This window comes from Acipenser ruthenus, chromosome 47 (assembly GCF_902713425.1).
Source record: "Acipenser ruthenus chromosome 47, fAciRut3.2 maternal haplotype, whole genome shotgun sequence".
Taxonomy (NCBI): Eukaryota; Metazoa; Chordata; class Actinopteri; order Acipenseriformes; family Acipenseridae; genus Acipenser; species Acipenser ruthenus.
In genome coordinates, this window is record NC_081235.1 from 7,600,865 (window position 1) to 7,726,511 (window position 125,647).

A 125,647-nucleotide genomic window follows, 5' to 3' on the forward strand; every position below is an offset into this window, starting at 1 on the left:
CATATTTCATAACTCACTACTAATTCAACAAATTGTAGTCCTTGTTGTTAACAATTAGTTATAGGGCATAAGCTCGGCTCTCCGTTAAGATGGACGCAGCCACCGTTTTAATAAATTACCCCCCCTAACAAAAAACATTAGCAAAAAGTTGTCGGAAGTCCTTCTGAGATCCACCACGAAACCTTTTAAACCAGCAGAGCCTCCTGCATCTACATTCCGCACCAAGTAGATTTCTACAGATTACCGACAAGCAGACATTAGGCTGCGTTGGTTTTTAAAAGGGTCCATTGCAGAGAAGCGGTGCCTCAGAAATGATGAAGATTCTTGATGCAGAAGGCCTCCCTGGAGGTATTGGAAATAGACGATTGTAAAGGGGTACAAGCTGGATTGGTTCTGAGGAGGGCGTGAGAGGCGACGCCGCAGGGTGTCAGAGCTCAGTAGGGCAGGAAGGAAGAGAAGGAAGTGCACCCTCCATGGTTCTTTGGGGTGCTCGGAGATTTGTCCAACTCTTATCAGCAGATGTTTGAGCCGAGGCCCGGGTTAGGATTGGGAAGTCAATGGGAGATCAGTTGGGGCAAAGAGGGAGGTGCTGCGAGAGAGGGAGAGAAGTGTAACCCTCTCTACTTGGGAGCGTTGAATTCAGCGTGTCGCTGGTTCATGGGGTTCTCTGGAGACTTCATCCACTCTTTCTTCAGCAGCTGCTTGAGCTGAGACAGGCGCATGTTGGGGTTCTCCTGCTTGATTCGAGGCATGTTGACCTCCTCAAAGGCAGCGAAGGCGGCTTTCATCCTCCGCTCGGGGTGTCGGTCAAGCTCTTCCGCCGTGCTGGGGAGAGAGGGAGAGAGAGAGAGAGAGAGAGAGAGAGAGAGAGAGAGAGTTACTTGCAGTTTTTGCCATATTCCATCTCAGGGGAGAAAGAGAAGGGTTCATTTAGGAAATTATCCCAACTCCAGCTCGAATGGGGGACAGATGCCTGAAAAGTATGTGGATTCGCAAGCCTCTCAGCTGTGAAGTCTTGGTTGACCTGAGTGGAGTCCACTAAGCTGCCACACTATTAAGCACAATCGGGCACCTTTACAGACTCTGTTTCCAAAACTGGCCAGCATCTGCAATGCAGTATTGTATAATACTGCTTAGGGTCTTTTCTGCTCATCTCCATGTGGGTTACTTACCTGAGTACTGCGATGGCATCCTCTATAGTCCTGGCCTCCACAGAACCCTCCTCTGGGATGATGCGGTTCACATTCTCCTCCAAGGGCCCATCCAGGTAACTGTTTGCCTTCCCACCTGGAGAGAAACCACTTGTGTGTTATCCAGGGCTATCCAAACTCCTTCCCGAGCTCTGGTTATCCTACCTATCACTTCGTGCCCATCCAAGACCCCTAATCCCTTTGTCCCTGCGCTTCTCACTGGTGGGGTTCCTTCAAGGATCTCCCCTTCAGATCCTTCTGATCTGAGTCTCAAACTGAGACTAAACAACCCCTGGGGTACCTAAAGCTTGCAGAGACTTCCTCCTTCTGTACTGCCCTCTCCATACCTTTCTCTGGCAGGCTGGTCTTCTCTTGCTCCTTATGTAGCGTCTCTTCAATCTGTGCCTGGGTGACCTTTCTCCCTGTAGTGCTGGTGACCGCACTGCCCTGGCGTCCCTTCAGCCGGACGGACTCCTCCTCCAGCAGCCTCTGGTTTTCTTTCTTGCGCTCCAGGGCCTCCAGACGCTTCTTCTCTTTGTCATCCTGCAGCGTGCCAAAAAAAAGTAATTTATAATGGGACCAGTCCAACAAGCGGCCAGAGTTCACACAAAGGAACACTTCTGTGTTACCAGGCTAATGGGGTTAATGTCAGGGGGAATTCACACTTGAATGCCCTTCCATGATGAGCTAGACCCTGCATTAGAGTTTGCCAAAACAGGTTAGATCAGCACTACCAGTGGCCTCAATACCCCATTCCCAACAATTCAAGCCCTCCTCTGGGTCTCTTCCACAGAAACTCCTCAAATCAGTGCAGCAGGCGCTGCCGTTGGAAAATGCATTAACTGATAAGATGAATCCAAACCTTTGCTCTCTACCCCTCATCTTCTGCTATCCAATTATCTGGACGGCTGGCGTCAGGCTCGCAGTGGAATCTGCATTGTGTATTGATGAGCTGCACGGGGTCGGGTGTCAGCGAGGAGTGTAACGGGAGCCCCGGGACACGGGTGTGATTTAACATTTTAACACAGTAACCTAAGCAACGCGTCTGGCAAAGCCGGCTACACTGCAGCGATACACCCCGCTGCTATACAGCCTCAATAATTCAGGGAGACAGCAGAGTGGCGAGAGAGGAAACCCGAGGAACAAGTGTTTAAGAGTCAGAAGAGGTGAAAGAGGCACGAGCACAAAAGACAATCCCAACTTACTGTGCTGTGAGACCTCGCGAAGAGTAAAGAAAGGAAAACTACAAAACGAGACATTAACTTTTATTTGTGTTTGGGATGATTTAACATTATCCTTGTTAGATCCTTTGTGGTACCTATTCTGCGAGATCAGACCACTAAAACTGTTAATCTAAACCACGGACCTCGACTGTTTGAAAAATAATTGGAATATCTTATTGGAAGATAAGTTTTGAATTAGTTATTGTGGATTTAATGGAACTAGTGAACAGTATTTTAAACCTGATGCAAGTGGAGGGGTATTGGAAATCGGACAATTCTAAAAGGTAAAAGGAGCAAATACAAAATAAAATAAATCAATCAGCAACGGTGGTTTTAAAGTATTAAAGAGGTGAAGGGGAACACACTGCTACTGGGAAATGACAAAGATGTAGAGAGTTCAAACAAACAGCAATGAAGAGGCTGAACCGCCCCTGCAGGAGCAGCTGTCTGTGGCAGTGTTGAGAGGCTCTGCCCAGCATGTCTGTCACGACACAGGGGTGCCCTCGGGTCACGCAGTCTGGCAGCAAAGGGAGTTTCCCTGGCACGCTGCCCGCAGCTTGAAGATGAGAGGAAGCTGCCTGGTCATATCAACATTAACACGAAGTGCCTTGGCACGGCTGCACACTGCCACAGCAGGGGACCCTTCGGAGTGCCTCTGTACTGACATCTTCCTGTGTGAGTGTATGCTTGTCTGGGGGTGGGGGCTTGTTTACCACCGATACGGAGACCTTGCAGTTCTTAATTTGCTTGAAGGGGTGTCTGCTGTTTGAAATCAACATTGACGATTAATGAACAACATAATTCACGAGTCAGGATTTTAATTTGACAGGTGTGGGTGTGTGCCCATTCACTTTGTGAGAAAAAGAATATTTCATACATTTATGTTTGAGGGTGGGGGTGATTCTGTAACCAAATGCAGTATTCAAACCAAGTAAGATCGTGGAGGCTGCCTGCAAGTGCCTATAAGCAATGGTACTGGAGGACTAGGTTTGAAAGCCAGCGATTTGCAGTGCATGCACCCCAGTTTGTTGGCACTGTGCTACACAATCTGGCAGCGTGCTGCAGAACTGTGCACAGCATGGGGCTGAAGATACAAATGCAGAGAAGATAACACAGGAGCTGTCACACGGGTCTACTACTGCCATCCTGTGGTCAGTGTCGCTCGTTAGTATTAAAACAGGACGCTGTCAGTAAATGCCATGTTTATTCAAATTGAAGCGAATTCAAGTCGCATCCCCAAATCTGAAGACCGGTGCAGGAATTGGAAGAGGATAACGTGAGATTTATACCATCAACAAATGCAGGCAGACTGGCAGACCGTCTCCACACCTGTGCTCGGTAAAACTTGTGTGTCACGTGGAGCAGAAGAAATGTGCACAGCACTCTCAGCTTTGTGGGTAGCAAACGTTTGGCCTGCTTTCACACGCCCCAAGACAGTCCCTATTCTTGGACTACTTCGCATCACGGACGCTGTCCCCCAGTCTACAGCATCCTTACCTTTCTCTGCTCCTTCTTCAGGACATGCTTGTCGTCGTCCTTCCAGAAGGCATCCTCTTGCTCCTGTTTCTTGCGGGTGTCTGCCGCTGCCTTCACCTCTGCCTTGCGCGCCCGCGCCACAGAGGACTTGGTGTTCTCGCCCTGGAACTTCTTCGGCATTCCTCCAGAGGGCGCTCTGCTGCTGGGAGCAAGGGCAGAGAATCAAGCCATGTGGCACAACTGTCACAGGCTGGACCTAACGCTGCAGCGGCTCATTATATATATATATAAAAAAATATATATATATGCGATCCTATAAAATTGGAATCATTTGATTTCTATTTGCTGCTGTACCCTCATCAGCGACCCAGCCTTCAACACACAGAGAAAAGAAGTTTATCCGAAGGCATGCAGTCTAGTTAGTTTACGTTGCCAGCTGGGATTAAACTGGGAACCTCCTGGTCACAAGTACCCTTTCTCTAACCTCTGGACCAGCAGGCCTCCTACTTGTTTGTTTTGTTTTACTATTCTTGTTATTAGTATGTTCCTGATTTTGTCTCTTCATATCGTGCAGCACCCTGAGACACCTTGGTGTGAAGGGCGCTATAAAAAATGAAAGAGATATATATATATATAGGCCTTTATATAAATAAATCACACACACACTGTATTTTCTTTTTTAGACACAGTCCCCCAATCACTTACCAACCCATCCTTTTATAATAACTAGTTATAAAGCACTCCTACAAGCAGCTGGCACTGACTTACACGTGCAGTAACCATGATTTTAAAATCCATTTTTCTACCTCAATATTTTAGGTACCCTTTTCACCATCCCTTATCGTTGTTTTGCTTCTAATAACAACACTGACTACTAAATAACAGCAATGGAGGCAAGGAATAAGAAATACACAAACGAGTAATTATCAGCTTTCGATTCCTCGATTATTCTAATTCTGTTCTGATGCGACTGGGAATAATGGGACGCGTAGTACCGACACGACAGCACACAATCTGGGGTCTGTTTCGACCCGCGATACCTGTCAAATACCGGTACGCTGAGGTACAATCATGAGCGAGTATTTTCAAAATAAAGACGAGAAACTGACATGCAGTAAGAACAAAAGCAGGTTGTATCAGCGTGTGGTAACAAATGAGATGCGTTTACCTTACACAGAAACTTTTAACCATTGAGATAATAATATCGCATTGTACTTTGTTACACAGATGGAGAACGGCTGTCATTTAAAAAAATATACATATCATTAATACACAGTGACGTTTCGTGGTGTAAAAATCAACATGGGGAGACTGCTGTTTTAATAATAATAATAAATAAATGAAATATTTCCATCCAGGGAGTTCCTTACCTTACAGGACAGCAGCTCGGGACCTGAATGATTGCATCAAAGAGCTGTCTTTACAACTGCCTGTCACAACAAAGATCGTTTAAAAACTTAGAACACGGTTACAACAAAAATACCGACCGCCCGGAGGTACTATACACACCCCCTTGGTAATTTTAACGTCTACAGCTGTGTATTTTTGCAGTGTATTTCGCTCGGTTTCTGGCGTTAATGCGGGTCCTTTTTAAAGAAACGCTGCTTTTTTAATGACGTTTTGCTATCTAGCTGATGGAGGTCGCTTTTCACCGACTGTGTTTTTTTTTTTTTTCTTTTCTATTCTTCATTAATTTTAGAGGAAACTCAATACAAATTATGTCGCGCTGTTTCAATAATAAGCTGTACAGCATGTTTTAGGAACATTTTGAAAATATCAGGGTACATGCATTAGTTACATTTAAAATCTAGCTGTCGGAATATTAATTAATTAATTAATTAATTAATTAATTAATTAATTAATGGATTTCATATAATAAACCCCCTTTCATAATGACAGCCCACACTGACCCCTCTGCCGTCATCAAAAGCGGCCCCTCCTCGCGCGGAGATCCTTGCACACGTCACGGAGGGCATCATGGAGTCGACTGGAAGGGAAGTCTGTGCTGGTGAAGACCCGACTAACTCAAACAGCAGCAGCAAGCGGCACAAAGAAATGGAGAACGCAGCTTTGCACAGCAGCCTCAATTCGCTGCGTGTGGCCGAGGAGGAGGAGGACGACACCGCGCCTGGAGCCTCGGTAAATGAATACCGAGCCGAAGACATGGAGCCGAGCGGCTGCAGTGCCGAACCAGACGCCCCGCCGCAATCCACAGCGCAGGACGGGACAGAGGATGAGGATGAGGATGAGGATGAGGATGAGGATGAGGGGGGCCAGGAGGAAGAGCTGACGCTCACCGACCATCTCAACAAGCGGCTCCTCTCCTCGTTCTTGGAGAAACTGAACCAGAGAGACTCCAGTCTGCCGGGAATCCAGCGGCTGGACTGCGCCGTTGCCGGGGAAGAAGACTCTAACCGGGCCCTGGATGAATGGTGAAGCGAGCTGCACGGTCTGTAGTCGCACTGGGACACCGTGTTGGCGCTGGACACGGTTTCCTCATCAGCAAAGGGGGTGCCACCCGTTTGTTTTGTCTGGACCTTGCCAGACAGTAATACAACATTGACCTGTTTACACAGGCTGGATATCTGGAGAGGGTACCCGATTTCCAAAGGATGAAGTTGAGAGAACATAAGAACTGCCTAGACTATACCTAGCATGTTATTGCTATATGTAATTATCAAACAAATGTGTGCTTTACCTTTACAATGTAGGTTTGGACACGACATTGCATCTAGTTGTTCATAAAGAAATATTAACTGTGTTCTGTTGGTCCCTTGTCACTCCTGTACGGTCTTTGCTGTTACTTGGGGAATATACCTTTGGTGATCAATTCCAGCTTATTCCTGAGATTGCACGCTCACAGGTTGCAACACATTTACTTAAATAATAATACAAAAAAAGTTTAACTAAATAAACGGTTTTACGTTGTGTTTTAAAGTGATTTTTTTTAACAACTTAGTCAATTTTCAAACCTACAACAGTATAATACAAACCAAAACAATAAAACCAGACATTTGTTTTGATGATAAAGCGGTTGTGTTGTCCGATTAGTTTGTTAAATGCTTGTTCGTCTCATTTGCATATCTCCGCCCACACCGCGGATGTGGAGTTTGCTATCCAGGTCTCGGTAGTTGACGGGAAGGAGAGTCTGTGAGCGGTCAGATACTCTGTCACGCTGCGGAGCACGTAGAGTTTTCTTTATTTCTATTCTCTCGACCTGTGTCATGTTTGCATATACCGTCCTGTGCTTGCTGATCAACACCTACAAATAAAGGGGCTTTTATTTGACTTGCAAGAGTCTCGTGGGTTTATTATTTTCAGCAGTGGAGATTGCACCCCACATACAGTTCTTTGCACTAGTCTGACCTCTGATCTAGTGTGGCAGATGTTTATAGTAACGTTACACTTTGAGTAATGGTCTGAATGTTTGACACACAGCTACGTACTTCGATTTGCTGTCATTTTAGTTTTACAGGTGTTCCAAAAAAAAAAAAAAAAACTTCCTGTCTGGTTTCTTTTAGCGTTTCATCATTTGCTCATTTATAAAAATGGTGTGACCAGGGCTGTAACCAGAGCTGACATTATACCAAGGTCACACTGAGGTTTCAAGCTCTAGCTGGCAGTATTTATATGGCTGGTATTTACTATTCAACCTCCAAATCTATGTTACACGGCAAACCAACAGAGAAAATGAACGACTGTTTTGTACTTTACGAGAATCTGTACATGAGTATCTGATGATGAAAGAAAACAACAGAGGATATGACCTTGGTGTCCTTGTAGCTAGTTATGCACATGGGTGCGACTGTGAAACTCACAGCTTGAACGCTCCCATTGCAAGCGGACTGTAACTGCTCCCAGTCATGTTTGCAAGCAAAACTGTACAGGTAGGGCAGTAGCAAAACTCTATACTAGGGAACAATAATGCGCCATAGTCTGTTGGTGTCTGTGAGAGCTGGGTGGGCCATGCCATGGAAATGGAATGAATGGGAAGTGTGGGTAAGTCGTCAATATCAGACTACTGGCAAGGCACATAACTCTTTAGGATCAGACTTCTGCGTATTAGGAAAGGCCATCGCCATGTGTCATTAGTCTGATATTGGATGACTTCCCAAACTTACCGTTTTCATGGACTGGTCATCTGTCCGGTAGTTTCACAGGCTGTGCCCAGTTGCTGCAGAGGTAGCGGTGTGCCTGTGCTGGCAGATGAAAAGTCCTTTGCAAGGTGTTCGTTCAGGTAGACAGCGATGTGCTGCGAGTCAGGCTGCCGATCGTTCACAGTGACAGGCCGTCAGTCAGCCAGCGAAGCATGGAAGTGACTAACGGTAATGGCAGTCCGTTCTGACATCCAAATAAATAAAACAAACTGTATTTTTTTCAAATGGAGCATAAAGACCTTTTTCCTCCTTCAGAGAAGTTCAGTTTTGAAATAAGCAGAGAAGTTTGTTCTTTCATAGAATTTTCACTTTTGAGACTGTCCCTTTGAATAATACAGTATTATTATTATTATTATTATTATTAATTTCTTAGCAGACACCCTTACCCAGGGCGACTTACAGTTGTATACAAAAAATACATATCGAGAATTACAATACAATTAAGAGCAAGATACAAAATACAATGACTTCAGTCCTAATCAGAGTAAGTCAACTGAAATGATTTCTGTATATCATGCACTTATCAAACAAGCTATTCTATAAGGTTGGACAATGTGTGTATACATTACGATCAGATTTTTTCAGTGGTTTTAAATGGCAGCTTTATGTAACTCTGAGATATCGCAGTCAGTTAATGTATTCTTATTCCTGTTTAGATTCACTTTGTGTTTCATTTCACCAGTATCTCCCGGTCAGCTTTTTCTCTGTACCGCTGCCAAGGAATCGAGAACAGAGAGTTCCAGGGCAGATGTGATTTGGGAATGACAGGAGGGTCTGGAGTTTAATAACTGAGTGATGCAACACAAGAAAAGAAAGATCATACAGTTGATCTGAGCAGCAGAACATAGAGACGTCCTTCTCTGCAGCCTTAATCTCAGATATCAGCGCCCCTCTGCCTAGACACGACTCCCAGCACACTGCCAGCCTGCCCCTGCCCTGGAGCCTCTTGCCATTCATGATTAGTACCAGAACTCCTCCAGGTGCAGTGAAGCTCTGAAAAGCTCCCATTGTTTATACCGTCAGAGCAATTTTTAATAACACGGGTGAGTGGCTTTTCAAAGCAAAACCTCAGAAAGGACACGTGTGCGGCTGGGATGAAGATGTTTTTTGTATGTAATCTCTACTGCCAGCCTGTACTGGGTGAAGGACACTGAAAGCTATTTCAAACAGGCAGGTGTGTGTTTTTTTTTTGTATAGCATTCCCACCGTGTCCTGATACCTGCACAGACGTTTAGCTTCTAGATGAGAATATCATTGACTCTTTAGTGCCCAGTGTGCTCAAATCTGACCCCATGCTAATATTTTCTGTTCTTTTTTTTTAATGTCGTTATTCAACAAAGTAATGAGGCATCATTGGTTCAAAGGGAAACACTTATATTTTGGAAAATATTTCAAGCATTTAGCTAAGAAAAAAGAAACTTTACAAATGGGAAGAATTACATGTTAACTTACTTTAGTACCCACCACCTTTACAGACTCTGATAGTTCAGCTCTTGTAAAATCCTTTAGTTTCTCATCTATTTCAACTTGGCATGAACCCTGAACACTGCTGGAACTGTGAATGCAAACGTCCCGTTAGAAGTATAGATGCATAGCGTTTGCATGTGCTCACTGTTATTCCTTCTCCCTCATCCCATCTTCTGTGGACGGTCCCAGTTCAATCTAGACTTTGCTCTCCTGAAGCAACGGCAAGTGTCTGTTTTGAGTCTTGTCCTCTGGCGATGTCTCCGGTCTGTCCTGGGTTCCTCTCAGCCAGCGCATGGGCAGTGAGGGGGTGAGGGGAGGGCTCTGAGGCTCAGTAGGAGACGAGGAGCTGGATCCCTGGGGTTTCACAGGATGGAGATCCCACCACAAAAGCCCCGGTGCGATTGCTTTCCTCTGGGTGGGTCCTGTGAAATTAAAGGAACGCTCACGGATTTGTGAAGATGCATAGGTTCAAACAACAAGAAAGGGGGGGGGGGTGGGTGGTATTCACAAAGCATTCCCCACCACTTGACATCGGCTTTCTAAAGAGAAAAGGAAGCGTTGCTGTTTAAAGCTGAGTGTTTACCTGTGATATAGCTGACAGCCACTCCCACCAGCAGCGCTGAGACGGTCCCTAGAGCTCCGTAGTACAGGAATGACATGGAGTAGAAGTTATCCGCAATGGAGGGCCTGCACACCGAACATGCAATAGAAGAAACCCTACAAATCATCTCTACAATCCCTCCAATGAGATCCACCTCTCTGTAGAAATAGATTGATATACACTACATTCCTTCTTATTCCTGGCTTTTGCTTCTTAATGCATCCAATGATAAAACATAATGTTTCCCAAGAAATTTTGATCAGGCCTTTGACAGGAAATGATTCCTAATCCTTTGACTTCTATTGAATTGTGTGTGTCCTAATACTGCACTGGTATTTTGAGACCACTTCAACGCAAGCAGTACGTTGTTAATCTGGGCACGTTCTGCAGTCGGAGGCAATTTTATAGTTGATGCCTGGGTCTGGAGAGACAATTATGTCAAAATGATTGCCACTTAAGGAGATTAAGGTTATCAGAATGATTGTACGACTTTTAAACGGTACATAAAATAAAAAGAAATTCCAAGTGCAGGCTTTCTAGTTTTTTTAATAAATGTAATTACCATGTGCATATATATTCGTCCCACTTTTTGTCTCCAGAACTACTTATCCAGCTGCGAGAGAACTTAGTACAGATATTCCTTAGCGCACAGAGACCTATTCTGGTCTCTGACTGGTTGCCCTCACCTCTCTCCCGCCAGTGAGGAAGGGGTCTCCACAACCAGGCTGCCGTTAAGTGTGGTGTTGCCCGTCACCAGTAGGGGGCAGTGGTCTGCTGAGCTGGGCAGCACCCCCATCACCTGTGGGTCAGGAGGGTACAGACTCGCCCCAATCCCGATCCAGAGCGAAATACCGAACCCGACCACTATAGCGGCGAACACACCCTGAGGAGACAGGAAACGTATTTGTTGTTTGACAGACTCACAGTGCGACTGCTGTAGTAAGTGCAACTCCAGCTAGTAATATGGAATAGTGCAATACTCATATGTTGGGAGGGAAACTAAAGTCATTAGAATCCACTACTCTGCTCTCAATCTTTTGTGCCATTTGACCACTCTGTGTTTTAATGTTCATATATATTACATTTTAGAACAAGCAGATTGGTAAAATGTCAAAAGAGAAAATGATCAGCATTGTTTTTTCTGGTACTAAAAATACTAAACAGTAAGAGACTTCAACGATGGTCATCAGTTGTTTAAATAAACTAAATATCGAGCCTGCAAATGCTCAGGTATTAAAGTCTTAAAACCATATGAATTTCCTATATTCCCCGAATCGAATCCCAAATGAGGCAGGACTGATCTAAAAACAAGCCCTCGTTCGTTATCATGTTCTGGAATTTGGGGGGCACTCACGGGGGTGTTAGAGGCTGGGATGAACATGCCCAGGATAAATGCTCCGAGCAGGGGTCCCCCGATTATCCCCATGACTGTGAACGAACCCTGGAGCAGAGAGTGAGAGAGAGAGAACTGAGCACTTAAAACATTATTTCCGTGATGCAAGAGTTAATGGAGAGTGAGAAAGGCAGTGAGTGATTGGTTACCTGCAGCACTCCTCCACCCACCAGGGAAGTAAGAGCAGCGACTGTGATACAGGCTACACCATAGAACAGGGCTGAAACACAAAAGAGACACACTGCCATTGCAACCAAGCTCAACTGCTTTCTGTTCATGAATCCACTTCAGTGTTATTCAGCATACAGCTACAGGGAGATGCAACACCTTTGGCCACAGCTGTAGAGTTCTAGCATGTGAAAAGAGGTCTATTTCTGTTTTGGTACCCGGTAAGAGGAATCGGTGCAAGGCTGACCCCTGCTGTGTAAATGAGGTAATGCTCGCGAATGGGAACTATGCCCGGTGTGTGTCATCTTTCGCAAGAGAGCCTGGCTCTTTTGTACAGTGGTTAGGGTCCGGTGCCTGCCTGATAACCAGCTGCACCATCATCTAAACAACTTGAATAGTGCCCAAGAGCAGAGAAATAACACAGACTAAAATGCAACTTCGGATTTATAGTGACCTAAAAAACAAAACAAAAAACGTTCACGTCATTCTTCATGCTTGACTTGAGTGCATTTAAACCATTTTTGGTCTCCCTAGTGGAATGTGATAAAAGTGAGTTACGAACTGTGCCTTTTACTTCCAGGCCCTTCAATTAGGTGATTGCATTTGAAGATTTAAAAAAAAAAAAAAAAGCTAATCAATTATCTCAGCTCCACAATTTAGTGCCATCTGCAGGGACCCATTTACTGTTGACACACGATTTACGAAAAAAATGCACTCAATCATCTAATGTGACTTGAAACACCTGACAAATCACTGGCAAAATGAGAAATAAGTGACAAGTCACCTGGGCAGGACCTCACTGGAGATGAAAGCAGTGGGACACCCTAACAGGATGAACGTCGATGGCTCTGCAGTGACATTACAAATACAGTGAAACCTTATTCAAGGGACCGACCAAATGTTTTTTTTTTCAATGTTTTACTGTACTGTGGTTTTATAATTGTATCACAATTGAAAGGCAAAAGGTCTACTTATTATACTTAAAAAGAATTTTAAAAAAGAACGTTAGCGTTCTCCTTATTCACGCTTCTCTCAATCGACGCTGTGTTTCGGAGGCTGTTTCTAACTCGTGATGTCAGATCTCGTGTTTCTGCAATATGTGTTTTTCGCCACCAGATGGCGCTGCTGGATTGTCAGTGAACTCGCTTTGGAGGTTTTGATTTAAGACACGGTGTTACTGTGACGTGAACTCACACAGCCCTTTGGAGATGAGCACAAGCCTCTTCTGTGACACATTGTGGAGGCGAGGTTTGAGAATGTCCTCCATGGTAACGGCTGCCATGGCGTTGATGCTGGTTGAGGCTGTGCTGGGGATGGGAGGAGCCAGAAGCAGACATGAGTTGCATGAAAATACTGTGCATAAAATCATTTTTTTTTACTTACATACAAACTTATGAAAATAGTTACTCACTTTAATGGATTTCAAAACGACATCACAATACTTTTAATATATAATCGTTCGTGTTAAAGGTGCAGTAACTGTGGTTTTAAAATACACAAAAACTATAGCGATACACCCCCTGTGATTTACCAAGCTTACCACAAGAGGGTCATACAATTAACAGAGATGGAATACCTGAGAGTCCCACTGTAGGCACAAGCTAGGAAAAGACCAGGGACACCGGGGTAGTCTGCAAAGATATCCAGCACCAGAAAGGGCATGTACTGGGCAGAGACACAGAGGGGAGATGCAATGGCATAAAAGCAATATTTTATCCCGCGCTGTTCTCGTCTGCTGACGGCTTTGTTAACGGCATTCCAGAACAGCTTTGTTAAATATCAAGCTTGGTTTTATGCAGAGGAACCAACTCTCTCTGGAAACGCAGCCAAGAACACAGGTTTTAGAAAAACACTTACTATTCTTAAGTTAATGCTTTGGGAAGCTCAATAAAAACACTCAAATATTTTTTTAAAAAATATGTGTTAGTCTAATACACTTCAAGAAACATTATGTTTCAGCATCTCTCAGTTTTTACCCGCCTCAGAGAAAGGGGCTCCAGGCAACAGCACTGCACAGTCTATCTAGGCCGAGCCAAACAGCTTTGATTTACAATAGCCTCCCATTCTAAAACCTGACTGTGCACATTCTGTAATATATGTTTTCCAGAGAAGAGTTTAATCACTAAAGTGCCTTTTCTCATTATATCTGGACACCGCAACCGTGTGCCAACTGGCCCTCCTCTCTGTTTTACCTTTCTAAGTAAATATTTATAATCAGTTTTTAATCTGCATGAGATTTACTGCAAGAGAATGCCATGAGCTCAGAGGTGTTAGATTCTGACAAGGATTGTGTCATTACATTAAGCTATATTTATGCTAGAGTGTTTTCTAGGGTACTTCTTATTTAATTAAATAATACATTTGTGTGTGCCAATTAACCTGCCACATGTAACACACAGTTTTGATGCAAAGGGAATCCCTCTGTAATATATAAAAGCCACATCAGCCAGCTGCAAATCACTTTCAATCATGACAGGCAAGACAGCATATCTAACAGACAGGAGTGGGTCTGACAGTAGGCGCTCAGTTGGCAGGTGCTTCCATGTCCGACAAATAGATGAAGTTTCCCAGGGTTCCAGCACCCTACTGACTTCCAACACCCCGACTATCGGGAACGCAGCCCCTGGAGTAGTACCTGGTCGGCAGCGGAGATTAGCCCCGCCTTCAGAGGATCACACTTCCTGTAGAGAGCGAACATCACAATGCCGCAGGTGACAGCACTGCTGACTATGAGACACAGCCCGACCTGGTTCACAAGCAGAGCCCTGGGGACACAACTGCAGCCAGTTAGGCCGAGCGAAACGCAAAGCCACTTTATCAGGAACAGTGGCTTGAAACCTGGTTCCAGGAAACCACCGGGAGACCGAGCTTGAGGTTGCTGTATCAAACCCCCAAGTCTCCCCCGGTGTGCCGTGCAGTGGCCTGAACCCTAGTCTCCTGAAACCGAGTTCCAAGCCCATCCCATCCCCTCACCATCAGTGATATAATGGAAGATTGCATTTAGCAGACAGCAGGAGATTGTGTTTTGAGAGACACAACAAGTATTAAGAGGGGGCCTTGAGGGGGAAAGACTGCCTGTCTGCCAGAAAAAAGAGATGTGATATTTTCAAAGGTATCCTTCTGTTGGCTTTACATTTAGGAAAAGAACACAAAGAGAGACCTCTTCTACCCTCTCTCACCCTCCTGGATTGTTAAATACACATGCTTAACTTCTCTAGTGCTGGTCAGACGTCACTAAACGCTGACACCGCTGAGGTAAAAGTCGAAACACTTATCCTCTGGCGTTAAACCAACACTGCCTCTTTCTAATGTTCCCTCCACGCTGTACAGCTGTGGGGCTTGATGCAGAACCTTGATCTGAAGGAGAACTCATCCATTATATCTTTCTTTCTGTTGACTGGAATCTGAGGCACGGGTAATGAATCTATTTAAAAGACCAGACAAATGAGTAATATAACAGACAGTAAGACTTAAACCATCAATAATGTGACTATAAATATGTCATGAAAGATGTATTGGACAACATTAGATATGTATAATAACAACAGGCTGTGGCAACTTAATGTGAACGTAACTAAAGCATTTATTTAATCCTTTTCATTACTTAACATGATAACTTCACACAAGTGATGTGTCATTTAAAAATGTATAACATATTTTATAAATTTATAAAATTATTACTTCACATACCACAATCAGTGTTATAGTGTTGTGGATGATTACATTACTGTATATTGCAATTCATATTTATAGATGGTAATATTTTTCTGCCTAATAGGAGTTTATTAAAGACTTTGAAAAAAAAAAAAAAGCAAGTTTTATAAGTTTACATCCCCAATTATAAATGTATTTTTGTTGCAGGTATTTGCACTCATTATCACTGCTGTCATTTTGATTCTAAGTAGATCCCTTTGCACTATTTTTTGACCACAGTTGATGCATCCTTTTGTTTTCCTTGCATGTTGAATTTCTTTGCATTTTGAATTTTAACCTAGTGTGTGAGATTCAGCGTGGGCAGTGTGGTCATCTCTACAGGTAGGTGACGCCGTGACACTCACCTCCGTGCCTCTTTCTCAGTCTTGCAGGCGATGTAGCGTTGCACCTGTGACTGGTTTACTCCGTACATGGACAGCCAGACCATCGTGCCTCCGAACACAAACGTCCAGAAAGTATAGCGCCTCCGCAGGTCAAAGCTAAAACTGCAACACAAGAGAAGAAAGGGCTGAGAGGGGGAGGAGCCAGAGCTGAAGCAGTGAGCTGGACGCGCAGCTCCTCTCTCCTTACTCTCCGAGGTTGATGCGGGACCCGTTGCTGGCGATCTCCAGCACCGCGGACGGTCCGCCCACCAAAACGGTCCCCCGGATAACAATAGACAGGAAGCCCGAGAGCATGACGACCACCTGGAAAACATCTGTCCAGATTACTGCCTTCATCCCACCCTGAGAGAGAGAGAGCACAAGGGAGAGGGAAACCTCAAAAACACACCTGTCACAGTGCATCACTGAAGGGTCCTTAGTAAAGTGCATGTACCCTTATCTCAACAAAGAAGAAGAAGAAGAAGAAGAAGAAGAAGAAGAAGAAGAAGAAGAAGAAGAAGTCATTGGAAACAAATGAGTTGGCTCCTCACCAGGGTGGTGTAGAAGGTGCAGATGAGTCCTGTTGAAAACAGAGAGGCCCAGATATCCAGTCCAGTTACTGAAAACCAAGCACACAAACAATTTGATGAGAATTCAGTTTATTTCAGGACAGTTGTTTTAGAACAGGTCTAGTTTGCCAGGAACCCACAGGGGCAATACATCATTACCCACCACCAGTACAATTGCATGGCTCAGTACAAATGCAAGCTATTCTGTGTCAATCAAAAACAGCAAGCCAGTTATTATACAGCATAACTTCAAATTCTACAACTAGATTGGTGACAAAGTTCATCTAATGGATTCCAAAAGTGCAGGTGCACCTTTTTTTGGTTTTGCATTATGAAAACAGACCAGGTTTTGACCGGCTGGTCAGGTGTGAAATCAACAAACTTAGTGTACATTTCTGTCAGGAAGTAAAGGGAGTCGTTGTTCCTACTGCCCCCTGGTGGTGAGGGGAGAGTGTGCGCCTACCTTGGTTCAGGATCAGGGCGGGTGCGTAGATCACAATTCCTGTGTACAGCAGCTGTATGGATCAATCAAGAAAAAGGAAGTCAAACAGATCCTACACACATCATGTATATAAGTGTAGTGTGGGAGAAACCGTGTTTTGTCTCTCATTCTTATTTTGTTCCAGTATCCAGGACCTGGACTATACTTTGAATGCCCTGAATATGCCACTGATCGGTATGATTCGGGATCCAGATTTCAGGTTCATGCACATGCCTGATTGGAATGAAACAAAAAGTAAAGTGACATAAACCATGCTTCCACTGCCACTGTGGCGAACCGAACTCTGGGTAGGGACCACCCCTCCCTGTCTGTTTTCCCCGTACCCGACTCCAAGTCTTTTTTGTCTTTCCAGAAGGTAGCACAGAGATTGCTTCAGTGCCTGAGGAAGGGGAGAGACTGAAAGGCTGGAGCCCATCTGACCAGGTGCAGCTGCTACAGGGAAGAGTTTTGTGATGACAGATCTTGACAGAGGAGCCTTTTGTTTTGCCTGTGCTGGCTCATTCTTACCGTGGCTGTGATAAACTGGATGGTCGCAAGCAGCTGCAAGCTCCTGCTAAATCTCATCTTCAGATACTGTGAGAAAAAAAACACAAGACAGGATTCAGACGACAGGTGCGGAGATGTTTCAGCACATTGACTCCCAGCTGAGTCTAACCGATTCCCCTGGCCCTTAAAAAACAGGGACAGGACACTCTATTCAAAAGATGGAAAGGGAGGCAGATCTAAATACTGCTGCTACCAAAATAATTGAAAGAATTTTGGGAAACTCAAAATCTTTAACGTCGTGGGCAAATTTGGCAGTCTACGTGGTTTGTATGGCAGTGCCAGGCCCATTTAAGGCTGAAACAGAACACCCAAGCTAGGACAGAGAGCTCATACAACGTATTTGAGTTTATTAGCTAGCTGTCTCTCTGCTCCTCCTTTATACTTGTGGCCAGGCTAAATTGGATAACTGGCTGCCAATTTAGCCTGACCATGTTTTCTAAGGTCAGTCTTAATCCAGTGCAGACCCCTTCTCACATGGTTGACCAGCCTGCGTGTTGGAGGGGAACGAACCAAAATGCAAGGATTTTGCATATGATATTTATGGTGATCTCTGACATGTGGATATCAAACAGACTGTCCTTACCTGGTTGGTGCTGGTGATGCCTAGCCGATAGAAGACAGGCAGGAAGAGGTATGCTGTGATCAATGTGTTGAGGCTCTGCCCAAGACACATGTACAGGAACTTCAGCCCATAGCGGTAAGCCTCAGCAGGGACCCCCAGTACCTGAACGGCTGACATGAAGCTGGCAGAGAGGGAGAGGCCGACGGGCAAGGCGGTCATCTGACGACCCCCCGTGAAGAAATCCTCGGCTCGCTCTTCCTTCCCTCCCGCCCTCCGCAGGCCTTGGAACAGTCCAATCGCCATGGAGACTAGGAGCATCACTGCAAACACCCCATAGTCGGTTAGTCCAAATGCGGTCCTGGTGGGGTGTGATTCTGGGCTCATATCCGTCATACAATTTTTCTATAGATAGCAACAAAATTGCATCTTTACCTTCCTGCTTTTGAACAGTTATTTTTTGTAAAAAGAACAGACAGCCTTTAATATTATTAATAAATGTATAAAAAATGTCCTTGTATATTTAAAGTAAAGAACAAAAAAATTGTTATACCAAAACGAAATTCCAAATTCCAGAGAGTGTCTTAAAATGCAGAGACAGATATGTGTAAAAAGGGTAATAAAAGTTGCATTACATATTGCTATAAATTTCAAGAAAGCTTTGACGTGCTAACAAAGTTCAAACAATAATGTAAAAATGTAAAGTAATCTAATTAAGTAAAACTGATATTTACCAATAGGTTGATGAACAGAAATGAAATCAATTACAATTACAGAAGAATCCGTCTGCGTTTTGGGAGGGGTATCTGGGTCTGTGTTGCCTGTAGAGATGCACCTGCCTTAGCTGTCCGGAGAAGAATGCTCTTATACAGATAGGGGGCTGCTGTGATTGGTTCTTGCAATGCAAACTACTTCAGAAGTAGGGAGGTAGGGAGAGAGGGAGGGGAATGAAAGCTCAGCTTACTTCAGGAAAGTTTCTCTCTGCTCGCCACCTTCAAACTCTCCACTGAACTACAATTAACTTCATTCTTTCCATATCCCACTGCATGTGGCAGATTCACATAATATAAGTTCAATAAAGCATTCATTCAAAATTCCTTTCATTTTTGCATTCAAACTACCTTCAAAGCGAATGATCGACATTCAAAATCCAATCTGCAAATTATGTTGAACGCATCTGCGTTCATGTGTATTGTTTCCGATGCGTTTGTAATACAAACCCCAAATGCTGGTTTACTGAACACAAAGGCAAAAAAAAAATAATCCACATTCAATATGGTCTTTGTTGTCACCTTTGCAGTAAAATTTCATTTTTATATCAAAGATTCATCACAGAATGAATAGTTTCCAATACATCCCAATGAAACTGATGTGATTCAACCAGAAAACCAGAGCGACTAGCAATTGTGTATTTTATGACAGGGGACATTTCATGACAGTAGTTGACTTCAAGTATCTTGCATGTTAGCAGAACAGCGTGTAACAATCTGGCTTTCCACTGAGCTGTCAATATAAACTAATAGGAGCGAACATTAAAATATCCGTGACATGCCAGTGTTTACACAGTATGGGAGCGGATAGCAGAGTAGTCTCACAGTCCAGAGAGAGAGAGAGAGAGAGGAAGAGAGAAAGAGAGGAGGAGGGGAGGAGCACAACATGACACAGATAGTACACGGAGCTCACTGGTGCGGCAGGAAACCAAGGCTTTTGTTTGTGAGAGGCTGATACAGATAAGGAAATGTATTTTCTCTTCAACTAGTTTGTAGCCTCTTTATTTTAACAGCCTCTCCTTTTTTTGTATCGTCTGCAAACCTCGAGACAAAGAAAAGTGAATTTTGCGTCTTCCATATGTCCCGATATAAATGTGGTCTCCATGCATGAAAGGTTAATACCATGCGTATTGGAGATCTCTTATTGTATTAGAGATGTCACCTGATGCAGTTTGGCCAAACGAAGCTGGGCAGCTTAGGTATATTTCTACCAGTAATGAAGGGTGCTGATAAGTGGTACCCCCAAAATACTGAAAAACAGGGGCACGATTTCCATCGTTTTATCCATTTATCCATTCTATAGAAACCATTCCCAAGGTGCTTTCGTTTAGGGGTTTGTGTCCTTGCTGGGGTTAAATTGGTCTGTTACATATCCACATTCAGTTTTGACCTTTTAAAAAGCTCCAGTTCACAAACAGGTACTGTTCACTTACATTATACGTATACTTGTTGTGGGCTATATCTTGAGAACAAAGAGGTAAACAGGGTGGCTGCTGACTGCCTGTCGATCTTCGAAGGGTGGTCTACTTTGGGCAATCAACAGAAAATGGTTTGATGGTAAACAGTTGGTTACAGGGTGAATATGTAAAAAGATACGCAGTGATAATGTGATATTCTTGACAACGTTGCCTTTAAATAAATAATGTTGGTGGTTTCATACAGTGCCTCAGCAGACGATGTGGCCTGTGACTCAATGTAATTATTATTAGTCCTTCAATTGGTACACAATGAAGGCTGACCAAGCGCCTTTGTTTTTCTTCGTACTTATGTGGCCTTTCGTGTCGGCGCTGTTGACGTGTGAAGTGGGGGGTGCTGGGAAAGCGGTTGTGTTTGCAGTAAATGACACAGAGCCAGGAAACCGTGTGGCTTTCAAACAGGAAGCGTTTCTGCTACTCTCACCTACTCCCACGCAGGGTTGAGCTGCTCAGAGACAGAGGGACTGACAGGCAGGGAGAGACGGCGTTCGGGAACATTCAGCTTGCATGGACACACAGCGTCAAACACGAGCGGACAGACTATTCCACGCGCAAGTGAGTGAGAGAGAGAGAGCAAGAGAGAGAGAGAGAGAGAGAGAGAGAGAGAGAGAGAGAGAGAGAGAGAGAGAGAGAGAGAGAGAGAGAGAGAGAGAGAGAGAGAGAGAGCACCACACTAGAGCTGAGGTACCTGCTGCTCACCCTCTTTGTCTGTTAAATCTTTAACCATTGACCCAAGCCATGGTAATGCATTTTCAATGGTACATGGTATTCACATAGTCTACGATAAAGATACCATTCACCACCCTTGGTAATATCATCATACAAAATGAGCAGCAAATTACCAAATGTATGCTGTTATATTAAATGGGAGAAATGTAATGGTAGTCAGTGGCTTTTAAGACTTTTCTAGGATATGAGTAAAGATGTTATCTCAAATATGTTAACTTAAATGTTACCCTTTTGATATATGTATAACCTCCTTTGGGATAATGCTGTGTTTTAATTACAGTTTTTCCTACTGCGCTTTGGGGATGTCATTTAGAACCCTCTGCTAGCGAGTAGCATGACTAACTAAAGCTGATCAAAGAGGTTCTAGAGGCTGTGGGAGGTTGTTTTTTATATTTTGTAACAGAAATGTAACGGTATAATATCTGAGGTATGAACCATCTTTGTTACAGTTTGTGTGTTTACATTCACCAAAGGTGGTTTCAGCTGGAGGAAAGCAAACTCCCTTCCCCCTTGAAAGCTCTTAGCATCTGCTGTATACGTCAGCTATATAGCAACACAGGACAACAAAATCACCATAATAAAATACACTGATGGGGTATCTGCCAAAAACACTAGTGTTTTCTATCGTACTATTATTATTATTATTATTATTATTATTATTATTATTATTATTATTATTATTATTATTATTATTATTATTATTATTATTTGTTTATTTAGCAGACGCCTTTATCCAAGGCGACTTACAGAGACTAGGGTATGTGAACTATGCATCAGCTGCAGAGTCACTTACAACTACGTATCACCCGAAAGACGGAGCACAAGGAGGTTAAGTGACAGAGCTTTTTTCATCTGGGGAGAGACAACCCGTGCTGTTTCATGATGTCGAATCTAAAGTCTTTTAATAAGTGGATTATTTTAGGCGACTCTTTCGAACAGGAAACGCTGCTCCTTTAAGATCTCAGCTGTAATCTCTGAGACAGAAAGCCCCATACATCACGGAAACTCCCACTGAATTAACCTTCTTAGTAAAACACAGTCTTATTAGTAATGGGAGCCCCACTACAGTGTCGGGACTAACAGCCTTTCTCGTTGAATTCCAATGATGAAGTAACCTTTTGACTCTGTCACCCTCACATACACTGCAATTCTTGTATTTTTTTTATACAACTGTAAGTCGCCCTGGGTAAGTGCGTCTGCTAAGCAATAAATAATAATAATAATAATAATAATAATAATAATAATAATAATAATAATAATAATAATAATAATAATGCACTCTCTCTGAAAACGGGAGAACCACTCAGCGTGATTGAAAACACCATAAAACAGCAAGGGGAATGTGAACAGCACTGAAAGGTACGTAAAAGCACGTAACAGCTACTGACTCCTAAAGACCAGTTTGTTTTTCTAAAATTCAAAATGGGTGATGGAAAAACTTGATAACCAAAAGAAGATTTCAGTTTTCAGAAAACTGTTTTGAAATGAGAAATGAAACTGCGTGTCATACATTTTGTTCAATTATATTTATCTGTCTACAGATCAGTTATATCTCAAGCGATCATATTCACGCACCAGAATGTGAATTTCAGAGTGATGTGTACTCCATAACAGGAAATGGGCACCACACCGCTTAAAAAAAAAAGAAAAGCTTGTAGGTTTCAGGTGGTTGAAGAAGACAATATCAACTCAAAGCATCAGCACCTCTTTTTAATCTGGATTAAAGGTTCAACTACATTAGAGCAAGTGCTGCTTTCGATTACTACAAAGTGAAATTCTAGAGTTTTTAATTTCTCTAGATGACAGTTTAGTGTTATTGACTCATCCTGTTCTTTTACTTTCATTCGTAGAAAACATTCACTTCTCTCCGGTAAAAAAAAAAAATAAACTGCAAAGGGGGCTTGATTCTACATATCCTTCACTGACAGTAATGGCTTCTACAGGGCAGCAGTGTGGAGTGGTGGTTAGGGCTCTGGACTCCTGACCGGAAGGTCGTGGGTTCAATCCCTGGTAGGGGACACTGCTGCTGTACCTTTGAGCAAGGTACTTTACCTAGATTGCTCCAGTAAAAACCCAACTGTATAAATGGGTAATGTATGTAAAAATAATGTGATATCTTGTAACAATTGTAAGTCGCCCTGGATAAGGGCGTCTGCTAAGAAATAAATAACAATATATGCTGTACAAATGCGACATTCATTCTGTGATCAATGAGAGGTATAGTAAAGCAAAGCATGGTATAAGCATGGGGAAAAGTAAGAGTTCACTTCATTGTCTCTGTGTATTCCTGCAGCCTGTAGTGCTGCCCTGACTCTATGGCTCCGTGGGAGGAGGAGGAGCTGTTGTTGAGGAGGGAGAGCTCACGCAGCCAGCTCTCCAGTGGCAGTCCTGGGCTCTGGGTGCACCTGTACCTGGCACCCTCGGTGCAAGGAGAGTCAGCCATCCGCTTCACCTCCGGGGCATTCTCAGCGGAGGACATCTGCGTCGCCGCGGCCAAGGAATGTGGTAAGAGCTGATAGGATACTTTGAAATCCCTTCTGCTAGAGATCAGAAAAGAGGGCCTTCTAAGAGTTACAGCAAAGTGTAATGAAGCACAGTGAAAGCATGGTAAAGGATAGGTAAGCACTGCAGTGAGCAATAAAACCATGCAGAACATCTGACATGCGTTAGAGAATTACTGACAAAGGGTGCTTCCATTTTAAAACAGTCAGAGGGGAAAATACTTTTTAAGGGGGGGCTAATTTAAATTCCAAAATATCACTCATCGAAACAATATTAATACTTAAATGAACAGTGACACTGACATGCGCATACTGGGCACTGCAAGCCAAACCCCCTATGTTAGTAAGTTTGATTGGAAAGGCCCACGCACCTCTAGTGGTTCAGGTAATGCTTAGGGTCCTATATCCTGTGGGAATGCTGTGTTGTGAGCTGATGGTCTGGTGTGTTTCAGGGATCCTCCCCGTGTACCACAGTCTGTTCTCCCTGGCTTCCGATGACCTCTCCTATTGGTTCCCACCCAACCACATCTTCATTGTGGGCGAGTCCACAAGCATTACTCTGCTGTACAGAGTCAGGTGACTTAACCATAGACACAGACGCAGAATCACTTCTACAATGTGCTCTCTCTCCAAGTTATATTTTTCAGTCTGATAATTCAATGTCCTTCTCTTTAATTACTTTCTAATGAACAGAAAAGAGAACTGATATTGTTCATGATTCACTTTCAGGGCAATACGTTGGAAGAGCATCTGTGTTTACAGTAAATATTAAATATACAGCATAGATCTCAGCTTTGAATAAGTAGAAGAATCAAACATTAGATCTATGCATACGCATTAATTGTTCACCTAATGAGGCATTCAGGAATGAAAATAGGAATTCATTTATTTTATATTGCCCTTAAGGAAGACAAACATACACAAGGTCAAGTATACAAACATTTCAGCTTCTGCTTTCAGAATGTTAACGAAGGCATTAAACAAAATCGTGGCTCTACTTTAAAAGGCCTGAGTTAAAAAAAACATTAGCCTACTCTTCTCGTATTCCTAAAACACTGCCGAATGGATTTGCTTGGCTGGATTTCTTATATTTTTATATTTAGGTTGGTTTGAAGTTATATACAAAGCTATTCAAGTCTGGATGAATGAGGTCCTTATCTATACACACAGTCGGACTCCCAGACTAAACATTGATATAAACACTGCTCTTTATTTGCTTTCAATGAAATCTCTGTTTCTGATGACTTTTAGGTTTTTCTTTCCGAACTGGTTCGGCCAGGGGAGCAGGAAGTCATATCGCTATGGACTGACGAAGAGCAGGATCAGCTCTGTGCTGGATTACTGTGTCATTGACTTCCTCTTTGCTCAGGTACCTCCCAGTACACACCCTCTCCCTGACTAATCACCCCCTACAGAGCGTTCCTATGGCTCAGGTATACTCAGAAACAGTGTGCGCAGGGTCTGGTCTATGACTGCTGACTGGCTTCGGGTTTGGGAGGACCCCACGTTCAATTCCATAGGAATATAAGGAATATTGTGAAGAAGAAGAGTCCATCGAGGCTTGTTCCTTGCTAGCGCCTCATTAGCTTCCTAGCAGTATACATTTTTGGGCAAACGCACTTAAATGGCACAACTGATGCCGATAAACTACTCAATATATTTATTATTCTCGCTATAAAAAAAACATCTACATCTATACTGCCTTCCTTATTTTTGAACTTCGGTCTGTGCCTCCCCTCTCTATATTTCTATAGTTATGGGTGGATACATTTTGAAATAGTAGCAATCTGGTCTTTACCATGTGGGGTCTTTATAAACTTCTCCTAGACTGAAGAGATGAAATTCACCGTAACCAAGCTGCTTTCTCTGCATCTTCTCAAGTGCGGCGCTGTGTTGATTGTGGGCAGCAGGGCAGGGCCATGTGGAGTGGCTAGCTCTACAGAGCCCGCTCACCGTGTCTGGTTTTCAGTCTCGCAGTGACTTCGTGCTCGGCCAGGCGGGGGTCAGGCCCAACCTCAAGATGCAGGAGGAGTGTCTGGGGATGGCCATGCTGGACCTGCTGAGAATCAGCAAGGAGCGCAACCAGAGCCTAAGGGACATCTGCAAGAAAGTCAGGTAGGGAAGCACTCATCCCAAAACACACAGGAACCTGCCTTAATGCCTTTGCAGTCTTCCTGAACATACATGTAGCTCCCATGTAATGGATTTCCACCCAGCGGCTGACAAGTTTATAATACTGATCAGTATGAGACACGCGCTTGACTCGCGTCTAGAGAGCTTGCTCTTAAGTTGAATGGTAAGACGTTCTTTGAAGCTCGCGGTTTGCATCCAGCCCTTGACTTCCAATACGATGAGCTGCAGAGCCAATACAACAAAGTATGATCATTTTTAAACTATTAATAATAACCATTTCACATTCATTCGACTCAAGTGTATTAAATTGCACATGAGATTCTGTATGTAAGATTTACAAGCAGCAGTTGTGTGACAGTGGATTACACTCAGATGGCTGGAAAACACTTTTCTCTGTGGTGGCTGCAGCTACAAGTCCTGCCTGCCACCGGAGCACAAGGAAGCGATCCAGCGTCTGGACAGGCTGACGCGGTACCGCATCAGGAAGCTGCTCAAGCAGGTGCTGTGTAGGCTGAGCCACTGCCAGGCTGACGGACACAGTCTGAAGCTGAAGTACCTGCTGGATCTGGCAGCGGTGGAGCCCTCCTTCGGCACAGAGCTGTTCCGGGTCCGAGACCCTGCCTGGTCGCAGCAGGGAGAGGACTCAGCATTCCGGTTCATTCGGGTCTCCGGGGAGAGCGGGATACAGTGGAGCACCGGGGATGGCCAGGTGGGGGTGCTGTTCCATGTCTTTAAATGTCAAAATACTCTATAGCACATTGTCATATATATATATATATATATATATATATATATATATATATATATATATATATACATATAGGGTCTCCAACAAATCAGATATTAAGCTGATCTGACTTTTTTTCTGCTTATCAATTATACAACAAATGGTTTAAATACAAATTAGAAATTAGATTGTGCTTTGAAAACCTTTTAAGAGGTAAACTAGCAACCAATCCCATAGTAAAAGCATAGCAAATTGCAACAAAGCATAGAAAAAGCATGGTAAAGCATAGGTAATCATTGTAAAGAATAGCGAGGTAAAGCAAAGCATATTAATAAACATGGCAAACCAGGATAACTATATATAGCATAACTATGGGAAAGCAGGATACAGCTGATAAAATGCCATGTAAAAATGCTACACATTTGTAAGGGAAGGGGTTAGGGTATTAAAGATGCTGCATTAATTGAAGCTTCTGTTTCTTATTTCAGGACTGGCAGACGTTCTGTGATTTCCCAGAGATTATTGACATCAGCATCAAGCAGACAAGTCGTGACAAAGTGCCTCTGGGGAGCCGAGTCGTCACAGTGTCCCGCCAGGACAGCCGGCTACTGGTCAGTGGACTTGGTGTGTGTGACCTGAGTGACCACACCTCACGCTGCCCCCAAGATACTGCGCGATAACGTGACACAATGTGCTAACAGCGTAGCAAAGTGTAGGGAAGCAGTAAGGCAAAAACACAGAGAACTGGATTTGCTTTTGTTGCTCATATCAAATGCAGCTCTAGAAAACGGTTCCCTAGAGAATCCCAAGGTCATTCGCGACCACCTTACAAATCAAAATAAAAACGCGTGGTTCAATGTATTACTGCAGTTTATTTAAGCTATTATGTCCAGTTGGCCCTGTCTCTTATGGTAACAGAGTGTCTTCTCTTGAGCACAGTGGGACACCATCATTTTAAAAAGAACACAATACATATATGCATGTCTTTAGAGTTTTTGTCGCTTGGCAGTCTACCGTGCACAACGCAATATAAGATGTTTTGCCTGCCTGAGCGCGGCTTCGGGATCTCTGACAATTAAGATCGTGCATCCTTTGAGATCTCTCCAGGACCCTCTCGCTGTCATTTACAGGAGGCGGAGTTCCACACTCTGAGAGAGGCTCTGTCCTTTGTCTCGCTCATTGATGGCTACTTCAGACTGACCACTGACTCCGCCCACTATTTCTGCGAAGAGGTAGCCCCGCCCAGCCTGCTGCAGGACATGGAGAGCTGCTGTCACGGACCAATCACGTGAGCCACTGCCCATAGTACTGTACAAATGAATGCGTGCTGAATGAGATATTGTGGAGCAACATTGAGATACGCTTCACACTGTTAGAGGGTATGGAGGATTTTTAATTGCACCATAAAACAGGAAAAACCAGGTATACACAGTCTGTTTTGAGTTGGTTCCACCCCTAAACATTTGCCCCTTAACTCCCCACTAGGTCCGAATTTGCTGCTCACAAGCTGAAGCGGGCTGGCGCCTGCAGTGGCATGTACCTGCTCCGACACAGTCCCAAAGACTTTGACAAGTACTTCATCACCATCTGTGTGGAGGTAAGCAGCACCAGGACCCCCTGCTGGTCAGAGAAGCAACTTAAATAGCTATTCAATTAGAAGTTACATACGGGATTGAAGGTGAAACAAAACACATTAGCTATTAGGAAAATGATTAAAACTCATGAGAAACAGGTTGATGGAAAGTCAATCCTTGGCCGTGATTTTCTTAACTGATCTTTTCTCCTCCTGTTCTGTGCAGACACCACTGGGGATGGATTATAAGGACTGCCTGGTGCTGAAGGGGACAGATTTCTGCCTCTCTGGGCTCCAGCGTCACTTCTGCAGCCTCAGGGAGTTGCTGGGCTATTACCAGCACAGCGGGCTGCTCCTAGCAGGGTTCCCTACAAAGCTGGGACCCTGCTGCCCTCCCAGACCCAAAGGTGAGAGCTTGGCTCGTCACCGTCACACAGATCTACTGCATTGGTTCTGCATTTCATCCATAGCTATAAGCAGTGGTACATTGCTAAAATAAACTTTCTCAATGTAGTGGTTTGGTGGAAAATAAATTATGTTTGGGGTTACGCTTTGTGGCATTGATGATTACATTGTTTTACGTGTATTTGAAGACGGTATGTGATTTAAGCAAGGGTTCGTAATGTTTGCAAGTACAAAATGTTTGATTTCAAATGGCATTTGCATGGGCAGAAGTTGTGTTTTTTTCGCTTTTGTAGTTCGTGCGTTTCTTAAGACAGTACTCACACGGTACCCCTGCAGAGAGAGAAACAAACCTAAAGCAGAAATCATCTTGTTAAGGATCAACGGTCTACAGCCCTTTTAATTCTTAAAAACTCTCTGGTGCACTCTGCTGGAAAAAGAAAGCATTGGTTTTGCACTTCAAGCTGCACTGCATGGTATCCGTGGTACACTGTGCCTCGAGCTACTGCAAGTTTGGTACCAGGAACCCACTGTGTCAGTCTTCCATGAACCTGTTTGACCCTGTGGCTGTTCCCATTGCAGAGCTCACTAACCTGGTGATTGTGCGCAGTAACTGCTCTGCAGAGACGCTGGCCTCACCCCTGGTGGAGCACCCACACGCCAGCCATGTGCAGTTCCACATGATCAAGCACGAAGATCTGCAGTGGGTGAGTTTCACAAGCTTTGCTTCCAGTGGAGCGGCTCACAACAGCACTGTGTTATAGATCGGAATAGATTTTTATTTTCTAGTAAACAACCATTGCAATGGAATCTGTGTGGGTTTGTGGACGTTTCTGTGTTGATTGGTAAAACTGATTCCTGCTGTTGGCGTCCTGGCAGGGAGACAGTCTGGGACAGGGCTCCTTCACCAAGATCTTTAAAGGTTCCATGACGGACAGTGTTGAGGGGGAGAGCCACGTGACAGAGGTCCTTCTCAAAGTCCTGGAGAGCACCCACAAGAACTGCTGGGAGGTAGGAAATGCTCATGCAAGGGTTTATTGGGTGGAGAGCCACCACAGGGGGTGAAGAATGTACTATGTGATGTAAGTTGCAGACGGGCAGACTTTTTTCCAGGAGCTTTAAAGATTCCTGTTGTTTTGTTCCTCCAGTCGTTCTTCGAAGCAGCCAGTGTGATGAGCCAGGTCTCCCACAAGCACCTGCTCCTGGTGTATGGGATCAGCATTCACGGCTCCAAGAGTGAGTGACGCATCTCATAAAAACAATGCCACACCACCTGCAGGTCTTCCCTGTTCTATGGTGGTATGTAATATAAGTTCCCAATATGGGAAAGGGCATTGTCTGAAATGTGCTGAGTAACAAGTATAAACGAGACTCCGTAACGAGTAATACACAAGTATACTGGTGACAAAAAAATACATTATCGTTCAAAATCACAGTGAAATTAAGCTAAAGCCCCTGCATAAGCAAACAACTTTGATGAGCCCTTTCTTGAAAATACATAGATATTGCTGCTTGATGGGAGCTTGATGGAACTCTTGTGATATTAGTTGATTTAATAAGAATTCTTTTCACTTGAAACTTTATTCTGAAGCAAGCGCAAAGACATATTTCAGCCATAAACCATTCTAACAGTGTAATGCAAAGCCTTTTTTAGTTGCTGGAAGGTGTTAAATGACTTGAGTAGTTCTTGCTATTTTTTTTATATATATATCCCCTTTGGTTTTAAAATAGATACATAGATAGGAAACTTAACATGGTGCAGTAGGGCACACAGAGACTGAAGAGGTTCTACACATACATTATTTTCCTTTGCGCTGGTTTTGAAAGCCGAGCCTCTGAGCTGACACATGTTCTAATCTGTGCTTCTTGTTGTTGTTGCCTCAGACATCATGGTGCAGGAGTTTGTGAAGCATGGGGCGCTGGACCTGTTTTTGAAGAAAAGAAGGGGCTCCATTTCGGTCAGCTGGAAACTGGATGTGGCCAAACAGCTGGCCTGTGCACTCAACTTCCTGGTGAGGACGCTTACTGACCACAGAGCTCTAACACACACACACACACACACACACACACACACACACACACAGCAACAGTGTGACCAAACCACACACATAGGGCCAGCAGACAACAGCACTTGATTTCAGTGGTTAAAAAAAACAAAACAACATTTGTAACTAACGACTTTGGCGCATATTTGAGTCTCTGATCAGCAGATTTCTTTTCGTTTGTTGTAGCAACAGCTGAATTAAATAACAAATCCACATTTATCACAAGGTGACATAAACCGTCTTCTCCTTTTCAGGAGGATAAGAACATCATTCATGGGAATATCTGCGCCAAAAACCTGTTGCTGGCGAGGGAGGGCGACACGGCCACTGGCAGCCCCCCCTTCATCAAGCTGAGCGACCCAGGAATCAGCACAGCCATCCTGGACAGAGAAGGTACCAGCACCCTGATGCTTCCTTTCAGCAAAAGGCCCTGTTCACAAAATGATTGTTTTTTACGAACAGTTTACAGTTCGTGAGACTTTGTTCAGCTGTTGTAGAGATGGTGCAAAGTGATTGTGATTGACTATGGGACTGTGCGTTCTGTGTTGATGATGGGACTGTGCGTTCTGTATTGACGAGGGACTGTGCGTTCTGTGTTGCAGTGGTGCTGGATCGGATCCCATGGGTGGCTCCTGAGCTTGTGCTGGTGGACTCTGATCGCCTGGCTCTGGAGTCGGACAAGTGGAGCTTCGGGACCACGCTGTGGGAGATCTTCAACGGAGGCGAGGTGCCACTGCTTGGACGTGAACCCCAGCAGGTAACATGTGAAAGAACCCAGACCAGAGGTGAAAACATGAGGCAGCCTGGTCCAGGGGTCACTGTTCCACAGCAATTGCAGTATTAAACACACCTTATCTTATAAAAGCCGACTGCTGTATGGTAAAAGCATAGATGCTACAGCATAGATAGTGGCGTTTGGTAGAATACATCTAAAAACAAGTTTAGCCTAGTAAAAGCATAGCAATTTCTAGTACATTAATACATCCTGGTCCTGGAGGGCCGGTGTCCTTCCTGGTTTTTGTTCCAACTGTGTCCTAAATTATTTAATTGAACCAATTATTACCAATTATTGTTCTAATTAAGTAATTTAGGGCACAGTTGGTACAAGGGGCATATGTGTCCCACAAATAAAATGATGCTAACTTATTTTTTTTAAAATGAGGTTTGCACGAAACAGGGTTTAAAATGTACTGACAGGTTGTCCGTTTCCTTCCTGCGATACTTGAGTCGCTTTCAAACGTTATTTTAAGAAGAACCCGTTTGCACAGCAGGTGCTCACTTCCTTGTGTGCCTTAATTAAGGGTTTTTAAAGAGACAGTGGTTGTGGGACTGTGGTATTTACTAACCAGCGTGCTGAACTGCCCCCTTGCCCATGTGAAGAAGCTGCAGTTCTATAATAATCAGCGGCAGCTTCCCGCTCTGAAGTGGACTGAACTGGCCGATCTGATCTCCCAGTGCATGGATTACCAGCCTGGACTGAGGCCGTCCTTCCGTGGCATCATCCGGCAGCTCAACAGCCTCATCACCTCAGGTACCAGGGGGCTGGGGACCAGGGGGTAGCATGCTGCCTGCCAAGGGGAGCGTCTGCAAATTACAAGCTCACAAATGAGTTAGGGATCATCTCCAAAAGTGCGAAGCAGGCATTTGGGGTACAGAGCACCTGTATGATTGGAACAATCTACCAGAGAGCGTGAGAAGTGAGCAAAATCCAGAAGCACTTTCTAACGTTATTTAGAAACGGGCCGTGTTTGTAATATTTAAGTGGGAGCGTTTCTGTTTGATTCACTGATTTTATGTGGTGAGTGTTTGTGATGTTTAGTGACTGGATTGTGGGTGACTACTGACCCCCATACAGTGGTAGCATGCTATGTCCTCAGAGTACAGTTTAGCTTAGTTTAGTTTAGTTTATTCACTAGGACTACAGTCTAAACCGGTTATTGGGACACACTGCATTAGTAATTAGGCTTAGGAGGAGAATAAAACAGTGCTTCGCTGTATGCCTTTAACAGTGTGGATTCAGAGTGAGTTCCCCTCCCAAATTTCAGATTACGAGCTCCTGTGTGACCTGCGCCCCAGTGCTGCCCCGGAGAAGGACACCTTCTGGAGGTGTCTGAACGTTACCGACCGACAGGAACCCATGCTGTACGAGGACCGGCACCTGCGCTACATATACCGTCTGGGAAAGGTAAAGGCACTGCCCACAGATCCCTCTAACCAGGGGCTCATTTGCGCCGGATAGCAGCGGATCCCAGATCCACTACCTTTTTGTCTGACAGGCGACAATGAAACAGTTTTCAAATGATGAACCGTATGAAAAAAAATGGAAAAAAAAAATCTCTATATACATAACTTGAATATTCATGAATTGAATAACAAAAGTGTACTGTAACGAAATATTTAGGAGTAAGAAAATTACTTTTTTTTTTTCCAAATGACAAAAAACCCCTAAGAAACTAGCGTTCTTAACCGCAGCAGCGTCGTCGCTCCTGTTCCTCAGATTAGTCAGCCCGCTCCTGACATTGTTCAAACAATACCCCGATCCACAAGCAGGGAACTTAAAGCATACATGGGAGCTGCTGTGACTCAAGGTCCCTACACTAGGTCTAGAAACACAAATGCTGTCCCCCCCCTTCCTTAATGATAAGATCTGGTACCCTTGTGTTTACAAATGAACCCCTGCTCATACCACATCACTGTAGATTGCTGCAATTAGAGTCCTTGTTTCTGGGTGCAGGGGAACTTTGGCAGCGTGGAGCTGTGCCGCTACGACCCCTTGGCTGATAATACAGGGGAGCTGGTTGCAGTCAAGAAGCTTCAGCACAGCAAGAGGGAGCATCAGGCCGACTTCGAGAAGGAGATCGGAATCATGAAGTCCCTCCACAATGACTACATCGTCAAGTACAAGGGCATCTGTTACAGCATGGGTAAGACCTGGAGCGCCCTCTGCTGGGGTGGAGGTCAATTCGCAAAGCCAGGACCTTCATTCCTAATATATTGTTGAAATACACTTAGATGTAGGCTGCCACGGTATAAACAGGAAATAAGCAAATGATAAAACCTGTGTGGGAAGTGATGTGTGTGTTACTGCTGTTCGGCATTTTGTCTAGATGCATCTCATATTTATCTCTGGTGGTAGTTGTATCCAGGATAAAATGTCTTAAACAAAACCGCAGTTAAAAAGCATGAAAACTGAAGTCATGTTTGCATATGTACGTACAGAACTTAAAAGCGTACATTCAGTGCATATTGCCCTGAGCATGTGATAATTTACATGTATCTTTGCAACAAGACCTGTTGTTTTGCATTTCATTGTTCTGAAGCCTAACAATGCTTGGCTATTTCTGCTAATATGGCTTCATCAAAACAGCTCAAGGGTGTAGAGAACGATCATTCATGATACAGGCCTTAAATTTCCCATAGCAAAAACATAACACAGTGTAATAAAGCACAGGGAAAGCACGGTAAAGCATAGGTAAGCAGAGTCAGTTATAGGGAGGAGGTATAGTAAAGCATATTAATAAACATGGTAAAGCAGGGTACACTATAGTAAATGCAAAGTGTTAGCATGGGAAAAACTGCACAAATACTGTGCAAAAATACAGCAGTAAACTTTTATAAGGGAGGCATCTGTAATATGGAGGTTACCTTGCTGTCTCCCTGCAGGTAGACAGAACGTGAGGCTGGTGATGGAGTATCTGCCTAATGGAAACCTGCCGGGATACCTGGAAAAGAACCGGGAACGCGTTGACAGCAAGAGGCTTCTTCTATATGCGTCACAGATCAGCAAGGTGGAGACACACAGGGCACAGAACTCTGAGCAGGCTGTTAAGGGATAAAAGTACTGTGTATTAGGTATTGAAATCTGCAGCCTTTCCTCCACAATGGCCGGGATAGTCAGATTTGAGACCTCCTGCAACACCAGCAGTTAATTTGGAAGCAACAAGGACACATTGCTTTCATACTGCCTATCACTGAATACAACGTGCCTACCTTCTGAATGCATTCTGAGGCATTCTGGGGCATGTAGTCCTGTTACCCATTTTATCCCCAGGACTGCATTCTTCCTCCCCCTTCTCTGCCACAGTGTATAATTGAATATGGTTGTGAGACGCTGTAGTTTGTAATGTGCTTTGAATGGTGTGTGATTCCTAGGGGATGGAGTACCTGCAGATGATGAGACACGTGCACAGAGACCTGGCTGCGAGGAACATCCTCGTTGCGAGCGACACACTCGTGAAAATCTCAGATTTCGGGCTCACCAAGATCCTCCAAGTCGACAAGGAGTATTACCGAGTGAAGGAACCGGGAGAGAGCCCCATCTTCTGGTGGGTAGGACCAACTGCAAGTGTACCACTGCTAAAATGACCTGCTGATTTTGGGGTTTTCACTTGGAAAGCAACCTATTATATATACATATAGATATAATTGACCTATTATATATATAGTGTAACCCGGCCGGCACTCACTGTCGTTCGTTTGCCCCTTTCAAAGCAGACCCAGGACACAAGAAATGGAGTTTAAGCGCTTACACGCTATTTTTAATACACAAAATAAACACAAACAAAATAAACACCTAGCTCCGTTTGGAGCGCTAACTACACAGGTAGGTTCACCCTAACTACCAAACCAGACAGCTAAGCTGTTTATCGGCAGACATAAACACACCGCGGTACTTACAAAGGAGACTGCTCGGAAACAGCACACACAGCCTTCTGTTTCCTTCTACTCAGCAGCCCCTCCCTGCTGTGTTACAATCGATATAATTTACCTATTATATATATACATATAGATATAATTTATAGCTGTTTGGCATCAATTTAATAAAACCTGTTGGTTACTCAACACAAGGCAATGTGGTTTGTCTCGCTCTCCACTGTCTAACCCTGGAGCGTGTGGTTGCAGGTATGCCCCAGAGTCTCTGCAGGAGTGCAAGTTCTCTCCCAAGTCAGACGTGTGGAGTTTCGGAGTGGTTCTGCACGAGCTCTTCTCATATTGTGAACGGGTCTGGAGCCCAACGCAGGTAAGAGAGGAACAGCAGAAAAAAAAGCATGAAAACTGAAGTCATGTTTGCATGTTTACATACAGAAGTTAAAAGCGTGCATTCTGTGGAGATTGCCCTGAGCACATTTCACATTGCTCATCTCAAAATAACAATGCCCTGGTAAACATGGAATTATTTTCCTGTTACACAACCTGTTGGTTTGCACGTCACTGTTCTGAAGCCTAACAATGCTTGGGTGTTTCTGCATATCTGGCTTCGTTAGAACAGGCTCAGGTATTGTTATGAGATATCTGAGTGAGCAGTGGGTGTAGAAAATGATCAATCATGATACAGGCCTTAAGTTTCCCATAGCAAAAGCACAGCACAGTGTAATAAAGCACAGGGAAAGAATGGTAAAATATAGGTAAGCATTGTAAAGACCAGTGAGGTATGGTAAAGCATATTAATAAACATGGCAAAGCAGGGTACACTATGGTAAATGCAGAGTATAACCATGGTTAAAACATGGGAAAATACAGTGGTAATACAATTTTGTAATATGTAATATGCAGTAACTACTAGGGAAACACACAGTAAATACACAGTTATACGGGAGACACTTCATTTAAAGTGTTACCCTAAAAGGATCTATAAATAATTCAGGTCCATAGTGACATGGAGGTTTGCATTAAGATTGGGATCGACTTGTCAATGGTATTCACCTCACTGGCTGTTTCTCTGTTCCCAGTTATGCCTGCAGCAGATTGGGAGAGACAAACAAGGACCCACCATCTTGTTGCACCTCTTCCATCTCCTAAAGAGTGAGTGGAGGCTGCCGGCCCCTGCAGACTGCCCCCCAAAGGTAGGAGGAACACACTGCAGGCTTTATTTCAAACAACAACCCCCCCCCCCTAAATGCCACGTTAACGCTCTGTGCCTCCTCGTCCTGCAGGTGCTCTGCGTTATGCGAAGGTGCTGGTCCTACAACGCTGATGAGAGGCCCAGCTTCACCCAACTGGATGCGCAAATTGAGGCTCTTCGGGAGGAAAGAGGAGACTCCCAAGAATGAATGGAACGGCCCCTGCCTTTGTAGACTGTTGTGAAACGGAAAAAAGTATTTTGACCTGAAACAAACTCTATCCAAGCAGAAGGTTGCAGGCCTGTTGGAATGATTCAACTCTAAATCTGATAGCATCATGAACACGACAAAGAATCATTTCCATGCGACGATGTAGCCATCTGGGGAAAAGAAATCAACAAACCATTCAGGAAAGAGAAGGACTAAAAATCTTGCTTTGTTAGATTGAAAATGTGTGTACAGCTTCATAAACCACCAACCCCAAAACCCCATCTGCTAGCTATTGATAGATCTATGCGCAGAAATGAGTTGCAAGTGTACATTGGTTTAATTAGCTGCTTATTCATGGCAGTGTTAGGGTTTATTTGAATGTAATAGTATATGGGTGTTCATATGTAATCACATATGGCATTGCTAAAATCTTCAAAAATGTTAAAGTCTCATTGAATCTGCACATTAGAAACCAAGTGAACTATGATATAAAATATGAATGAAATGAGTAAATATGTCTTGTTTATAAAAAAATGTTTTTGCGTGTACCATTATGAACATTTCTATGTTAGGCTCTGCTGCAACCCTATTTTGTCATTTTGCACCTTCCTTCTTTAAAAAGTTGCTTCTTCGCTACCATTACCCTTTGCGTCTTTTAATTAGCAAGCAATGCATCATCTTAGCAAAACTAATAATAAAAAGAGCAATGTGCATTTTGCAGAGGGCTGATTGTACTTCCTCAATTGGCAGGCACGTCTGTATTATTATTATGTATTTCTCAGCAAACACCCTTTTCCAGGAAGACTTAGAGTTATTACAAAATATCACCCTACTGATAAGAACAGTTATAAAATACAATAAAATCAGCAGAAAATAAGAGCAAATTCAAATAAGAGCAAAAATAAGGAGTAGAGTCAATAATTAGGTATTTGCTTGTAAGAGTAAATTCTATTAAGAGCACGTAGTAAGTGCAATAAATGGATAAGAATGATTTCAAATAAGAGCAATTACAAAAAACCGTGCATGCGGTTACCATGTGATGGAGTTTACAGTAGTCTGCACCTGAGTTTCTCTGTCGTTTCTTCAGTTCAAAGTGATAATGAAAACTAAAGACAATCCCGCTAGTGTCTTACACAAGCATTTATTTACTGCCCCTCTTATTAGCATCAATGAATACAACACACATGAGGTCCGTGAAAGAACTCGCTTATATGTTTTAGAGTGGCAGTATTAAGATCTGTATAGATTAGGGTTTTCCAGTCCTGGTCCTGGGGACCCACTGTGTCTTATGGGTTTCATTCCAGCTGAATGTGCTTAATTTGATCTTTCTAATTGTTCTCAGTTCCTAAGAAGTTGCCGATTTTTAAGTTATTTATAAAATGGTATAGTTAACTTGAAATCTACAACTGTTTAAAAGCCGAAAACAATTAAACAGGTCTAATTAAGCTCATGAATAGTTAAATTAAGTAATTGAGAACTCAGTTGAAATGAACCCCCAGCAGTGGGTCCCCAGTCAATCAATGAATTTATTTGTATATAGCGCCTTTCATGGCAAGCCGTGCCAAAGCACTTTACAAAACAAGCAAAAATGTAACTATAATATGAAACAGTAATTACAACAATTAAAAATACAAACACTTCAAATGTCTATTTTCCATGAGCTTGGAAAAAAAAAAACAGTAGGTTTTTTAATCGACTCAAATTCCTCCAGTGTCAGAGTTTTTGACAGCTGGAGGCAGGGAATTCCAGAGAGAGGGAGCACAAGGAGAAAATCTCAGACCTCCAGAGTGACACACCTGAATAGAAGAATGGTCAGCAACTTCAAACTTTACCCTATGTTACATTAGCATATTAAATTACATATCGCTTTGTAGCTTTCCATATAATGTGACATTTCAATATCTAACATGAAACTCTGTACTACTATCATGGCTACCGGTAGACTTCTGCAATATAATTTTGTAGTTTCTTTGATTTGCATGATGTTAAATAAAATATCTAAATTATGTTTATATAGTTTTTTTCTTTTTAATTATGTCTCAATCCTAATATTCTAGGTGATGCAAAACTTTTGGCCATAGCTGTATAGATGATTGAAATAAACCCCAGTTATTTTACTGGGGGGGGGGGAGACGTTTGAGAGCAGTCTATAGGAAATGAAACATCCAGCATGCTGGACACTGTGCTCCGTAGAGTCGCTCAGTCTTGAGCAGCAGGTGGCTGAGTGGATCCAGGCAGCGGTGAGTATCACGGGGGTCAGCAGAACTTAGCCAGCTCGCTCTTGGTGCAGCCCCACTTGCAGCACACCTTTGCCGGGCCTGCATCCCGTCTGGATCGGGGAGACCACTTCTGGAGCTGGAATTCCCCCTCTGAGCTGTCTCTGTCTGTCTCCACGTGACTCTGAGAGAAGTCCTGAGACCTCTCTGCAGATGTCCCATAGATCCCAGCATCCAGGCTCCAATCCTGGGGCTCTGCAGTTGTTTCAAGGTGCCCCAGGCTGTTGAATTTGTCACTGTCCAGCCACTCAAGAAGCTCCCCTAAAACCAAATGTGACTAGATTACAGGATGCACAGTATCTTTATCTCTAATTCCAATCGCTTTTTTTATTACTCCACCTACAATGTTGCTAGGTGGCAGTTAATAACATCCAGTATATCTGGTTTATAATAAAGCCTTAATTACTGAATTGTCAGGTTTGTTATGATCCTTTTTTACATCTGTGCTCATCTTAAGACAATCAAAACACAAGAATCCTCAAAAACTTGTTCTAATAACCAATGGAGTAACCTGCTAAGACACTTAATTGTAGAGGCCAGTAAGATCTAGAGCTAGACATTTGAAATAGAAAACCACTCCACTGCTTTACAACCCTTTAAAGGTATTTAATTCAGAAACAATGTTATTTTAAATGAATATATTTGACTTTCAAACAAATTTGACACTTACTGTAAGGATTAACCCTTGGCTGTCCAAGCTCTGGGGAGTAGCGCTTCCATCGCGCTCCGCCGCATGACATCACCACGGTACGGATAAACTCGCGGCCGCACAGCTTCACCCCGCTATCCTGCGCCCCACAAACCCACGCCGCTAGGGCCAGCAGGAGACCAAAACATGCGAGAGATACAAGCCGGGCCATACCGATTCAGAGGAGGAACAAGGAGCAAGCACCCAAAAGACACGAGCGCTTGACAGAGACAGAGTCTGGCTGATAGCTGTCTGGAAATGTGCCTGCCTCGTTTTTATAGCCCAAACTGCCTATCAGGATAAGAACCTGCGACCCTGAAGTCAGTGGCAAGGTGTCTCTTGAGGATCAGTACCCTTGGCACATGGAAAGGACGTTCTGGTCTCCAGGAGCACAGCTTGCTAGAGAATTCTTCTTCAAGGCTACATATTTCATCCGATAAGCTTTTGACAGTCAGTGATCTACTGCAACAACCCAGAAATAACAAGATGTTCATATATATATATGAACATAATATATATATATATATATATATATATATATATATATATATATATATATATATATACATATATTCTAAAACTGTTTTTGCAGACGTTTAGCAGTGCTATGATTATAAATCACATGCGATCAATCAACCAATCGCTGGTAAGGATTTGTCAAAAAAATGCTCTGTGGTGTGCAGAGCAATACTAACTTGTTTCTGGGAAGATGATGGTTTCTGCCTACAATACAACCTCGCTATGTGGGGTTTTGTTGTTAATGTATAACAGTTTGCAGGGCTTCCTGTACAGCCGTGACAAGTCACAAGCAATCCTCAGTCAAGGTGAAGGCTGCATTTCATGCCTTTAAACCAGACCTCACTGACACATTGAACTGCTGGCAGGATCCCTGCTCTTTGTACAGCAGTCCCGTGAATGTCCCTATAGTGACGGTTTGGTTTTTGCTTGTATGCGGCACATTACATTTTTCTGAGGTTTGAGTGGTTTTTTGTTGATAAGATTTCATGCTTATCTCAGGAATTTCAGCCAGCTCTGAAACTGTCATTATTTTATCTGAGGAATGGTTCTTCACTGACAGCGGCTGCAGGAGTGGGATTGAAGAATATGGGAGGTCAGGGACACGCATGCACAGCCTGTGGTAACTGTTGCATGTGCCATTATGAACATTTCTATGTTAGGCAACATATCTTCTAGAATTTTTTTTTTTTTTTATAACATCACTAAGGCAGCTTTGTACTCAAGCACTATGATATTTATATGGTTTCATGTAGCAACAAACCCCCCTAAATGCCATGTTAACTCTCTGTGCCTCCTCATCCTGCAGGTGCTCTGCGTTATGCGAAGGTGCTGGTCCTACAACGCTGATGAGAGGCCCAGCTTCACCCAACTGGATGCGCAAATTGAGGCTCTTCGGGAGGAAAGAGGAGACTCCCAAGAATGAATGGAACGGCCCCTGCCTTTGTAGACTGTTGTGAAACCGAAAAAAAATATTTTGAGCTGAAACAACCTCTATCCAAGCAGAAGGTTGCAGGCCTGTTGGAATGATTCAACTCTAAATGTAAACTGCCTTCTAATTTAAAAACCTGTAAAGTCACATCATGAACACGACAAAGAAAAAAAAAAACCCTGACAGTCCCCTGTGCGTTTGAGGAGATCTGCTGATATTGAGTTCCACGCAAAGAGGATTGACTCAGACAGTGTTGAAAGAGAAGGTTTCTTCTTGATGTGTTCTGTTGGCATGTACCCATGTTCTGCGTCAGCCATCCATTCAGTGTATCAATTTCAGTTTCTTATTTTTATTCTTAAAAAAAAAACAACAACAACAAAAAAAGGTTCTCTCGAAAATATAATTGCTGCCCAACCTCGAAATGAAATGTATGCAAATTCTTTGGATGTCGTGCAATACGTTGTGGGTAAACAGCTAGTCATAGCTCACCTCTTTCTATTGCATTTATCATTTTGCATGTCTTAAAATATTGCAAGTGTCTACTGGGCCCTTCCTGTTTCCACAGCACTTTCGATGTTAAAAGCTAGCTGCCCCCTCTGCAACTGTGTCTGCTGTGGGTTAGAAAAGTTCTAGAAATATAGACAGGGGCAGAGGCTCAGCAGTGTGGAGTAGTGGTTAGGACTCTGGAGGGTCGTGGGTTTACCTGTTGAACCCGGAGTGGAACAGCCCTCCAGGACAGGGACTGGACACCCCTGATGTACAGTTTTTAGTCTGCACAAGTGTGATTTGTTCTCTAATTCTAATGTGTGGACTGGTCTTGTGTCCTTTTAATTACTCTGACAAAAGCACCCACCTGTTTTCCTTTTTACAGTCCTTGTTTTTACTGTTTAAATAAAAAACGCCCTCTCTATCAATTAGTCATTTAGCAGACAACCTTATTCCACAGCAACTTACAGAGACTAGGGGGTGCACAATGCATCACAAATGCTGCTGCAGAACCACTTGCAATAGGACCTTGTTTGTTTTATGTCTCATCTGAAGGACGGAGCACAGGGAGGTTAAGTGGCTCGCTCAGGGCCACACACAGTGAGTCAGTGGCTGAGCTGGGATTGCATGGAGAACCTCCTGGTAACAAGCCCCTTTCTTTAACCACTGGACCACCAAGCATCCAATGTATCTAGTCAAGAGGTAGGCACTTCATGTGTCTTATGTCAGAGACTCATCAGCCCCTGTTAGGAGATCTATTACATGGGGGACCTACCATAAGACAGGACAGTGTCAGAGCAAGACTGCAAGGGCCTCCTTGAAACGATACAGAGAGATTGGAATGATTTTACAGTCAAAGGTTTGGCCTCCCAGGCAATGTCTCCTTCGTTATCCCCCTTCCCTCTCTTTCCAAACACTCCCGTTCTTGCGTCACATTTCCTAAACATCTTGGATCCCGTTTTATTACACACAGCTCTGTGTGACGTCAGAGAACAGTATTGACTTTTTGAACAATGGTGTTCTCGTATGTAATGATTAAGCTGTTAAAGTGTTGGGTTGGGGCAGAAAGAACAGGATACAAGTGATGGATGAAGTCACTGCTTTAGACTCTTTCAATTGTTCTATTTTTACATGCTAGCTTTTTATCCTTCTGATTTTACAATTAAAACCACATTTTGTATCTTTTTTTTTAATCAAATTCTATTTTACACAGTTTTTAATGTAACGGTTAATTGTTCTTATTTTGTGTGGGTGTGACGCGCTTTGGGGTCCTTGTGATGAAAGGTGTACAGAAATGTGAATTGATGTTGATGTTATTGCATCCCACCTACTGCAGCCAATTCATTTCAGGGCTAAAGAAAACATGAAATGCCACGTTTTGTTACATTTTGATTAGGTTGTTTAATCAGATAAAAATAAATATGTTGTTTAACTGTGTCTAGATACTGCTACTTGTTCCACTTGTGTTTAAAAAAAACATTCTGAGTTTAAGTTTAACATCATTACAATTCTAAAACGAGCAACAAACAGATTGAGTTCACGTACTTACAAGATCCTAAGTTCAAAGTCTTAGCTTGTAACTTTATTGGGCGCATCTCTCCTTTCTGAAAATGAAAAGACTATTTGGAGTACAGTGAACTAAACTCTGTGTTTCTTAACCAGAAATTGGACAAGCTTGTTAAAACTCCTCCCAATGTAACAATGTTGCTTCTGAAGACTTGTTAGACGTGTGATTGGCTCATGCATGCACCATTGACTGTTTAGCCTTTATGACATGATCTAGCCAACGTTCATAAGATAAGGTGCACATAATCAACAGGAGGAGGTAGCCTATGATGCCTGGCTTCAATCCACAATAGAAGAGAAATAAACTTGTTATACTAGAAGTATTGTGCCAAACCACAGGCGAGCCATTTTATATATTTAACACTACGTAAGGAGGCTGTGTGGTCTGGTGGTTGAAGAAAAGGGGTTTGTAACCAGGATGTTCCCCGGTTCAAATCCCAGCTCACTCACGGACTCACTGTGTGTGACCCTGAGCAAGTCACTTAACCTCCTTGTGCTCCATCTTTCAGGCGAGATGTTGTTGTGAGTGACTCCGCAGCCGATGCATAGTTTACACACCCTGGTCTCTGCTAAATAAACAAATAATAATAAAAGGCGAAAAAAACAACACAATGTAGCATTACAGTTTAATAAATCACCAACACAAATTCAGAATACCCTGCACACCCCCCACTCTCCCTGAGAAAGAAGTAATCACACGTTACACAATTGTCCAAGTACAGTCAACAGCATCATACTACAGTCGTGATACTAGCTGTTTCAAAGTTCAATTCACACACTACACTGCTTCATAGCTTTAACAGTATTACAAAACAGTGCAAGAGCAAACCTATTTTTTTTGTATAATTAAACATAGAATTCCCATTGCAATGCAGTTTGAGACACGCTTGGTGTTAACTGGTCAAGCGTCTGACTGACTAGTTTGTTTATATTGCCCAGGTTTTAGCAATAGAGTCACAAGCTTACAAACTGCTTGTATGGTAGGATAGATAGCTCCTTATATCAACAGAAGGTTAGAAATGATAACTGCAGGATCAGAGACTATGCAAGTTAAAATCCCAACCCCAAGCCAACCAAACAACCCCAACCCACTCCACCCACTTCCCTGCTTCCCTCACTCATAATGCAAAAAGACATCTGATATTTTCAACACAGGCTTACAAAGGTAAAAAAAAAAGTCAAAACTGCTTGGGACACTGCGCTTTTAATTTCCCCGTTAGAGGTGCGGAACAAAATAAGTTCATAAAACTTTTCCAGAAAACATGTAAATATAAATCGACTTTAAACAGAACCTTCGATCAAACCTTAACTATGTCTGCGCGACCGCGTAGACATAATGATATGTAGCACCACACTCTGTAAAAACAAGAAATCACTTCCCAATTTGTTTCAAATAGCGTCTGTGGGCTCAAAGTATCTTTCTGGTTGGAAAGCATGTCAGTCAATAGGGGAAACAGCTGATTGGTTAGTGACAGACCCTGAAAAATCACCCAATTAATTCTTGAGGTTAAAGCAATGTGTCATAAGGGAAAGGCTACTGATGCTTCAGTGCAATGCCGTGGTCAGCCTGCCACCTAGAGGCCAATGTTACAGTAAAGTTGGGGGTCCTGGATTTCATGCCACATGATTAGGATCTCGTAAGGCAAAAAACGGTGCACTAACAGAATCTCACGGTAATAGCAAGGGTTGTAAGGGTCTAACTGCTTGGAGGGAACGTGCATCCCTCCAGTCCTGATAACCATGTGCGACACGGGTTCCAGTCCTGCCTGTTTCAGGCACATGCCCATGTAGACGTCGTCAATGGGCATCAAGGTGATATTGAGGGACATTTTGTAGATGGTCCTGGCAGTGAATCCGGACAGCAGAAACCCACCCCCGCCACAATAAGGAGGGTAGGAGTTGGACTCTTGCACTTGAACCGGTATGTAATATTTACTTCTGATGTTCCTGATGGGTCCCGCCCCCCGGGTCAGGTGCCCTGCAAAGAGATGCTTGCTCCCGTTGTTGTCCTCCTGGCCTTGCAGATACTCCACCATGTTGTCTGTATTGGCGAAGACATCGTCATCCCCGTTGAGGAGGAAGCGGACGTGGGGGCACCTCACCTCCATCCACTCCATGAACAGCACCTGCTTGAGGGTGAGGTTGAAGAACGAGTCCTTGAAGTCCCACTGCAGGATGTCGTGGTGCTCCTTTTGCTCCAGCTCCAGGAGACAGTTCATCCGGCGAGCATCCCTGGGGTTTTCTGTGTTTCCAAAAATAAAGACCCGGCGAATCCAGACCCCGTTTTGCCTCCGTTCCGTGCCCCAGGTCTTGCGGATGACCTCCCTCCTGTCGTAGTTCGGAGGGGAGCTCTTGATCACCAGCAGCAGGAAGACGTCAGCCGAATCTTGGGCTGTCTTGCCACACTTCTCAGGGACGTCCAGCATAAGAGGAAACTTCCGGCAGTGCTGATACCGGAGAAAGTCCTGGATGTGTCGTGGAAGCCCGGAGAACCCTGAGATGTTGGCTGCAGAGACGTTCTCCTTGCAGTCAGGCACTGGCTGTCCCACGAGGGAAGGGTGTTGGCTCTCAAAGGGCCGCTCTGTTCCAGGAAGAGACCTCTCCACCTCCCTTAACAGCTGGTTGTTGTCCGTCCCGTTGAAGAACATAAACACCAGGCACAGCAGAGACACCAGGAGCAACACGGCCATCTCAGCTTTGAGGAATGATATTTTCATCTTGGAAATTCTGGGGGGGGGGGGGGAGAAAAGAAAACAACTGTCAAGGTTTAGAAAGCAAGAAAGCTACAGCAGATTAAACTGCTTTCCTGTAAATGTTAAAGCCCTTGACTGTTACCTGCTTTAACTGCCAGTTAGATGAATCCTATTGCTCTCGCATTAACTACCAGAGTATACAGAAAAAGAATGTAAACCCTGAGCAGCACCAACAGACAGTAGGTGTTAAGAGTATTGATGATTCTGCAGCTATATGTTCTGTTATCGCTGTCAAAGGGTGATCTTACACCGTTTTGCATTAGATCTGTTTTACCAGAAACCTATTTTTACACATGCTGTACAACTCGGGAACGAAATAACACTTTGGTTTGGAAACAACTCTGTTGTAAATATCATGGTTGAACAGTACTGTACTGTTGAGGTTTAACAACTGAGTCATACCTTAACTGTTTGCCAGCCCCTTATTAAAACCTTTACTGTTTTAATTAGTGACTTTTTCCATGTCATAATGCATTTTAGATTTGCACACGGAATCCTTTAAAGCTACAGACCCAAGCCCTGGAAATAAAAAGGTTCCCTTGGTAACCAGAGCCAGCTTTTCCAAACATCCCATATCTGCCTGTAATCTCTTAGTCATTTAAATAAAGAACACTTTTTTTTGATGTTGCGATAAGGTCTCAATGGCACTGCTGTGGCGTTATTTGACTACCCAGAGCTCGGGTAAAAACAATAATAATAATAATGTAAATATCAAGGTATTTACTCCAAAATAAAATGGCTTAAAAAATAAAAATAAAACTCACGAGTTCTTTAAATACCCAAGAAGCGCGCGTTAAAGCATACGCGTGCTTCCATTTCAAAATGTTACCTGTTGCTATAATAGAGCGTATCTAAAGATCTCTGTTTGCCTGCCTTACTGTTGCGCTCATTATGTCATGCCTGTGTCCCGATGTCATTGGCTGTGAAGCATGTCAGTCTAGAGGGGAGGCAGCTGGTTGGTTATTGACAGGAAGGGAGGGCATGGATAGATGTTATAAGGTGTAACGAACTAGCTTTTCATCTTATTAGGAAAGTTGTGTTTTTTTTTTTCTTTTCAAAACTTTTTCTAATGGTCCTGGACTGATTGTATAGTTGAAAAAGCATTCCCATGGTGATTTGTATTTGTAATACTGGGTCTTGTTTTTTTTTTTCGTTTGTCTGTTTTGTTTTGTTTTCTCTTTGCTAAGCTACAAAGTCTCGGGTGGTTGAAATGTGAACACGGGCATCTGGAGCTGCAGGTGCAGGTGACAAAAGCGAAACGTCTAATGTGAACAAATAAGCTTTCTCTTGCACTTTCCCAAGAAGAAAATGAGCGTGGCGTGAGAATATTTTACCAGTGCATTTTTTAAAAAAAAATGAGAAAAAGCTACTTTATTTATGTAACTAGATTCAGTTCCCCCCCCCCTATACAGTAATGTACATATGAAAAAGTCTGGTTTGTGAGACTGGATTTAAAAAATAATAATCATATAGCGGAGGTCAGATGTGATACATCTGCCCGCCTGGTGTTCTCTCTGCCTCGCTTCGCCCACGCTACTCCACTACTCCGCTCGCTCCACTGGCTCCCGATCACCGCTCGCATCCAGTTCAAGACTCTTGTACTAGCCTACAGATGCCTTGACCAGTCTGCACCCAGCTACCTCCAGACCCTCATCTCTCCCTACACCCCCACTCGACCTCTCCGCTCCGCCTGCACTAGAAGACTAGCTCTACCACCGCTACGCGTCTGCTAAGAAATAAATAATAATAATAATAATATATTAGCAGATTATACAGGTACATGTAATCTGTTATAGTGAGTTACTGGTATTACTTCATACAGTACCAGTAGAGCTAACCTTATAATTATTGATAATTCTTGAATTATTGAAGGAATGGGAAATACCACTAAATGGTGCTACACATAGAAAAAGCAGTTTTTAAATAAAATAGTAATTTAAGGTGGTCATTTCAACAGCAGCAAACACACAAAGAAACAGCACTTAACAAGCAGGTTATTATTATTCTTAAATAAAATGACTTACTTTAAATTCAAAGTCCTTTTTTCTCCTTCTGCTATGCTAGTTTGTTTTCCTCGCACTGAAACTGGTTGGAGCACAGTACTTCGTATCTGGTTGCTTCCTCAATAGGTTTTGATCAATGGACTGAAAGCCTAGCTCACTCTCCCTGCTCTGTAACTCTGAAAAGCCCCGCCTTTATGGTCTTCTGCAAGCAAGTTTCTGTGATTTACATGTTTGTACCATGGGCTGGGGAAGTGCATGGTCAGTGACATAGCAACTGGCGCTGTTCTGCTGTATTGCAGAACATCCTTTATTGATATTTCCTGGTGGCAGAGGATGACATCAGGGGTTTACAAACAAACAAAATAATTCAAGAATGCTTTGTTTTGTTTTGTTTGTTTTTCGATAGAAATCGGAACCCACTTTAACAACATTTAAAAAGCTTAATCTTATAAAGAATGATGAAAACAGCCCCTAAACCAGACTGGTGGTTTTTGTGAACAAAAATTAAGCACCCTCTAGATTGTGGAATAGCACCTCTGATAGAATATTTTGACTGGTTGTTTTGTATTGTGTTTTGGTTTGGTCTGCTTCAAGCCTTGCAAAAAAATGCCAGAGTTTAGCATTTGCATATATACCCAGAAGTCACCTCCTTTGGATTCAATTTGTATGCAAAGCTCAGGTTTGGTATTTTCATATACACAGATGTTTGGATTGAAGTTTATACACACAGTTGTATTTTTTGCCATGAGAATTACTGATGCTGGGTTTAAATATGAGCTGGACAGGGATACAAATTTGCACACTGTGACAGAAATGATGGCTTACAGGACCCACGTATTATTATTATTATTATTTATTTCTTAGCAGACGCCCTTATCCAGGGCGACTTACAATCGTAAGCAAAAACATTTCAAGCGTTACAATACAAGTAATACAATAAGAGCAAGAAATACAATAACTTTTGTTCAAGTAAAGTACAAGTTTGACAAACCACAATTCAATAATACAGCAGGTAATAGTGATAGTTACATCAGGATATGATTAAATAGTGATAGTTACATCAGGATGTGATTAAATACAAAGTACTACAGGTTAAAAACTTGGCAGATTACAGTATTCTGAAGTACAGGATTAAATGCAGTAAAATAGGGGCTGATAAGAGCAAAATAAAGCACATTTACATGAAGGGTGATAGTGTCCCAGGATACAAACAGAGGAGTTCTACAGGTGCTCTTTGAAGAGGTGAGTCTTGAGGAGGCGCTGGAATGCGGTCAGGGACTGGGCAGTCCTGACATCTGTAGGAAGGTCATTCCACCACTGCGGAGCAAGGGTGGAGAAGGAGCGGGCTTTGGAGGCAGGGGAGCGTAGCGGTGGTAGAGCTAGTCTTCTAGTGCAGGCGGAGCGGAGAGGTCGAGTGGGGGTGTAGGGAGAGATGAGGGTCTGGAGGTAGCTGGGTGCAGACTGGTCAAGGCATCTGTAGGCTAGTACAAGAGTCTTGAACTGGATGCGAGCGGTGATCGGGAGCCAGTGGAGCGAGCGGAGTAGTGGAGTAGCGTGGGCGAAGCGAGGCAGAGAGAACACCAGGCGGGCAGCAGAGTTCTGGATGAGCTGGAGCGGACGGGTGGCGGACGCAGGGAGGCCAGCCAGGAGGGAGTTGCAGTAGTCTAGGCGGGAGAGTACCAGGGCCTGGACCAGGAGCTGGGTAGCATAGTTGGTGAGGAAGGGTCGGATTCTTCGGATGTTGCTCAGGAAGAATCGGCAAGTGCGTGCCAGAGTGGAGATGTGCTGGGAATAAGAGAGGCAGGGGTCCAGGGTGACTCCAAGGTTCTTAGCTGAGGAAGAGGGAGAGAGTGTGGTAGATTCCAGAGGAACAGAGATAGAGAGATCAGAGGAGGGGGAGGAGGAGGGAAAGAAAAGGAGGTCAGATTTAGAGAGGTTGAGTTTGAGGTGATGCGAGTGCATCCAGGAGGAAATAGCAGACAGACAGGTAGAGATGTGGGTGTTGGTTATTTGCACACTGTAAAAAAATTGAAGTTGAGTCAACTTCAAATCTTAAGGCAACCAGCTGAGTAAACTTTTGGACACAATATTCAACAAACTTGAATTCCTGATTTGTCTTAACTCACAATTTTTTGCTCATCAAATGGTATTTCTATTGCTATGAGTAATTACATTTCTGAGTTGAATGAACTTAAGGTTAAATATTGCAGGACTTAAGGTTAAATATTGCAGGACTTGAAATCCTGGGTTCTCTCAACAAATATTTTTTTTGCTCAGTAAATGCACTTTTTATTGCCATGGGCACTTACATATCTTTGTTACATGCACTTTAGATTAAATATTGCACTGATTTGGAGTCTGTGTTAATAGAACTTGTAAGGTTGAGTTAACTTAAAAAGGCTGTGCAGCTGGTTGCCTCAATATTATGAGTTGATGCAACTTGTAAAATTTGGATCAACATATCTTCTCACTTTATTGCATTAAGGACGAAAGACTTTCTTGTTCACTTTCAATCAAATGTTTATTCAAACAACAAACAGTGCACAATGTCCTCTGCAGTGCTCAGATAGGTTTTGAGACACAGAAAAACAAAATTGTTTGTCACACATAATGCAAAATGTTGTTTGCATGTCTAAGTGGGGATCTGTATAGCCAATTTTTTAACCAAAAAATAGGATATTGAATTCAGCAGTATGGGCTTTTCCATGAACAATGCAACCCTTGGTACACAAAAAAACACAAACCAACAACTCGGTGAAACCCAACATAATATTCAAGTTATGAGTATTCCCTTAGGCCTACTTTTACAAACACTTTGAAGCCTTATCGCTTTGGCACATAAAGAATACAGGGATAGGTTTATATTTTTTGTTGACCGTTCATAAAGCTTTGTATTTGTGTCCTATTCTGAATAAACAATGGGTATTTTTTTAATCAAATAATCAATACACAAGTTTAATCCATCATCAATTACAAATAAAACATTAACTACAAAATCTCTGTAATAACAGACAACTGGTGATCTAGAACGGTTATAAAACTATAGGCTGCGGGGTAAATGGTTAGGCTATAAGTTATACATCGTCAGCTGAGCTTGCTAGCTGACATGCCTCATTCTGTTTCTGTGGCCTCAACATGCAAACACGACTGTGCAACGCCGCTTCACTTCACTTACCTAGCTGTTTTGCATCATTTATTATAATTAAAATGCAATTCAGTTCGAGGCTTGAGCAGAGAAACCGTGCAAAACGACCATACCATCTGTCCACCCAACCAGCAAGCAAAGTACTTGCCCAGAAAAGACCTTGGCTTTAGTTCGCTAGATAACTACCTACAGAGCTAACTTAACTCTTAGATCACAGTTTCACATGTCTTCAATTGCTCTAGTTGCATTGTTATAAACCGAAGCCTCTACCTGTCCTAAGCTACCCGCACTTTTCATGACCGTTTCATTTGAACGTCTACAATTTGAAACATTAGCAAACGTAACTTACATTCAAAAGTTCCGGCGCAAACCGCTTTTTAATAATGTTCTGCGGGTGCACATGCGATTCTAAATTACTAGCGTCAAGATTCAAAATGAGCATGCGCAGATGTCTTGATCAACCTTTATTAGGATGGAAACTTGAGTATACAAGTTCACTCAATATATCATTCAAAGTTTAGCCAAGTGAGAGGGAAGAGTGTTGGATTAACTATATATTACATTTAAACTCAACGTCTCCTCAAATTGTAGTCCACTCAACTTCCATGTTTTAAATTCCATGTTTTGCAACTTTTTTACAGTGCACTCAGGCAGTCACCAGCCTCAAACAGCAGATTTAAGAGAATGGCCAAGTTCCCTTTCTCTACTGGGAGGCGATGGTATATGACTCCTTCAGGGGGTGGATAGGAGATCTGGAGGTGTAGGAATCTCAACTCGGGGTCATCTATATAACTACCTCTTGCCAGCTCTTAATGTAAAGCATGTGTTGAAACCAGGTTGTACAATCACTACTTTCCACTTAGCATGTTTTCCTTCTCCACATAGTTTACTGAGCACAACTCTGTTATTCTCCACTTAGAGATATAAAACACTCTCACTCCAGTTCCAGGTGGTACACCCAATCATCACACTTCCCTACACAGATACCCTGAGGCTAAGGCATAGAACTGGAGAGCTTCCTTTAAGCTAAAGTTGAGCCCAATCATATGAGTGCTGTAACATGGGTTTCTTTCAAAACTGCACATCTGAGACCCGTGTAGCTAATGGGAGTGCAAAATGATTAGGATTTAAGCAAGAACCATAGCTTAACCATACCATAATTACAAACAGAACTTGGAATCTGAGAACACGCTAATTCGATAGAGAAGTTATCGGAGTTCTGTCAGTTAGGTTAATTTTTCCCTTTTCTTTTGTTGCTTTAGTTGTTAAAGCTCCCTGTCTCTTTGCTGGCCAGGTTTAGAAATACCTAATTGACATATGAGGTTAATAGATAACTTGGGGAGTAGTGTCACTGACCTCTTTGCTCATTTGTTTTAAAAAAAATCTTACTGTAAGAATTACAGTAAGATATTTTTTCTTCACATGATGTAGAAGTCAATGAAAGGGTGATACAGCTTGGGACAGAGGAAGTCTTTTCAGATAGGCATGAGGCAGATCGCTGTATTGTAAACTTGGCTCGTTTCATTCGATTTGCTGCACCTCACAAATGTCATTTCATTTTCTTGTGGGTTACGCATTGCAAACATCTTTATTTTTTAACAACAGATTCATGACAAGCTGTACTATGTGAGGCAATGTGAACTAACAGGATCTCTAATTATTGGCCCTGAAGCATTGTCAGAGTTAAAGTTTAAGTTTAACATCATTACAATTCTAAAACGAGCAACAAACAGATTGAGTTCACGTACTTACAAGATCCTAAGTTCAAAGTCTTAGTTTGTAACTTTATTGGGCGCATCTCTCCTTTATGAAAATGAAAAGACTATTTGGAGTACAGTGAACTAAACTCTGTGTTTCTTAACCAGAAATTGGACAAGCTTGTTAAAACTCCTCCCAATGTAACAATGTTGCTTCTGAAGATTGTTAGACGTGTGATTGGCTCATGCATGCACCATTGACTGTTTAGCCTTTATGACATGATCTAGCCAACGTTCATAAGATAAGGTGCACATGATCAACAGGAGGAGGTAGCCTATGATGCCTGGCTTCAATCCACAATAGAAGAGAAATAAACTTGTTATACTAGAAGTATTGTGCCAAACCACAGGCGAGCCATTTTATATATTTAACACTACGTAAGGAGGCTGTGTGGTCTGGTGGTTGAAGAAAAGGGGTTTGTAACCAGGATGTTCCCCAGTTCAAATCCCAGCTCACTCACGGACTCACTGTGTGTGACCCTGAGCAAGTCACTTAACCTCCTTGTGCTCCATCTTTCAGGCGAGATGTTGTTGTGAGTGACTCCGCAGCCGATGCATAGTTTACACACCCTGGTCTCTGCTAAATAAACAAATAATAATAAAAGGCGAAAAAAACAACACAATGTAGCATTACAGTTTAATAAATCACCAACACAAATTCAGAATACCCTGCACACCCCCCACTCTCCCTGAGAAAGAAGTAATCACACGTTACACAATTGTCCAAGTACAGTCAACAGCATCATACTACAGTCGTGATACTAGCTGTTTCAAAGTTCAATTCACACACTACACTGCTTCATAGCTTTAACAATATTACAAAACAGTGCAAGAGCAAACCTATTTTTTTTGTATAATTAAACATAGAATTCCCATTGCAATGCAGTTTGAGACACGCTTGGTGTTAACTGGTCAAGCGTCTGACTGACTAGTTTGTTTATATTGCCCAGGTTTTAGCAATAGAGTCACAAGCTTACAAACTGCTTGTATGGTAGGATAGATAGCTCCTTATATCAACAGAAGGTTAGAAATGATAACTGCAGGATCAGAGACTATGCAAGTTAAAATCCCAACCCCAAGCCAACCAAACAACCCCAACCCACTCCACCCACTTCCCTGCTTCCCTCACTCATAATGCAAAAAGACATCTGATATTTTCAACACAGGCTTACAAAGGTAAAAAAAAAAGTCAAAACTGCTTGGGACACTGCGCTTTTAATTTCCCCGTTAGAGGTGCGGAACAAAATAAGTTCATAAAACTTTTCCAGAAAACATGTAAATATAAATCGACTTTAAACAGAACCTTCGATCAAACCTTAACTATGTCTGCGCGACCGCGTAGACATAATGATATGTAGCACCACACTCTGTAAAAACAAGAAATCACTTCCCAATTTGTTTCAAATAGCGTCTGTGGGCTCAAAGTATCTTTCTGGTTGGAAAGCATGTCAGTCAATAGGGGAAACAGCTGATTGGTTAGTGACAGACCCTGAAAAATCACCCAATTAATTCTTGAGGTTAAAGCAATGTGTCATAAGGGAAAGGCTACTGATGCTTCAGTGCAATGCCGTGGTCAGCCTGCCACCTAGAGGCCAATGTTACAGTAAAGTTGGGGGTCCTGGATTTCATGCCACATGATTAGGATCTCGTAAGGCAAAAAACGGTGCACTAACAGAATCTCACGGTAATAGCAAGGGTTGTAAGGGTCTAACTGCTTGGAGGGAACGTGCATCCCTGCAGTCCTGATAACCATGTGCGACACGGGTTCCAGTCCTGCCTGTTTCAGGCACATGCCCATGTAGACGTCGTCAATGGGCATCAAGGTGATATTGAGGGACATTTTGTAGATGGTCCTGGCAGTGAATCCGGACAGCAGAAACCCACCCCCGCCACAATAAGGAGGGTAGGAGTTGGACTCTTGCACTTGAACCGGTATGTAATATTTACTTCTGATGTTCCTGATGGGTCCCACCCCCCGGATCAGGTGCCCTGCAAAGAGATGCTTGCTCCCGTTGTTGTCCTCCTGGCCTTGCAGATACTCCACCATGTTGTCTGTATTGGCGAAGACATCGTCATCCCCGTTGAGGAGGAAGCGGACGTGGGGGCACCTCACCTCCATCCACTCCATGAACAGCACCTGCTTGAGGGTGAGGTTGAAGAACGAGTCCTTGAAGTCCCACTGCAGGATGTCGTGGTGCTCCTTTTGCTCCAGCTCCAGGAGACGGTTCATCCGGCGAGCATCCCTGGGGTTTTCTGTGTTTCCAAAAATAAAGACCCGGCGAATCCAGACCCCGTTTTGCCTCCGTTCCGTGCCCCAGGTCTTGCGGATGACCTCTCTCCTGTCGTAGTTCGGAGGGGAGCTCTTGATCACCAGCAGCAGGAAGACGTCAGCCGAATCTTGGGCTGTCTTGCCACACTTCTCAGGGACGTCCAGCATAAGAGGAAACTTCCGGCAGTGCTGATACCGGAGAAAGTCCTGGATATGTCGTGGAAGCCCGGAGAACCCTGAGATGTTGGCTGCAGAGACGTTCTCCTTGCAGTCAGGCACTGGCTGTCCCACGAGGGAAGGGTGTTGGCTCTCAAAGGGCCGCTCTGTTCCAGGAAGAGACCTCTCCACCTCCCTTAACAGCTGGTTGTTGTCCGTCCCGTTGAAGAACATAAACACCAGGCACAGCAGAGACACCAGGAGCAACACGGCCATCTCAGCTTTGAGGAATGATATTTTCATCTTGGAAATTCTGGGGGGGGGGGGGGAGAAAAGAAAACAACTGTCAAGGTTTAGAAAGCAAGAAAGCTACAGCAGATTAAACTGCTTTCCTGTAAATGTTAAAGCCCTTGACTGTTACCTGCTTTAACTGCCAGTTAGATGAATCCTATTGCTCTCGCATTAACTACCAGAGTATACAGAAAAAGAATGTAAACCCTGAGCAGCACCAACAGACAGTAGGTGTCAAGAGTATTGATGATTCTGCAGCTATATGTTCTGTTATCGCTGTCAAAGGGTGATCTTACACCGTTTTGCATTAGATCTGTTTTACCAGAAACCTATTTTTACACATGCTGTACAACTCGGGAACGAAATAACACTTTGGTTTGGAAACAACTCTGTTGTAAATATCATGGTTGAACAGTACTGTACTGTTGAGGTTTAACAACTGAGTCATACCTTAACTGTTTGCCAGCCCCTTATTAAAACCTTTACTGTTTTAATTAGTGACTTTTTCCATGTCATAATGCATTTTAGATTTGCACACGGAATCCTTTAAAGCTACAGACCCAAGCCCTGGAAATAAAAAGGTTCCCTTGGTAACCAGAGCCAGCTTTTCCAAACATCCCATATCTGCCTGTAATCTCTTAGTCATTTAAATAAAGAACACTTTTTTTTGATGTTGCGATAAGGTCTCAATGGCACTGCTGTGGCGTTATTTGACTACCCAGAGCTCGGGTAAAAACAATAATAATAATAATGTAAATATCAAGGTATTTACTCCAAAATAAAATGGCTTAAAAAATAAAAATAAAACTCACGAGTTCTTTAAATACCCAAGAAGCGCGCGTTAAAGCATACGCGTGCTTCCATTTCAAAATGTTACCTGTTGCTATAATAGAGCGTATCTAAAGATCTCTGTTTGCCTGCCTTACTGTTGCGCTCATTATGTCATGCCTGTGTCCCGATGTCATTGGCTGTGAAGCATGTCAGTCTAGAGGGGAGGCAGCTGGTTGGTTATTGACAGGAAGGGAGGGCATGGATAGATGTTATAAGGTGTAACGAACTAGCTTTTCATCTTATTAGGAAAGTTGTGTTTTTTTTTTCTTTTCAAAACTTTTTCTAATGGTCCTGGACTGATTGTATAGTTGAAAAAGCATTCCCATGGTGATTTGTATTTGTAATACTGGGTCTTGTTTTTTTTTTCCTTTGTCTGTTTTGTTTTGTTTTCTCTTTGCTAAGCTACAAAGTCTCGGGTGGTTGAAATGTGAACACGGGCATCTGGAGCTGCAGGTGCAGGTGACAAAAGCGAAACGTCTAATGTGAACAAATAAGCTTTCTCTTGCACTTTCCCAAGAAGAAAATGAGCGTGGCGTGAGAATATTTTACCAGTGCATTTAAAAAAAAAAAAAAAAAAGAGAAAAAGCTACTTTATTTATGTAACTAGATTCAGTTCCCCCCCCCCCCCCCCTATACAGTAATGTACATATGAAAAAGTCTGGCTTGTGAGACTGGATTTAAAAAATAATAATCATATAGCGGAGGTCAGATGTGATACAGAAATGGGCATTACAAGGTTCAATCCAGTATATTATTTTGTATATACTGGGAGCCACGCTGGTCAAATAAGCACCACATTCTGTTTAATGATATGCCTCCCTTGAAAAAGGAGATTTTTAAAAATCCCAATGGGACTTTCAGTGTTAAATTTGAGGAGGGGGGGGGGGGGGGTCTACTACCATAGAATCAACCTGCGCATTCTATAGAGCGTCATGTCACGTATACATTTTAAAAAGGTGTTTTTTTTTTTTTCTTTGGGGGGGGAGGGAGGGGGGGGGGTTGTATGCTTCGGGCGCCCCCGCCCCCGTCTCAAGGGAGCCTGTGTTTGAATCAAAACATTGGAGGTATTTATATATATATAGTAACTCCTGAATGTGCCCGTTGCACAGCAGTGGATATATTAGCAGATTATACAGGTACATGTAATCTGTTATAGTGAGTTACTGGTATTACTTCATACAGTACCAGTAGAGCTAACCTTATAATTACTGATAATTCTTGAATTATTGAAGGAATGGGAAATACCACTAAATGGTGCTACACATAGAAAAAGCAGTTTTTAAATAAAATAGTAATTTAAGGTGGTCATTTCAACAGCAGCAAACACACAAAGAAACAGCACTTAACAAGCAGGTTATTATTATTCTTAAATAAAATGACTTACTTTAAATTCAAAGTCCTTTTTTTTCTCCTTCTGCTATGCTAGTTTGTTTTCCTCGCACTGAAACTGGTTGGAGCACAGTACTTCGTATCTGGTTGCTTCCTCAATAGGTTTTGATCAATGGACTGAAAGCCTAGCTCACTCTCCCTGCTCTGTAACTCTGAAAAGCCCCGCCTTTATGGTCTTTGTCTTGGGAAAATTACTCTTTGCTTTCTGTTTAAACTCTTATGTCTGAGGTGCCAATACGATAAGCAGAAAAATAGTTATCAAGTAATATGTGTTTTGACTTTAAAAAGTATTATAAATATTATATAGAAATAAAATGTAAAGATGTGTTTGTGGTTTCAGCTGACTAGATGTTGCATCAGCCATGTAAGGACCAATCAGTATGTTTGTAAAGGACCAACGTCCCATAGCAACTGACTCAACAAACCAGTAACCAGTAGAAGTTGTTGGTAAACTGTTGACTGTTAAAGGGTGAGAAAAAACCAAGCTTGTCATTTAGCAATCTTTAACGCATGGAGTAGTGGTTAGGGCTCTGGACTCTTGACCGGAGGGTCGTAGGTTCAATCCCAGGTGGGGGACATTGCTGCTGTATCCTTGAGCAAGGTACTTCACCTAGATTGCTCCAGTAAAAAAACCAAACTGTATAAATGGGCAATTGTATGTAAAAATAATGTGATATCTTGTATAACAATTGTAAGTCCCCCTGGATAAGGGCGTCTGCTAAGAAATAAATAATAATAATAATAAACAGGACACAAGATAAACCACAAGTCTAGTCTGACTGACTACAGGTGTTGAGACAGCCTGCTTGCATGTAGGACGAAGTTGTTTTTGTTGTATATGATATGGTCTCCTCTTGATCTTCCAAGCTGTTGCTACCTGACGTATATTGAGTTAAGCTTCTGTGATTGGCTCGCAATAACTGTAGGTTGCGAGGTATATATTACGTTTACTGGCTCTGCGCAGTTGGAACTCTGCTCGATGTTTGTCTAGCACCACGTGTGCTGAGAGCGTTCTCTGGTTTGCAAATCATTAAATTTATTTAATCAATTTTGTCTGTTCTACTGAGTCTCTAACTAAGGGAGTGATATTAAAACTTCCACCACATCTTCTGCAAGCAAGTTTCTGTGCTTTACATGTTTGTACCATGGGCTGGGGAAGTGCATGGTCAGTGACATAGCAACTGGCGCTGTTCTGCTGTATTGCAGAACATCCTTTATTGATATTTCCTGGTGGCAGAGGATGACATCAGGGGTTTACAAACAAACAAAATAATTCAAGATTGCTTTGTTTTGTTTTGTTTGTTTTTCGATAGAAATCGGAACCCACTTTAACAACATCTAAAAAGCTTAATCTTATAAAGAATGATGAAAACAGCCCCTAAACCAGACTGGTGGTTTTTGTGAAGAGAAATTAAGCACCCCCTAGATTGTGGAATAGCACCTCTGATAGAATATTTTGACTGGTTGTTTTGTATTGTGTTTTGGTTTGGTCTGCTTCAAGCCTTGCAGAAAAATGCCAGTTTTTAGCATTTGCATATATACCCAGAAGTCACCTCCTTTGGATTCAATTTGCATGCAAAGCTCAGGTTTGGTATTTTCATATACACAGATGTTTGGATTGAAGTTTATACACGCAGTTGTATTTTTTGCCATGAGAATTACTGATGCTGGGTTTAAATATGAGCTGGACAGGGATACAAATTTGCACACTGTGACAGAAATGATGGCTTACAGGACCCACGTATTATTATTATTATTATTTATTTCTTAGCAGACGCCCTTATCCAGGGCGACTTACAATCGTAAGCAAAAACATTTCAAGCGTTACAATACAAGTAATACAATAACTTTTGTTCAAGTAAAGTACAAGTTTGACAAACCACAATTCAATAATACAGCAGGTAATAGTGATAGTTACATCAGGATATGATTAAATAGTGATAGTTACATCAGGATGTGATTAAATACAAAGTACTACAGGTTAAAAACTTGGCAGATTACAGTATTCTGAAGTACAGGATTAAATGCAGTAAAATAGGGGCTGATAAGAGCAAAATAAAGCACATTTACATGAAGGGTGATAGTGTCCCAGGATACAAACAGAGGAGTTCTACAGGTGCTCTTTGAAGAGGTGAGTCTTGAGGAGGCGCCGGAATGTGGTCAGGGACTGGGCAGTCCTGACATCTGTAGGAAGGTCATTCCACCACTGCGGAGCAAGGGTGGAGAAGGAGCGGGCTTTGGAGGCAGGGGAGCGTAGCGGAGGTAGAGCTAGTCTTCTAGTGCAGGCGGAGCGGAGAGGTCGAGTGGGGGTGTAGGGAGAGATGAGGGTCTGGAGGTAGCTGGGTGCAGACTGGTCAAGGCATCTGTAGGCTAGTACAAGAGTCTTGAACTGGATGCGAGCGGTGATCGGGAGCCAGTGGAGCGAGCGGAGTAGTGAAGTAGCGTGGGCGAAGCGAGGCAGAGAGAACACCAGGCGGGCAGCAGAGTTCTGGATGAGCTGGAGCGGACGGGTGGCGGACGCAGGGAGGCCAGCCAGGAGGGAGTTGCAGTAGTCTAGGCGGGAGAGTACCAGGGCCTGGACCAGGAGCTGGGTAGCATAGTTGGTGAGGAAGGGTCGGATTCTTCGGATGTTGCTCAGGAAGAATCGGCAAGTGCGTGCCAGAGTGGAGATGTGCTGGGAATAAGAGAGGCAGGGGTCCAGGGTGACTCCAAGGTTCTTAGCTGAGGAAGAGGGAGAGAGTGTGGTAGATTCCAGAGGAACAGAGATAGAGAGATCAGAGGAGGGGGAGGAGGAGGGAAAGAAAAGGAGGTCAGATTTAGAGAGGTTGAGTTTGAGGTGATGCGAGTGCATCCAGGAGGAAATAGCAGACAGACAGGTAGAGATGTGGGTGTTGGTTATTTGCACACTGTAAAAAATTTGAAGTTGAGTCAACTTCAAATCTTAAGGCAACCAGCTGAGTAAACTCAACTTTTGGACACAATATTCAACAAACTTGAATTCCTGATTTCTCTCAACTCACAATTTTTTGCTCATCAAATGGTATTTCTATTGCTATGAGTAATTACATTTCTAAGTTGAATGAACTTAAGGTTAAATATTGCAGGGACTTGAAAGTTCATGTTAGTAGGACTTGAAATCCTGGGTTCTCTCAACAAATATTTTTTTTGCTCAGTAAATGCACTTTTTATTGCCATGGGCACTTACATATCTTTGTTACATGCACTTTAGATTAAATATTGCACTGATTTGGAGTCTGTGTTAATAGAACTTGTAAGGTTGAGTTAACTTAAAAAGGCTGTGCAGCTGGTTGCCTCAATATTATGAGTTGATGCAACTTGTAAAATTTGGATCAACATATCTTCTCACTTTATTGCATTAAGGACAAAAGACTTTCTTGTTCACTTTCAATCAAATGTTTATTCAAACAACAAACAGTGCACAATGTCCTCTGCAGTGCTCAGATAGGTTTTGAGACACAGAAAAACAAAATTGTTTGTCACACATAATGCAAAATGTTGTTTGCATGTCTAAGTGGGGATCTGTATAGCCAATTTTTTAACCAAAAAATAGGATATTGAATTCAGCAGTATGGGCTTTTCCATGAACAATGCAACCCTTGGTACACAAAAAAACACAAACCAACAACTCGGTGAAACCCAACATAATATTCAAGTTATGAGTATTCCCTTAGGCCTACTTTTACAAACACTTTGAAGCCTTATCGCTTTGGCACATAAAGAATACAGGGATAGGTTTATATTTTTTGTTGACCGTTCATAAAGCTTTGTATTTGTGTCCTATTCTGAATAAACAATGGGTATTTTTTTAATCAAATAATCAATACACAAGTTTAATCCATCATCAATTACAAATAAAACATTGACTACAAAATCTCTGTAATAACAGACAACTGGCGATCTAGAACGGTTATAAAACTATAGTCTGCGGGGTAAATGGTTAGGCTATAAGTTATACATCGTCAGCTGAGCTTGCTAGCTGACACGCCTCATTCTATTTCTGTGGCCTCAACATGCAAACACGACTGTGCAACGCCGCTTCACTTCACTTACCTAGCTGTTTTGCATCATTTATTATAATTAAAATGCAATTCAGTTCGAGGCTTGAGCAGAGAAACCGTGCAAAACGACCATACCATCTGTCCACCCAACCAGCAAGCAAAGTACTTGCCCAGAAAAGACCTTGGCTTTAGTTCGCTAGATAACTACCTACAGAGCTAACTTAACTCTTAGATCACAGTTTCACATGTCTTCAATTGCTCTAGTTGCATTGTTATAAACCGAAGCCTCTACCTGTCCTAAGCTACCCGCACTTTTCATGACCGTTTCATTTGAACGTCTACAATTTGAAACATTAGCAAACGTAACTTACATTCAAAAGTTCCGGCGCAAACCGCTTTTTAATAATGTTCTGCGGGTGCACATGCGATTCTAAATTACTAGCGTCAAGATTCAAAATGAGCATGCGCAGATGTCTTGATCAACCTTTATTAGGATGGAAACTTGAGTATACAAGTTCACTCAATATATCATTCAAAGTTTAGCCAAGTGAGAGGGAAGAGTGTTGGATTAACTATATATTACATTTAAACTCAACGTCTCCTCAAATTGTAGTCCACTCAACTTCCATGTTTTAAATTTCATGTTTTGCAACTTTTTTACAGTGCACTCAGGCAGTCACCAGCCTCAAACAGCAGATTTAAGAGAATGGCCAAGTTCCCTTTCTCTACTGGGAGGCGATGGTATATGACTCCTTCAGGGGGTGGATAGGAGATCTGGAGGTGTAGGAATCTCAACTCGGGGTCATCTATATAACTACCTCTTGCCAGCTCTTAATGTAAAGCATGTGTTGAAACCAGGTTGTACAATCACTACTTTCCACTTAGCATGTTTTCCTTCTCCACATAGTTTACTGAGCACAACTCTGTTATTCTCCACTTAGAGATATAAAACACTCTCACTCCAGTTCCAGGTGGTACACCCAATCATCACACTTCCCTACACAGATACCCTGAGGCTAAGGCATAGAACTGGAGAGCTTCCTTTAAGCTAAAGTTGAGCCCAATCATATGAGTGCTGTAACATGGGTTTCTTTCAAAACTGCACATCTGAGACCCGTGTAGCTAATGGGAGTGCAAAATGATTAGGATTTAAGCAAGAACCATAGCTTAACCATACCATAATTACAAACAGAACTTGGAATCTGAGAACACGCTAATTCGATAGAGAAGTCTTCGGAGTTCTGTCAGTTAGGTTAATGTTTCCCTTTTCTTTTGTTGCTTTAGTTGTTAAAGCTCCCTGTCTCTTTGCTGGCCAGGTTTAGAAATACCTAATTGACATATGAGGTTAATAGATAACTTGGGGAGTAGTGTCACTGACCTCTTTGCTCATTTGTTTTAAAAAAAATCTTACTGTAAGAATTACAGTAAGATATTTTTTCTTCACATGATGTAGAAGTCAATGAAAGGGTGATACAGCTTGGGACAGAGGAAGTCTTTTCAGATAGGCATGAGGCAGATCGCTGTATTGTAAACTTGGCTCGTTTCATTCGATTTGCTGCACCTCACAAATGTCATTTCATTTTCTTGTGGGTTACGCATTGCAAACATCTTTATTTTTTAACAACAGATTCATGACAAGCTGTACTATGTGAGGCACTGTGAACTAACAGGATCTCTAATTATTGGCCCTGAAGCATTGTCAGAGTTAAAGTTTAAGTTTAACATCATTACAATTCTAAAACGAGCAACAAACAGATTGAGTTCACGTACTTACAAGATCCTAAGTTCAAAGTCTTAGTTTGTAACTTTATTGGGCGCATCTCTCCTTTATGAAAATGAAAAGACTATTTGGAGTACAGTGAACTAAACTCTGTGTTTCTTAACCAGAAATTGGACAAGCTTGTTAAAACTCCTCCCAATGTAACAATGTTGCTTCTGAAGATTGTTAGACGTGTGATTGGCTCATGCATGCACCATTGACTGTTTAGCCTTTATGACATGATCTAGCCAACGTTCATAAGATAAGGTGCACATGATCAACAGGAGGAGGTAGCCTATGATGCCTGGCTTCAATCCATAATAGAAGAGAAATAAACTTGTTATACTAGAAGTATTGTGCCAAACCACAGGCGAGCCATTTTATATATTTAACACTACGTAAGGAGGCTGTGTGGTCTGGTGGTTGAAGAAAAGGGGTTTGTAACCAGGATGTTCCCCAGTTCAAATCCCAGCTCACTCACGGACTCACTGTGTGTGACCCTGAGCAAGTCACTTAACCTCCTTGTGCTCCATCTTTCAGGCGAGATGTTGTTGTGAGTGACTCCGCAGCCGATGCATAGTTTACACACCCTGGTCTCTGCTAAATAAACAAATAATAATAAAAGGCGAAAAAAACAACACAATGTAGCATTACAGTTTAATAAATCACCAACACAAATTCAGAATACCCTGCACACCCCCCACTCTCCCTGAGAAAGAAGTAATCACACGTTACACAATTGTCCAAGTACAGTCAACAGCATCATACTACAGTCGTGATACTAGCTGTTTCAAAGTTCAATTCACACACTACACTGCTTCATAGCTTTAACAATATTACAAAACAGTGCAAGAGCAAACCTATTTTTTTTGTATAGTTAAACATAGAATTCCCATTGCAATGCAGTTTGAGACACGCTTGGTTTTGTTAACTGGTCAAGCTCATGACCGACTAGTTTGTTTATATTGCCCAGGTTTTAGCAATAGAGACACAAGCTTACAAACTGCTTGTATGGTAGGATAGATAGCTCCTGATATCAACAGAAGGTTAGAAATGATAACTGCAGGATCAGAGACTATGCAAGTTAAAATCCCAACCCCAAGCCAACCAAACAACCCCAACCCACTCCACCCACTTCCCTGCTTCCCTCACTCATAATGCAAAAAGACATCTGATATTTTCAACACAGGCTTACAAAGATAAAAAAAAAATTCTCAAAACTGCTTGGGACACTGCGCTTTTAATTTCCCCGTTAGAGGTGCGGAACAAAATAAGTTCATAAAACTTTTCCAGAAAACATGTAAATATAAATCGACTTTAAACACAGCCTTCGATCAAACCTTAACTATGTCTGCGCGACCGCGTAGACATAATGATATGTAGCACCACACTCTGTAAAAACAAGCTGTCAGCTCTCCCTCCTTGTCTTCCAGGAAATGGCTTATCCTTGCACTTCCCAATTTGTTTCAAATAGCGTCTGTGGGCTCAAAGTATCTTTCTGGTTGGAAAGCATGTCAGTCAATAGGGGAAACAGCTGATTGGTTAGTGACAGACCCTGAAAAATCACCCAATTAATTCTTGAGGTTAAAGCAATGTGTCATAAGGGAAAGGCTACTGATGCTTCAGTGCAATGCCGTGGTCAGCCTGCCACCTAGAGGCCAATGTTACAGTAAAGTTGGGGGTCATGGATTTCATGCCACATGATTAGGATCTCGTAAGGCAAAAAACGGTGCACTAACAGAATCTCACGGTAATAGCAAGGGTTGTAAGGGTCTAACTGCTTGGAGGGAACGTGCATCCCTGCAGTCCTGACCCCCATGTGCGACACGGGTTCCAGTCCTGCCTGTTTCAGGCACATGCCCATGTAGACGTCGTCAATGGGCAGCAAGGTGATATTGAGGGACATTTTGTAGATGGTCCTGGCAGTGAATCCGGACAGCAGAAACCCACCCCCGCCACAATAAGGAGGGTAGGAGTTGGACTCTTGCACTTGAACCGGTATGTAATATTTACTTCCGATATCCCTGATGGGTCCCACCCACCGGATCAGGTGCCCTGCAAAGAGATGCTTGCTCCCGTTGTTGCCCTCCTGGCCTTGCAGATACTCCACCATGTTGTCTGTATTGGCGAAGATATCGTCATCCCCGTTGAGGAGGAAGCGGACGTGGGGGCACCGCACCTCCATCCACTCCAGGAACAGCACCTGCTTGAGGGTGAGGTTGAAGAACGAGTCCTTGAAGTCCCACTGCAGGATGTCGTGGTGCTCCTTTTGCTCCAGCTCCAGGAGACGGTTCATCCGGCGAGCATCCCTGGGGTTTTCTGTGTTTCCAAAAATAAAGACCCGGCGAATCCAGACCCCGTTTTGCCTCCGTTCCGTGCCCCAGGTCTTGCGGATGACCTCCCTCCTGTCGTAGTTCGGAGGGGAGCTCTTGATCACCAGCAGCAGGAAGACGTCAGCCGAATCTTGGGCTGTCTTGCCACACTTCTCAGGGACGTCCAGCATAAGAGGAAACTTCCGGCAGTGCCGATACCGGAGAAAGTCCTGGATGTGTCGTGGAAGCCCGGAGAACCCTGAGATGTTGGCTGCAGAGACGTTCTCCTTGCAGTCAGGCACTGGCTGTCCCACGAGGGAAGGGTGTTGGCTCTCAAAGGGCCGCTCTGTTCCAGGAAGAGACTTCTCCACCTCCCTTAACAGCTGGTTGTTGTCCGTCCCGTTGAAGAACATAAACACCAGGCACAGCAGAGCCACCAGGAGCAACACGGCCATCTCAGCTTTGCGGAATGACTTTCTCATCTTGGAAAGTCTGGGGGGGGAAGAAAACAACTGTCAAGGTTTAGAAAGCAAGAAAGCTACAGCAGATTAAACTGCTTTCCTGTAAATGTTAAAGCCCTTGACTGTTACCTGCTTTAACTGCCAGTTAGATGAATCCTATTGCTCTCGCATTAACTACCAGGGTATACAGAAAAGGAAGGTAAACCCTGAGCAGCACCAACAGACAGTAGGTGTCAAGAGTATTGATGATTCTGCAGCTATATATTCTGTTATCGCTTTCAAAGGGTGAGCTTACACCGTTTTGCATTAGATCTGTTTTACCAGAAACCTATTTTTACACATGCTGTACAACTCGGGAACGAAATAACACTTTGGTTTGGAAACAACTCTGTTTCCTGTTAACATCACAAACAGCGTCTTCATTTACTGTGTAAGATACGTGTACAAATGTAAATAGACTATTTATTACAAAGGAATACAGAACAGGATTATTGAGTACAACAAAGAATTATAAAAAACTTCAGATTGGAATGTTCAGAATACTAAATTAACGCGTGCACCATAATTGTCACGGTAACGTTTTGATGAATTTCAAAGCTGCGACACGCTAGTGCAATCTGCAGTGAACCTGCGGTTACTGGAGGAAAAACCACTATGCAGGTGCAAATGGATCAAAACGCAGCTCAAAATAAAGAGTGTCAGTGGGCGGTTTGTATTAGAACTACTTGTTGACCCGCTGTCACAAACAACAGGTTTTACCAAACTATTGCGAGCCTACTTAAAATATACCTGCGTCAGGCACAGACCTGCCAATCACAGAACTGGTGCACAACAACCTTGATCAATCAAATTAACGCTGAAAGAAATGCCATTTAAGAGAATCTGTTGACTTTTGGTGCTGTTTAGATTTATTAAGTGTCCATGTTTAGACAGAAGCCAGCTGCAAAACAAATTGTGATTTTTTATATATAACGTAAACACAGACTTCATGTTGCAATTTGAATGAGCGAAATCAAAACTGATACATTTTGTTGGTATTTTGCCATTACGTTGCAGAATCTAAAAAAAACGCTTCATATTTGAAAATAAGTCATTTTATTTTGGAGTAAATACCTTGATAAATTTACATTATTATTATTATTATTATTATTATTATTATTATTTAGTCGAGCTCTGGCGTTTAGATTATTTAAGCACTGGAGTTTCAAAAAATCCTCCCTTTAAATTCAGAAATTTGCGAATGCGTAATATGGGCTATATTAATTTTTTTCACGGTCTACCAAATTAACTCAACAATCAAATATTTTTGAAGCATGCATTAACGATTCGGCTTTTTTCTATAATACCGTATTGTAACACATAAGAAGCAGTTAGCTTAAAAATATATACAGTATAGTTGCAAAACATATGTAAACATGCGTGTATTGAAGAAGGGCGTGTTTAAGTAGTTAACAGTTTCATTATCAGACCCTTGAAACCAGTACGGTCGGTAAGTAATCGTAAATATAATCGTTTTCAAATATGTTTTCGTTGCTTTTCAGGTCAGTGCGTTGCCCGTCACAGACCGGTGAAACCATCTATTCATTTTCTCTCTCTCTCTCCTCAGAAACGCAAATGCCGTCAGCGGCAAGTGTTTTTATTCGCTTATAAAAGTAAATGTGCCCACATTATATTATGAAATCCATAACTACAAATTGATTTTTTTTAAAAATGCAACTGTAGAATGTGTCTATACTAGCCTACAACAGTAATAGTTTACCCATCACAATCGGCGCTTTACCTGTTTATTTGCTAATTACATAGATGCCAATTTCCCCCTATTTGCATCCAACTGATTTGTCCAAATCTGGTCCATTGCAGTGTTACTGGCTAGCACGGTCCTATCGGGATAATATCTTCATTTCTATTCTATCACAGTGTCCGATTGCAACGAAAAAATACAACGAACAACGTCTGGGATCAGCTGATTCCTTTACAGACCTCAGGGTTAAAGTGCTCAATTCTAGCTCGGGAGCAGGTGAGCGCGGCCAGTCATTCACTGGGGGAGGGTCATGTTTCGGAGGCATGACTTTGGCCACAAAAGAAACCATCCAAGGAAAGATTACTAACGCTGGCCAGTAACCAGCACAAGCACTGTAATGGCAAAACTGCAGCTGCACATGTTTTAATATTCAAATTGTAAATGTCGTGGTTGAACAGTACTGTACTGTTGAGGTTTAACAACTGAGTCATACCTTAACTGTTTGCCAGCCCCTTATTAAAACCTTTACTGTTTTAATTAGTGACTTTTTCCATGTCATAATGCATTTTAGATTTGCACACGGAATCCTTTAAAGCTACAGACCCAAGCCCTGGAAATAAAAAGGTCCCCTTCGTAACCAGAGCCAGCTTTTCCAAACATCCCATATCTGCCTGTAATCTCTTAGTCATTTAAATAAAGAACACTTTTTTTGAGGTCTCAATGGCACTGCTGTGGCGTTATTTGACTACCCAGAGCTCGGGTAAAAACAATAATAATAATAATAATAATGTAAATATCAAGGTATTTACTCCAAAATAAAATGACTTAAAAAATAAAAATAAAACTCACGAGTTCTTTAAATACCCAAGAAGAGCGCGTTAAAGCATACGCGTGCTTCCATTTCAAAATGTTACCTGTTGCTATAATAGAGCGTATCTAAAGATCTCTGTTTGCCTGCCTTACTGTTGCGCTCATTATGTCATGCCTGTGTCCCGATGTCATTGGCTGTGAAGCATGTCAGTCTAGAGGGGAGGCAGCTGGTTGGTTATTGACAGGAAGGGAGGGCATGGATAGATGTTATAAGGTGTAAAGAACTAGCTTTTCATCTTATTAGGAAAGTCGTGTTTTTTTTTTTCTTTTCAAAACTTTTTCTAATGGTCCTGGACTGATTGTATAGTTGAAAAAGCATTCCCATGGTGATTTCTATTTGTAATACTGGGTCTTGTTTGTTTGTTTTGTTTTGTTTTCTCTTTGCTAAGCTACAAAGTCTCGGGTGGTTGAAATGTGAACACGGGCATCTGGAGCTGCAGGTGCAGGTGACAAAAGCGAAACGTCTAATGTGAACAAATCAGCTTTCTCTTGCACTTTCCCAAGAAGAAAATGAGCGTGGCGTGAGAATATTTTACCAGTGCATTTAAAAAAAAAAAAATATATGAGAAAAAGCTACTTTATTTATGTTACTAGATTCAGTTTCTTCCCCCCCCCCCCTATACAGTAATGTACATATGAAAAAGTCTGGCTTGTGAGACTGGATTTAAAAAATAATAATCATATAGCGGGGGTCAGATGTGATACAGAAATGGGCATTACAAGGTTCAATCCAGTATATTATTTTGTAAATACTGGGAGCCACGCTGGTGAAATAAGCACCACATTCTGTTTAATGATATGCCTCCCTTGAAAAAGGAGATTTTTAAAAATCTCAATGGGACTTTCAGTGTTAAATTTGAGGGGGGAGGGGGGGGGGGTACTACCATAGAATCAACCTGCGCATTCTATAGAGCGTCATGTCACGTATACATTTTAAAAAGGTGTTTTGTTTTTTTTCTTTGGGGGGGGGGGGGGGGGGGGGGGGTTGTATGCTTCGGGCGCCCCCGCCCCATCCCCCCCGGATTGATTTGCACCCCCCTCTCCACCCCCCCCCGTTGAGAACCACTGGGTAAATGTGATGAATCAGCTACTACAACACTTCATATTAGCTGCTCATGTATAGTTTACTTTGAGTTGCTGTGATCACAAGTTTGTGAAGATTCTGATCAGTGTGCGTTAAAGATTGCTAAATGACAAGCTTGGTTTTTTCTCACCCTTTAACAGTCAAAGTTGTTATAATAGTGGAACACGCTAGTGGAGGCTTTGAGTAAATTGTTGATGCTCATAACATTGATATATATATATATATATATATATATATATATATATATATATATATATATATATATATATATATATCAGCTCAAAGAGCCAGCTGCCCAACATTTCGATATGTTGTACATATCTTTCTCAAGGGAGCCTGTGTTTGAATCAAAACATTGGAGGTATTTATATATATATAGTAACTCCTGAATGTGCCCGTTGCACAGCTGTGGATATATTAGCAGATTATACAGGTACATGTAATCTGTTATAGTGAGTTACTGGTATTACTTCATACAGTACCAGTAGAGCTAACCTTATAATTATTGATAATTCTTGAATTATTGAAGGAATGGGAAATACCACTAAATGGTGCTACACATAGAAAAAGCAGTTTTTAAATAAAATAGTAATTTAAGGTGGTCATTTCAACAGCAGCAAACACACAAAGAAACAGCACTTAACAAGCAGGTTATTATTATTCTTAAATAAAATGACTTACTTTAAATTCAAAGTCCTTTTTTTTCTCCTTCTGCTATGCTAGTTTGTTTTCCTCGCACTGAAACTGGTTGGAGCACAGTACTTCGTATCTGGTTGCTTCCTCAATAGGTTTTGATCAATGGACTGAAAGCCTAGCTCACTCTCCCTGCTCTGTAACTCTGAAAAGCCCCGCCTTTATGGTCTTCTGCAAGCAAGTTTCTGTGCTTTACATGTTTGTACCATGGGCTGGGGAAGTGCATGGTCAGTGACATAGCAACTGGCGCTGTTCTGCTGTATTGCAGAACATCCTTTATTGATATTTCCTGGTGGCAGAGGATGACATCAGGGGTTTACAAACAAACAAAATAATTCAAGATTGCTTTGTTTTGTTTTGTTTGTTTTTCGATAGAAATCGGAACCCACTTTAACAACATTTAAAAAGCTTAATCTTATAAAGAATGATGAAAACAGCCTCTAAACCAGACTGGTGGTTTTTGTGAACAAAAATTAAGCACCCCCTAGATTGTGGAATAGCACCTCTGATAGAATATTTTGACTGGTTGTTTTGTATTGTGTTTTGGTTTGGTCTGCTTCAAGCCTTGCAGAAAAATGCCAGAGTTTAGCATTTGCATATATACCCAGAAGTCACCTCCTTTGGATTCAATTTGTATGCAAAGCTCAGGTTTGGTATTTTCATATACACAGATGTTTGGATTGAAGTTTATACACACAGTTGTATTTTTTGCCATGAGAATTACTGATGCTGGGTTTAAATATGAGCTGGACAGGGATACAAATTTGCACACTGTGACAGAAATGATGGCTTACAGGACCCACGTATTATTATTATTATTATTTATTTCTTAGCAGACGCCCTTATCCAGGGCGACTTACAATCGTAAGCAAAAACATTTCAAGCGTTACAATACAAGTAATACAATAAGAGCAAGAAATACAATAACTTTTGTTCAAGTAAAGTACAAGTTTGACAAACCACAATTCAATAATACAGCAGGTAATAGTGATAGTTACATCAGGATATGATTAAATAGTGATAGTTACATCAGGATGTGATTAAATACAAAGTACTACAGGTTAAAAACTTGGCAGATTACAGTATTCTGAAGTACAGGATTAAATGCAGTAAAATAGGGGCTGATAAGAGCAAAATAAAGCACATTTACATGAAGGGTGATAGTGTCCCAGGATACAAACAGAGGAGTTCTACAGGTGCTCTTTGAAGAGGTGAGTCTTGAGGAGGCGCCGGAATGCGGTCAGGGACTGGGCAGTCCTGACATCTGTAGGAAGGTCATTCCACCACTGCGGAGCAAGGGTGGAGAAGGAGCGGGCTTTGGAGGCAGGGGAGCGTAGCGGTGGTAGAGCTAGTCTTCTAGTGCAGGCGGAGCGGAGAGGTCGAGTGGGGGTGTAGGGAGAGATGAGGGTCTGGAGGTAGCTGGGTGCAGACTGGTCAAGGCATCTGTAGGCTAGTACAAGAGTCTTGAACTGGATGCGAGCGGTGATCGGGAGCCAGTGGAGCGAGCGGAGTAGTGGAGTAGCGTGGGCGAAGCGAGGCAGAGAGAACACCAGGCGGGCAGCAGAGTTCTGGATGAGCTGGAGCGGACGGGTGGCGGACGCAGGGAGGCCAGCCAGGAGGGAGTTGCAGTAGTCTAGGCGGGAGAGTACCAGGGCCTGGACCAGGAGCTGGGTAGCATAGTTGGTGAGGAAGGGTCGGATTCTTCGGATGTTGCTCAGGAAGAATCGGCAAGTGCGTGCCAGAGTGGAGATGTGCTGGGAATAAGAGAGGCAGGGGTCCAGGGTGACTCCAAGGTTCTTAGCTGAGGAAGAGGGAGAGAGTGTGGTAGATTCCAGAGGAACAGAGATAGAGAGATCAGAGGAGGGGGAGGAGGAGGGAAAGAAAAGGAGGTCAGATTTAGAGAGGTTGAGTTTGAGGTGATGCGAGTGCATCCAGGAGGAAATAGCAGACAGACAGGTAGAGATGTGGGTGTTGGTTATTTGCACACTGTAAAAAAATTGAAGTTGAGTCAACTTCAAATCTTAAGGCAACCAGCTGAGTAAACTTTTGGACACAATATTCAACAAACTTGAATTCCTGATTTGTCTTAACTCACAATTTTTTGCTCATCAAATGGTATTTCTATTGCTATGAGTAATTACATTTCTGAGTTGAATGAACTTAAGGTTAAATATTGCAGGACTTAAGGTTAAATATTGCAGGACTTGAAATCCTGGGTTCTCTCAACAAATATTTTTTTTGCTCAGTAAATGCACTTTTTATTGCCATGGGCACTTACATATCTTTGTTACATGCACTTTAGATTAAATATTGCACTGATTTGGAGTCTGTGTTAATAGAACTTGTAAGGTTGAGTTAACTTAAAAAGGCTGTGCAGCTGGTTGCCTCAATATTATGAGTTGATGCAACTTGTAAAATTTGGATCAACATATCTTCTCACTTTATTGCATTAAGGACAAAAGACTTTCTTGTTCACTTTCAATCAAATGTTTATTCAAACAACAAACAGTGCACAATGTCCTCTGCAGTGCTCAGATAGGTTTTGAGACACAGAAAAACAAAATTGTTTGTCACACATAATGCAAAATGTTGTTTGCATGTCTAAGTGGGGATCTGTATAGCCAATTTTTTAACCAAAAAATAGGATATTGAATTCAGCAGTATGGGCTTTTCCATGAACAATGCAACCCTTGGTACACAAAAAAACACAAACCAACAACTCGGTGAAACCCAACATAATATTCAAGTTATGAGTATTCCCTTAGGCCTACTTTTACAAACACTTTGAAGCCTTATCGCTTTGGCACATAAAGAATACAGGGATAGGTTTATATTTTTTGTTGACCGTTCATAAAGCTTTGTATTTGTGTCCTATTCTGAATAAACAATGGGTATTTTTTTAATCAAATAATCAATACACAAGTTTAATCCATCATCAATTACAAATAAAACATTAACTACAAAATCTCTGTAATAACAGACAACTGGTGATCTAGAACGGTTATAAAACTATAGGCTGCGGGGTAAATGGTTAGGCTATAAGTTATACATCGTCAGCTGAGCTTGCTAGCTGACATGCCTCATTCTGTTTCTGTGGCCTCAACATGCAAACACGACTGTGCAACGCCGCTTCACTTCACTTACCTAGCTGTTTTGCATCATTTATTATAATTAAAATGCAATTCAGTTCGAGGCTTGAGCAGAGAAACCGTGCAAAACGACCATACCATCTGTCCACCCAACCAGCAAGCAAAGTACTTGCCCAGAAAAGACCTTGGCTTTAGTTCGCTAGATAACTACCTACAGAGCTAACTTAACTCTTAGATCACAGTTTCACATGTCTTCAATTGCTCTAGTTGCATTGTTATAAACCGAAGCCTCTACCTGTCCTAAGCTACCCGCACTTTTCATGACCGTTTCATTTGAACGTCTACAATTTGAAACATTAGCAAACGTAACTTACATTCAAAAGTTCCGGCGCAAACCGCTTTTTAATAATGTTCTGCGGGTGCACATGCGATTCTAAATTACTAGCGTCAAGATTCAAAATGAGCATGCGCAGATGTCTTGATCAACCTTTATTAGGATGGAAACTTGAGTATACAAGTTCACTCAATATATCATTCAAAGTTTAGCCAAGTGAGAGGGAAGTGTGTTGGATTAACTATATATTACATTTAAACTCAACGTCTCCTCAAATTGTAGTCCACTCAACTTCCATGTTTAAAATTCCTTTTTTACAGTGCACTCAGGCAGTCACCAGCCTCAAACAGCAGATTTAAGAGAATGGCCAAGTTCCCTTGGGTGGATAGGAGATCTGGAGGTGTAGGAATCTCAACTCGGGGTCATCTATATAACTACCTCTTGCCAGCTCTTAATGTAATGCATGTGTTGAAACCAGGTTGTACAATCACTACTTTCCACTTAGCATGTTTTCCTTCTCCACATAGTTTACTGAGCACAACTCTGTTATTCTCCACTTAGAGATATAAAACACTCTCACTCCAGTTCCAGGTGGTACACCCAATCATCACACTTCCCTACACAGATACCCTGAGGCTAAGGCATAGAACTGGAGAGCTTCCTTTAAGCTAAAGTTGAGCCCAATCATACGAGTGCTGTAACATGGGTTTCTTTCAAAACTGCACATCTGAGACCCGTGTAGCTAATGGGAGTGCAAAATGATTAGGATTTAAGCAAGAACCATAGCTTTGAGGCGCAGTTAATTAAAAACAGAACTTGGAATCTGAGAACACGCTAATTCGATAGAGAAGTCATCGGAGTTCTGTCAATTAGGTTAATGTTTCCCTTTTCTTTTGTTGCTTTAGTTGTTAAAGCTCCCTGTCTCTTTGCTCTTTGCTCCCTGTCTCATATGTCAAGAAGTAATACCTAATTGACATATGAGGTTAATAGATAACTTGGGGAGTAGTGTCACTGACCTCTTTGCTCATTTGTTTTAAAAAAAATCTTACTGTAAGAATTACAGTAAGATATTTATTCTTCACATGATGTAGTAGTCAATGAAAGGGTGATACAGCTTGGGACAGAGGAAGTCTTTTCAGATAGGCATGAGGCAGATCGCTGTATTGTAAACTTGGCTCGTTTCATTCGATTTGCTGCACCTCACAAATGTCATTTCATTTTCTTGTGGGTTACGCATTGCAAACATCTTGATTTTTTAACGGATTCATGACAAGCTGTACTTTGTGAGGCAATGTGAACTAACAGGATCTCTAATTATTGGCCCAGAAGCATTGTCAGAGTGAATGCACCCCTGCTGCTAGCTACAGTAATTTAGTCATTTATTGGCTTGTCATAGCCGTTTGATCTGTTCCTGGTTCCACCCACAACCACAATAACATTTTAAGCTACAGTACTTCCTCTTAACAGGAGAAATACCACCCTCTTAGAATATAAACATTTAGGCAGTGCCTAACCCATTAACACATTCTTAAGCGGAGGGAACACAAAGCCACTTTGTGGCTTGTATCTTTGGTTTCAGGAGACTGGGTTTCACACAAGGAGATACTTGGGATTTGATACAGCAAAGCTGCCTCAAACTAGGTCTCCTGAAACTACTTCTGAAGCTGCTGTTTATGAAAAAGTGGCTTTTTTTTAAGAATCCTAAAACAGAGCTTAGAGCAGTATACTAATAACCGATTAGCAGATTTGGATACAGGTTTGTAACCACAGTATTTTGTAAGCAGACACAGAAGTACAGTCGGAGCACAAACTAATAGAATCTCTATGGTATGTTTCCGAATGTATAAAACTGGCATACAACTCCTGCAGCGTTCAGTGGAGTGGTCGGTGGGAACGTGGTGCGTTCTTACATGTACAGAAGGCGGTAGAATGTGCTTTAGAACAATGGGTGCCTAAGTAACAGCTCAGTGAAAGAACCCACTCAGCCCAGGGCGCTGCACAGCAGATTTCATCAGTGATCGGAGTGGAAGAACACATGGCGAGGGGTTTAGTTGTATAAAGCCTCTTCGGGGGCCATACTGTAATGAGGACAGGAAGGAAGAGGCAGGCAGATGCTTCCTCTGAAGGCGTTCTGATCTGGTGGCACACAGCCCTGGTTTCCTTCAGTGACGTGCGAGTTCCATCCTGCGCCTTCTCAGTTTTAAATCTTTAAAATTGAATTACATTTCCAAACCCCATTCTGAGTGCTCTCGAATTTCTGAGACCCCACGTTTTAGCGTCTCTGCCCGGTCACTTACTATTCAAACCCCTTCATATCTCTGCTTTGCATATTCAGTTACTAAAACAAAACGTCAGGGAAGAATGCCCTGGTAAGAGTGTACTGCCGTGTGTTGGGCTAGAGATACTGGTGACCCCTTTGGATCTTTTCACCTCTGATTTCTCTGACATGTGCTGTAACCACCCCCCCTCCACTCTCAATGTCCGCACCCCCCCCCCCCCCCCCCCCCCCCACCCCTTTGCTGCGGACGTTCTTCGTTGGCTGACCCCTCTTGCGTTTTGGTGTTTAGTGGCAGCAGGTAACCAGATCGCTCCAGCCACCTGAACAAGAGCTTTTAAACCGATTCATTTGTTTAATTGATGTTTAACATGCGGATTACATTTCCTAATACAGTCACCCCAGAGCTGCCTAATCCCTGCCCAATCCCATTGGAGACCGAGGGACTGCCACTCTGCATTTGCATTCACGTTTCTCTCAAACTCCGGACACGAGTTCATTCAAACCCACTGAGAATTGGTTTCCAGTCGTCGAGCAGGGAAACCAGCTGAAGAAACGGTCTCGCTATTCTTTATTAGAATGAAAAAGTAAAGCATACTGGAAAATATGCGGTATAAAGGTTTTCTCTGTAGGCCTGAGAATTAAGGGTGTGTCGAGCTGTTATTTATCTTAACTTTCTTCCATCTGTTTGATGGGAAATCCTTTGTTTGTTTAGAAATGTGTAATCTCTGCAGTGAATAGCAGGATCTCAGTTCTGGAGAGGGTGTTCTCTCCGGTTCAACTCAACAAAGAATGGGCTGAATGGCCTCCTTTCGTTTGTAAACTTTCTTATGTTCTTATGTTCTTAAATCCAGAGTTCTAGCTCGAGTGTATGGGTTAAGGAAAGGTCACGTTTACATGGCAGATTATTTGCTAGTTTTGCAACATATTTTCATTGTCCATTTGAAAACACTCAATGCAGAATTAATGGCCATTAACTGGCACTCAGTTGTAAAGGTGAAGGAAATCAACACATTCATAAATAGGTGTGTGATGGGGTGCCAGCTCGCCCCTATAATCTGTGTTTATTATTGTTATTGTTACTGTTGAATTCTTGTTTGTTTTGGATTGGCAGGGAGGGGGTTAAATTCCTCCCTGTAAAATACATGTGAGAATGTGGCTGGAGCCTTAAGTGTTTAATTGTTAATTATTAGTTAATTGGGCTCCAGCCACAGACTATAAAAGACAGCTGAAACCCTTTGTTAGGGGGAGGGTGATTTGGAGTGTTTTGTTTGAAGATAGAGATAGAGATAGAGATAGAGATAGAGATAGAGATAGAGATAGAGATAGAGATAGAGATAGAGATAGAGATAGAGATAGAGATAGTTTTGCCCTTGTGCCTTTTCATTTGTGTTTTGTCAATTAAAATATTTTGGTTTTACTGCATTTTCTGTCTCTGAGTCTTCCCTCTGCGGCTATCCTGCCACAAGGTGCGTTTTGATTTATTTAAACACAAATATTAGCACGCTGCTACCGAGAAACTACAGTCTATTAAGAACTATGAACCATTTTGAGCTTTGAGGTGTTTGGTCTCTAATCTGGGGTTTTAAAATGTATCAAGGCAGTGGATTACCGTACCAGTTATACCGATTAAAAAACAAATAAAAGACTGTACAATAGAGTCTGGTTTCATTGTAAAAAGTACAGTTATGCAATTTCATTATATTACTTTGTACAACAGCCTTCTTATCAAACCTGTCCATTCAAGTCAGACATCTGTTAAGCGTAAACCCTCAGTCATGACGAATGGGAGTTAGTATGGTAGATGCAGCATTCTGTTCACAGACAAACAGGAAGTGGGCGCTAAGCAGGGAACTAAAAGCACTGACCCGTTAAGAGAAAGTGCTGAACAAACACTGTGTTTGGTTGTTGCTGTTCAAGGAAGCTCCACCTAAAACCCCTCCAGTCAGCACACGCAAAGAGATTAGTTTGGGGTTTGTCTTGCTTCATTCTACAGAATCCGATCCAGTCTATAGGAGATTTATAATGTTACAAATGGGGTTATCAAATAGGGGTTAATATTCACAACATTGGTTGTAACTGTTGTTAGCTTCCTAACCATCAAGCTAGGAAAGTTTCATGAATATCAAATGACAGGGTGTCCCCTAAGTCAGGGATATTGGTGATCTCTCAGTTTCTTTCAGTTGGGGAAAACCCGTTAAGGAAAGAGGAACGAATTCAGATCATTTTGACGTGTGGTGCTCATAGATAATGGGGGTGGGGAGAACATCCTTTTAAAAAAGGCAGAATACATGGCATTGCCTACGATGTCTGATTTACAGTAATAAAAAACAGACCCAGATCTTGAAACTGCAGTGTTAATAGGACTTGCCGAGTCTAGTAGAGGCTCCAGTCTAGAAAGGACACCCCTGTGCTTATACAGGCACTGTCCTTCAGGAGCGCCCCCCCAGATCCGCTGGAGGATTCGTCGTCAGTCATGGGTCTGGGGTCTGCAACACTCGGACAGACAACCCAGCATCCTTTGCCGCAGCCTGATCTTGCCTCGCGGCTTCATGTTGGCGTCACACTCCTGCGCCTTCAGCCTGGCGTAGTAATCCGAGAACTTGTTGAAGAGGATGGAGATGGGCATGCCGTTCAGGATGATCCCGAAGGAGATGCAGCCGAACGCCACGATGCGGCCCAGGACAGACTCCGGGACAGTGTCCCCGTACCCCACTGTGGAGATGCTGACCTGCGGAGGATGGAGAGGAAAAATCGGGAAAAACGTCAGTACTGGGGTAAGCAGTGTGGCCAACTGGTTAAAGCTAAGACACAGGGAATCGGTGTGGCTTAGTGGTTTAACCTGAGGGACTGGGAGGCAGCCTGGCTTAAGGGTTCAGGCTGAGGGACTGGGATGCAGCGTGGCCTAGTGGTTTAAGCTGCATATGACAGTACAGTTGCCTCATAAGCTGCAGTAAATGGAAAGCTGATTCAATTAACAGCTCTCCGCAGTATCTCTACCTGCCAGTGGCTGTCTGTACAGTTTGTATTAGTTCTGTATTGGCTCCCACTTTCTGAGCTATTCCTGACAGTGTCTCCAGCTGTGTGACAGATTTCTACTCCCTGCAGACAATTGCTTGAGTAGAAATATTTATTCAAATACAAAACTTTTACCGGCGTAGGAGTTTATAGGCCACACCCTGTAATCATGTTCAGGTTTTACATAAAAAATATAATTAATGACCTTTACTACAGTTTCATAGGCAGCAGTGTGGGGTTGTGGTTAGGGCTCTGGAATCTTGACCGGAGGGTCGTGGGTTCAATCCCAGGTGGGGGACACTGCTGCTGTACACTTGAGCAAGGTACTTTACCTAGATTGCTCCAGTGAACTGTATAAATGGGTAACTGTATGTGAAAATAATGTGATTATCTTGTAACAATTGTAAGTCGCCCTGGATATAAATAATAATAACAATAGTGCTTTTGTTCATTATCTTATTACATAAAGAAATCAGTGACGTAACGCAGAATTAATCCCATGTACAAAGCATTCTCCTAGTACAGATTTTGTTGAAGGCTTGTTCTGTGCACATCAGTCTAATGAGTTTTTACATTACTCACACACACACAGCCGCCTGGAGGGCAGCTATTGTCATTGTTCTTCTCTTTTCATTTAAAGTGGGAATTTGACATTCTTTCCATAAAATATTTCTACACATCACTTGTTGGGATCACCCCTAGAAGAGGCAAGAGCCACAGGAAGGGAGATATGGGTTCAGATTGGGTAGCAGGGGGGACCCTCAGAGTACCACGTTCAGTCTCATTTAAAGCTAGGATTTATTTGACCTCTCAAGATGATCTTTATACAGCAAGTACTCACCGCAGCCCACCACCACGCGTCAGGCATGCTGCTGAAGGGGGTGCCGGGGACATCGTGCTCCACAGAGTGCATGAGCGCGGAGAAGGAGAAGATACCCATGGCGATGAACAAAAAGAGGCAGCACACCTGCTGGTAACACTGGCGGATGGTAAAGCCGAACGCTCGGAGTCCCGTGGAGTGGCGTGCCAGTTTCAGGATGCGGAAGATCCTCATGAGCCGAATGATCTTCAGCACCTTGGTCGACTTCCTCACCTGCTCCATGGTCTCCAGGTCCTCATTGAAGTCCATGTCCATCTGGATAGCAATTTTCTCAAAGGCTATCTGGACGTAGAAGGGCAAGATGGCTACCAGGTCCACAAAATTCAGGGGGCTGAGCAGGAACTTCTTGATGTTGCAGGTGGAGACCAGCCCCATGAGGTATTCCACAGTGAAGAAGATGAGGCAAATGGTCTCCACTTGGTTGATGTAAGCCTTCCCGCTGGAAATCTCATCCACCGTGTTGAGGGTCATGGTCACAATGGAGAGAAGCACGAAGATGCTGGCCACAATGGCAAACGCTTTGGCCCAGGTGGAGGAGTAAGGGTTCTCTGCAAGGTTCCAGATGTTCTTCCGAAGCTTCCCCAGGAACATGCCTTCAAAGTTCTCGTCGTTCTCCGGCTCGACCTGGGCCAGCAGCTCTCGCTGGACTTTGAGGTCGTCCGTTATCTCGTCTGTCTTCTCCTCGAAGAGGATCCGACAGCAGCGGGGACTATACTTTATGTGCAGACCCCAGTACTCCAACTCCTCCTCAAAATGCATCGGACACAGCTCCTCCATGATCCACAGCACACTGCAGCGGTAGAAGTGGAAGATGTAGTGAAAAAAGGTGGGATCCCGGTCGAAGAAGTACTCATTTGTGAGCACGGAGTAGTCGTCGCACAGAGCCAGCTTTTTCACTGGGTCCCTGCACAGGGCCAGGCGTCCGATGCGGGTGCAGGGATAACGGGCTGCCATCCTGCTGGAGATTTTGAAATGCCTGCCTCCAATGTTGAGGTTTACTACGCTTTGCTTAGCTCGAGGGGAACTGCGGCGCCCGTGACCCTCACAATCCTCTTCACACCCCTCCTCGTTCTCTTCTCCACCCCATTTGTCAGCTTCATCCAGATCCTTCATGGAGGTCCACTGCTTCACGGAGCTGTCCAGAGCGAAGGGGAAAGCATTATCGTCCTCCTCAAGGCTCTGCGAGAAGCTGCCAACGTCCCCGATCTTCAGGTTAGCAAACAGGCTGGAGCGTCTCTTTTGAAGCTTCTTCATGGTGTTTCTTCTGGGAGTCGCCAGTTTTTATTGTTTTTTTTTTTTTTTGCCTCCAAGATACTTAAAACAACAAGAATGTAATTCTAATGCACTTCTCTTATGAAAACAAGAGAGCACGAGATTGAATTCTTCACTGTTGCAGTTTTATTTGTAGAGGCAGTTCTGCCCCTTCTCGATCTCACCCTGCCCTCAGGTTCGCTGTTGGCTCAGCTTGTGGCTGCAAGAAGAGAAACCATTCTGCTTCAGTGCTGAGTAGCAGGGAGATGTCGCCCCCTTCCCCTTCTGCGAGGTTAATCCCACAAATGCCATTTTCTTAAGTACGGTTATAAATAAAGTCCGTGAGGATTATTGTCAAGCTGACTTAAGGATTTGGTTCCAGGAACCAGGGAGGCAGCTGTTAACTTCTTAAGACTATTATCATCTTACCGAGCTCTGCACCGCTCACCTTAAAGAATTAGCACGCATTCTTCCGAATGGAAACACAATTTCTAAAGGGAATTTTACATTGATATTATAGGAAGTTCACTGTGAACATTCTGAGCAGCAATTGAACGAGTCAGTGTCAGGGTCTGTTTTGACCCCTGCTGTTACTCAGCATTGACTGCCTCCGGGTCCTTTGTTCTGTTTTGACATTTTTTGGGGGGGGTTTCAACACAGCAATGCAAAGCATCCAGCTGCCTATAAAAAGTATAACGGTACAACATGCAGTACTACCAAAAGAAACTTTTGCATTCCCTTTGCAAACATTTTAACTACAAAGTCTTTCTCAATGTCTTCAAAGGATATGGTCACATTCTTCTCCCCTCAGGGTTTGCTGTGGTCAGTCTCTTCAAGTGTGTGCTGGTTTTGCATGTAGCAGGCATGAATCTGCTATAGGGGGGAGTGCATCAGGTGCTGTTTGTAGGGATGCATTTATTTAGGTTTGTATTAGCTATTAGATTTTAGAATATATCTCATTGAATTAACTTAACGTAAAGGTACATTTTGGGTTAAAATCTTGGATACAAAATCTTGCTGTCCACTGTTAGAATCATAAACATATTGATAAACATCTTCCAAAAATAGTAAAACAAGTTTTCACTAATGATTCGTTTATGATGGGGTAATAAAGAGTTAACTCCTTCAGGGAAGATCTGGATAGCGTGAGATACTTCTAATGGATCAATTAAAATGACAAAAGGTAATTTTACCCCAAATACAAAGAGATGTGGGAAAGGTTTTATGGTGAGGTTCTTGGCCCAGGTAGGGGAGAGAGTCTCTTTGATGTAAAAGTTGCAAAACTAGTATTTTTCTGATGTTATCTCAAGAAACTGTATTTAAGTTGAAGAGATACCCCATGTTCTTTGTATCCTTCAACCGCTAGCAAGAAGTCTACCTACTAACTACACACTATGTCTTAATAAAGAGATATACTATGTTGAATTTTCTAATTATTTTATTACACTTGTACAGAAAAAGGAAGAGAAGGGACTCAAAGAAATAAATAACCCCTCTTATTCTTTTTTCTACACTGTTAGCCACATAAGCAAAAGAGGAGAAAATGCAGAAGTTGGAAAATAAGTTCAATACGACAGAGTAAAGCATACGAAATAGTATGGGTAAGAGAAAGGCCGAGTCCACAGCCAGCAGGAGTAAACAGGGTAAGTGTAAAGCAGAGGTGTTCACTTTTTAATCAGCCTGTGTTCTTAAGGAGAAGGTTTGCTTGCAGGTTGAGGTAACTCTAAGACCCAGAGTGCCTTATTGAAAGCCGTGTTACTATCTGTTACAACATGAACAGAGGTAAATGCAATTTAAGACAGTTCACTAGTATCTGACCCTGGGCACGTTTCGGACCCTGTTTGACGACTTGAACACACAGGACAGCTGCTGGAGGTGCGGAGAGCAGGAAGCAATCTTATTACACATGCTTTGGAACGGTTGGGAATCTCGGAGTGGCTGCTATTCGATTTGGGAAGACGGATAATTCTGTGCATGCAGGAATGGGAATCAGTTTTATTTGTAGTGTTTATTAGTAGTCCCAAAATACAAAAACTGTGATACAGAGATTATATTATATGCTAATAATTGGCAAAACATATCTAATAAAGGGATCAGAACTGAGATGGGGGTTCTGTATACTGTATCCACACAAACACACAGATGCACAAAAACAATAATTAAGGCAGTTTTCTTTTTAATGCTGAATTCTTTTTAGGAAAAAAAAAAAATTTAAACTTTTTACAAATTAAATAAGCCCATTATGAATGAAGTGAAAATGTCAGCATCTGAGAATTATTATAAATAAATGTACCTTTTCCTCATTCAAACTAATGCTGTGCCAGTTCATACCATTTGAGAACTAATAAAAAAAAAGTCAAACAAGAAAAAATAAATACAATAAATGATTTACGTAAAATAATGTGATATCTTGTAACAATTGTAAGTCGCCCTGGATAAGGGCGTCTGCTAAGAAATAAATAATAATAATAATAATCCAGTAAATCATTTATTAATATATCAGATTAGAAATGTCAACCTTGCCAGGTCAAACACCACATTAAACCCACACAATTTCAAACACTAATCTTCTACGCTCACTTCACTGACAGAAAGCCAAAAAATACAGAACATGTGCCAGCATGTTCAGTGATGCAAGAACAACACAGCACTGCCAGGGTGCTGCCTTCACAGTAACACTGCACTGCCCCCTAGTGGCAGCCAGTGATCCAGCAGGAATGCCCCCACCACCACACCCCTGATCAGTCAGGCTATGAGAGTCCAGCCCAGCCCCTCTATGCATTTCAATAGCTGTTGTGATTTCTTGGTGCAATGTAATTAAGTAGAGACATCACACATTACAGCTCCCAGCAAGCCCATTTGAAGTTGCTTGAAATAAACAAACCGGAAACTTATTTGTAATATATTAGGATCTCATTTAAATGAATACAAGGACTGATATAGAGGCACTATAGTAGACGTGCATTTAACAGCAAGGAGTGTTAACATCTTTAAGTGCCACAACCTCCTTAGTTTCAGCAGTGAACGGACAGACCCCCCCACCCCCAGTACAGCAACTCCTTGCAAGGACCAGAAAACCAAAAACACCCGTCAGTCTGTCAGTAGAAATATCCCAGTCACAGGTATGTTCCAGCAACGATACGTCAATCAATGTCTGCTTCCAGCCTCAAGAGGGCGCCCTGTCAAACAGAAGCAGAAATCAGAACAATGCTCAAAACCTGTTTGTAGAGCATTCACCAGCGCACACTCCAGTGCACAGCGCATTCACCATCGCACACTCCAGTGCACAGCGCATTCACCAGGGCACAGCGCATCCGGTATTTTACAGCATGGGTGAGTAATTGGCTTTCCCTTTCTGCAGCATGGCTGGGTATGTAAAAAACCTCTTTAGAAATAAGGGCACGTCAGTGCTGTCCAGTGCTATGCTGCACAATACAACGCCATTCCATTGTTATACGGCATCTTGTCTTGATAATAAAAATATCCAAGGTTATAAATTATGCTGATAGTAATAATACATGAAATACACACATAAGACTCTCTGCTGCATCGTCACCACCTCCCAGTCCCCTGCCTGACTGACTCGCCTCTCGTTGTGTGGACTCGGACCGGTTCTGTGGCACCAGGGGGTCCTGGGACTGCTTGAGGAACGTGGCCCCGTGCAGAGAGATGGATCTGGTGGGGCTGAACTCCACTCTCCACCACCAGACCAAACAGCTGACCAAGAGCAGACACAGGACCACTGCAGACACAGGGGGAGAGGAGGGGGGAGCAGGGAACACATTTGGGAAATGGGCAAACCGAAAGTGAATGGGGCAAACCAGAGTTTGCTTTCTTATTACATATTTTGGATCTGTGTTATCTAGGTGATCAGAAATTTAAAAAAAATAAAAATAAAATAAAACACATTTGTGAAATATCATAAGTTATCAGTATAAATGAGCATGTGATTTTGTTTGCCACAACTGAGACATTACAGTCTGTTTGTTTTTCCACCAAGATCTAAACATCAGACTTGAAATGCTCTGGTGTTACTGAAACTAGAACGGGTTGACAGATACTGGGTCTATGGGCTCCTGTACATTAAGGGCTGAAACAGAACAGAGAGCTCACCGATCAGGGCCAGGATGCTGAAGAAAGTGCCATCGGTACCTGGGGGGTCTGGAAAAAAGCATCGGTTAGAGGGCAAGGCTTCCACTGTGGGGGGGGGGGGGCTCGTCACTTTACTACAAACAGAAATGCAGTGTTAACGAGAAGCTTGCTCACCACAGAGAGGAGGAGGAGGAGGAGGAGGAGGAGGAGTGCTGCTTTTCTGGGTGGGATGCAGGGCCCCGGGTTCGAGGCAGGTGAATCCTGGGGCGCCCGTGTGTTCAGGGGGCGTCGGCACACACAGGAACTCGCAGACAGCTCCCTCTCCCGCACACGCACTCCAACCTGCGAACACGGACGCAGCGTGAGGAGCCACAGCAAACTGCGCTCCCTAAAAAAAACAGGACAGACCCCCGAGTGTCGTACCCTCTGGCTGCAGGACGGGGTGGATCAGAACCAGACCCCTGGGGCTCACGTTCGAGACTAGCTCCCTCAGGTCAGAACCGTTCAGCTTGGTAGCGCTATAGATGGAGTGCTGACCCTCATCGCTCCAGAACACGCGACTCTGAGAGATAGAGAGAGAGAGAGAGAGCTTCACTCACTTATGCCAGGGACAGTGGATGCATTGACCAACGTTCTTTCAGATTTCGCTGTGGAGCACAGCCAATGTTGCTTCCATACCTCGAAGACAGCCAGTGCAAAGGGCCTCCCCAGGTAGTCCTTTGATTCCAGAACCGTCCTGCGGTGCTGACCGTCCAGCCCCACCCGGGAGATGCAATGCAGCTGGGAGTCCACCCAGTAGAGGAAGGGTTGTGTGGGGTCTGGGGGAGGCAGATCAATCTTTTAAACCGTCCGTAGTCAATCGCTCCGTTCACTTTAGAATAAAGCATTCCAAGCCTCCACAAATCCGAGCAACGCGTACATACCCAGAGCAAGAGCGACCGGTCTCTCGATGCCAGAGGAGACCAGAGTCACCCTGCCTCGCCCGTCCATGCCAGCCCTCTCGATCCTCGCAGGGGTGCCAGCATCTGACCAAAACAGGAACCTGCGAAGGGGAGATTGGTTTCCAGTGGGTGGAGATCTGGAAGCACCAGGGTCTGTATAATATTCTTCTCACTGGTAAGGTTGTAAACTCCTCCGTTTAGTTCACTGCTAATAAACTTTTATAATAAGCCTTTTGTTTGTAAATCTAAAGCAGTTTTATTGCCAAAGCAAAGCAAAAGGGTCAGTTATACCTTACTGGAAGAGTGTATTGTGTTCTCCTCAGCAGTAAATGCCATATGCTGTTTTATTACTTCATATCCCCTTCAAGTCTGTGCGCTCCATGTTAAGTTTCCTATCTACAGAGTTCACGCGAACTTGTTTTAATTTATAAAAACGTAATTTAAAAGAACATCTTTGTGTGGCTCACCCAGACAGTGGCTGCACGGCCACGCCCCACGGCTCAGACAGCCCACCAATCAGAACCTTGCGTCTGTCTCCGTCCAGCGAGGCCACGCTGACGGAACGGGCGAGGGCGTCGGTCCAGTAGAGCAGCCTGTGGATCCAGTCCACAGCGACCCCCTGCGGTGACCCCACTCCACTCAGCACAGGCGTGGTCACCTCTGCCCCCTCCTGGGTGGTCCTGAAAGGACAAGGACAATTCAGAAATGAACAGACACACAGCATTGCACAGTATAGCAATGCATTTTAAAACAGGGTCTTCTGCCTGTCTTTGCCAGTCAAACGGCAGTCACTATCGGCTATGGAATCATGAAACAGAGTGACTGCATACATGCATCATAAAAAGGCAACAAATGACAACTGAAGCTACCCTAATCGCACTTCAATTCAGACACGCTACTTTGAAGATTATAGTAAAAGCTAGACTGGATCAAACCCAGTGTCTTACTTACTTGTACACTGCTGAACAATCCCAAGTGCCTTTGAAGTGAATAAAAGCTGCTGAACATAGTTTGCAGTGCCAGGGTTACACAAGGGTGCAGTTACCTGTAGATAGAGCCCAGTTTCGGGACGCCCCAGTACAGTGCGTTTCCCGGGATGTCAGCAGCCATGGCCCCAGCCCCCGCCGGGCTCCCCGAGATCTCTCTGTACTTCCGAGCGCTCATATCGAGCAGCCTGATCCCACTGTCACTGCTGAACACAACCACGGCCTCCCGTCCTGCAGAGCAAAGGGCATGACAGTCCTACAAACACCAGCACACAGCCGTCCAGTCTACTGGGCACGTGCAACCACTCAATCGGAAAGCAGGTGCCTTGTTGAGATTGTGTTTATGTCGTCTAAAAACTACAACTATGGCCAACAGTTTGGAATTTTAGGATTGGCGGCATAATAATAAAAATTAAAAAAATATGAACATAATTTTGATCTTTTATTTAACAGAACTACAAAATGACAGCGCAAAAGCCTCCCGGAAGCCCACCCATAATAGTAGGACAGTATTTCATGACACTTTTTGAAATGTCACATTTTCTCATTTTTGCCACGTTTTTCGTGAAGTATATGGAAAACTACTAAAGCGGTCTGTAATTTAAATAGGTTAACGTAACATTGTTCACAGGTGTCATTCGACTTTATGAAGCAAAATGAGTTGTGACACATTGGCCAGAGCTGTTGTGACACAAGCATCCTACCCCATTGCTTACCAATAGTTCAGCATCAGCCAAATAGGCTTCAACAACAGCTTGCAGCATTAAAAAGAAAACAATCTTCAAGCTGTTATAACTTCACAAGATGGCACTGCTCACAGCACCTACCTCGGGCTCTGCACTCCCCAGTTTTGGGGCTTCTGAGGTAGCCCTGGTGGCACTCACACCTGTAGGTACCATTCAGGTTAACGCAGAGCTGGCTGCACATGTCCGGCTCCGAACACTCGTCTATATCTGTGCAAACAACAAGAGGGAGCAAAGGAGAGGTTACCCTTCAGAGTGGAAGGCTATTAATGTCATCCAGAACACTTCTCACACAGCTTCAAATGAGGGGACAATTCAGGCTGCTAGCTATAACTGATCAGCCAGGCTGTCCCTTAGTCCTCACTTCCGACGTTTATATAACAGAGGAAACTGCAACCCTCTCAATCCGCTCAGGCTACACTGTGTGTCGATCCTCAACGCGTTCAGAGTCTCCATGAGGGCCCGGTTGTTCTTGGGTGTTTAGTTCCACTGGTGGTTAGAAAACCTCCCGACTCACCCTCACACTGGGTGTCCCTCACCAGCCTCATCCCTTCAGGACAGTCGCACACGAAGCCCCAGGGCAGGTCCACACAGAGGTGCGAGCAGCCAGCATTCCCCTCCCGACACTCATCGCGGTCTGAGCGGAGAGGAACACAGCACGGGTCAGCCAGACCGGAGGATCTCACAAAACAAACAAAGAGCTTGAAGCTGTTTAAACCACTCTGCCTCATATTATCCTTACCGCATTCTTTTTCGTCATGCCCGTCCTTGCAGTCGGTGGAGCGATCGCACCTCCAGGATTGAGGGATGCACTCCCCCGTCCCGCATCGGAAATCAGAGCCGGGGCAGGTTCTGGGGGGCGGCCGCGGGGTCCCGCAGAGCTCGGCTGCTTCGTCAGCCCCGCTCGGACAGTCACGGACCCCGTCACAGCGCCTGGTCTCAGGGAGGCAGGCGTCAGAGTCCAGGCAGCGGAACCAGCCCGAGGGGCAGAGAGGGCAGCCCACCTCATCACTCCCATCCCGACAGTCATCCCGGCCGTTACAGCGGAACTGAGCCGAGACACAGCACCCGTCGGCGCAGCCAAACTCATCTGCTTTACACAGCGCCCTGCCTGCAGAGGAGCAAGGTATGTCAGGGACACCCTGCACACGTGGATTTGTAGCACACACTGTGGTGCAAGTGAGATGGCTGCTGCTCTCAGGACTTATTTTTGGCAACGCAACAATTAAAACAATGAATCAACCAATCGATTACTGATCGCCACAGCTTTTATTCCGTGTGCCTCGATTTGAATTATTCATTGATATGTAAGCGAGCCTCAGGCAGCTAGCTAACCAAAAACACAGGATTTCTTACACTACAGCTGTTCCACAGTTTTTGCGGTGAGATACAGCAGCATCTCATAACAAAGTTCTCTCAATGCATGTTTTGTGTTGCTGTGTTCGTTAATATGCATCTGCTGGTTTTCAGTGGGCAATCCACGGGGGCAGAGCTGTGAATTAGTGGGAGTGTACTTGCCGCAGGTATCTGGGAGCTCGTCAGATCCATCCTTGCAGTCCACAGTCCCGTCACACAGCCAGCTCTCGGAGATACAGTCTCCGTTTGCACAGCGAAACCCTGAACAGCTCACCTCCCCTGCAGGAGAATGAAGCAATAGCAAGAGATGGGAAACTCAACCACTTTGCCTGCTATCTCATGCAGCAAGATACCTCTAGTAACCCAATGCAATGGGAGTATCTGAAACTGTATTAAAAATGCATGCCATGTTAATCAAACCAACAGGTTCAGGGATGGAAATAAGACTCCTATTGCACAGCAGTTTCACTCGTTCCAGGTTTCAATACAAGCTCAATTTGCCCCCAGTATATAGGTAACTAGCTCAGCTGGGTCTTAATATTAAACTCATAGTAAAACCAGGAATGGATCAAACCACTACGCAATCTTATTTCCATCCCTAAGGTTTCACACCAAACGTGTTCCATGCATAACAAGAACACAGCGGGATAGAATAGAAAAGGAGGCCCTGAGAGAGACCCCTGCACGGTGTTTGCTGGTCATCACAAGCAGTACAGACCATCTGAAGACTCCTAACCTCCTCTGGATAGGAGTCTCCCATACTCACAGCATTGGGACTCGTCACTGCCATCTTCACAGTCCTTATCTCCGTCACACTTCCAGTTCTGGGGAATGCACTTCCCGCTGGCACACGTGAACTGGGAACGATGGCACGAGAGGACAGGGCTCCCTGCAACACACAAACAGGAGCGATTCCCCTTACAACACACTGAACACTGGAGTCCTCTGCAACAGGTCCACTGCACTCTGCATAGAGCTAACTGAACAAGGAAGGGGTCCCAGTACTGGCTGGAGGGTGTCCAGAAATTCCAACAATTCCGAGGCTGGATATCTAGAGGGATTGGTTTCCAGCGGCTAACGCTGCTAAGCGCAGGATTACTTTACATTGCCATATGAATATGATTATTAATAATAATAATAATAATAACCTAAATCACATTTTCAATCTTTTAGATGCTGCAGTGTGTATTTTCAAGCATTTTTCACAAAACAGCTCAAAATTGCTTTAACAAGTTGCTCAGAAGTTCGTGTTTAATGATCTTAAGTCTTGCAATGGGTGATGCAACTTGCATATACAGTTGCACTGACATCAATGCGTTTGCTGCAAATGTCTGGTGTCGATTTGCCCAAGCCCTGTATGTACAGTTGTGTAAGGTAATGGTCGTAATCCTTGTAGTTTGTTCTGAGACAAGGTGTTCTGTATGGTATGCTCCTCAACCATGTAGGCGTGGGCACCGATACACGAGTTCAAACAAGCTATATCTTAATTGCGTGGCACCTTGCCATGTTTCATTATGTGTTACTAAATGAGAAACTTCATTCATTACGAATCAATGCATTATATATATAAAAGGGGGCGATGTCGTAAAGGACAGTCCTTTCGACCAATTACACACAGAGCTAAACCAGAGAGGGCGGGGAAGCTAGCCCGCTAACCAATCGCTGCGGTATGAGGGCGGACACTTTATCGGACAATCCCGTGTCCTCTAAATGTTTTATTTAAAACATTGAAAATGTAATTGCGCCAAAAAAAAAAAAAAAAAGAGATGCATAATTATATAAATAAAAGACTCGCAAACTCACCCCATATGACGTCCCGTAAGTGCACATTTAGAAATATAAAAACCCACACGAGCTGTCCCACGCCGGTTCTGTGAACCATGTTTAACCGACTCACTAGACCGGTCTTCTGATGGGCGGAGCCGGAGCGTAGACGTCACAACTCACACACGTGTGGAAGAGGCGAAGCTAAAACATCTGCGCATGCGTGTGTGCTGAGGACGCTCAGTGCCCAAAATGTGCAAGAGCTGCTGATCAGACACGTCCTTGTGTTTGCAACAACCTTTCATTTTGATAACACGGTTTAACGACGGTCTTGTGTAGGTTAGAAGTCAAATAATCCGAATCAGTCGATGCAAATATGAATATTAGTGAGAAACCTGGGTGCACTCGGGAAATCTTCGATTGATGTTCTGATGGTTTTGTTTTTACACTACATTGACAAAACATGTTTGTTTTGTGGGCTCCTCATTATAGGATCAGTTTGCAGCGTACAGGGTCACTTGATATCTGTTCATCAACACGCTTGTGTGTGCAGACAAAACTAGGACAGGAAGTCAGGTAGACAAACGTTTCGGTCAATGCTCAGGGGTGCAAGTCGTTTCGATAATTGGTACTAAATTATTAAACCCCGTCCTAATCAAACCCTCCTCACAAGACACAAACCGTCTCTCCTGTGTATGTGGATGAGTGTGGGAGGCTCATGCGAGTAGTCTAGACCCAACGAGAAGCTATCGTCATCTATGGTTGCTAAGGAATAATAAAATGTAAACGTGTCTACTGGCGCCAGAGTGTAATGTTGCTGCCGCTATATGAGGAACCATGGCTCTAGAATGTAGCGAACATTCTAACTGATAATAAAATGCCTCAGCCAAGAAGGATGACGCTCAAAACAAAGCAATCTTGTTATGAGGTAACTTGTACTGTACATGTGTTATATGAGGCGTGTCTTTAGTGCTGCTGCTCCTTGTTTTGAAGCCCTCAGGACACCCTTGTTAATGACATTTCTTCTCACCAGCTGCGTTTCTGAGACATAAAATAATAATTTAAAAAAAGGGTACACAACAAAGGAAACAGGCACGTCTGTGTATAGATATAATACATTTATTCAATTTAGCATTTTATTTGATGCTAGAATTCAATATGATACAATATGAAACAAGCTCCAGCTAATGATAGGGACAGTGCACTCTGATGTTCCATCCAGTCACTCTCAGTTTTGTTATTACCAGAGGCAACAATCAGCTTTAACAGAACCAAGCCAGTCATCAGGCTGCCAGTGCAGTGCTGGGTGACAGTGTTGGGGTACGTGGTTGGGCAGCGAAGGCTCTCCTGTTCCTCTTACAGGTACGGCTCATCCTTGGAAAGCTCCAGTTTCCTAGGTGGTGGCCCGGGGATTACTGGGCGCTTGGCAGCAACAGTTACACCAGATTCTTGGCTAAATTAAGAAAGTATAAAAAAATAAATAAAAATACATTACAGGTGAGCAGAAAAGTCGTACGGCTTTACCTTTAAGACTCTTGCAACCGTTACTAAACTCAGTGACGCTGGTGTGGCAGGTTAATAAATATGAATCTGTCATATAGAAATGTCAGGGCACAGGTGCAGAACGACGGGACACATTCTTTACCTGGTGCAGAATAACGGGCCAATGTAAAACTACATTCTTTCAAACACATGAAATGTTCTCTTTGCGCCGATTAGTGCTTGGGTTAGATATTGGCCTTATTTAAATCTTAAGATTAGAATTCGGATTCTCTCAGCTGGCCCGTCTTCCTGCACCTATGCTCTTGTCAGGCAATGTCAAGCTAACTCCATCTTCAAGCACTCACCTGCCAGTTTGAGTTCCTGCGACCAGAGCCTCATAGGGTGACATGAGGACTGTCGGAGGGGCAGACTCCCGGCGGCCGTCACGCAGGCAGTAGGAGTTTTGAGCAAACTTGTGGCTGGGGCCGACTGGGAGTTTGGGTGGAGGCTGGGTCCTGCAAAATTACAAATACCGCATTGGAAGAAATTATCAAATTTGCTTCAGTATTTTTTTGTTGTTGTTTATTTTAATTTTCATTTGAATTGGATGCATTTACCTTTTAGCGATCTCTGCGTACCGCAGCTGCAGTTTCGACTGGAGGTCTTGCTGCAACAAAACAAGACATTCGCCGTTAACAAAGTGACAGCATGGCTCTTGAGACGAGTAATCCAGTACAAGGTACAACAAGGCATTATCATTAATATTATATTAGATCTGGAAAAGCAGCAATGCGCTATAATGCATTTATTCAGACGTGTGTTTGCTAGAACAAGTAACAGGTAATTAAAAAATCGTATTTGATTTGGTGCACTGTAAATAAATACACTAATCACTGGTGAATTACTTTTTAAATGAGATCAAGTCAGAATCAAACATATAGGTAGCGGTGTGGACATACTACAAATAAAGCACATTTCTCCCAATTTTAAATGCCAGCTAAAGATTTCATTTACCCCTGAAAGCCAGTTTCGGATTCTCTGTATAATTCTAGTAGCAGACGCCATCGCTGTTGTCAAGGGCAAGACTCGCGGGGCATCCTGGGAAGAAACAGCATTGTAGTTTTTATGACTTTTTTCAGTTATTTAATAATTATTTGTTAATCGAAAATCTTTTTTTTATATAACGAAGGCTAATAATTGACTTTAATGAGGGATGGATTGTTTATATATTATTTTAATAAATATCAGTTTGGAGGGGGCAGAGGTCGCCGTAGCGCATGCTGGGAGCGCGAAGCTGTGTATTTATATTTGTCTCCCCGGTTCTTAATTTTTAAAACAGAGAACGGATTCAGAGAAATAATTTAATATTTGAAGTTAGATATTTACGGGAAAATAAATTAATTCAGGTTTGTTTGTGGGTATAAATACTCGTCGTCGACCCACGTGACCCCCTTTCTGTCTCAAGCCGCCATCATGGATGCCAGCCGTGTGCAGCCCATCAAGCTTGCCAGAGTAAGAAAACGATTCAAACCCGTTTTTACAACACGCTAGTTCAGCCGAAACGTGAAAAAAACTTTGCGTATGAACCAGTAATTACTTGTTTTTCTGTTTTCGGCGGGATGTGGTCTGATAAATGAGCAGTAAACATAGCCATGAGGGCAGACGCGTGATGGGCGCTCGCTGTTCAGCGTCTCTACATCATGCTGCACAAAATCCCTTTTTGAGAAATAGAGGCGCTGTCAACACTAGCTTTTTCTGCGTGATTTATGGTTTTCACACGTTATTCGTTTAATATATGAACGGGATTCATATTTAGATTTTGTAACTCGACCCCGCAAGCAACTAATTGTAACTTTAGGCTGTTTTTGGGCGATCTGTAACTTTTAGTATTGCACGCTATGGTGTTGCTGTTAAAACTGTCGAGCACTAATGAGGCGGCAGTCCAATATTGGATTGAAAAAAGTGTGCAGGTTAAAAAAATAAATAAAAATAATAATTTGACGTATGGTTATAGACTATGTACACATTTCCAGATAGTCACCTTTTTAAAGTGCTTAATCTTATGAAAGACAGGTGTCAACCCCACAATCCACACGTAGAAGTGTGTGTATTTTGTATGTTTTTAAAAAAACAACACAATGCTTTTTACTCAATACTTTATACATGTGGCCTGGTGTATACAAAAAGCAAACATCAAATGGCGATCAGTTAATTATTTTTACCGATAACTAATAGATTCATATCTTGCAAACGTGGGTCATTTTATTAATTGTGTTGTGATTTGAATACAAGTGTCGATGTGTTTTCACTGCTTGTCATGTGCAGTGTAATGCGAATTGAGGCGGCAATGGCACTGCAGTAGGTCGCACGAATCTCTCTATTTCTACCTAATGCAAAGGTAATGTAGGCGAAATAATGACCTTTTATATATTTCTTTCTTGCAGGTCACCAAGGTTCTTGGAAGAACCGGCTCCCAGGGACAGTGTACCCAGGTAAAGCAAGGGGTCCTTGAGTCAGTGTACAAAAAAAAAGGGGAAACTCCTCCTTGTTTTTAATTCCAACCAAACACAAAGAGCGAGTGAAGTTAAATTGATGTCATTACATCTTCAGTGAGAACTGTTTTCAAAACTGGTAACATTTTTGCAACAAGTCAGTAAGATTAAGGGGGAGATCTTAACAGAAGGAATGTCGAATGATCAAAAAAATGAAACCAAGCCCTACATATACATTTTGCGTTCTGGGGGTCTAGCTCTTCAAATGAAATGCGGGTTTTGTTTGGCTCTTAGGTGCGAGTTGAGTTCATGGACGACAGCAATCGCTCCATTATCAGGAATGTGAAGGGCCCAGTGAGGGAAGGGGATGTTCTCACCCTGCTGGAGTCTGAAAGGGAAGCCAGGAGGCTGCGATAGGAGGTAAGAGGCTCGTCGTCTTGTATACCCTTTACCAGGCTCCACGCGCTTCAGGGAGTGCCTGTGGCTCACTTGCATTGAAAACTCCCTGCAAATACAAACAAGGCACCTGAAGTTGGATGAATCTGCTACATTTATTGATTTAGTTTCAAGTGAAATGTAGCGCGTGTCCAGCCTTGTTTAGTAGTGCTCCTTCAAGCTCAGTAAAACTCTGAAGTAGGACTTGTTGACTCCAGTCCCAGGTGGCTGTAACCAGTCCATGTTTTTTATTTGGCCTAAATATTCAAATTTAAATCTGTATTGAGCACAATGTCCAAAGACAATAGAGCATAAATCCAGGTTGTTTCCGATGCTTCCTGTATATAATGTGTGTTTGATGCTTCACTAACCATGTTGCGTGTCTGTCCAATAATGAAAATACAACTTGGATTTCCACATTTTGTTTTGGGTTCAATATTTTGTCATGCAATCCTAACCCCATTTTCTTATCTGATTGCAGTTCTTTATAAAGATGAGATGCAACCCAGACTGATGTGCCTGGTCGACCGTTTACCGCTCTACTGTACCATATCTTTGGCAATTGACAATAAATGAGTGATTGAAGCAGTTTTTCTGGGTCTTTATTACTTAAGAGTTAATAAAACCAACCACAATCTGTGCAGTTTTGCTTTTGTCTGCATCCTCATTTATGTGCCAGAGTTGGCACTAAAGAATAATACAACAAACTAAAAGTAGTAATTACTCAATATTTCAAATGCTATGTATTGAAATAACAGCTGCAGTATCAAATCAAAGCCACGCAATTGCAAGTAGACAGTGCAGTTTATTTTTTTTTATTCAAAGCTCATATCAAAACTGATAAATACAAATATAATTTATACAGTGCATAAACAGATGTTAGTGCATTATCCTACTGTAATGGCTTCACTTATTTGACATATAAGAAATATAAGGGTATGGGTGGACGGGAGAGATGAGTGTTTGAATCCAGCAGGTTTTGGTTACGGTGCGTGGCTTCCGTTTGTATAAGCTGTTTGAGTAGAGGTCTGCAAAATTAGATAATAAACCTACAGAAGCACTTTGTGATGGATGTCTTTCCAAATGCAATAAAGCCAGCTGCAGCGCTGTTGTACACATTAAGGATTGTACACAATATTATAGCAATGTTGTAAACAAACAATTCTCGATTACAGATGAGTACAATTAAGGTTTTGGAAATAGATTTGTAGAAAAAAAAATAAGATTACTGTATATTTAAAATATGGATACCAGTTTATATATGTATATATTGCTTTAGTATGGCTACATATATATTTTATTTCAGTATAGTGCAGGGAGGTGGCCTTGGGCTAGTCCTCCTTTCGGTCCAGTTATCAGCCCCTCTTTGGCACAGTATTGGGCCGTGGCTATTCAACAGGTCATGGTCTTGTTGGGCTGGTGTGGCTTTTCATGGTGGTCTTTGGTGAGCCCTGCAATACAAAGAGAATAAGCAATCAAGCAACAAGAAGAGACCAGATTTCTACTCGCAGTATTAGGCTTATTAGTAATGAGACGGCCGTTTTCAGTTAATATTCTCGAGTCTGCACTGCAAAGTACAGCACGGCCCGCTCAGAATCAACAAACAAGATGGAAGCAGAAAAGCTCAAACACAGAGTCTGAACATCCAGAGCTGTACAACACAGCACTTTACCAGGATGCAGACTGACAAGCCACTGCATGGAGGGCTGTCAGTGTCGAGATGGTGTGAACAGGGGTCTGCAGCAACACAAAGCGAGGTGTAAGCGCCCCTTAAGACTCCCAAACTGCACTGCGATGAGAGGCATGTTAAGAGAAGCCAGAGCTCCTAGCTGATACTCACGGCTGCCTGAGACTCAGCATAGTTCTTATGCGCGTAGAGCAGCACGGCGATGTCATTGTGCGCGGCCTCCAGCGCGATTGAGAGAGCATTGCTGCCATCCTAGAGGGAGGGAGAGCCACAATTTTACCTTGGTTTAAGGGAAATAACTTTTTTGTCCAATAATCAATACACAATTCCTCTAAACCACTAAATCTGGCAATGCGTAATGGCAACCAAAGAGTTAACCCCATCTTGTTCCCTATGTAGAGTAATCCCCCCAATCTACTGTATCTAATCCCTTCTGTTAAAACACTTGAATGTCATTTTCTCACTCCCACCACTGCCCAGCTGCTTCTCTTTGATACACAATACATGCATTGCTAATTGATGTTAAGCACATACCAACCACATTACTCAGTATCAGCCAGTAAGTAAGGGGAGCTGGAAAAAGTTCCTGGAAGTTTCTGAACGGGAGCTTTATATTGTAAATAGCAGGTGTTTTTATCTACAGCTCTGGCCAAAAGTTTTGCATCACCCTATAGAATTAACAAATCTTGCTTCATAAATTCAAGTGAAACCTGCTGAATAATGTTACGTTAACATATTGAATTACACACCGCTTTGTAGATTTCTATATATTTGAAAAATGTGACATTTTTTAAATCTAAAATGAAATACTGTACTACTGTTATGGCTTCCGGTAGACTTGTGCAATATCATTTTGTAGTTTCTTTGATTACATAATGTTAAATAAAAGATACAAATTATCTTCATACAATACTAAAATTCTAGGTGATGCAAAACTTTTGGCCATAGCTGTATTTTTGCTAGACTTTTACCAGTGCCCTCAGAGAGATACCCGGCACAGCTCTGCTCTTACATTGTCTGCGATGGAGACGTCGCAGCCGGGCTGTGCCAGGAGCAGCTTGACGATCTCGGCGCGCCCGTGTTCGCTGGCGCACATCAGCGCCGTGGAACCCTCGTCATCCTGGATGTTGACGTTGGCGCTGCAGTCCAGCAGCGCTCGAACCATCTCCTGGCGCCCGTGGCTCACTGCCAGCATGAGCGCAGTCTGCCCAGCCTGCAGGGAGAGGGTGGGATAAGGAAGGTGGAACGTGACGTAGCGTAACCTCCACGCGGGGGAGGAGAGGCCTGATCACAGGGGTGTCTCATCAATCCCAGTCCTGGAGGGCCATTATTCCACTCCAGGTTTACCAGGTAAAATGAGATAATGAACTACTTGAGGGTCTGCATGGAAGTTTAATTGGTTCAATTAGGACAGGGTTGGAACAAAGACCAGGAGTGGAACGGCCAACTTTGGCAAGCCCTGCCTTAGATGAACCTGAAAAGAGTTTCCCAAACGCATCCACAGGAGCCTTTGCCACAGTACTAACTTTGTAATGTAAAAGCAAACTGTTATTGTACCAGGACTAGAACGATCTACAGTACTCCCTCGATAGTTCCCCATTCAATAATTCTCTATTTCTAATAGTTTATTCTTAACATTGCTTAGTGAACAAGGGCCTAGGATGTTTAAGCAATATTTCTGTATAAATGTAATAATAATAAGTTGCTATAACAGGTATATAAACCTGCCTGGTGTTCTTGGTTGAATGGGAGGCAGACTTTGGATTTGATACTTGGCTAGTGTATTCTTGTAATAGCGCCCCCACCTGGCTGGCCTTGGCGTTGACGTTGCCCAGACTGAACAGCTTCCTGATGACCTTCATGTCCTCCTCCAGCTCAACCGCAGCCAGCGCTGCCAGCATGATGGCTGTGTAGCCGGCTTTGTTCTGGTGATCCACGCAGCACACACCTGATAGAGGGGCAGGACAGGGGAGACTGGAGTTACTCACTTCCGAATGGACGGCTAGCCTGCCTTGCTCTATGGAGAGTGTACAGCTCTGGCCAAAAGCTTTGCATCAACCTCAAAGTTCTACAGGGTGATGCAAAACTTTTGGCCACAGCTGTAGTTTGCAATACATAACCTCTTAAACCTTGGCCAAGGTAATCATGGAAAACACCAACTAAATGTGCATGGTGGAACGTCAGCGTAATTTCAGGTTAGAGACCATGCACGGATGCACTTACTGCTGTCCTCGTTTGCATGACATTAAGCAGAACACACAAAACGACCAAATCAAGATCATGCTACCGCACACACAGTTGAACAGATACAATGAAACGATGGTACTGTTTCAACCTCAGCACAGACAGGAAAGGAACCAATGGGGGATGAGGAAAAGCTGGAATCACCTGGGAACAATACATGCACAGTTGGAACAGCTGAAACACTTGGGCCATTTACTGTAAAGAACCAATCAGATCCTTTCCTGAGGCTAGCTTGAGCTTAAATGTCCCTTCTCATTGCTAAGAAGAATGTGCCCCAGTACTGCACAGATGGATCTCAAAGCAATGCTGGTTTCCCCTTTCCCTGTGTGTGTGTGAGAGAGAGCGAGCCTGTCACTGACCGGTGTCCAGCAGCAGCCCCACTATGGCGAAGTTGGAGTGCGAGACGCTGTAGTGCAGTGCCGTGTTGCCATTGCCGTCCGCCATGTTGACCACGTGGCGCAGCAGCGCGGGCGAGACTTCGGAGAATGCCATCAGGTAGTCCGCCACGCGGGCGGGGAGAGCTCTCCGGGAGCTGGACACCCAGAACCACTCCTTCTGGATTGTGTGTGTGCTGGACAGCTGGAGGAAAGAGGTAACGCTCAAGAAGAGCACTCCAATCATCAGGACAACACCCCAAGGAATCGAAATGATTTTATAGACATGCCTTGAACCCGGGAAAGGGGTGATTGCCTGCGTATGTGGACAAGGTAATCAAAACTCCCCATTGGGGGTGAGACCAATTATAGGTGTGTGTGTGTTTGGGGGCTTTCCCTTACAAACTTTAGTTTGAAAACTACAGTAATTGAAGACTTCCTATCAAAAGAAATATGGAACAAAGAGTGCTGGTAAATTACAGAACCTAGTATTTACTCAACACAACTGTGGCATTACTGTCGACAACATTTTAAAGACAACTGGATGAGGGGTGTTCAGGTCCGTCCATTAGATTTGCAGTTTTTTTTTTTTTTATTCCAAACAGATAACGCAATTGTGCATGCGATTGTTGCCGGGGGGCAGGAAGGACTAACAAATGAGTTTTGAAACTTAAACAGAAGATCCCGGGGAGGCTTACCACTTCCTTGCTTTTCAAAGCGTTGACGTCATCGTTCAGGTGGTTCTTCAGAATCAGACAGGCTTCGCGCATCTTCTTACTCAGCTCGAACCTGCAACGCATTGACGTCCTGTTTAACACACTGCACTGTGCCAGGGGATCTTCGGCATTTTGTGGTTATATCGATACGCCAGTAGAAATGCAACACTGGTAAGACAATCTTTGTTTAAATGTAAGAGTATAGAAGTAGTAGAATAAACTCAGTAAATTCGATGACAGAAGTTTCGACTCCAGTAGGGTCTCAGTGCAGTAGAGAAGCAGAAGCCTTACTTTTCTTTCACGTCCCCGTTTTGTTCCGGTCTGGTCTGCTCAGCGTCGCTGTCGCTGTCCTCCATGTTGACGTTGAGCTCGTCCTCCGAGGTCTCGATCAGCGCCCCTGTCTCCCTGTCGCTGCTGTCCGTGCTGTCCCCTGCCCCTGACGAGCTGCCCTCTTCCTCCTCCTCCTCCTCCTCCTCTTCGCTCGACGTTGACTCATACCTGAGGGGGGCCCCCAAACACGAAATGTATAAGGTATAAAATGGTAAGTCCTCCTGTTTTGTGAGCAATTTTGGTTTCATTCAAATAATTATATTACAGCCACAGAGCAGACTGTGTGTATATATATATAGACACCCGGAGCCTGACTACCAGAACCATATTGCACCCCCTTCCTAAAAAAAGTCTGGGGGTTAAATTCTCAGAGCTATTTACTCCAAGTTGTTCTGCAGCCTACCCTCCGTTGAGTATCCCTACGAACTGCAGGCTCTTCTTGCTGCTCCCTGGCTCGCCCGTGCTGGAGCTGCCTTTCTTCTTCATGATGGATTTCAGCATACCTGCGGGGGGAGACAGAGAGCTGAGAGGGGGGGCGTGTCTGAGAGCAGCAGAAGACGACAGGAGAGGTTTGTTTCCTGCTCAGAGCCAGAACCTATAAAACTCCTCTTACAGTCACATCTCATCAAACCCAGTTGTCTTCCCACTTACTTTCACACTGTCGGTAAGTAGAACAATAATTCTGTGCAGTGCTTTGTGCAACTAAATCATAAAACCCCCAAGACTCCCCACCAGTCTCCTCACTCACCAGTAGCTGTGCTGAGGCCAGCAATCTTCTTCCCCTCTTCCTCGTCTCCCCTCCTTGGTCTCGCTTTCAAACTGACCACGCCTGGGCATGTGGTCACTCGCCTCTTCTCCTGCACTGCCTCCTCTCTCTGCGGGACTGTGGCTGAAGTAGCCCGGATATCTTCCTTCTGTAACTCCCCTTGTGGAGGCTCACATTGGCTCCCGGTGCTGGTCACAGTTTTTTTAGTAGTTCTCTCTTCATCAGTCTGGACCTCCTGGTCCTTCGGTTGGGGAGCAGGTTCAGGCCCCACTCCCGTCTCCTTGACCTCACAGCGGCAGTCAACTGCCACGCTGCGCATATTTTCTGAACCGTCTTCCATTCCGCCCACTCCTTTGCTGGTTAGTGAGACCACAGCCTCGACCTGGACACTGGCTGTCTCTGGCCAGGCCTGGACACCCTTATCCTGGGTCGCCTTGGGCTTGCGCTTGTCCTCCTGGGACCGCATGGCTGCTAGTTCTTGGTCAGCCTGGGTTAGTCGGCTCTCCAGCGCTTGGATGGTTTCTTGCTGGCTCTGGATGCTGTCGTGTAGGATTTCAATCTCCCGCTCAGCCTCACTACGCAGCCCCAGAAGAGACTCCATCACCCAGACTGAGGCCTCCTGCGTCTCTACACTCACGTTAATCCCAACCTCGCATACTTTGATCTCCTCTGTTCCCACCTCTGCCTCGCAAAGCTCTACAGCATCCGTTCCCACCCCGGCTTCCCTTACTTCCGTTCGGTAGTAAAACACTGTGTCTTCCAGTCTCTGAGCATCACCTACTGCTACCGACGTTTTCTCAACCTCCACCACCGCAGCTGCTGTCACTGCACTTTTCTGTGGGTGCCGTTCTCTTTCTTTCTCCTCCTTCCCTCCCACGCTCCCTCCGAACTTCTCTGTCAGCCTCCGCAGGTCTGCCAGCTTGCTCTGCCTCATGTTGTTAGGGGGGGTTCTCTTATGGGCCTCTCCTTCTCCTCCATCTCCTTCCCCTGCACTACAGGACCTCTGGCTTAACCCTTCCCCTCCTGTCTTCTCTCTCAGCGCAACCAGCAGTCTCTCTCGTTCCTCCCGGAGCTCGCCGATCTCTTTCTCCAGTGCCGGGACCCCCTTGACCTGCTCCTCCATCTCCTTCAGCTGCCGGAGGGCGGCCGCCATCTGCTCGCGCACCGTCTGGAGTTGGATTGGCGGGATTTGGGGTGCCACCTGAGCAGCCGCAGCAGAAGCCGGGGTACTCCTGCCTGAATTGTGGGGGCTCATCCGGGACCAAGCAGCCTGGACTGGGCTCTGGGAAGAAGAGGAAGCAAGGAAGTCTGGGGCTGGACTCAAAGGGGCGGTGGACCTTCCAGCTCCTCTAGGACCCAAGCCAGCTCTGGGGGGGTCAGCCAGTTGAAGGCACGGGCCGTTGTGTAGCAAGGTTCGAAGCTGAGTATGAAGCTGAGTTTGTTCCTGCTCCAAGCGGAGACTGGTCTCCAGCAAGGTCCTCTCTACTCTTGGGTTGCGTGCTGGCGGCTGGGGGGGCAGCTTGGCGCTCGCAGAGGCTGGATGATTATTAGAAGGCGGAGGAGAGACTGGGTGGCTCTCTGAGGGAGCTGAGATGGTGCGGGCTCGAGGCGGGGGCAAAGGAGGCACACGCCCCTCCTCGCTGGCGCAGGAGGACAGCGACTCTGTGGAGGTACAGCCGCTGATCTGGCCCCCACCCCCAGGGCTCTGCTGGGGCTGCGAGGCAGGTTTGGGGGCCCGTGACCCCCGTCGTGAGTGCAGGGGCGCCCTACGCAGCTTGTGCCCGCTCTCAATCTCCTCCACATACTTGAGGAAGTCTAGGTCCAGCTCAAATCCGTAGGGAGTCTGTACGGAATAGGAGCCGCCCTGGTCAATCTCCTCCTGGGTCTTGTACAGGAATGAGGCTCCCAGGTCTGGGGGAGAAACAGAAGGAAATGGAAGAGAGTAAGACTGGAAGATAAGACCTGGCTGTAGATAACTGGTACAACTGACCAGATCTGTTGATATAGTGACAGAAGAATGTCTTCTCAAGAGCAATCTTAATTTCAAATAGGCTTTCTTTCTGTGCGTTTCAACTAAGCATGCAACCTCTACTGCACAAGTGGAGATGCCTGAACTGAAAATGTGCTAGCATAATACTGTAGTTAAATTTACAGTTTGCAACTGTAGAGAATTTAGTTTGCAATTTGACTTGTACATTTTTATTAGATCAGCTTTTCCCTTACTGGTCCAATGTAATACACTTGATGTATTAAACTCTTACTGTAACTTTAGGTTCTCTCGGCCTTTAGCCAATGTCACAGAATTAACCAAATAGACAGCAGCCACCAGTGTGCCAGGGTCTATTGTAGACATCATAAATAGTGAAGTACGCTGATGTTGTATTAATGTTATATAAAGACATGCATTAAAGAGTCTTGGTGCTGTGGAAACTCAATGCTGTTGTGCTGTATTTGCCAAGGGAGAGACCGTGCTGTGTTTCAGTCGCCTACCTGGGGGTTTCTGGTTGAGCTGCACGGACTGGGTCATCTTCCTTCTCCAGCACGCGTTCCGAAGCCGGCTGCGAAAGAGTTAGCGCGCCACCTGAGGAACAGAACAGGCCTCAGAGCTGCTGCTTGTAAAATGCGGTCAGGAAGTCAGGGATGTAGTTAGCTTCATTTAAAAACTGTGGTTTAGTAAAAAAATAAAAATGTGTTTGATGTGCTGTGCCAACAACACAGCAATTACTTAGACTAGACTGTGGGGAAAAAAAAGCTTTTTGCTAACATAATGGCAAAAAATTTAAAGAAAGCAAACGCAGTAGAAAATTCCAAACACTGAGTGCCCAATATTGCTGCAGTAACAAAGACAGCAGCACACTTCCCAGAACTTAATTATTTCTAAAAAAAAAATTCTGAATGTGCTCTCTCATGTTATTCAATGATAACGAATCCCTCCCTCTGCCCTGTGCATCATCCTCACCTCCCTCACTACTGAACTCCGATCCGTGGCTTTCCAAATGCTCTCCGAGACTCCGACGCAGCTTTCCCAGCTTTCTGTGTCTCCTTTACCCCGACACAGCGCTTCTCTCTGGGCTGCAGATCACAACACACCCTGGAAAACACGACAGCCGGAGACACTCTTGTCAACACAGCACTCCTGCAGGCAGGGAAAAAAAATAAAAAAACTTAACACAACACTGCGCCGTTCCATTCCACCCCGGGCACATTCCACTGTTCCCGTCATTCTTATTCCTTTGCTCAGTGACCAGGCTGGGACTTGCAAGTATCTCTACAAGCTGGTCTCACAGCTCTCAATAACACTACTGAAGAAACTCCAGCTGAATCATTAGCAGATGCCTACAGCATTACCATCAATGACAATAGAATGGAACATAGCTGTGTTTCTCATTAGGGGGTGTGCTGTTGCTCATTACTCCTACTTGGAATCTCTCTTAAAAGCACTTATCAGCAGGTATTCAATAAATCCATTCATTAGCGTGTTGATTTCAAACCAAGACAAGCTTCCCAATCAATGGCGATTCCACATTGAGTGTTTCAGGGATTACAAAAGCATCTAGTTATATTAATGGAAAAGTTTCTCCCTTTGTAATCAATATTACAGCTGCTGATGTTATATCATGTATTATGCATTTTTCACTGTATTTAATGTATTATGCATTGAGTTTTGTTTTTTTACTGTATCAAGTATTATGCATTTTTCTGTATTTAAAGTATTATGGATTTTCTTGTTACTGCATCTTGTAAAAAGTGCTTTGTGATGGTGCTCCACTATGAAAGGCGCTATATAAAATAAAGATTGATTGATTGATTGATTGATTGATGTACTTACCTACACATAACAGGTGAACAAACAAAACAACTGTATCCTTCTGCACAACTGAGTATAGCCTTGCTTTTAAACCTCACACTCACACAAGCACGCAGAGATACTCTCATGAGGCACACCCATGCAAACTATGTAATTCAGGCCTTGCCCAGAGATGGCGATCAGTTCTATCCGATGGAATCACCAATTGGATTAAGATTTGGCAATCGATTAAGGCATGTGGGTCAGGTCCCTTCGTGGAGTTTGGATAATAATCTCTGTGTTTTGGAAAAGCTGAAGTAACGTCCCCACCTCTTTTTAAAAAAAAAAAAGGAAGCAGAGGGTTGAGATAACGAATGTGCGTGAGAGAGAGAGAGAGAGAGCTTCACGAAGGCTTTGGAGCTGGACAAGCCCTGCAATGCATGTGTCTCTGCCAGACACGCAGCACACACACACACACTTACACCCGATAGGGAAATCTTCACTTATCAATGCAAGAGCCTCAGCTTCTCAGTGTGTCTGTTCAATTTTGAGCTACGTTTGGAAAAAAAACTTTAAAATCCCGTCAGGAAATGGGTTAGCACGTTTCGTGTAGGTCAATTAGTAAATTATATTCATTAATAATTAATATATATTAAAAAAAAAAAAGAAAAGCTATCATGTCTGCAACCAGTAAACAATGGATTTCCTTGGGAGGGTGCAATGGTTCTGCACAAATCATAAACTGAAAGCAACTTACTGTGGTATATACCTGACTTTGTTCACTGCTTGCCCTGAGAGCACATTTGTTCAAGTACTCAAATATTGTTGAAGTGCCACCCCTATGTTTGAAAAGCGATATGCTTGCATATTTGGTGTTATTCTTTCCTATCAAAGTGATTTCTTATCAAGGTGTCAGTGTGTGTATGGCTCCTGCACTCTCTCAGCCTCCACCAGCACTGCCTCTTGCTCCCAATCTGTGGTTTCCTGAAGGGAAGCAGGCTCTGATGCAGTTTCCCCTGCCCCCGGGGACGACCCCATTGTTCTGTGTTTGGAAAAACAGGCCCGCGGCTGCCAGAACAGCCATCACAAACAGGGAGCCGCTTCCTGACCGCCAGGGAAAGACACAGCTTCAGGCTGGGCGAAAGGGCTATGGGACCCCTGCAGCTTTCTTTCCAAATTAAAGCGTCTGGCTGCTCTGGTTTTTATAAGAATTTCCTCCTGTTCAAATTATGCACAGTTCTTATCTTACGGGGGGGGGACGGGGGGGGGGGGGGCGGGGACGACAGACTGTAGAACAAATATAACAAGACTACAGTAATACAATATTCAGCCCCCAGGCATGGACTTCTTAAGAATCAAAGTTAAAGGGATAAGGGGCTGATTTTAACTTCGGTCAGCCACGCTGGGCTTTTCAGAACCCAAGTCTAGACCTTTGGCTTACTAAGGCTGCAGTTTCCCTTGTGGAAAATGAATCCACACTAAATAAGCCCAATGTACACTATATAGATATATGTATATACAGTATATATTTCATTAGACTGACACAGCTGTGGTGACAATCTGCAGGGCACCATTAACCTCCCTGTATTTCGTCACAGCAGCGCACAATAGGAGATATTCACGCTGGCTCCACAATGGGATATTATTCGCAGAAGAGGCGCAGGCACATTCTCTGAGGTTTCCTTGTTCCGCAGTGCTCTCCAAGGACCAGAGTTCACAGTTTGAAATGTCACCCAGTGAATAAGGCTGCAGGAAGGGAAGGGAAGGGGGAAGGGGGTGGGGTGCACTCTGCAACAGGACTGAGCCACTCCAGACCAAGCCACACAGTCCCATCGGGACAATTAGCAAAGGAATGGTGTGGCTGTTGATCCAAGCATCTGTATCTTGATTAACTGCGTCTGATTTAGAACCTTCACCAGCCACTTAGGAAAGAACTGGCAAGCAAGTCAACATTGAGAATGCAGCTGTAATTAGCATGGCAGATGTTGCCAGTAGACTGTGCATTACACATGCTTCTACTATAGAACTCGTTAATGTGTTTACACTACAGTGCAGCTGCCCAGCCTGTATGTCCAAATAAGCCATGCTAAAAAGAGCCAGTAAATTACAAATCAATTTAGGACACTGATAATGACACCAAGGCACAGATTGGTGCTAAACATGTTCATTTTGTTGCATTTTTGACTTAATATACAATCAAAGACAGCTGTTTCATCTCTATTCTTTACAAGCATTACCAGCCTTAAAGATTTCATTTCTAAATCACAGAGCTGTCTGTTGGACAGCCCTGAATTACAATATGCTCCAAGCTCACAAACACCGATCTAAAACAGGGGCTATTGATTAGACTTAAAAGGTTTAAAGATAGGGTTCGAAAGGTCAGAATGATACATGCCAAAATCGAAATGTCTATTTGTTTATACTCATTATTGCATAATTGAATTCTGGGTTGAACAGCTGATCTCGGCCAAGTGTATTTAAACAGACTCCCAGGACTGCACATTCCAATTGAAGAGGCTTGGTTTTCTGGAGCAGCTATTTCTGTTTAATGCACCTCTTCCTTTTTATCTGGCTTTTATCTCTCTTACACGTTTATTCCTCTGTTTCCGTTGCAAGCAGTGTGACCAGTTGTCTTTCCAAGTCTGACACGTGGGCAACTCCTAATTGGGTCTATCTGGAAGCCTCTAAACCCTCTCCTGATTTATTTGAAATTCCTTTCGCAGTGTGCACGAGACAAACTGGAAACGTCCTCTGTGATAGGCTGCCCCTCGCAAGACTTACTGACTTGTTCTGCCAATTCCCCGATACCTGATAGAAGTTGCATCTCCCTGTCAGTTTAAGTCACGACCAGACAGCAGATCTGAGAGACTTTGATTGAGCAGGCTCTCGCTTGGCAGGTGCTTCTCCATTCAAGACGCCACATACTGACAGTGATTTGGCAGGTTTTTCTATTTTTTTTCCCCCAACCCCTGTAAATTACTTATGGACAAAGTAAATGAAATAACCTGTAATATGCTTCAGTGGATTCTGTTAAATACAGTTCCTGTTTCATGCACTATGCGATTACAGTATACAGTACATATGGGTGCATTTGTGCATAAGATGTCCTTAATTTCTCATTTCCAAAGCAAATTGCACTTAGGCTGTTGTATAACAAACAAACAGTAAATCACATCATATAACCTGCTTCCTGTCAAGCTGATTTTGATGCATTTTAGAATTATGTTTAATAATGTATTATGGCGTGCATGCTAGATGCTTGTGTTTCAATAATTGATGTAAATTCTTTACCCTGCATTATTAAAGACTGCATTATTTAAAGTTAAAGACCCTATGTGGTAAAACTGCAAAATGCTTCTTAAATAATGAGCTAGTTATAATTTCCTCCAGTGCAAATATACAGGTTTAACTCTGCAGCACAGCAAAGAACTGTAAAGCACAGGGAATTACGTGTGCACACTATGGACTAGCAGTTTTCAATCCTGCAGAATGAGTTTAAAAGGAATGCAGGGTATTACTGAGCTCTGACACATTTGTGTGTTTGGCGCAGGCTTGTCCGAACAGGTACATGCTTTTAACCTGCTAGGGTGAGAATCCGGTCAATGTGAATTGCACTGTGAGGCACTGAATCAATCTCACAGTGGAGACTCATTCTGTCTATGGGAAAGAATACATTCCCCGACATCGGAGCGCTGCACTGCCTGTAGTAACCTCGCCCCGACTTGTTGAAATGTGGCTCAAAGTGGACTATATATTCATCCCATATTTTCAAAACTCTTTTTTTAAAGAGGTAAAATGCCTGTTAATGTTACAAAACTAGTGCCAGACAACCAAACAACAGGATTCCACACTTAATCTCGGAGTTGAATTTCCACTTGCCTTTACACTGTAGACTATCTATCCCTGGCTGCAAAGCATTGCTTTGGGGATAGCTGTAAGTATAAACAGGACTTTATCCTTTCTTTTGGGTTGCTGTTTTTTTAAGGTTTCGTATAATTTAGTTTTGTATTGGAAGCGCTGCAGAGGTGGGCGTCTACTTGGGTCCTCGCCCACAGAGAGGAAACCAAAAAAAAAACACCACAACCAGCAAACCAGCTGATGTTGAAAACTTCTGGAAAGAACATTTAGAAACAACTCCCAAATCAAACAACAAGAAAAAAAAAACATTATCTTAAGAAAGGGTAAAATGCACGCCACAGGTCATACCATTTAAATTACAGATTTGTTTTGTTATTTTCTGCCACGATATTGACGCTCCCCAGAAGAAGACAGCACAACATTGCGCATTTGGCGAGACAATAAAGGGTTTGGGCAATTCTACTTTTTGTAGCCTGCGGCAACCACGTAGAATAGAGAGTGAAATACAATGGAATACAATACATGTACAGACGGTAATACGTGTACTGCAAAGAAGAAACTATGAAGCCCTTTTCATTACCACTACAGTACGCGCAAATAAACTGGGTGCGGGGTGCTTGGTCACATTCATCATCATCATCATCATCATCATCATCATCATCATAATCATAATAATAATAATAATAATAATAATAATAATAATAATAATAATAATAATAATAATAATAAAGTAAAAGGGAAGTTAATATGTCCTAGTCGGTTGAGGTAGTAGGCTACATTACGCATTGCGGAGCCAAGTACTGCGTCCTGCGTAATACTGTACAATTATACTGAGAACGACGGTAGCATTTACTTGTTCGTTTGCTTTATTATTATTATTATTATTATTATTATTATTATTATTATTATTATTATTATTATTATTATTATTATAACTGTCGATAAACCGCGGTTATGTCTACCGTCCTGTTCATCTTTGTCCACAGACTACTGTTGAATTCGATTTTCAAATAACAGATAATGCCACAACTGAATCAATGGGAAAATAAAATAATACTATTTTTTAAAAATGGAGCGCAATACACCTCCCCAGTCCCTCCCAAGCTAGCGGTGCCTTTAGTGTAATAATCTGAGCGAGGGAAATACTGTTCATGTCTGACTAACATGGACTTTGCGCTAGCTCTGCCCTTTTCTCGTAACACAAACTCAAAAGCGAGCGCAGCTGGAGGCAGGCTGCACACATTGCTGTACTCCAGCTTAAAAAACTCACTAATTCACAGTGCGACAAAGTGTCGTTTTCTTTCTTTAAAAAGCGCTGCCCTCTCTTCCTTACCTTGCGCGCCCAGCTGACCACGAAGTGAAACAGGTCCCAGCGGGTCATGTAAAGTACTGTATGTGGGAATAAACACACACACACACACACACACACCAGCACATTCCCACCCTAATCTTCGCAGAAAAAGTTGGAGGAAAACTTTATGATTCTGTGACAGACTGAAGACAGCACCAATAGTTTGCCGCGAGGTATAAACTTGCTACCAATAGCAGCACAGAGCGGATTTGTCGGCGCTATCACAAAGAACGCCGAATCGACGCGTCCCCGGGGAACACTACAAAGCACACAGCCGGTTTATACCAGGGGGGGTTCCACTATTTCAAGGATATGTATTGCGATCCTTTTAAGTGGTAAAAGCTGATACAACATAAAAGTGTATCTGCTGAGCATTAAATCAAATGTGTTTGATATGATTTATCGGCAGTCTTCACCTAAAATACTCCCTCAAGAATAATGTCTTTAAGATCTTTGCTGATGTCACTGCAGGCACACAAAAACATATACGGAGTTTTTTCTTCCTCTTTTTTTTTAACCCTTGAAGTTGTAGTCATACTAGTTTACAATTAACTTCAGCTGACAGTAAACAAAAGCTATATTCACCTATATATACATTCACATATATATATATATATATATATATATATATATATATATATATATATATATATATATATATATATATATGAATATAGCTTTTGTTTAATGTCAGCCAAAGTTAATTTTGTGTGTGTGTGCCTGCGTGCGTGTGCGTGTGTGTTGGCCACTTTTTATATATTTTTTATATATTCTGGATGTGTCCAGCTATCAAACACATGGCAATTTCATTGCAAATTAATTTATACATCTTAATATGTTACAACGCCATTTTAATTTACACGAGGGTGCATTCATGAGTAAGCAGACAGGCGCCTCGTGGTGCGTAAACTGAAGTACAATGATGTACCATTGGACGCGCCCACTGTATCCCTGTGGCTGGTGCGCTGTTAGAACAGGCTCGCAGCCTATATTGCAGTCTTATTAAAAGTGACTCCAGGTTTAAAATGATACAATGAACTGCTTCAGGGTCTGGTGGAGGTTTAATTGGTTCAGTTAAACTATTTTGAACACGGTTGGAACACAGACGAGGAGTGGAAGCGCATGAGCCAACGTTGGTCACCGCGACCACTGCTCTAAACGTTTCACTGTAAACTGTAGTAAATATAAGAAAGAACGAAAGAAAGAAAGAAAGAAAGAAAGAAAGAAAGAAAGAAAGAAAGAGTAAGTTGTTTTAGCCTTAATATTATTTTTTTGGATATCATCTAATTTAGTGGATCAAGGTTACGTGTAAAGAACCCTACTATAGAACCTGGCTGTGCAGACCTCATGCAGTCCACACAACCTCCAGCAGAGGGCAACATTGTCTTCTCTTATTACAGTCTGAATACGGTGCGTACAATTAGCACTTCCCTGTTTCTTACACCTGTGTACTGACACATCTCAGGGCTTGTTTTCTATTTGGAGTATGTTTCACTGTAAACTGATGACGACACCAGCAGGGTTTATATAGTCTTAAAGGATGGCAGTATTTAGATCCGTCACTATTTAGATCATTAAAATACCTCCCTGTTACCTGTTCCTCCAACTACATCTGACACACCTCGCACACGAGTTTCCTTGGCTGTGCCTAGGAATGGCCACTAGGGGGAGCAGTAGACCGTGAATCACAAGGAGGAAGCAGCCGCAGTGTTGCCAGATCAGAGTGGTTTTTTAAGGCGCATTTTTAATTTTACAGGATTTTTCTGTTCCTGTCTGAAAACATTTAGTTCCCCAAGATGTATTCATAATGTGCAAGTCCTTCCTTCACTAAGATGGCGGATGTGCTGTGACATAATGCCAGTTGGCTACCACTGATTCCTATAGAATCTCTCCAGAAGTTAGATTTACATTGACTGCTCACTTCACGTGCAGCCGGTATTAGGGCCCAAAGGCCCACAGTACGTGCTGCATAGAAAAATAAGAGGGGGAGGGGGGGCTAATACTTGTTACAGAGGAAATTAATTTAGTTCTAAAAGCAGCTTGCATTTACATTTACAGATTTTCTGTTTTACAATGTAGCCATGGTGTGCCAATATAATATTACTGTAGGTTCATTTGAGAGGTTTAAGAATGATACTGGCAACACTGGAAGCTGGCTAGCTGCCCCAGAATGTGCATGATAGCATCACACTTTACGAGGCTTTCACTATTTCTCATGCACCAGCATTGCTTAGACTAGAATTTTACCAAGCTTCCTACCCGGTTTACAATGCGTTACTTTGCCTCTACCGTTGTTATTCACTGTGATCTGCGCATGTGTTTTACTGTGCTTTTATCCTGGATAAGGGCGTCTGCTAAGAAACCAATAATAATACAGCAGCTAAAAACCAGAGCTACCAGGTTCTTCTTTTTGAAAGGAACCAAATAGCCAGAAACTTTTATTTCAAACAAAACTGAATTTTAAACAACTGTCGATTCCACTTCTTCAAAACATGCTTCACCACCAGCCATTGCTGTGTCCCTATCAGTTGTGTTTGCAGGCCACTCGATTTTTTTTTTTTTTTTTTTGGCTTCAGTTGATAGACAGCTGCGGATTTCAGTCTGTTCATTTCTTGTTTTCGCAGATACACTGTTAAAGACAGAATAGAGGAGCACTATATGCACTTTCATAACTTCAATAACAAGCGAAAGCCCCCGAAACGCCCTTGAAAGCAAGCTTCTGATAACCCTCTCTGTGGGAGCACCGCGGAACACTATTCACAAGTCATAAAAACACCAACCCTTGTGTAAATATTTGCCGTGGATGTTGCAAGGATGTCACGGAGGGAGTAAACTCCATGGCTGCCGCGTTGGAACACAGTCAAGGACAGCACCACGGTAATCCACGAGTTTGCCTTCGAAGACACTCTCGAAAAACAAACACACAGTGAAAAACTATTTCTGTGAAAACTGTACCCGTGCAGTGCATTGGTGAGAGTGTGTCACTGTGTGCAGTAGTTTTATATTGGGGATGAACTCCCTTACACTGCATGGTAACGTTGCTGTATCTGTATTGTAGCTCATTGTAGCAATACTGCATTAGTTCTGCAGTGAATGTTTCATACTGTGTTTCTAACATGCATAGCCTCCAGCAAGGATATAAATATAGTCATTATTATCACTTCTTGTCCTCAGAGGTTTCCATTTAAAGCACAGATGTCAGCATGCTTTCCCCACAGTGCATTAGCTGTATCGGTTAAGCCCGTTATCTCGACATGCTTTACCGTACACGCGTCTATAACGTACCTAGCCTGCCTGCCTGCCTTCGCTGTACTTAACGTTTGAGCACACTTTGTGTTTTTACCTCGATGTACGAAATTTGACCAAGGAAACTGTGCCGGTAAAGGAAATGGAAATAAGGATCCCGTTTCATAGCAGTTTACTCCATTCCTGGTTTTATTATGAGTGAAAGCAAGGTAGAGAACTAACATGGACCGACATAATCTCATCCAGACATTGAATTAAAGTAAAGGGGATGTAATATATATATATATATATATATATATATATATATATATATATATATATATATATATATATATATATATATATATATATATATATCAGGGTACTCTCACACACAAGGAAATAGCTTTTTTGTTGTTGACTAGAAAAATTATTTATGACAAGAAAAAAAAAAATGTTTTGCTATTAAGAGAGTCCTGGCAGTGGATGCTGGCCCGCCCCAGCCTGAAACAGCAGCAGGACATCAAATGAACTGTGCTCCAAAAATCTGTTATAAAACCACAGTGATCCGAACTCGCCTGCGCTGTGCATTCCAATCCTGGTGCGTTTAGAAAAACAGCCAGGAAAAAAACACCCTTAACCCTACCGCACTCATCCCGTATGGACAGTCAGGGTTTTTTTTGATATATCATAGTCTGATTTTTTATTACATTTTCACAATGATAAAACTCGATGTGGTAACTCTATGATTAAAGTGATCTGCCCATCTGGTGATAGAATAGGGTCATGAATTTGAACATATACTGTATGACTTGATACAGCTGTGGCCAAATGTTTTGCCTCACCTAGAACTTTAGGGTTGAGACATAATTATAATATATATATATATAGATAGATAGATAGATAGATAGATAGATAGATAGATAGATAGATAAGATTCTATTTAAACATGCATGGCAATATATTGCCTTTCTATATGGAACTTTATTTGACAGCTAGCAAATATGCAATGCACTACAGCATAGAAAAATCAGGGGATACAGTACAGATAACTGAGAGCTGAGGAGCTAGACAGTTAACACTGTTTAAGTCGTTTTACTAAATTCCTCAGTGGCATTCAACTTTCAATAACATTTCACCCATAACTCTACTCCCAACAGCAGAGTTCCTCCTTGAATCTCTGGAGAGTCAAAACAGCAGCATGCAAAACAAAACCAGCAGAGTTAACTACAGGTCATACTGAGACTCTGAGTACCAGGGGGGCTAACAGCCATAGCAGAGGCAGGAGAGGGGAGGGTAACTACAGGTCATACTGAGACTCTGAGTACCAGGGGGGCTAACAGCCATAGCAGAGGCAGGAGAGGGGAGGGAGTAGGTCAGGGGGTTTGGAAGAGATGGATCGCTCTGTTGGTTTTGATTTGCTGCAATGCACTTTGGGATATACTCGCATGTACCCCAGTACGAGGCTTGTAAAAGGAAAACAAACTCACGTAACAGAACTAGCGAGCCGGTCTAGAGAGCAGTTCTGTATTAGAGTGTTCTGTTCTCTTTCTAGAAGGACAAAGGTGTAAACCCAACCCAGTTGGGAATGCTTTGTAGAATGACCCTTCACGCGTTGGCGAAGGCAAAAGTCTAGTCGAAATATTTGCCAAAGAAAGCTATTTCTGTATTATTGAGCTTTTTCTATATTTGTATAATCAAATGTTTATAGAAAATAATCTGCATTTAATTACAGTTAACTGGATTTTAGCTCATGCCACAAGCAAGAGGCTGCCTTGAAGGTGTTTCACCTACTCGTCACGTTTGTAAATATTTCTCTTGACCCTTCTGTTTGAGTTCATTCCTACAAATCTGTGGACAGATGAGGTTAGCCGGTCCATTCTTAAAACAACATGCCATGGCACGGGATATACACTGGCTTATGGTTAACTAGATGCAAGTGGGACACAGTTACAAGTATTCAGACTGCAGAGGAAAGCGTATCTCAGAGACTAAAAAGTTGTGGTACATAGTTCATGTTTTTTTCCACCCCAAATTAGGGGAATTACAAAAGAGCATGAAGGACCGTATTTAAAACTTTTCAGAAAACACATTTCGATTGCAATGTGCGGAATCCATAAGCAATTTCAATAAGAGTAAAAAGTGATGTCTTTTGATTTTAGGAAGGCAACTTTAAGGGCAGATATCTGGGACAGGCTTATGAACAAAACAAAACGCTAGCTGTAGCTCAAAACAGCACGACTCGAAGACGTTGCATCACAGTCCCTGATTGAAAACGTGTGTCCCACATTTGGCAAGAGTCTTGTGGTGTCCAGTCCAGTTAACCTGTAATCGTTTTTTTTTATAGGAAAATGGTACCAGCGTCTTACCAACAGTTTATTGTCCTGTCCATTGCCCTTGGTACATAACTTTACCATTGATGATTATTTAATAAAGTCACAATGTCCCATGTTCAAGCTAAAAAAATATATAAAAAAAAATAATGTCTGTTTATTATAATTCTGAAATGTATTGAAATACCTATTTTTAGACTGTGAAATGCAGTGAAATTAGCCCTTTTTTTTTACTGTGAAAAAAATTCAGCCTTGTTGATATGGCTCCAGCGCAGAGGTGTGTATCTCACACAGGATGCCCCAGAACGGTAATAAGGGCTCCAGGGACCCTCAGAGGAAGCAAGAAGAGGCAAAACAACCTGGAGGTAACTGCAGGCCGTTCACCCCTCATTACAAGCAGCAAACATCCACTCTCTCGGCCCTTCGGTGCTTTGCAGAAAGACATTGCCGTATTGATCACGATCTGTACAGCGCTGTCCTTAATCTCAAGGTATACCCACCACCTGCAAAATCACATTCCTGTGCTCCTGCGAATGCAAACGCATACATTTGCGCTTATGAGCTAATATGCTGAAGACAGATCAAAGCATAAACTCAGGTATAAGCATAAACTGTGAATCCTCTCACTTACCCACTAGGGCTTAATTGGGGTTAACTGAACATAGAGATATAATGTAAGCTCGGGGGGTAACACTTTCCATAAAGTGTCTCTAATTATTGTGTATTTACATAGCAGTTAATTAGTAAATACATGTGTACTTACACATCATTACGAAACTAACTGCCTCCCCTCCCTCCTGGAACAAAACCCCACATTAAACAACAGGCATAATGTGAACGATCATCCTGTTCATGAGTGTCCAAATATAGCAAAACAGAGCAAGCCCCAATCTCATCTGTGTGTGTGTGTGTGTGCGTGCGTGCGTGCGTGTGTGCGTGTGTGTTCACTGAACCACGAGTTCTCCTTTACTTAGCATTCTAGCAGCAGAATGCACCATAGCCTAGATAGAACATGATTTTCATTACATGAGGAGTTGCTGTTATTTACTGCATGCTAATATTAGACTCAGCATTCCCCCAGATAAAATGAGATAGCAGTGGTGGGGACCAGCCAAGACGAAGCTTCACTGTAACATAGGAGCCTTCAGTGCTTCCCATAGAAAAGCCCAGGCTGATAGACAGGGGCAGCTGTGTGATGCAATCCATCCTCTCAGCTAATCCTAAAATCCCCACTCTGAGTGCCAGCTGGTCCGAATCAGCGGAAGGTATGGCCCTCCTCTGCTGTCTGGTTTCACCCCCTTAGCGAATGCAGGCATCCAGATTATGCTGAGAGTAGCACAGGCATGCTCACTGCTGGGAAGCGACTCCAACGCACCGACTCATTTTTATCCAACCCCTTTGCCAACATTTCTGTCTAAAACCTCCGGCCAGTGTGCCGTCCGTCTCTGACACACGACACTCTTTGTGGAAACAGGTTGATTCTGGTTCCCTTACTTTACGCTCTTCAAACTGGCAATGCCATGCCTATGTTTGTACAGTCACACGAGCCGTTGGTAGTACCACATTGTGATATTTCCGCATTTCAACTGTAGTTTACACCACGGTGCCTCATCAGTGCCGCGGCGTTACTGCATCTGTATTTGTTCCATACCTCCCAATGGTGTCCCAATGGTAAATGATTTGTCAGGCGTTCATTAGAGCAGCATTGTGTTGTGTAGTTATTATCATAAAAGGACTTTTCTTTCAATCTTTTGCAGCGAACAGAGATATTCCATACATCACACCTGCTGTGCAGTTTTGAAAGAAACACATGTTGCAGTAAATAAGTATTTTCGTTTTAAAGTCTGGTAGCTCACATGCTCTCAGCCAGAGACACGCTTTGAACCAGAAGACACCGTTGAGGTGAAATGATCTAGGAAGTGCAGGTGTGAGAGATTTTCTGAGCGTTTCTTTCAAATCCGTACTGTTGAGACGCGTTTAGCTAATGGAGGCGCAAGTAGATTGCAGTGGTTCGGGGGTTAATCGTAGCTCTTAGAACACTGTGACTGACAAGCTTCCGTGCCATCTCTGACTCACGCTTAACGCGGAATTCTCCAAGGCTATCTCAGAATGAGGGAGCCATTCAGAGCGCAGGATTAATAAGAGAAGAATTCCTCCACCCTGTTCTTAGGTCATGGAGACCAATCGGGCCAGGAGGTTTTAATTGATCCCAGCTTCTGAACAAACACACAAGTTTGTGCTCCCATTTCCCTGCTGTGTCAGAAGTCAAAACAAACGCTCTTATGATTTATATCACCAGAAACCCTCGATAGAATGACAGCCTTATATGTAGAGTTTTGGTGTATAATATTTGTCACAAAACAAGATGACATTACAGTGTTTATTTATTGCACAGTTGGGTGTACATTATTATTATTATTATTATTATTATTATTATTATTATTATTATTATTATTATTATTATTATTATTATTATTATTATTATTACTATAGGTTCAGTTTTGTACAAATGTTCCCAGTAACTTCCTAAAGTTCCTAAAGATCAATAAAATACATCAGAAATACAATTCACACCTTGCTAACTAAAAACAGTTTAGCGAGCATACAGGGAATCTTCCTGCTAAGCACCGTTAAGACCCCTTGAAGGAATCTTCAGGTTTCAGCAAAATAAAACCTGGCTGAGCTACAGGTAGTGTGGTAACACCACCGCAAGGGGGCAGACTGAAATAACATTTCTGAAGGGACATGCTGTGGTTTGGTGTTGTTTCTGTACTTTTAATGTTTGTATTGGCCTGAGTTTTGTGTAATCGTATGCAGAGCCCAGAATTTAACTGAACCTGGTAAACATGCATGACATTGTTGTAACAAGTATCCACCTAACCCTGTTTGAATACAGCTGAGCTGAACTGAACTCAGAGAAAGCTTAGCTCTCCGTTCAGACTTGCCGTCGATAGTCAAGCTGGCAGCTGTTCAGAGTCAGACAGGCATTCAGAGACAAAAAATGAGAACTATGTATAACAAGAAAATCGGGAACTTTCACAACATGTTCTTATAGTTGTTTGTGTGAAAGTGCTATCTTGGAGCTCAGTGTCTCAGTATGTATTCTATTGAGCCTGCAGCTGCAGGCATGTGTTCTTACCAGGGTAATGTATAAACACTCTCACTACTGCAGATACTGAGCACAAAAATAAAATACTGCATATCTGACTTATCAGAATACCAGCAACATTCTCCTTGAAACGGTTCGTGTTTTTTTCCACTGGAATATGGGAACACCAATACCCAATGCTCAGCAGTGCTGTGTGCCAGCAGCCTAACTCCCTGGCGCTAACGCCTAAATATTAATTTAAAACCCAGGTCCAAGAAGATTATGTGCACAAATAATGCGATTTTTTGGGGGGGTAGCGCTTCCGAAATGGGCAGCATGAAAGCAAACGACGTGCTCTAAATCCCCTGCAGAATCTCAGCTACCCGCACGCTGGTTGGTTAGAGAGGCCGGGCATCATGGGGCTGTGCCACGGGCTCTCAGCTTGCTGGCATTGCATACCATAGCAACCCCATCTCTGTAGAAATCCAAGTGCAGAATGGTCAGGTTCAACTGGTTGACTGATTGCATAAAAAGCACCTCGATGAGACAGCGAGGCATCTCAGGAAGAGACTCGGGAGAGAGAAAGAGAGGACATGTGCCAGTGCCATAAGCAGGAGCTTGTAGCTTTATAGAGCTCAGAAGTCTGTTCGTACGCAACGTTTTGGTTTATTCTTGCAATTAAATGATTGATTTATTCTTGCAATTAAAATTGCCCAAAAAAAGGGGATTGCTTTCACAGATTTGTTTGTGCGGTTCCTGTCCTTCCTGATTATCCAGCCGCTGTGCCTCCTACTAGTCTGGTGATTACGTGACTGTTCTACTCGACCTGGCATTCACTTAAAACTTAACTTAAATTCCTTTGTATTTTAAGCGTTGGTTTTTTTCTTTCTATTTTGTTAGTGATTCTCATTGTACAGTCCAGGCTCAGTCGTGCTGCGTTTCCGAATCTAATGTTTGATACCAAGACATTCTTTAGTTGTGTTTTGGCTTCAGTTGCTGCTTTGTCGTTTCTATGTTTAGCGGATATCAACTGAATTCTCAGAGGCACCCTTTTTCTTCTCTGTAAAGCATTCAGCCATAAATGACTGTACCTCCAGTGTCACGCGGAACTTTTCAGTATTGTATTGAATATAATTTGACAAAATATCTAACTACTAACTTGTTTGCATGAAGACGCGGCAACGATCAATTATTCAGAACACACATGAAACGGGTAGGAAATAAAAAATTTGAAAAAGGTAGATGACACATCTCTTTAATAACACCGCATCTAATATTTTCCGCATTATAAAACATTAACACAAATGTCTGCATATTTCATGAGATCTGGCAACATATATTAAGCATACATGAAATACTGCACATAATGGTGGCTTTTCAGTTATCGTGACTCTGAACAATAATCTCAGTATCCGACTAGGAGCCTGGCTGTATGCCCTGGCACTCTCTGAAGGTATTTTTCTATAATATCACAGGCTTGCTCTCCCAGCTAATTTTGTCACCTGACCCTTTTTATGTTAGACACTTAGAACAATATCATAATAGCTGTAACGCAGGCAGAAGCCTGTTGTATTATCCAACAGCCCACGCTGGCAACAGTTTGCTGGAAATAAACCCCTTGCTATTCGATAGCTAACCCTGCCCACTGTGATATAAGCGTCCTAAACAGGAGAATAAAGACCACATAAGCACATTAGAGAACGCAGTGGGTCGGGGGTTAGGGAGGTTAGAGTCTGACTGTAAACGTGGTTAAATACCCTCTTTAATACTCTAGGAAGGCAGTCAAAGTTTTAGGTTATAACTGAATTCAGCTCGTTGATAAGACTGAATTAACGCCCCAAACTGTCAAACTCATGTTCAGTATGTTAAAGATTCTCCAAGGGGGGAAAGAATGGGTCTTAAAAATCAAACCAAACAGTTGAAAAGAAGACAAATGTTGAAGCTGATACTCTTTATTGGAACAATGTACTGTCCAAAAAAGTTTCTAGCACCTTTCCTCTTCCTCCATAGACAACAGAGTTCCTTTTATAAGCAAGCCGCAGACTTCAGCAGGTTAAAAACATGAAGAGAAAGTTTCCACTTCATTTTCTGAATTTTACATAAAGTTTTTTTTTTATTTTTTTTTTATTAAAGGCAGCGATCACTAAAAATAATAATAATAATAATAATAATAATAATAATAATAATAATAATAATAATAATAATAATAGCTTTCATCCTTTTCCATTGCACATTTCTAAACTTGCAAAAACATCATATTCGCACGTTATATATATATATATATATAGAGAGAGAGAGAGAGAGAGAGAGAGAGAGAGAGAGAGAGAGAGAGATAGATAGATAGATAGATAGATAGAGAGAGAGAGAGCGAGAGAGAGTTTTGACAGACAAATTATAATAACATACACTACCCTCCAACAGATATTTGACCACATTCCGGCGCCTCCTTAAGACTCACCTCTTCAAACAGCACCTGTAGAACTCCTCTGTTGTATCCTGGGACACTATCACCCTTCATTTAAATGTGCTTTATTTTGCTCTTATCTGCCCCCTATTTTTACTGCATTTAATCCTGTACTTCAGAATATTGTAATCTGCCAAGTGTTTAACCTGTAGTATTTTGTACTTAATCATATCCTGTTGTAACTATCACTATTTAATCATATCCTGATGTAACTTTCACTATTATCTGCTGTATTATTGAATTGTGGTTTGTCACACTTGAAAAAAATTATTGTATTTCTTGCTCTTATTGTATGACTTGTATTGTAACACTTGAATGTATTTGTATTTGCTTGCGATTGTAAGTCGCCCTGGATAAGGGCGTCTGCTAAGAAATAAATAATAATAATAATATTGGGACCCAGCATCATGCTTTCTGATGCTTCAGGAATCAAGGCACGTTTCTTTCCTGTAACTGGGTGAAAGGTCACACATCTTGAGAACACTGGCTGTCACTCACACCCTGCTTTGCATCAGTGAGCTCCCTGTTCCGGTTCAAACAGCTGCTACAGATTTCTCTACACATGCATGAACTTATCCTGGCTAAATAAATACAGTTGATAGTTCTGTGGCTTTGTCTTCTTATTAAAAATATATTTAAATACAATCTTTGGAAACCTCGGCAGGATCTTGTACGAACAGGTTCACCGTTTTAAAATAACGCGCACAAGGCTCTTTCTCTTTGGGAACCTGTCAAAGTAAAGATCTCGGCTGATGCTGCTGTTATATAAATGACATCTTCTTATCGCAAAGCATGCCAAGCATTTCATAGTACAGGCAGAACAGTCTTTTTATGATCCCAAATAGACTATTAACCCATCTGATTCCTATCAGGGATTTTCATCCCCCAGGGAAGGGGGTGGGGAGTTAATCCAAGGGGGCTCTGCCCAGCAGAGGGGGCAAACCACAGCGCCCCCTAGCCACCTACAGGTGCATTTCAGCGACGCATGATTCACAAGCCTGACCTTTTACACAGTGACCCAGAAAGCGAGACAGAGGGCAGAGAAGGGAAGAGGAGGTGGAAAATGATGCAAGGAAGATCAGAAGGAAGAAAGGGGTCCAAGGCAAGCGGACCTTGAGAGAGCCGCCTGCACTCCTTCCACTCATTACACAAAGGTTCCTGATGTGTAAAGCAATGTATATTACTATTAAACTGAGATTTTTTTTTAATGGAAAATTCCACAGCAGTGAGCGAATGCCTGTTTTGACTTTTCTCTTACGCACAGCCTTGGGCACATTCTGCACAAGGCAAATATATACTCAAAGTCCAACACACATAACATAGACAGAGACAAACACAAACCTCTTTGTACAGTGACAAACCCAAAACGAGTACAGAGCGCTCAGTGCTGGGAATCTGAGAGGCAGCCAACGCGGTCTAAACTAGATACAAGAGGAGTTACTTGAGTGTGCTTAAGTTGAATTGCATGTAACAGTTGTAAGGTTATAGTTTGCATTTATTTCTCCTTTCATAAAATTGGAATTCTGTTTATGAATGTATTTATTTATATATATATACAGTATATATATGAACGGTCGAGGCAGATCACAATAAATCATACATAGACAACAAAAATATTAACTCAGAATGAAACTACCCACACATCAGCAGGTTTGTCTGAGACTAAAGAAGTTCAAGATTTCAGTTTCGAAACTACTCACATTATTTAAAATGGCGCCCTGTTACGTTAGTACAATAAATTACAATAAACCCCACACCCACACCAGCTTTTGTTACAACAACACAGGGGCGTGCCGGAGTCCTCGAATTTCCATTTAAAGCTGTTTATGTCTGTGTTTCATAAATCTGGCCCTATAAGTCTCTCTGACAGATCTGCACACTGACGTTTGTCCTGTGCGGGACTGAGATCAGACACAGGGCAGTGCAGGAGGCAGGACTCAGCTATTGCCTGTGTTCCGTGCAGCACCGCTGGGCACTCTGCCTGTTCCAGCATTGCATCGGAAAGATGACGATGCCCAGGCCTCCCTTGGAGGGGCGCTCACTCTACGTGTGAGATGTGATGGAGGCTGATCCGGCATGTTCTCAGAGCAGGGTGTGGACTCTTAATTCTCAACAGCACACACTGTACAGAAACAGGGCTTGCGCTAGTGATCTCATAACGTATGAAACTACAAAATCAGTTCATGATGAATTACTGCTGCCCAATACAGTTCCAAATGTGTAAATTCACAACCCAAACCACCCGATTCCCTTTCTCTAAAGGCCCATTTAAATGTAGCTTGTGCAAATGTAAGATTTTAGACCTGTAAAGGTGTTGTTTGTTACAGATCAGTGCAGAAAGAAAATCTTTCATCTGCGTTTTGAAAGCTGTTTCGTTCTCAGGGGGTCAAATAACATGCAACATATGCAACATGAAACTCTTTCACAAAAGAATTGAAGAAGTGTTTTCAAAACTGGGTGTATACATGCAGCATTCAATAATAAAGAATTTGATTACTCACACTGGAAACTAGCAAACAACATTAGAATGATCTCCACCCCAGTCATCTGCACTATTTGTTTATCAAAGCTAAGCAACCACATGCTTAGCACAGACGCTTCTGTGAACTGAAATATATTCTATACTCATTGCAACATCGCTTATACAGCTGTGGCCAAAAGTTTTGCATCACCAACAATTTTTGCATAAAGTTATTTAAAAAAAAAAAAAAACTTTATGAACATAATGTAGATCTTTTATTTAACATCATGTAATCAAAGAAACTACAAAATGATATTGCAAGTGTCTACCGGAAGTCATTATACTAGTACAGTATTTCATAGTTATAATGTCACATTTATCAACTTTTTTCATTTTCGTTAAGTCTATGGAGAACTGCACAGAGGTGTGTAATTCAATATGTTAACGTAACATTATTCAGCAGGTTTCATTCGACTTCACGTAGCAAAATGCATTCTACGGGGCGATGCAAAAATGTTGGCCATAGCTGTATATGCTGGATGTTTGCAAGAGCTCCAAGAGATGTCTGATGCAATGTGTCCTGGAAAGGGTTAATCATGTGTTACGCATTCCTTCCTGTTGAGACGTTCCTGCTGCTGGCAGCAACATGCCTGGGATCAAGAAGTAATAACTGCATTCTGGCTGTATGAACTTTCCCCTACTTCTCACACTGAGGCTCCACAGCGTATTATTCAAAGCTCTCTGGACACGCGCGTGAAGCACAGCTGGCATCCTGGAGACTCCGCATGTACAGAGCATGTATCTAGCATGATCATTAAATTTGGCCAAGTGGCTACTGTGTTATGTTCAATATTAAATCATAAAGGTGCGTCACATTTATAAAGTAGAACTTTAAAAACATGTATTGATATTGTTTATATTAAAGATATGATGGGTTATAATTATTTCAGTTTTAGCTTCCGTTTCGATGGTATCTTTATTGTGAAAGTAATGTATTGCTTTGTTCCATATGTTTTATTGTTTCCCTCTGTGGCAATCTTTTTCTAAATTAATATTATAGAACTAGATGTTAAGATAGTTAACAATGGCAAATATCCACGAGTCCCGAAATCAGTATTCTGTGCTGGTTAACAGCCTGTGTCATGTGATAATAAATAGATGAAATATTATTAACATTTAGGGGGTAGTAAGTATTGCTTTATCATTTTTTTTGTGAACAAGTACTGAACAGTTTATAAAACCTACAACTTTAAATTAATTGTATCAGGAAATGTTTTTATTTCTGTTCGACACTGAAAAACTACTGTACTATTAGTACCAGCACTGGTTCTATAGATCTATTCTGCGCATATGATTTAAATACATAACCTACCTTAGCTTTACTACTCGAGTATCTGTGTAGAAGGCTATCCACGCCTCATGAAGTACTTTTACTACACCTGTTACATAAATGCATATACTTTATAATGTGCATTCACATGCAGTTTGTTCATAAAT

General features: G+C 42.9%; 12 protein-coding genes across 24 annotated transcripts in view; 2 read left to right on the forward strand and 10 right to left on the reverse strand.

Moving 5' to 3' along the window:
- LOC117966260 (coiled-coil domain-containing protein 124-like) overlaps positions 1-5,658 on the reverse strand; it is a 5,995-nt gene extending 337 nt beyond the window's left edge. The window contains exons 1-5 of one of the 3 annotated variants that reach the window (XM_059013860.1): positions 5,260-5,658; positions 3,911-4,091; positions 1,538-1,733; positions 1,173-1,287; positions 1-825 (exon numbers count right to left, since the gene is read on the reverse strand). The exon at positions 1-825 is cut by the window's left edge and continues 337 nt beyond it. In XM_059013860.1, coding sequence (XP_058869843.1) covers positions 621-825; positions 1,173-1,287; positions 1,538-1,733; positions 3,911-4,069 — 675 coding nt within the window. In that variant the 5' untranslated portion in view covers positions 4,070-4,091; positions 5,260-5,658 and the 3' untranslated portion in view covers positions 1-620. Of the gene's footprint in view, positions 826-1,172; positions 1,288-1,537; positions 1,734-3,910; positions 4,092-5,057; positions 5,198-5,259 lie in introns of those variants that run through there. The other 2 variants (XM_059013859.1, XM_034912014.2) reach the window with 2 other exon arrangements.
- Positions 5,659-9,262: 3,604 nt separating this feature from the next.
- On the reverse strand, positions 9,263-18,754 carry LOC117401395 (sodium/iodide cotransporter). 2 transcript variants are annotated; one of them, XM_059013862.1, is made up of 15 exons: positions 18,662-18,754; positions 17,952-18,332; positions 17,330-17,395; positions 16,784-16,835; positions 16,303-16,370; positions 15,960-16,114; positions 15,734-15,874; positions 14,311-14,440; positions 13,252-13,340; positions 12,870-12,982; positions 11,657-11,727; positions 11,469-11,555; positions 10,801-10,997; positions 10,097-10,200; positions 9,263-9,935 (listed from the first exon to the last, which is right to left on the reverse strand). In XM_059013862.1, exons 2-15 carry the CDS (start codon positions 18,321-18,323, stop codon positions 9,709-9,711), a joined length of 1,872 nt encoding a protein of 623 aa, XP_058869845.1. In that variant the 5' UTR covers positions 18,324-18,332; positions 18,662-18,754; the 3' UTR covers positions 9,263-9,708. The 2 variants fall into 2 exon arrangements, with proteins under 2 accessions (XP_058869845.1, XP_058869846.1); XM_059013863.1 differs by having other exon boundaries at positions 17,952-18,250; positions 18,662-18,743.
- A 1,823-nt stretch (positions 18,755-20,577) lies between these two features.
- LOC117966216 (tyrosine-protein kinase JAK2-like) lies at positions 20,578-36,968 on the forward strand. 3 transcript variants are annotated; one of them, XM_034911887.2, is made up of 24 exons: positions 20,578-20,727; positions 23,195-23,406; positions 23,855-23,978; positions 24,654-24,771; positions 25,372-25,517; positions 25,944-26,244; positions 26,751-26,873; positions 27,393-27,550; positions 27,748-27,859; positions 28,062-28,242; positions 28,820-28,944; positions 29,117-29,248; positions 29,386-29,473; positions 30,122-30,249; positions 30,537-30,675; positions 30,885-31,039; positions 31,663-31,813; positions 32,328-32,467; positions 33,017-33,206; positions 33,946-34,070; positions 34,435-34,607; positions 35,185-35,302; positions 36,012-36,125; positions 36,216-36,968. In XM_034911887.2, the coding sequence occupies exons 2-24, from the start codon at positions 23,217-23,219 to the stop codon at positions 36,330-36,332; spliced, it is 3,348 nt and encodes a 1,115-aa protein (XP_034767778.2). In that variant the 5' UTR covers positions 20,578-20,727; positions 23,195-23,216; the 3' UTR covers positions 36,333-36,968. The 3 variants fall into 3 exon arrangements, with proteins under 3 accessions (XP_034767778.2, XP_034767780.2, XP_058869844.1); XM_034911889.2 differs by lacking the exon at positions 20,578-20,727 and adding an exon at positions 22,245-22,260; XM_059013861.1 differs by lacking the exon at positions 20,578-20,727 and adding an exon at positions 22,798-22,944.
- A 1,468-nt stretch (positions 36,969-38,436) lies between these two features.
- On the reverse strand, positions 38,437-39,630 carry LOC117401396 (relaxin-3). Its single transcript, XM_034002051.3, has 2 exons — positions 39,279-39,630; positions 38,437-38,869 (listed from the first exon to the last, which is right to left on the reverse strand). The coding sequence occupies exons 1-2, from the start codon at positions 39,466-39,468 to the stop codon at positions 38,589-38,591; spliced, it is 471 nt and encodes a 156-aa protein (XP_033857942.3). The 5' UTR covers positions 39,469-39,630; the 3' UTR covers positions 38,437-38,588.
- A 3,777-nt stretch (positions 39,631-43,407) lies between these two features.
- LOC131721048 (N-acetyllactosaminide beta-1,3-N-acetylglucosaminyltransferase 3-like) lies at positions 43,408-47,730 on the reverse strand. Its single transcript, XM_059014075.1, has 2 exons — positions 47,573-47,730; positions 43,408-45,522 (listed from the first exon to the last, which is right to left on the reverse strand). The coding sequence occupies exon 2, from the start codon at positions 45,510-45,512 to the stop codon at positions 44,370-44,372; it is 1,143 nt and encodes a 380-aa protein (XP_058870058.1). The 5' UTR covers positions 45,513-45,522; positions 47,573-47,730; the 3' UTR covers positions 43,408-44,369.
- Positions 47,731-53,076: 5,346 nt separating this feature from the next.
- Positions 53,077-57,551, reverse strand: LOC131721049 (N-acetyllactosaminide beta-1,3-N-acetylglucosaminyltransferase 3-like). Its single transcript, XM_059014076.1, has 2 exons — positions 57,385-57,551; positions 53,077-55,191 (listed from the first exon to the last, which is right to left on the reverse strand). The coding sequence occupies exon 2, from the start codon at positions 55,179-55,181 to the stop codon at positions 54,039-54,041; it is 1,143 nt and encodes a 380-aa protein (XP_058870059.1). The 5' UTR covers positions 55,182-55,191; positions 57,385-57,551; the 3' UTR covers positions 53,077-54,038.
- Positions 57,552-63,810: 6,259 nt separating this feature from the next.
- On the reverse strand, positions 63,811-70,478 carry LOC117972057 (N-acetyllactosaminide beta-1,3-N-acetylglucosaminyltransferase 3-like). 6 transcript variants are annotated; one of them, XM_034920293.2, is made up of 2 exons: positions 70,317-70,478; positions 63,811-65,971 (listed from the first exon to the last, which is right to left on the reverse strand). In XM_034920293.2, exon 2 carries the CDS (start codon positions 65,959-65,961, stop codon positions 64,819-64,821), a length of 1,143 nt encoding a protein of 380 aa, XP_034776184.2. In that variant the 5' UTR covers positions 65,962-65,971; positions 70,317-70,478; the 3' UTR covers positions 63,811-64,818. The 6 variants fall into 6 exon arrangements, with proteins under 6 accessions (XP_034776184.2, XP_058870083.1, XP_058870081.1 ...); XM_059014100.1 differs by lacking the exon at positions 70,317-70,478 and adding an exon at positions 68,596-68,614; XM_059014098.1 differs by lacking the exon at positions 70,317-70,478 and adding an exon at positions 68,531-68,592.
- Positions 70,479-77,711: 7,233 nt separating this feature from the next.
- Positions 77,712-82,277, reverse strand: LOC117972059 (potassium voltage-gated channel subfamily V member 2-like). Its single transcript, XM_034920295.2, has 2 exons — positions 79,886-82,277; positions 77,712-78,757 (listed from the first exon to the last, which is right to left on the reverse strand). Exons 1-2 carry the CDS (start codon positions 81,176-81,178, stop codon positions 78,497-78,499), a joined length of 1,554 nt encoding a protein of 517 aa, XP_034776186.2. The 5' UTR covers positions 81,179-82,277; the 3' UTR covers positions 77,712-78,496.
- A 1,057-nt stretch (positions 82,278-83,334) lies between these two features.
- On the reverse strand, positions 83,335-91,242 carry LOC117401337 (very low-density lipoprotein receptor-like). Of its 2 annotated transcripts, none has more exons than XM_059013868.1 (15): positions 91,097-91,242; positions 90,060-90,182; positions 89,452-89,572; positions 88,680-89,044; positions 88,455-88,574; positions 88,022-88,147; positions 87,254-87,425; positions 86,676-86,888; positions 86,191-86,309; positions 85,946-86,085; positions 85,691-85,829; positions 85,442-85,609; positions 85,289-85,336; positions 84,763-84,917; positions 83,335-84,354 (listed from the first exon to the last, which is right to left on the reverse strand). In XM_059013868.1, exons 1-15 carry the CDS (start codon positions 91,173-91,175, stop codon positions 84,319-84,321), a joined length of 2,124 nt encoding a protein of 707 aa, XP_058869851.1. In that variant the 5' UTR covers positions 91,176-91,242; the 3' UTR covers positions 83,335-84,318. The 2 variants fall into 2 exon arrangements, with proteins under 2 accessions (XP_058869851.1, XP_058869850.1); XM_059013867.1 differs by having other exon boundaries at positions 84,707-84,917.
- Positions 91,243-92,160: 918 nt separating this feature from the next.
- Positions 92,161-94,208, reverse strand: LOC117972058 (NADH dehydrogenase [ubiquinone] 1 alpha subcomplex subunit 7-like). Its single transcript, XM_034920294.2, has 5 exons — positions 94,137-94,208; positions 93,554-93,637; positions 93,157-93,206; positions 92,905-93,054; positions 92,161-92,510 (listed from the first exon to the last, which is right to left on the reverse strand). Exons 1-5 carry the CDS (start codon positions 94,191-94,193, stop codon positions 92,414-92,416), a joined length of 438 nt encoding a protein of 145 aa, XP_034776185.2. The 5' UTR covers positions 94,194-94,208; the 3' UTR covers positions 92,161-92,413.
- LOC117401425 (small ribosomal subunit protein eS28) lies at positions 93,909-96,051 on the forward strand. Its single transcript, XM_059013869.1, has 4 exons — positions 93,909-94,051; positions 94,984-95,031; positions 95,326-95,451; positions 95,948-96,051. The coding sequence occupies exons 1-3, from the start codon at positions 94,013-94,015 to the stop codon at positions 95,446-95,448; spliced, it is 210 nt and encodes a 69-aa protein (XP_058869852.1). The 5' UTR covers positions 93,909-94,012; the 3' UTR covers positions 95,449-95,451; positions 95,948-96,051.
- Positions 96,052-96,251: 200 nt separating this feature from the next.
- Positions 96,252-110,700, reverse strand: LOC117401426 (KN motif and ankyrin repeat domain-containing protein 3). Of its 2 annotated transcripts, none has more exons than XM_034912372.2 (12): positions 110,562-110,700; positions 104,543-104,674; positions 104,074-104,164; positions 101,566-103,494; positions 101,221-101,320; positions 100,779-100,985; positions 100,470-100,560; positions 99,757-99,976; positions 98,959-99,101; positions 98,166-98,366; positions 97,307-97,405; positions 96,252-96,917 (listed from the first exon to the last, which is right to left on the reverse strand). In XM_034912372.2, the coding sequence occupies exons 3-12, from the start codon at positions 104,108-104,110 to the stop codon at positions 96,867-96,869; spliced, it is 3,078 nt and encodes a 1,025-aa protein (XP_034768263.2). In that variant the 5' UTR covers positions 104,111-104,164; positions 104,543-104,674; positions 110,562-110,700; the 3' UTR covers positions 96,252-96,866. The 2 variants fall into 2 exon arrangements, with proteins under 2 accessions (XP_034768263.2, XP_033858026.3); XM_034002135.3 differs by having other exon boundaries at positions 104,543-104,719; positions 110,562-110,692.
- Positions 110,701-125,647: the final 14,947 nt, after the last annotated feature.

Bases quoted from the DNA above. Each gene is read 5' to 3' on its own strand.
- LOC117401395 (XM_059013862.1), bottom strand. From the start codon at position 18,323: ATGACGGATATGAGCCCAGAATCACACCCCACCAGGACCGCATTTGGA. The intron at 16,836-17,329 runs GTAAGAATGAGC...TGATCCATACAG, and splicing joins TCCAGTTTATCACAGCCACG to CTGCTGTACACAGGAATTGT. The intron at 11,556-11,656 runs GTAACCAATCAC...TCTCTGCTCCAG, and splicing joins TGGGTGGAGGAGTGCTGCAG to GGTTCGTTCACAGTCATGGG.
- LOC117966216 (XM_034911887.2), top strand. From the start codon at position 23,217: ATGGCTCCGTGGGAGGAGGAGGAGCTGTTGTTGAGGAGGGAGAGCTCA. The intron at 23,979-24,653 runs GTGACTTAACCA...GATGACTTTTAG, and splicing joins ACTCTGCTGTACAGAGTCAG to GTTTTTCTTTCCGAACTGGT. The intron at 24,772-25,371 runs GTACCTCCCAGT...TCTGGTTTTCAG, and splicing joins TTGACTTCCTCTTTGCTCAG to TCTCGCAGTGACTTCGTGCT.
- LOC117401396 (XM_034002051.3), bottom strand. From the start codon at position 39,468: ATGGCCCGGCTTGTATCTCTCGCATGTTTTGGTCTCCTGCTGGCCCTA. The intron at 38,870-39,278 runs GTAAGTGTCAAA...ATTTGGTTTTAG, and splicing joins GCCAAGGGTTAATCCTTACA to GGGAGCTTCTTGAGTGGCTG.
- LOC131721048 (XM_059014075.1), bottom strand. From the start codon at position 45,512: ATGAAAATATCATTCCTCAAAGCTGAGATGGCCGTGTTGCTCCTGGTG.
- LOC131721049 (XM_059014076.1), bottom strand. From the start codon at position 55,181: ATGAAAATATCATTCCTCAAAGCTGAGATGGCCGTGTTGCTCCTGGTG.
- LOC117972057 (XM_059014096.1), bottom strand. From the start codon at position 68,006: ATGCCTCCGAAACATGACCCTCCCCCAGTGAATGACTGGCCGCGCTCA. The intron at 65,972-67,920 runs GTCTGTAAAGGA...TTCCCCCCCCAG, and splicing joins TTGAGCACTTTAACCCTGAG to ACTTTCCAAGATGAGAAAGT.
- LOC117972059 (XM_034920295.2), bottom strand. From the start codon at position 81,178: ATGAAGAAGCTTCAAAAGAGACGCTCCAGCCTGTTTGCTAACCTGAAG. The intron at 78,758-79,885 runs GTGAGTACTTGC...CATCCTCCGCAG, and splicing joins ACGCGTGGTGGTGGGCTGCG to GTCAGCATCTCCACAGTGGG.
- LOC117401337 (XM_059013867.1), bottom strand. From the start codon at position 91,175: ATGGTTCACAGAACCGGCGTGGGACAGCTCGTGTGGGTTTTTATATTT. The intron at 90,183-91,096 runs GTGAGTTTGCGA...TGTGTGTTGCAG, and splicing joins CTTACGGGACGTCATATGGG to GGAGCCCTGTCCTCTCGTGC. The intron at 88,575-88,679 runs GTAAGGATAATA...CTCTCCGCTCAG, and splicing joins GCATGACGAAAAAGAATGCG to ACCGCGATGAGTGTCGGGAG.
- LOC117401425 (XM_059013869.1), top strand. From the start codon at position 94,013: ATGGATGCCAGCCGTGTGCAGCCCATCAAGCTTGCCAGA. The intron at 94,052-94,983 runs GTAAGAAAACGA...TCTTTCTTGCAG, and splicing joins AGCCCATCAAGCTTGCCAGA to GTCACCAAGGTTCTTGGAAG. The intron at 95,032-95,325 runs GTAAAGCAAGGG...TTTGGCTCTTAG, and splicing joins CCCAGGGACAGTGTACCCAG to GTGCGAGTTGAGTTCATGGA.
- LOC117972058 (XM_034920294.2), bottom strand. From the start codon at position 94,193: ATGGCTATGTTTACTGCTCATTTATCAGACCACATCCCGCCGAAAACA. The intron at 93,055-93,156 runs GTAAATGCATCC...GTAATTTTGCAG, and splicing joins TACGCAGAGATCGCTAAAAG to GACCCAGCCTCCACCCAAAC. The intron at 92,511-92,904 runs GTGAGTGCTTGA...TTCTTAATTTAG, and splicing joins GCAGGAACTCAAACTGGCAG to CCAAGAATCTGGTGTAACTG.
- LOC117401426 (XM_034912372.2), bottom strand. From the start codon at position 104,110: ATGACCCAGTCCGTGCAGCTCAACCAGAAACCCCCAG. The intron at 99,102-99,756 runs GTCAGTGACAGG...CCCCTCTATCAG, and splicing joins GGGGCTGCTGCTGGACACCG to GTGTGTGCTGCGTGGATCAC. The intron at 97,406-98,165 runs GTAAGAGCAGAG...CCCTCCCTCTAG, and splicing joins ACGTCTCCATCGCAGACAAT to GATGGCAGCAATGCTCTCTC.